The sequence below is a fragment of the Canis lupus genome, chromosome 18 (assembly GCF_003254725.2).
Source record: "Canis lupus dingo isolate Sandy chromosome 18, ASM325472v2, whole genome shotgun sequence".
In the NCBI taxonomy this organism is placed as follows: domain Eukaryota; kingdom Metazoa; phylum Chordata; class Mammalia; order Carnivora; family Canidae; genus Canis; species Canis lupus.
Genome location: NC_064260.1, coordinates 37,108,113 through 37,251,780, shown reverse-complemented (window position 1 = coordinate 37,251,780; position 143,668 = coordinate 37,108,113). Strand labels below are relative to the sequence as shown.

The following is a 143,668-nucleotide window of genomic DNA, read 5'->3' as shown; positions in this document are numbered from 1 at the left end:
GATGTATCTTGCAAGAAGTTACTATGGCCGAGTTCAAAAAGGGTGTTGCCTGTATTCTTCTCTAGGAGTTTGATGGAATCTTGTCCCACATTTAGATCTTTCATCCATTTTGAGTTTATCTTTGTGTATGGTACAAGAGAGTGGTCTAGTTTCATTCTTCTGCATGTGGATGTCCAATTTTCCCAGCACCATTTATTGAAGAGACCGTCTTTCTTCTAATGGATAGTCTTTCCTCCTTTATCGAATATTAGTTGACCATAAAGTTCAGGGTCCACTTCTGGATTCTCTATTCTGTTCCACTGATCTATGTGTCTGTTTTTGCTCGGTGTCCAACGAAAGATGAATGGATAAAGAAGATGTGGTTTATGTATACAATGGAATATTACTCAGCTATTAGAAATGACAAATACCCACCATTTGCTTCAACGTGGATGGAACTGGAGGGTATTATGCTGAGTGAAGTAAGTCAGTCGGAGAAGGACAAACATTATATGTTCTCATTCATTTGGGGAATATAAATAATAGTGAAAGGGAATATAAGGGAAGGGAGAAGAAATGTGTGGGAAATATCAGAAAGGGAGACAGAACGTAAAGACTGCTAACTCTGGGAAACGAACTAGGGGTGGTAGAAGGGGAGGAGGGCGGGGGGTGGGAGTGAATGGGTGACGGGCACTGGGGGTTATTCTGTATGTTAGTAAATTGAACACCAATAAAAAATAAATTAAAAAAAATAAATTTCCAACCTATAATACAAAAAACAAACAAACAAACAAACACCAGGATAGACCATATTCTGGGCCACAATCACACCTTCACAGGTCATTAAGGTAATCTCTCGGACCACAGTGGAATTGAACTAGAAAGCAAGAACAGAAAGACAGATGGAAAAATCCCACATGTTGCTTAGTAACTTTTTAATAACTCCCGTTGCATCTGCAACTGCCAGCTCCCCCATTGAAAATTGTGTTTCCTACAAATACCTGACACTATTCCCTATGCTGATTATTATTTGAGACTTCCAACTCAGTGTCTAAGGAAGCAGTGTGGACTGTGAATGCATTTGGGAAAAGAGGAGCAGAGCAGTGGAGATGGGGCAACTGACAGACTCCTCTTTCTAACGCAAAGGTAGGTGAGAGTACCTGAAGACACAATGGTAGGCAACCTAGCTTAGCCTACACACAATTTTAGGATTTCAATAGTGTTCAGTCTTCAGTTCCTGAAAGGTGTCATATCCATGTGCCATTCTTGTAGTACCTGCTTGTTACAGCTAAAAGCCTTGGGCTGATTAATATCTCTAGCCTCTTAGGTAAAATAGTAGGCTTCTCAAGACACATTCAAATTAGAGGTGATTTTTTTCACTAAAACTCATTCCATAAACATCACTGAGCACCTACAATATATATAAAATAATTGGCACAATCTTTCTCTAAAAAAGAGATTAAAAACTAGCTAGATGCAGGGAGAGAAACACAATTACATAATGCAATGAACATTATAGTGATACTAATACCTAGTGCTTTGAAGTTTACGATGAGCTTTTCATGTGAATTGTCATTCGAAGGGCTTATACAGAAACAAAAGTGACTGGTTTTTCATTTATTTTTAACACTTTTGAAACATAAATGGTTCCTATTTCTTTCAGTCAAATCTAATCATCTTTGGTGTCATGCTTACAAAGTTCTCTATCCCTAAAATTATCAAAACATTTAAACTTCATTCTAATGTATTAATTATTTTTTGATATTTATATTACTAGAAGACAAAATCTATATTAATGGAAGACAAAATCTTCAGTCTTCTATTCCCATGAGAATTTAAAAGTAATATAATTTATTTCAGCTCATAGCATCTACCTCCAAAAAAGAAATCAAACAAAAAGATAAAGAAATCAAGCATTCAAACACAACTAAAATTAGGCTGCTTCTTTACAATACCTTACTCATCAGCTAAAACTAAAAAACTAACATATCATCTGACCTAGTAAGTCCATCTCTGGACTTACAGATGCACTCAAAAAATGCTTTTACAAAATGTTAAGAGCAGCATTATATAAAAATAATTGGGGCCCAACTAGGTAAACTGAAGAGGTCAGTATATGACCTTTGTGACCTTTTATTCATATATATTCTACAAGCCTGACTCCCAATGCCACACACCGACCCCTAGTTTCCATATTCCCTCTCCAACCCATGTCTCCCAAGATGCTATGCTTGCCTGGCTAGCTACTCCCAAGTCAGTCTAGCCCTCATGGCCAATGGTTATTCTCAACCTGCCTGATTGCCATATACCTACAAAACCCATCCTCTACTTTAGCAGTCAATGTATTTACCCATTGCATTCTATAAAGGATTAGGGAGATCTTACAGCCACAAAAAGAAACACACATGATAAAAAAATAAAATGTAAATAAGAAGCTGTTAAGAGACTACATTTGAAAAAGTATGGCATAGGAAATTAAGCCACCTATATGTTTCGAGTGTATGGAAGACATGGCAAGGGGAAAATGGCCCAGTACAAAGTCTTCATTGTCTAGGAAGAAGAATCTCACTGGTTTCCCAGGGGAGCTCTCCCTTACACTGGGGTCCAGGACAGATGTTTCCCTTGTGGTCTCACATGGGGGACCCTGAACAGATCCTGTCCTTGATACCATCCTAAGGAGGGCTCTTCTTTGTAGACATCCTTGTTAAAGACAAAAACATACTTCTGAATACAGAATATCATTTGCAAGGCTCTCTGCTATTTGTTAGGTGGCAGTAAAAAACTCCAGAGTGCCAGTTTTAGGTAACATGCTGTTCCTGGATGCTGGCATACATAGGATTCCAATCGGATTATATTAAAAAAAAAACTTTAAAAAAAAACCTCACTTCAACAGGAATTAAATGGTTCTAATGAAAAGAATACAAGGGATCTTATATTCTATTTTAGAATCCACATATAAGTGAGATCATGCAGTATTTGTCTTTCTGTGTCTGGCTTATTTCACTCAGCATAATGTGCTCTACTCATAGAAGCAGAGAGTAGAATGGTGGTTGCTAGGGGTTGGGGGGAGTGGGAGACAGGAAATGTTGGTCAAGGAACACAATGTTTGATTTATGCAAGATGATTAAGTTCTGGAGATCTAATGTACAGCATGGCGACTACAGTTAAAATGTATACTTGAAATTTGTTAAAAGAGTAGATCCTAAGTGTTTTCACGACAAACAAACAAAAAAAAACCCACAAAAGTATTTGAATATTAAAAAAAAAATTCTCCATGTTTCACCAAGTCAGGCTGGTTCTTGAAAAATAAACAATCTTCTCTGTTCACCCCTAAAGTGAGGAGTTTTGGGTTGTCACCTCTGAAATTTTAATAATCAGCTTGACTGTGACACCTGAATGTGCTCTGAACAGTGACTGCAGCTCTATACTCTATCAAGAGCCCTGTGGGCCCAGTGAGGTCCAAGTGTCTCTAAGTGCAAGAAAGGGTACTATGAGGGGCTGATTCTTCTTTTCCTTTAAAGAAGGAAAGGAGATTAAATAGTCACACTATATAATTAACTGCTTAAGCCTTATCTATCCACTATAATTCTGAAAAACCAAAGTAAGTTCCAGACTCTCTGGTCTGGAAGAAATGGTACAGGGGGAAACCTCTGGAGTCTGTTAAACAAAAATTATTCACTGGACACTTGTTTAAAATGGCAAGACAAATTTTATTCAAGACTATTCCAGCAGGGGTCAAAACTATTGCAATAGAGGAGAGAGATTAAGCTTAACTCCAGGGCAGCCCCAGTGCCCCAGCGGTTTGGTGCTGCCTTCTGCCCAGGGTGTGATCTTGGAGACCCGGGACCGACTCCCACGTTGGGCTCCCTGCATGGGGCCTGCTTCTCTCTCTCTCCTGTGCCTGTGTCTCTGCCTCTCTCTCTCTCTCTCTCTCTCTCTCTCTGTCATGAATAAATAAATAAAATCTTAAAAAAAAAAAAAAAGCTTAACTCCAAATACAACAAGGACAGGTTGGGATTTATAGCCAATGAGCAGAGTGAGGGAACATTGCTAAGGGGACACATCAAGGCCAAAGAATTCTTGCTAAACTGGCCTAACAGGACTCTTGCAAAGATAAGCCAAGGATTTAGATACAAGGAGTTAGATATTAAGGGTCTGGGATGACACATTTGATCAGACACCAAGTGTGGGAGCTTCTGGGCTTCTTGTTAAACTGATGTAGCAGGATTCTTAGCAAGGAAAGACAGAAAGCCGAGGTCGAGGCCTCGTTGAAAAGACAGAAAGCCGAGGTCGAGGGCTCGTTGAAAAGACAGAAAGCCGAGGTCGAGGGCTTGGAGGAGCCCAACTAACATTTGGTCTTTGTCAAGTCTGAAAAATTATTTGGATTTGAATCCTTGATTTGCCACTGACTAACTTTGCAATTGTGCAAATGTGGGCTAGACATGAACCGCTTGAAGCTTCAGCTTCCTGTATGTAACATGGAGGTGATCGTAACCACTCTCTGGACCCCACAGAGACATCATGAGAATAAAAATCAATATGAGCTGTTGCAGGTGAAAGCCTTTGGTAAAGTATAAAGCTCTGCATACATGTGAGGAAGTTACTCTTGCAGGACAGAAGGCAAGCCATTAGTCAAATGACCCTAGTCCTGCCATCTCCCTCTTGTCAGAGGAAAGGCATTGGAGTATGATGGCTCTTGCTGTCCACTCAGAGTATTTCCAATAGGATCGAAGAGTTATCAGGATAAAGAATTTCCAGGCCACAAAAGGGGAGACCTTAGCCCAGTTTTTCTGAGTGGTCATGATGATCTGGGTGCTTGAAAGAGCCTTATAAGAATATACAGTAAATGATGCTGTTGCCTCATGACACTGCTCCTAACCCTAACATACCTTTTCCCAAGGTAGACCTGGAGGAGGGTGATCTGCACCATGGGCCAGAGCAACCACACCAATGTGAAGGAATTTGTCTTTCTGAAACTCACTCACTTCCACGAGCTAGAATTGTTCTTGTTTGTGGTCTTCCTTGCTGTATATGTAGCAACTGTGCTGGGCAATGTCCTCATTGTGGTGACCATCACCTGTGAGTCCCACCTCCACTCTCCCATGTACTTTCTGCTGCGGAACAAATCAGTCCTGGACATTGTCTTTTCATCTGTCACTGTTCCCAAGTTCCTGGTGGATCTGTTATCAGAGAGAAAAACCATCTCCTACAATGGCTGCATGGCACAGATCTTCTTCTTCCACTTCGCTGGTGGGGCAGACATTTTCTTCCTCTCTGTGATGGCCTATGACAGGTACCTTGCAATCGCCAAACCCCTGCATTATGTGACCATTATGAGGAGAGAGACGTGGGTGGGCTTGGTGGTGGCTTCCTGGGTGGGTGGTGGTTTGCACTCAATTGTCCAGGTAACTCTCATGCTTCCACTCCCTTTCTGTGGCCCCAACATCCTGGATGCCTTCTACTGTGATGTGCCCCAAGTGATTAAGCTGGCCTGTACCAACACCTTTGCCCTGGAGCTTCTCATGATCTCTAACAATGGGCTGGTGACCCTGCTGTGGTTCCTCCTGCTCCTGGGCTCCTACACTGTCATTCTGGTGATGCTGAGATCTCACTCTGGGGAGGGGCGGAATAAGGCCCTGTCCACCTGCACTTCCCATATCTTCGTGGTGACCCTGCACTTCGTGCCTTGCGTCTACATCTACTGCCGGCCCTTCATCACGCTGCCCATGGACACAGTTGTATCCATCAATAACACAGTCATTACCCCCATGCTGAACCCCATGATCTATACACTGAGGAACCAGGAGATGAAGTCAGCCATGAAAAGACTGCAGAGAAGGCTTGGACCTTCTGAGAGCAGTTAGCGGGAGTGAGCACTCACATGGAGACTGGAAATCTATGATCTGGTTTCCTCAAACTGCTATCCTGAGGCAACAGACCACCAGCTCTCTCACCAGTCATTTCTGTATATCCTCATAGCCTCTCAACTCTTAGCAGGAATCTAACAACAAAAGGAAGAGATGAGATTGAAAATGAGCTATTGGGCTTGTGAACTTGGGAGAAGCAGGGGGTAGAAGATGGAAATCAATTACCTAATGCCATTTTGGTGTAATCTGTGATTCTCATGCCAACATATTTTACCTTACTTTTACCACCTGCAATATGGAAATGATCTTGTCTGTTCACAAGGTTGTCATGACAATGGAGAATGATAAGTGTGGAGAGGATGCTCGTTCTGAAGATTAGCACTGCTCATGGAGTGAATCGGGCATACAATCCACATTCCCTATTGTCTATCCCTCTAATCCTAAATATGAATATATGAAGATTATGGATGTGTGTATTTCATACGTGTTCTCTCTATTGACCCTGTATTTCCATTTAATTATTAAAATCACTTCTTGATTTAATATTTTGAATACAGAATCTTCAATATATTTCACCAACTAGTGAAAAGAGAAGAAATGCTTTAAGTTATGTTTGGTCAGATACATACATGGGCAAATCTACACATAGACCAAGAATTTTCTCTTCTCAGGCCCATTTTACTGATCTTCCCACTGAAATTAACCTCAAAAGTGCTTGCATGGTTTGGGGATATGTCTGTACAAAATCCACAAAGGTAATTTATTTTATGTTAACCTGAACTTTCTTCTCCCTCCTTTCTCTCCCCATTTCACCCTCAGTGTTTTTATAGCTGGAAAGCAAATTTACAGTTTTTGTCTTTGAATGCCTGACAATTCAAGAGAAGTTGCTTAGAACAGCAACAATGAAAATACCGAGGAAATACAATACAGACTCAAGCCCCATTTCATGTACAAATCTATTGTGTGCAGGGTCATTTAGGAATAGCCACTGGGTCTGTGTTGTAAAACACCTCTCTCCTAAGAGAAAGAGTTCAAGGAATTTAATATGTAGAAAGACAATAAATAACCCTCTATTCCTTATGCTCAGATCAAATTCTACCTTTCAGCCTGCAATAGTCATTCAAAAATCAGACAATTAGTAAAGAAGCTCAAGAAATTGCAACGTACAAAACCATGTTTTGCAAATTGTTATGATGCATTAAAATGTCCTGGTAAGTGACACATGTCTATGATCTTCTCTACATCCTACAAGACAGAAACATTAGGCCAAGACTTTTTTTAACTTCTATTTGTTTTTACTTTATGCAGAATTTACTGCTGGACCATAAGGTGTTTTTTTTTTTTCTTTAGTTTCTTCCAAGATATCTTTTTCTTCTATGCAACCCCTCTTCTGTTTTAGGAACAACATGCTCTTATCAGTAAAGATCATTCCTATGTCAGGGAGAGCGCTCATATGGGTTAATCTGACCATAAGCCTTGTGAGTTTTACACCGCATCTTGGGTCATTTGTTCACCTGGATTGCACTCAATGACCAGAGAACCCACATCTAAACCCTTAAGTTCAGCATCACTCTTTGCATTTTTAAGCACATGCAGTAAAAATTCAGCTCTCTTTTTGGCCTACTGTTTGGCCTGGATGTACCTACCAACTCTACTGTTACTATTATAGCAACAGAATGGCACACGATGGTTCTGCAAAGTGACATCTTTCAGATACTTGGTGGCTTTTCAGATATGCATACCCTTGATGGCCTGCATAGTTTTATGTGTGTTCTTTTTTTTTAAGATTTTATGTATTTATTCATGAGAGACACAGAAAGAGAGGCAGAGACATTGGCAGAGGGAGAAGCAGGCTCTATGCAGGGAGCCAGATGTGGGACTCAATCCCAGGACTCCAGGATCACACCCTGGGCCAAAGGCAGGGTCTAAATGGCTGAGTCACCCAGAGATCCCTTCATGTGTGTTCTTAAGGTGAACATGACGATTTGCATGATTTTTGTAAGGTTTTCTGGCTCGAGTGAATAGTAAGCCATTTTCAGAGATCACTTCAGGCCACTTATGGGAAGAGGCTAGACCAAGACTTTAATTATACACCAATACTTCTCAAATTTTTTAAAATGATTGCCCCCCTCCAAGGAACTTTATTAGATATTTTTTAAAGGTTTTTTATCTTTATTTTTTTTTAATTTTTTATTGGAGTTCAATTTGCCAACATATAGCATAACACCCAGTGCTCATCCCGCCAAGTGCCCCCCTCAATGCCCATCACCCAGTCACCCCAACCCCCCTCCCACCTCCCCTTGCACTACCCTTTGTTCATTTCCCAGAGTTAGGTGTCTTAGATATTTTTCCTAATTGCTCTCCCACAAGAAAATTTAATACCAAAGATATACTGTATATCTTTTTATATACTGAGGTTCTTTGTCTTGTTTTAAAGATTTATTTATTTATTCATGAGAGGCACAGACTGAGAGAGAGAGGCAGAGACACAGGCAGAAGGAGAAGCAGGCTCCCTGCAGGGAGCCCAATGCGGGACTCGATCCCAGATCCCAGGATCATGATCCGAGCCAAAGGCAGGTGCCGAACCACTGAGCCACCCAGGCATCCCTGTACTGAGGCTCTTTGAAGGGCCACACAGCACTGTAATATCTAAGTTTTTTGGGCCCCCACAGACCAGTTTTTGTTCCTTTGGGACTGTTGCTCACTTTGAGAATGAAGGATCATACGACATTAGATGTTTCTATTAATATGTTCCCCTAAATAAAAATATATATATATGTTCCCCTAAATCTCAGAAAATCACAGAACAGATAGATTCATGCCTTCTGGGATTTTACAAGAATTTGAAAAGCACAGAAACGTGGGCATGTGTGTGTGTGCACACACGTATGTGTGTGTGTGTGAGTGTGCAAATGTGTGGACTTGCATGCAGTAATGACTTGGGAACTGTTTAATAACTCCCACTGGAACTCCAACATGATTGGAGAAGGTCCATTCTCTTTCCACACCAATAAAATTCCCTTTCTCATATTTGGCTTGGGCCTGAGGGACTAGTGCATGTGTAAGGGACACATTGGGGCAAACAGAAGAGCTGTGGTGACATGACTCCCTGAGTCTTCCCTTTCCACTGTGAAGGTGGAAGAGAAGACCTTGAAGACTAGTGCAATTCATCTTGAGAAGAACATGATGGTTCCCCAGCTTCATATATGCTGACAGCCACCCACCCAGTCTTAGAGGTGCGAATTCCTGGCTGGATACTGAAGGCTTAGGTAAGGACATGGAACTGCCAGTGTGAGACATTGTGGATTATGCACGAATAGGATAAACAAGAACAATGTACCTGGTGTATAAGACACTGCAAAAATAGCTCTCTTTGGTGAGAGAAAATGAAGTGGATGTTAAATATTGGGAAAGGAGGAATGTCTTTCTAGTAAGGGGTCACACACACATGGGTCTGCATGCTTAAAGAGAAAGCATCTTGTATTTGGTGGAATAACCGAATTGCATTTAAGGAGATTTTGTTCCAGCTTAGGGTCTGTCCATGGGGGTCACAGAGCATTTTCCCACAAGATGGGTGCTTCCTTAAAAAAAAACACGATTTTTTAAAAATATTTTATTTATTTGACAAAAAGAGAGAGCACAAGCAGAAGGAGCAGCAAGAGAGGGAAAGGCAGGCTCCCCACTGACCAAGAAGCCTGATGGGGGACTCAACCCCCTCTATCCCAGGACCCTAGAATCATGACCTGAGCTGAAGGAAGATACTTGAATGACTGGCGCAAAAAAAAAAATATGACTTTAAAATGCCCAAAATTCCCTTCAAAACTATAGAGGTTTTCAAGGCAGCCCCATATCCATACACTGCCCCTGATTCACTGGGTCTCTTTTGCCTTTGATCCAGAGCCAGCTTTATTCTCAAACCCGATGACTTAGCCCTGAAACCTCTAGTCCACTTGGTTAATCCACACAAGTTCATGGAAATACAAACAATCTAATTGGTTCAAAGAGAAGCTGTTCTTCTACTGAGTAGCATTTTACATTCTGCCAAGGTCTTTTTTTTTTCTATTGGAGTTCAATTTGCCAACATATAGTATAACACCCAGTGCTCATCCTGTCAAGTGCCCCCCTCAGTGCCCATCACCCAGTCACCCCGTCCCCCTGCCCAACTCCCCTTCCACTACCCCTTGTTCGTTTCCCAGAGTTAGGAGTCTCCCATGTTCTGTCTCCCTCTCTGATATTTCCCACTCATTTTCTCTCCTTTCCTCTTTATTCCCTTTCACTATTTTTAATATTCCCCATGCTCCATACTCAGTGGAAAGTCTGCCTCCCCCTCCTTGTGCTCTCTCTCTCTCTCAAATAAATAAAATCTTTTTAAAAATAAAAATAAAAACAATAAGGAAAACATTTTTGAGCACCTTACTCATGCCCCAGACTAAGTAAAGCTTTGGTGATGTTAGGATGAATTAAACACTGAGCAGACAGGATGAACATGAGGGGAAACTATACAAAACTAAGGAGAGACAGGTAAGAAATTAAATGGAATAATCTGTTATAGGCACAGGAAGAGAAGTCAGTGCAGGGAATGATGACACCCAAAGGGGTGTCAGGAAAGTTTTCACAGAAGACTCTGAACCTGAGTGTTGAAAGATCAGTGTTTGTGAAGCTGGGTAAGTAAGTAGGAGGTTCTGGGAGTGGTGAGGGCATGGTGGGTAGAGGGGCCATAGGAACATGTACAGACCCAAAGGTGTGGGCCAGCAAGAATTTTGCATGACATTTAAACACCTGAAACAGAGGATCAAAGGAAACAGGGTACTAGATAATACGAAGAGGAGTTTAATCTTTATTCTGTAGATAATAGGGAACCATTAAAGATTTTTAAACAAAGGAATATATGGTCCCTGGCTTTTCCCCATTCAGTCAAAAAACAGAGAGGAAGACAAACCATGTGAGATTTTTAACTCTGGGAAACAAACTGAGGGTTGCTGAAGGGGAGGTGGGTGGGAGGATGGGGTAACTGGATGATGGGCTTTAAGGAGGGCATGTGATGGGATGAGCACGGGGTGTTATACACAAATGACAAATCATTGAAAACTACATCTGAAAATAATGATGTACTATATATGTTGGCAAATTGAATTTAAATTTTTAAAAAGGAAAAAAAGAAATACATGGTCCCATTTGTGACTTGTAATTACATTTCTGGAAAAAACAGACATGATGAATTAGAGAAAACTACACCAAAGGAAAGACCAGTTGGGAAATTTGCAATGATTGAAGGAGAAATGATAAGTGGTTATAACTAGGAACAAAGAGAAGGGGACTCACTGGGAAAGGCAAAGAAAGTAGAATCTTCAGAAGAGCTTTTACAGTGTCCGAGTTCCTTGCAATGTGAGTGGCTCAGTAGAAGTCTTTTGGATAAAACATGCTACCTATCAGTACCTGCTGTCCTCACAGAGACAGAATAAACAGGAAATAAGGCAAATAGTCATATTCTCCAGAGCAAAGGTGATGCAATGTATGCTTAGGGTTTATTTAACCACCTAATTTCTCAAGACTCACAAAGCTTGTTTCTACACAGACCAAGAATGGTGCTTCCCAGGTGAACTTGATCTGGGGGCCATCTAGATGGTGGTTCAGACAGATGCTTAGGCTGAAGATGGCTTTTTTCCTCTGAGTTAACTTTGTCACTCCTACCAACATGATAAATCTTCTCAGAAATTATTGAAGCAACATGGGTGGAATGTGTATTGTGCTGAAAGCCATAGTCTGACTGCACTAGCTCTCTCTATTCCCTTATGTATGTCACTTAAGCCTCCCTGGAACTTTATTTTTTTGAAATCGACCCTCAAACAATAAAAGGTTGCTCACTCCTGACTCCCACAGGCAAAACAGAATGAATTGAAAATTCTCTAAATTGGATCTGCCTCACTCCCTGCCCAAGCAGGACTCTATAGTAAGAGAACCTATGGGCCACCAAGGCAGGAAGCTACCTTTGTTCCATTTGGTGTTGATCTGTACTCTGTCAGGAAATGCAAATCCTAAACTCATCAGAAACTGCTCAGGTTTTATAGGAAGGGTGTACCCGTATAGCCTACATCCCTGTGGTAAGCTTCTACATCATGCCCTGTCTCTATGTATGCAGATGCAGGCCTGGACTTTGCTGTCTTCTTTGTGAACAAAACCCTCTCCAGTACCATCCTTGCCATCTTTGTGTTAAGCCTCAACCTCTGGGAATCGATGAAATGAAATTTTAAAAAGTAAAAAAAAAAAAATGTCATTTTTGAAAGATAATAGAAAGGCAATGGTCTAAAATACCTTGGCCATGGAGAGAGGAAATGAAGGGGCTGATGAAATACACCCTTGAAAACAATAGGAAAATTCTGTAAATTCTCTTATACAAATTATTCTTGGGGTACATGGGTGGCTCAGATGGTTAAATATCTGCCTTTGGCTTGGGTCATGATTACTGGGTCCTAGGATGGAGCCCCATGCCCAGCTCAGCAGGGAGTCTGCTTTTCTCTCTCTCTCTCTCTCTCTCTCTCTCTCTCTCTGCCTCTCCCACCACATGTGTTCTCTCTTTCTCTCTCTCAGATGAATACAATCTCTTTTTAAAAACACAAATTATTCTTGTATTTATATATTCTGAAGCTGCAGGTAGCATGGAAGAGCAGAAAGATCCTAGAAGTAAGAGACAGAGGAGATTTGGGTTATGTTTCCTGTGCCACTGATTTCCTATACGATCTTGGAAAACTGACTTTGTGTTTATTGAGTTCAGTTTTTCAGTTTCAGTATTAACTGATGTGGGAATGCTAATACCTTCCCCTCTAATTTCAAAGGGATATAAGAAAAATTGTTATGAGGTGTGCGGTAACTTTTATAACATGCTGTTCAAATCAATTCCTATCATGTGGTCACTGAAAGGCCTATGAGAGGTGATTTATTCCAATGGCTTTTACTGCATAGAAACAAATTGGAATGAGAATAAAATCAGAGGTGCTCCCACTCACAGAGGTGTAGGGAACCCACAGCTCCTTCCACGAAACCTTCCTTAGTTCTCTTCCTTGATAACATCTAGGGGTGAATTTTTTTTAAAAACACTTTTTTTATTTTTATTTATTTATGATAGTCACACACACAGAGAGAGAGAGAGAGAGAGAGAGAGAGAGGCAGAGGGAGAAGCAGGCTCCATGCACCGGGAGCCTGATGTGGGATTCGATCCCGGGTCTCCAAGATCTTGCCCTGGGCCAAAGGCAGGCGCCAAACCGCTGCGCCACCCAGGGATCCCTAGGAGTGGATTTTAACAGATACCAAAGGCACCACTGAATACAGTAGGGAAATGAATGATCTAGCCCAAACCACATTTTGGACTAATGCAGGAGCTAAAGCAAGTAGAACTGAGTGACTTCCCAGGTAACACAGGAGGTTCATGAAGGATAAGATATAGCATTAAAAATATATTTATGCATGTTCAGTTTCCATGTAAGAGATAAATCTTTGCTTGATTTCAATGCCTCAGCACTATTATTGTTTCTTTCAAAGCTGTACATGGAGGAAGAAATACCATCCAATGGCCCTGAGAAATCATTCCAAGGTGTCTGAATTTATTTTTTGTGGACTTACCCAGTCTCAAGAGCTGAGCTTGCTCTTATTTTTCTTTCTATCTGTAGTTTATGTGACAACAGTGTTAGCAAATGTTGCCATCATGGTGACTGTGACCTGTGAGTCCCGACTTCATACCCCCATGTACTTCCTGCTCCGCAACCTCTCGGTCTTGGACATCTGCTTCTCCTCCATCACTGCTCCCAAGGTCCTTGTGGACCTTCTGTCAAGAACAAAGACCATCTCCTTCAATGGTTGCATCACTCAGATGTTCTTCTTCCACCTTCTCGGTGGGGCAGACATTTTTTCTCTCTCTGTGATGGCCTTTGACCGCTACATGGCCATCTCCAAGCCCTTGCACTACGTGACCATCATGAGTAGGGGGCGATGCACTGCCCTCATTGTGGCCTCCTGGGTGGGGGGCTTTGTTCACTCCATCGTGCAGATTTCCCTGTTGCTGCCCCTCCCCTTCTGTGGGCCTAATGTTGTTGATGGCTTCTACTGCGATGTCCCCCAGGTCCTCAAACTTGCCTGCACTGACACCTTTGTTCTTGAAGTCTTAATGATTTCCAACAATGGTCTGGTCACTACCCTGTGGTTTGTCCTTCTTCTTGTGTCCTACACAGTCATCTTGATGATGCTGAGGTCTCACACTGGGGAAGGCAGGAGGAAAGCCATCTCTACCTGCACAGCCCACATCACTGTGGTGACCCTCCACTTTGTGCCCTGCATCTATGTCTATGCCCGGCCCTTCACTGCCCTTCCCATGGACAGAGCCGTCTCCATCACCTTCACAGTCATCATCCCTGTTCTGAACCCCATGATCTACACCCTGAGGAACCAGGAGATGAAGTCAGCCATGAGGAGACTGAAGAGAAGACTTATGTTTTCTGAAAGGACATAGGCTCATTATAGGTTGTTGATCAAGAAAAAAGCATATAATTGAAATGTGTTCTTAAAATATTAGCTGTCACATATTGGGCCCCAACTATGCATAGACGATTAACTATAGTAGTTATACAGACACAAAGGATCAGTGACCTGAAACACTGGTATGGAGAAGAAACACCTACAGGAAGTTAAACAGGAAGAACACAGTCCGTGAAGAGCAATTGACAGAAAGCAGGGAACAAATGTGAAATATAATAAAAGGTCTTGGGTGTCCCAGCAACAGAGTGAAGAATAGCACTGCAATGTCCAGACATGCAGTAGGCAACAGGGACATCTATATCAACATAGCAGGGCTCCAGCAGCTAGGTCCCAGTCCAGCAATAGTTACCCTATGACTATTTTATTAAGCATATACCAAATACTGCTTATAAACATTCTTCTCTATCACCTCTGCTTTGTCAGCAACTTTGGACCTTCTTTTAGTCAATTCACCTATAAAATACACTAGCACAACCCCTACAACCATTCGGAATACATAAAGATTTAGCTTTCAAGGGTTTCCATTGCCTTTTACTTCCTGTGACTCTGTCAGAACTGGATGTGACCTGGGACTTAGATTGGGGCCTTACAAAATGAGACTGCATAAAAACAATGGCAAGAATCTGGAACAGTCTATCCTACCATTCATACCACTGCCTAAGGCATAAGCTGGCTTGATAGTTGAAAAAAGAAAAAACTGTATCCAACCCAATAAATACTTTTATTTTTCCTATGTGCGCTCCTTTACCATTTCCCTTACCACAATGTATTAAAATATCCCATAAAACTTCACATTACTAGATCTGGTTTTTCTTTATATTCCCAGTATCTAGAATAGTGCCTGTCCTGTAAAAAGCTGTAAGTGTTGGTTGAATCTGTGGAAATGGAATGAAATGAATGTAAGAAGATGCCAAATTCTATTTAAGTTTGCTTTTTAGTATTTAAAACTGACTTTATTTTCTGAATAGATACTTCCTCATGGAAGACAAAGAAATTGAAATGCCTAAATCAGAGTGTACTATGATCTTATACTTAAGGTCTTAGCATCTATGTATGTCTGTATAGAATCATCAAGTCGAGTGTTAGATCCAAAAATGTTTGTTGAGAACCATGTACACAATTGAATAGAAACATCCCAGGGCAAATGAATGTTTTGCAACACTCAAGGCAAATGAATGTACAAATTTATTCATTTAGAGTTCCAATAAGCCTGTGTTCTGAGTATGTCCAGATAGCCCCTCAGGATGTCTGGTAATTGTACACAGAAGCATGAGATGTATTTCTTCTCTGCTCTCGTCTTCTCTGGAGCATAGGACTTAGTAAAATTGAGTAAGTAAAGAGGTTCATTGAAATGAAACTACAGGTTAATAATAATAATAATAACAATAATAATGACAATAATAATAATTAAAACCACATTCCCTTAATTTATTAGGACCAAACAGGCTTTGGAATTTGGAGTTCCATAGATTTTAAAAAGATAATATAGTGTATGTATTATATCATTTCTCCCATGGGGAGCACCTGATAGCCAAACACTTTAATATTTCTGTAAGAAAATGTATAAGTAGGGGCACCTGAGTTGCTCAATCGCTTAAGCATCAGACTTAGTTTTCCAGTCATGATCTCAGGGTCATGAGATCAAGTACAAAGTTGGGTTCTGTCCTCAGTGCAGAGTCTGCTTGAGATTATTTCCCCTCCCACTGCCTCCTCCTCTGCCCCTCCCCCTGCTGGTGCTCTCTCTCTAAAAAGATATTCAAATCCCAATCCCCAGAATCTGTGAATATGCTATGTTATATGGCAAAGGAAACTAAGGGTGCAAATGGAATTAAGGCTGCTAATGAACTAACTCTTAAGTAAGGAGATCATCCTGATTATCTGGGAGGGCCCAATGTAATCACAAGGGTCCTTAACAGTGGAACAGATAGACAGAAGAGTAGGTCAGAGTAATGCAATGCGAGGCTTACTTGACTTAACATGGCTAGCTTTAATAATGGAAAGATCCACAAGCCAAGGAATGTAGCTAGCCTCTATGAGGAGAGGAGAGGAAAGAGAGCATTCTCTTGCTAGGAAAAGCAAGAGAATGAACTCTGCCTTAGAACCTGCAGAAAGGAATGCAGCCTGTCAACACCTTGACTTTAGCCCAGTTGATACTCATGTCAGATTTCTGAACTACAGAATTTGTAAGATAACAAATTGGTGTTGTTTTAAGCCACTAAATGTGTGGTGACTTTGTTACAGCAGCAAAAGGAAACTAACACAAGTTGGAGATGAAGAGGCTGTAAGAGCTGAAAGGGAAAGGAAATAAAAGATGAATGAAGTAACAAGGGCTGGGAGCAGGAGGCAAGAAAACCAAGGGAGGGTGGTCACATGCTTCTCCCAGGCGTCCAGATGTGAGCACCACGCCCATGCACAAATCTCAAGTACAAGTGTATTGGGATAGAGAAGCCAGTCCCAAGCTGTCCCAATTTATGGACTCTGTATAAGATGGAATAAAACATTTGAATCTGAAGTAAAGGTCTAATTTAACACCCTTTGAAATACCCCAGGTAATTGAGTAACAGAGAGACCATTTGACACCATGCAAGCTGCTTCTACACTTTATGAGAAGAGACACGGAGATGGAGTTTCAAGTATTTTATATGGTGACTATACCATATTTGAATTGAGAAGATCACCCACTGTAAAATGCCACTTTAATAACAACTATGATGTAAAAATAAAGTTGTACCATATTACATGTGCTCATTGATGGAGAAGACACATCTTAATTTCAGGGACATTAAAATGTGAAAAACCATTTGCAACAACATGGATGGAGCTAGTGAATATTATGCTAAGTGAAATAAGTGAGTCAGAGAAAGACAAATACTATACAAATTCTCTCATATGTGGAATTTAAAAAACAAAACAAACAAGTACAGGTTGTTTTAAGTCCAGTACAATGTGATGAGCACAATCTTAAAATAAAATAACATGGTCTTACCTATATATACAAGTGGCAGTCTTAAAAACACCTTTTTTACTAGTGCCACTACAGAGTGTTTTAAATTCTATCCATGAGTCAAATACATTTGTTCCTTGAAAAAACACTATCTAGATGCAATGTAATTCTATCAATCTTCAAAGCACCTTTTATACTTGTGACATTATATAGTGTGTCCTTTGCACAATAGTATATATATAATATATATACTATTATTATATATATAATAGTATATATATTACATTATTTAAATTAAATAGCACAGTAGCTCTGGCATTTATAGAAATATGTATTAGATGTGTTCCTTTATGGAGCATATTAAGTACAGCACAGTATTGTGAACACATTCTTTCATTGAAATATTACTTAGATACAATAAAATTCTATTATTGATTTTTAAAAATGGGAAAGAAATATTGAAAATAAAGTTTCACCTTAGAACTTAAGAAATCCAGGGTGCTTGGGTGGCTCAGATGATTAAGCATCTGTCTTTAGCTCAGGTCATGATCCCAGGGTCCTGCAGGGACCCTGCTTCTTCCTCTCCCTCTCCCTCTACCTGCCGCTCCCCTTGCTTGTGTGTTCTCTCTCTCTCTCTCTCTCTCTCTCTCTCTCTGTCAAATAAATAAATAAAATATTTTTTAAAAACCTAAGGAAGGGTAAAGGAGAAAAAATGAGTGGGAAATATCAGAAAGGGAGACAGAAGATGAAAGACTCCTAACTCTGGGAAACGAACTAGTTGTGGTGGAAGGGGAGGTGGGCGGGGGGTGGGGGTGACTGGTGATGGGCACTGAGGTGGACACTTGAAGGGATGAGCACTGGGTGTTATTCTATATGTTGGCAAATTGAACACCAATAAAAAATAAATCTATAAAAAGGAAAAAAAAGTTTACAACAGAGCTTCCCTATAACCCAGCAATTGCACTGCTGGGGATTGACCCCAAAGATACAGATGTAGTGAAATGCCAGGACACCTGCACCCCAATGTTTATCGCAGCAATGTCCACAATAGCCAAGCTGTGGAAGGAGCCTCGGAGTCCATCGAAAAATGAATAGATAAAGAAGATGTGGTCTATATATACAATGGAATATTATAGAGCCATCAGAAAGGACGAATACCCACCATTTGCTTCAACGTGGATGGAACTGGAGGGTATTATGCTGAGTGAAATAAGTCAATTGGAGAAGGACAATCATCCTATAGCTTCACTCATAGGAGGAATATAAAAAATAGTGAAAGGGATTATATGGGGGACAATGAGTGGGAAAAATCAGAGAGGGTGACAAAGCATGAGAGACTCCTAACTCTGGGAAACGAACAAGGGGTAGAGGAAAGGGAGGTAGGCGGGTAGATGGGGTGACTGGGTGACAGGCACTGAGGAGGGCACTTGATGGGATGAGCACTGGGTGTTATACTATATGTTGGAAAATCAAACTGCAATAAAAATAAATAAATAAAAGTAAGAAAAAGAAAAAAACAAAAATAAAAACCTAAGAAATTCAATATTTATTTATTTATTTATTTATTTATTTATTTATTTATTTAAGATTTTATTTATTTATTCTGAGAGACACACAGAGAGTGGCAGAGACACACGCAGAGGGAGAAGCAGGCTCCACACAGGGAACCCGATGTGGGACTCAATCCCGGGACTCCAGGATCATGCCCTGAGCCAAAGGCAGATGCCCAACAGCTCAGCCACCCAGGTGTCCCAAAATTCAATATTTAAAGATGTAAGTAATCAGTTTCTAGTGTGTGTACATGCTCTCTCTCTCTCTCTCTCTCTCACACACACACACACACACACACACACATACACAGACACACACACTTTTCCAAAAAGAGATAAAAAGCAAACATGTTTAATTTGGTCAGCCCTGTGCTTTAGGAACACATAAAACTACCATCAATTCACTAGCACAAAATAGATTTTTTATAACTAAATTTTGATCATCTATAACATACATTATTTATATATAGTTTACCAGTTTCTTGGTGTTTAAAGAAAGTTTGAAACTGCTATTTGTCCTCCCTTTAGGGGATTAAAGATACTATTGCTATAGTTCCTCATTTTGGAAGTCATAAAGATACTTATAGGAATCCTATACAGTACTCCCTTCTAGGAACCTTCCTTTTGTTCTCCAAATATCCTGGAATATCCAAGAGTGACAATTCTCTGGTTGAGTATACAAACAAATGTAATCTATAAACTTGCCCCCCACTAAGAGAAAAAAGTAAAGACACCAAAAGGTAGTTTTAAATTTTTACAGGATGGAAGGAAGAATATAATCTCCATGGAGAATATAGGTCAAGAAAACTGACTAAAGGAAAGAGGAAAAAATCTTGATAGATCAATATTTATAGATGAATTGAAAAGGTGTCAAAAATAGACTCTTTGAAAAGGCACCAGACCCCAACTATTTTGTGATTTTCAATAAATATTCAAAAAGCTAGTAATTCCAACTTTTTAATAAATTGTAGAAAGCTTCTTAACTCATTCTATAAAGACAACATAACCCTATCTATAACTAGATAATAGTACCTAATGTATCTAATGCTATCACGTATCTAATATATGTGTACACACCAATCACATCTTTGAACAAAAATGTTAAGTTCTTATTACACATCAACAAATTACATACCAATTAATTAAAACAATGACAAATTATCATCAAGTAGGCTTTATTCCAGATTCAAAGAGAACTATTAATGCAATTCACAGCAATAACAGATTAAGAAGAGAAACAATGTCATTATCTCAGTGATGCAGAAAATATTCAGTACAACTCAACACACATCTTTGGAGAACAAAACACTTAGGAAGCCAAGACTTGAAGAAAAAAATGTATAATCTTGATTAAAAAAATCTGTTAGAACCATAGAGCAAACAGTATACCTAATGATTAAACATTACAACAATTTCCTTCATATTTTCAGACCATAACGCTTTGAAACTAGAACTAAACCACAAGAAGAAGTTTGGAAGGATTTCAAATATGTGGAGGTTAAGGACCATACTGCTAAAAGATGAAAGGGTCAACCAGGAAATTAGAGAAGAATTAAAAAGATTCATGGAAACTAATGAGAATGAAGATACAGCCATTCAAAATCTTTGGGATACAGCAAAAGCAGTCCTGAGGGGGAAATACATTGCAATACAAACATCCATCCAAAAACTGGAAAGAACTCAAATGCAAAACCTAACCTTGCACCTAAAGGAGCTGGAGAAGGAACAGCAAATGAAACCCTCACCCAGCAGAAGAAGACAGTTAATAAAGATTTGAACAGAACTCAATGAAATAGAGACCAGAAGAACTGTGGACCAGATCAACAAAACCAGGAGTTGGTTCTCTGAAAGAATTAATAAGATAGATAAACCATTAGCAAGCCTTATTAAAAAGAGGAGAGAAAAGACTCAAATTAATAAAATCATGAATGAGAAAGAAGAGATCACCATCAATAACAAGGAAATACAAACTATTTTAAAAAATTATTATGAGCAGCTTTTGCCAATAAATTAGTCAACCTAGAAGAAAAGGACGCATTTCTGGAAAACCACACACTACCAAAACTGAAACAGGAAGAAATAGAAAACCTGATCAGGCCAATAACCAGGGAGAAATTGAAGCAGTCATCAAAAACCTCCCAAGACACAAAAGTCCAGGGCCAGATGGCTTCCCAGGGGAATTCTATCAAACGTTTAAAGAAGAAACTGGGCATTGATTTTGTATCCTGCCACGCTACCGAATTGCTGTATGAGTTCTAGCAATCTTGGGGTGGAGACTTTTGGGTTTTCTATGTAGAGTATCATGTCATCGGCGAAGAGAGAGAGTTTGACTTCTTCTTTGCCAATTTGAATGCCTTTAATGTCTTTTTGTTGTCTGATTGCTGAGGCTAGGACTTCCAGTACTATGTTGAATAGCAGTGGTGAGAGTGGACATCCCTGTCTTGTTCCTGATCTTAGGGGAAAGGCTCCCAGTGCTTCCCCATTGAGAATGATATTTGCTGTGGGCTTTTCATAGATGGCTTTTAAGATGTCGAGGAATGTTCCCTCTATCCCTACACTCTGAAGAGTTTTAATCAGGAATGGATGCTGTATTTTGTCAAATGCTTTCTCTGCATCCAATGAGAGGATCATATGGTTCTTGGTTTTTCTCTTGCTGATATGATGAATCACATTGATTGTTTTACGGGTGTTGAACCAGCCTTGTGTCCCAGGGATAAATCCTACTTGGTCATGGTGAATAATTTTCTTAATGTACTGTTGGATCCTATTGGCCAGTATCTTGTTGAGAATTTTTGCATCCATGTTCATCAGGGATATTGGTCTGTAATTCTCCTTTTTGGCGGGGTCTTTGTCTGGCTTTGGAATTAAGGTGATGCTGGCTTCATAGAACGAATTTGGAAGTACTCCATCTCTTTCTATCTTTCCAAACAGCTTTAGGAGGATAGGTATGATTTCTTCTTTAAACGTTTGATAAAATTCTCCTGGGAAGCCATCTGGCCCTGGACTCTTGTGTCTTGGGAGGTTTTTGATGACTGCTTCAATTTCCTCCCTGGTTATTGGCCTGTTCAGGTTTTCTATTTCTTCCTGTTCCAGTTTTGGTAGTTTGTGGCTTTCCAGGAATGCGTCCATTTCTTCTAGATTGCCTAATTTATTGGCGTATAGCTGTTCATAATATGTTTTTAAAATCGTTTGTATTTCCTTGGTGTTGGTAGTGATCTCTCCTTTCTCATTCATGATTTTATTAATTTGAGTCTTCTCTCTCTTCTTTTTAATAAGGCTGGCTAATGGTTTATCTATCTTGTTAATTCTTTCAAAGAACCAACTCCTGGTTTTGTTGATCTGTTCCACAGTTCTTCTGGTCTCGATTTCGTTGAGTTCTGCTCGAATCTTTATTAACTCCCTTCTTCTCTTGGGTGTAGGATCTATTTGCTGGAGTCAATCCCATTTACAATTTACCCAAAAGCATAAGATACCTAGGAATATACCTAACCAAAGAGCTAAAGGATCTATACCCTAAAAACTATAGAACACTTCTGAAAGAAATTGAGGAAGACACAAAGAGATGGAAAAATATTCCATACTCATGGATTGGAATAACTGATATTGTGAAAATGTCAATGTTACCCAGAGCAATTTACACATTCAATGCAATCCCTATCAAAATACCATGGACTAGGGATCCCTCGGTGGCTCAGCAGCTTGGTGCCTGCCTTTGGCCCAGGGCAGATCCCGGAGTCCCAGGATCGAGTCCCGCATGGAGCTCCCTGCATGGAGCCTGCATGGAGCCTGCTTTTCTCTCTCTCTCTCTCTCTCTCTCTCTCTCTCCCTCCCTCCCTCCCTCCCTCCCTCTCTCTCTCTCTCTCTCATGAATAAATAAATAAAATCTTTTTAAAAAATACCATGGACTTTCTCCAGAGAGTTGGAAGAAATCATCTTAAGATTTGTGTGGAATCAGAAAAGACCCCCCTAGGGGAATTCTTAAAAAAGAAAACCATAGCTGGGGGCATCACAGTGCCAGATTTCAGGTTGTACTACAAAGCTGTGGTCATCAAGACAGTGTGGTACTGGCACAAAAACAGACACATAGATCAATGGAACAGAATAGAGAATCCAGAAGTGGACCCTCAACTTTATGATCCACTGATATTCAATAAAGCAGGAAAGACTATCCACTGGAAGAAAGACAGTCTCTTCAATAAATGGTGCTGGGAAAATTGGACATCCACATGCAGAAGAATGAAACTGGACCATTTTCTTACACCATACACAAAGATAAACTCAAAATGGATGAAAGATCTAAATGTGAGACAAGATTCCATCAAAATCCTAGAAGAGAACACAGGCAACACCCTTTTTGAACTTGGCCACAGCAACTTCTTGCAATACATCCATGAAGGCAAGAGAAACAAAAACAAAAATGAATTATTGGGACTTCATCAAGATAAAAAGCTTCTGCACAACAAAAGAAACAGTCAACAAAACTAAAAGACAACCTACAGAATGGGAGAAGATATTTGCAAATGATGTATAAGATAAAGGGCTAGTATCCAAGATCTATAAAGAACTTTTTAAACTCAACAGCAAAGAAACAAACAATCCAATCATGAAATGGGCAAAGACATGAAGAGAAATCTCACAGAGGAAGACATAGACATGGCCAACAAGCACATGAGAAAATGCTCCGCATCACTTGCCATCAGGGAAATACAAATCAAAACCACAATGAGATACCATCTTACACCAGTGAGAATAGTGAAAATTAACAAGACAGGAAACAACAAATGTTGGAGAGGATGTGGAGAAAGGGGAACCCTCTTGCTCTGTTGGTGGGAATGTGAACTGATGCAGCCACTCTGGAAAATGGTGTGGAGGTTCTCAAATAGTTAAAAATAGATCTGTCCTATGACCCAGCAATTGCACTGCTGGGGATTTACCCCAAAGATACAGATGCAGTGAAATGCCAGGACACCTGCACCCCGATGTTTATAGCAGCAATGTCCACAATAGCCAAACTGTGGAAGGAGCCTCAGTGTCCATCGAAAGATGAATGGATAAAGAAGATGTGGTCTATGTATACAATGGAATATTACTCAGCCATTAGAAATGACGAATACCCACCATTTGCTTCGACATGGATGGAACTGGAGGGTATTATGCTGAGTGAAATAAGTCAATTGGAAAAGGACAAACATTATATGGTCTCATTCATTTGGGGAATATAAAAAATAGTGAAAGGGAATTAAGGGGAAAGGAGAAAAAATGAGTGGGAAATATCAGAAAGGGAGACAGAACAAGAGAGACTCCTAACTCTGGGAAGCGAACAAGGGGTGGTGGAAAGGGAGGTGGGTGGGAGGTGGGGGTGACTCGGTGATGGGAACTGAGGGGGACACTTGATGGGATGAGCACTGGGTGTTATGCTATATGTTGGCAAATTGAACTCCAATTAAAAAAAAAAAAGATACAGATGCAGTGAAACGCTGAGACACCTGTACCCCGATGTTTATAACAGCAATGTCCACAATGGTCAAACTGTGGAAGGAGCCTCGGTATCCATTGAAAGATGAATGGATAAAGAAGATGTGGTCTGTGTATACAATGGAATATTACTCAGCCATTAAAATTGACAAATACCCACCATTTGCTTCAACGTGGTTGGACCTAGAGGGTATTTTGCTGAGTGAAATAAGCCAATTGAAAAGGACAAACATTATATAGTCTCATTCATTTGGGGAATATAAAAATTAGTGAAAGGGAATAAAGGGAAAGTAGAGAGGATGAGTGAAAATATCAGTGAGGGTGACAAAACATGAGAGACACCTAACTCTGGGAAATTAACAAGGGGTAGTAGAAGGGGAGGTGGGCCGGGGGTTGCGGTGACTGGGTGATGGGCACTGAGGAGGGCATTTGCCAGGATGAGCACAGGGTGTTTGCTAAATGTTGGCAAATTAAACTCCAATAAAAAATTTTAAAAAAAGAACAATTTCCTTTACCATATATAACTAGACAATGATATGGGTATCACACATATTAATCATTAAATTTGAATTCACTTACAATTTAAAAACAAGAAAAATAAGAAAGTATATAAACTTTGGAAAAACAGAGGAAAAAATCATTATTATTCTCAGATATTGAGAGGATATACCTAAAATAATATAAAGAAAATTCACTGAAAGATCATTGAAAATAACAAAAGAATTAATCTAGGTGATTACATACATCATTGGTCTCCTATATACCACTACATCCATGGATAGAATGTAATAGCACTATTTCAGGCAATATGAAAGACCATATACCATGAAATAAAGTCCTGATCTAAACATGCATACACACATTAGAAATGCTTCTTGCAAACATTTACTTTAGTTCACTTAACTTACTTAGGTGCAAATAGAACTCACAGAAAAGGAAGGGAAAAGCACAGACCCAAAAATAGACTTAAGCAGGAAACCAAAGAACTGAATATTCCTCCATCTGTGGAAGGAAAAACTGGAGAAAAAAAATCCACTTACCAGCAAAGAGAATAACTATCAGAAAGAGAAATTAAGAAAACAATTCCATTTATAATTGAAAAGACTGAAATACCTAGGAATAAATTTAACCAAGGAGCTAAAAGATTTCTTCACTAAAAACCATAAGACATTAATGAAAGAAACTGAAGAAGACACACATAAATGGAAAGATACTCTATGCTTGTATTGGAATAATATTGTAAGATGTCCATACTACCCAAAGAGATCTACAGATTTAATGTAATCCCTATTAAAATTCCAATGGCATTTTTCACTGAAATAGGAAAAAATCCTAAAGTTTACGTGGTACAACAAAAGACCCCTAATATCAAAACAACCATGAGAAAGAAGAACAAAGCTAGAGGTACCACAATTAAGATTTCAAACTATACTACAAAGCTATAATAATCAAAATAGTACAGTACTGGCACAAAAACATATAGACCAAAAGAACAGAATTGAACTCAGAAATAAATCCACACATACATGATCAATTAATTTACAACAAAGAAGCCAAGAATATATAATGAGGAACTGATAGTCTCTTTAATACATGGTATTAGGGAAACTAGATAACCACATGCATAATAATGAAATTAGATCCCTATCTTATATCACTTAGAAAAATTAACTTGAAATGGATGAAAGATTTAAGTATAAAACCTGAAACCATAAAACTGGAAGAAAAATGAGAAAAAAAATGAGAGAAAACCTCCTTAACATTGGCCTTAGCAAGGATTTTTTTTTTTTGAATGGGATACCAAAAGCAGAAGCAACAGAAGCAAAAGTTAATAAATGGGACTACATCAAACTAAAAACTTCTGCATAGCAAAAGAAACAATTAACAAATTAAAAAAACATATAGAATGGGAAAAAGTATTTGCAAATCATATAGGATTAGAATCTAAAATATATAAAGAATTCATACAATTCAACAGCAAAAAAGAAAGAAAACAATCAATCTGATTTAAAAATGACAGAGGAACTGAAGATATTTTTCCAAACAAGACATACAGATGGTCAACAAGTACATGGAAAGTGCTCAACATTAATAAGCATCAGAGAAATGCAAATCAAAACCACAATGAGACATCACTCAACACCTGTTAGGATAGCTATCATCAAAAAGACAGAGATAAATGTTGACAAGGATGTGAAGAAAGAGAAAGCCTTGTGCACTGTTGGTGAAAATATAAATTCAATCAGCCACTCTGGAAAACAGTATAGAGATTCCTCAAAACATTAAAGATAGAACTACCATGTGATCCATCAACCCCATCTCTGGGTACAGATCCAAAGGAAATAAAATCAAGATCTCAAAGAAATATCAGCACACCCATGTTTATCGCAGCATTTTTTACACTATCCAACACAAGGAAACAATCTAAGTGCCATCAATGGATAGATAAGTGATTAAATATATGTATATATAAGCAAACACACATACACACATGCTGGAATATTTCAGCCATATTAAAGAAGGATATCTTGCCATTTGTGATAACATGGATGGATCTTGAGAGCACTAAGCTAAGTGAAATAAATCAGACAGAGAACGAAATACTATATCTCATTTATATGAGGAATCTGTACTCATAGAGAGCAAAATGGTGGTTTCCAGGTACTGGGGGATGGGAGAAATGGAGAAATGCTAAAGGGTACAAACTTCTTCCATTTACAGGATGAAAAACTTTTGGGAACCTAATGTACAGCATGGTGGTTATAGTTATCAATACTACATCTTGAAAGTTGTTACGAGAGTAGATTTTAACTGATCTCACCACAAAATAGAATTAGTAATTATATAAGGTGATAGAAATGTTAATACCACAATAATAATTTTGCAATATATAAATGTATCAAGTCAACATATCATAAACCCTAAACATACACAATGATATGTCATTACATCTCAATAAAACAGGTGGGGGGATTGCCTATCTCAAATATACAACTTGTCTCATGCAGTATTTATCTTTGTAGATTAGTTTAATATAATAAAACAAAAACAAAATGGAAAGGCAGGTAAATCCAAACCCATCATTGTTCTAGAAACAGTTGAAGTGCATTCTATATAAAGTCAAGCCATTTAATAAATTGAGTTAATCTTAAGTAACTACTGTCGTTGTGTAGAGAGCTTTACTCACATACTCATCTAGTTGTAACCAAATCAAAAGATACCATATGTGCAGAGTGTAGGAAAACAGGAAGAATGTGCACTCCCCCAAACACCACCTACGTCATGGTTCTCTACACGTAGAAACATACAGCAATATCATGAGACTATGATCATCCTGTGTATAATTAGAAATTGAACTGGTAGCAAAGAATTTTAGGTCCAGTTCTCTTGTAGTTTTTCTGGCAATTTAATTGAAACTCGCTTGTATATAATGTCCTCTGAGCCTTGCAAGTAATGAAAATTGGCCCCTGGTACTCTCTTGGGTACTGCATTTGGCATGTTTTAACAGTGTTCTGATTCAGCTGTGGATAAAGGGATAAATTTCTACTACCACTTCTAAATAATTTGGGCCCTAATCAAAATGTGCCCATCTCTGTGTGTGTACGCATATGCATATCTTGGTAACTTTTTAATAACTCCCATTGCAACTCATCACCACCAGCAGAATCAGGTTCTTGACTTCCACTTCCTTGTCCAATAATATCCCCTTTGCGATTCTTATATTAGGCCTGAAGCTGAGGGATTTGCACATAAGACGGGGATACAATAGAAATTCTTGAAGGTGTGATGCTTTGAATCTGCCCATCTTGAAAGGAGAGCAAAGATACTAAGATTTAGTCTTCCAAAAAGCTTGCCCTTCAGAAACAAAATTTTCAAGAACTAATGTCCCCAAGTGTACTATTCTGCTCTGTACCTAAGAGCATACAGTTTTTGGTTGGAATTTTAGGATCAAAGGAATTCAGTAAAGACATCAAAACTTCTAGCTCAAACTTATGTTATGCATAGTGAAATTGACGTGTTGTTATTTTGATTATGAATAAACAGTCTGACTTTGATATTTCTCAGGTATATTAAACACTTCGGAGCCAAGATGATCTTCCCAGCAACAGAAACAACAAAAGGTGGGTATTAACTGCCAGGCAGAGGGATGCTGTGTTCAAAGCGATTCCAGAAATGTGGTCCCTTCAGCATGAGGGAAGACATCATACATTTGTTGTGATCCTTTGAGTTGCTTATTACTGAGGCCACCTTGGACAAAGGTCAACGTAAAAAAGGTTTCCAGAGCTCTGTTTTGCCAAATTCCTATCTTCAGACAGACTTTATGAAACATTCTTGTTATATAAAATTAGACCCTCTGTAGGAGACTGAGGAGGGGAAAATACCATTATTTCTTCCATCCTATTTCCATCTCTTCCTTCCCTTCACCCAAACATAGACTCATAATATATTCCATATGAATAACAAGAATAACATTAATATCTACTGAAGGATAGGGGTGCACATTAAATGTATCAACCTTTTAGAACTCTTCACACATAGTAAGCATTCATAAAGTAGTAGCTTTTGTAGCTCCTGAAAATCACGATATCTCTACCATATGTCCTCTCTTGCCCAAATCTACCCTTACTTTTCTCATGATACATTTTACATTTTATCATACATTATGTTTATCAGTTTATGCAAGTCACCCATTTTTGTTAGGCTGTAAACACCAAGCAATGTGTTCCAACTTATTTTTATACCTATGAAGATAAATAAATTATACTAAATAGCAAAAAATGTTCACTTGCTACATATAAAGTGGAGCAAATAAAAATTTATAAAAATTCCTCAGAATTACCCATTATACTGTATTTAAAACAGGCATTATTCTAAAGATGCCAACATCTCTTCTTGCTGTGTGCTTGCTCTTGCTCTCTCTCTCTCTCTCTCTTAGCTTTGATCCAAAAAAGAGTAGATCATTCCTCTCAAAATCATGTCATTGTCCTTATTCTCTCCTCTACACTCAAGCAAGGACCACATCACTTATAGAAGATGAAGAAGTTCTAGAAAACTGCTGTACAACACCGTGCACCTAAAAATTTGTTAAGGGGGTAGCTCTCATGTTTAAGGGTTTTTACCACAATAAAAAAAATTAATGTGATTCTTGGAAATTTAGATTTATATGCTGTCTCAATCTGTTTTCCAATAGCAATTTTTAAATATTTTAAAATAATTATTAAACAAATAATCTGATTAGTATAAAGTTATATTCTCAGTAACAAGTTACCTACATGAAATAACAGGCTACAGATTTAAGAAATTCGACCCAAAACAGCCAAGTGCAAGGAAAGTGACTCATGCCATAAGAGCAACACTGCCATAAGAAACAGAACGACAGAGGTTCCTGGGTGGCTCAGTTAGTTAAGTGTCTGCCTTCGCACTGGGCTCTTTCCTCAGTGGGGAGCCTGCTTCTCCCTCTCCTTCTGCCCCTCCCCCAACTGGTGTGTGCTCTCTATCTCTCTTTCTCTCTCTCTCTGCCAAATAAATATAAAGAAAATAAACAGAAGGACATCCTTTTGTAGCAAGACGAGACCCTCCTGAAGTCAACAGAATATGTGCCAATATGAACATTAAATTTGTAGACCATCGAAAGATGAATGGATAAAGAAGCTGTGGTCTATGTATACAATGGAATATTCCTCAGCCATTAGAAACGACAAATACCCACCATTTGCTTCGACGTGGATGGAACTGGGGGGTATTATGCTGAGTGAAATAAGTCAATCGGAGAAGGACAAAAATTATATGGTCTCATTCATTTGGGGAATATAAAAAATAGTAAAAGGGAATAAAGGGGTAAGGAGAAAAAATAAGTGGGAAATATCAGAAAAGGAGACAGAACATGAAAGACTCCTAACTCTGGGAAACGAACTAGGGGTGGTGGGAGGGGGGTGGGGGTGACTGGTTGGCGGGCACTGAGGTGGGCACTTGACGGGATGAGCACTGGGTGTTATTCTGTATGTTGACAAATTAAACACCAATAAAAAATAAATTTGTTTTAAAAATTGTAGACTATAAATCTACAATGGCTGGAAAACACGTCTTACTTTTTAGGCTTCAGACAGTTCCTTATATTCAATCAATTTGTGCAGAATGAAAAAAAATAAAATTTAAAAGCCAAAATTTGTAAAATATGCTATATAGAGGTCACTACTTAACATACATGCTTATTCTTTCTGAAATGAGTTTTATAGGAAAAGAATTATTGAATGACTGCACATGTGATGATTTCATTTGATCACCAAACTGACTGCAATCTTAAAAAATTGGGCAGCTCAACAAATTGCAAGCACTACAGCCACATGGGCAGGATTCTGAATTGCAGTCTCAGTGCTTAGGAGGAAAAACAAAATAAATTGCTGAGTACTTTCATGGGAAGTAGCTTGAAACAAAAGAGAAAAACAAAATGACTCAATGGAGCTGAAAAATTGCACCAGGGTGAAAGAATTTGCTTTCCTTGGCCTAACCCAGAATCAAGGACTGAGCTTGGTCTTATTTCTTTTCCTGCTTCTGGTATATGTGACGACTCTGCTGGGAAACCTCCTCATCATGGTCACTGTCACCTGTGAGTCCCGTCTTCACACCCCCATGTACTTCCTGCTCCGTAATTTATCTGTTGCCGACATCTGCTTTTCCTCCATCACAGCTCCCAAGGTTCTGATGGACCTTCTGTCACAAAGAAAGACAATCTCCTTTAATGGGTGCTTCACCCAGATGTTTTTTTTCCACCTTGTTGGAGGGGTGGATGTATTTTCTTTGTCAGTGATGGCATTGGATCGATACGTGGCCATCTCCAAGCCCCTGCACTATGTGACCATTATGAGTAGAGGCCGTTGCATTGGATTAATAGTGGCCTCCTGGGTGGGAGGCTTTACCCACTCCATTGTACAGATTTCCCTGTTGCTTCCGCTCCCCTTCTGTGGGCCCAATGTTCTTGACACTTTCTACTGCGATGTTCCACAGGTCCTCAAGCTCGCCTGTACAGACATTTTTATGCTTGAGTTGCTGATGATTTCCAATAATGGACTGCTCACCACACTGTGGTTTTTCCTCCTCCTGGTATCATATATGGTCATATTAGTAGTAGTAAAGTCTCAGGCAGGGGAGGGCAGGAGGAAAGCCATCTCCACCTGCACTTCCCACATCACTGTAGTGACGCTGCACTTTGTGCCCTGCATCTATGTCTATGCCCGGCCCTTCACTGCTCTCCCCACAGATAAAGCCATCTCTGTCACCTTCACAGTCATCTCTCCTCTGCTGAACCCCTTGATCTATACTCTGAGGAACCAGGAGATGAAGTCAGCCATGAGGAGATTGAAGAGAAGACTCATGCCTTCTGACAGGGAATAGATGGGTAGTTCACTCCTTCTCATCACCCTTGAAAAATGTTTGTCCATGAAATAAACTGTATTTAGTCAAGGATTCATAATTAATTTTTATATTTCTACTAAGATACAGAGGACCTTCAAAGATTCTGCTCAGCATGCAATAATAATGTCAAAATATGGGTTCCATGTTACAAAAGAAGTCAAATTGTTAGCCGGGGAGATGCATGTTGCTTTTGCAATGCACCCTTGAAGAAATAAGGAAAACAGAATCAAGATATACTCAAACAGTTTTTATCAATTTAGAATTGTCAACTGTATTGAGGTGTAACTGTATGAAAATCAATACAGGAAACCTCATTTAAAATGGAGTGGGGAAGCCCTGAAGGGAGAGCTTTCACACTACCACTGGCTGTAAGAGGTATACCTGGCATTCCCCCAGCAGGGAGAAGCCTATACTACCCCAGCAGGAGGAGGGAAGAATTTCTCCTTGCCCAGCAACAGCGCAGCTATTGAGAACTCAGCAAAAACAGCCGCTCCCAGCTTCCTCCTCTTATTCTCCTTGCCATCACCTGTTTTATATCTAATGCCTAGTTCCAGAATATTGCAAGGATTTACAGATTTCTATATTTATTTCTCAATCTTAAATCCTTACTATTGCTATTATTAAATTAATCTTCCAAACACCAAAATAAATAAATAAATAAATAAATAAATAAATAAATACCCCCTCTCCCCACTTGCCTATGGATGGCCATGGTTGGTTTATACTAAATAGCAGTTCCTCAATCATTCCCAAATAAACTCATTTTGCTGGTAAAATAACTGGCTCTTGTGTTTTAAGGCCAGTATTGCATGGTGACCACAAAGGAACCTAAAGGAGATGAATCCCTAAGGAACTAATAACCCCCAGAACCTTGCGAGGTACCCAAATTGAGCCCCTGTGCTCTCTGCTTCCCTGAGTCGTCTTTTCCCTTTTGGTTCCAAACGTCTGCTCTTAGATCAGGGTTCCCTCCTTCTGGCTGAGCTCCACAACTCAGTCAGAAGGATATCTGGAATCTGGCTTTGTATATATATAATATACACACACACACACACACACACACACACACACACACTTTTTTTTTTTTTTTTTTTTTTTTTTTTTTTTTACACAAAGGCGCTGCCTCTTCTGGTGACTACTCTTCTGTTTACCGAATTTTTGGTTTTGAATAATGGCATGTGAATCCACTAAATTCTCTCAGGAAGGTCCCCCTTCTAGAGCCCAGTCTGGTTTGATGTTTAAAAACTATGGTCCTGGGGATCCCTGGTGGCGCAGCAGTTTGGCGCCTGCCTTTGGCACAGGGCGCGATCCTGGAGACCCAGGATCGAATCCCACGTCGGGCTCCCGGTGCATGGAGCCTGCTTCTCCCTCTGCCTCTCTCTCTCTCTCTCTCTCTCTCTGTGATGACTATCATAAATAAATTTAAAAAAACAAAAAACACTATGGTCCGGGGCAGCCCGGGTGGCTCAGCGGTTTAGCACTGCCTTCAGCCCAGGGCGCAATCCTGGAAACCCGGGATCAATCCCACGTCGGGCTCCCTGAATGGGGCCTGTTGTTTTGTGTTTGTTTGTTTGTTTGTTTTTTTATGATAGTCACAGAGAGATTCGATCCGTGGTCTCCAGGATCACGCCCTGGGCCAAAGGCAGGCGCCAAACCGCTGCGCCACCCAGGGATTCCCTGTTTCTCCCTCTGTCTGTGTCTCTGCCTCTCTCTCTCTCTCTCTCCCTGTTTCTCTCCCTGTTTAATAAATAAAAAAAAAAATCTTTAAAAAAATAAGAACTATGGTCCCTCCTCAGGAACATTTTAAACTAATTGGACCAACTTAACCAAAACTAATGTAGAACTCCAATGGCCAGTAGGGGGAACTTTTGATCTCCCCAAACTTGATTTTCTTAGAAGACCACAGCTTTAAAAAAACACAAACGGAATGGGATGCCTATTTCAGCTGGTATCTTGAGGTTTCCAAGTGTGTTCAGGACACTAAAATCTCTACAAAATGACATTTCTAAGGTAACGGAGGTAAACAAGCAATTGAAAAAAGATAAGCTTTGGAGGACTCATTCTCCCCTCTCCCATCTTCTTTATTTCCATCCCCTCCACGTCTCTAACTGAACTTCCCATTTTCTCCAAACCTCTCACTGCTTCCTCCTCCTCTGAACCCATTAGAACCTGTCCCTTTAAGATTAGATCCTCTGGGGGCGCCTAGGTGGCCCAGTCAATTAAGCAACTCCATTTCAGCTTAAGTCATGATCTCAGGTGGGACGGAGCCCCACGGGTTAGGCTCTGCACAGAGTCTGCTTATCCTTCTCTCTCTGCTCCTGACCCCACTTGCGCTTATGCTCTCTCTCTTTCTCTCTCTCTCTCTCTCTAAAATAAGTAAAATCTTTTAAAAGAATAGAATATATTAAAATAAAATTAGACCCTCTGAGGATCCTAAACAGTAAGCCCATAATTCCCTGTGTTTCCTGGACTAAGGCTGAACTCTGAGCTGTAGTCAAGGATTTTCCTAGAGTTACTAAAGATCCTCATAGATCGGCCAAGGAGTTTAACAGTGGTTCAAACTTACCAACCAATACCAGCTAGTTCACATGCTCCCTGCCAAGCCCAATGCTAGATGAAAGCAGCTAATTGGAATGATCCTGAAATCTCCAGAACTGCAAACAAGAGGCCAAGCCCCTGCCTTCTTATGTGATCAAGCTCAACAATCACTAAATGACTTCAGCTGGTAATCCCTAGGCTTTCCCCAAACCTACTGACTTAACATTCAGGCTTGCGCTCAGAAACCCAGGGAACCGGTGCGTGACTATTACTATCAACTACAAACTGGTCTTAAGGAAAATGTTGGCCTTCCTATGGATGTTGAATCCGTGCAGGTAGCCTTCAGCTCTGTGTTCACTGAAAGGCTGAACTCGGACCTTTCCCTTCCAGTTAAAAGGAGCAGGATGGGGCACCTGGGTGGCTCAGTTGGTTAGGCATCTGCCTTTGGCTCAGGTCATGATCACAGGTCTTGGGATTGAACCCCAAGTCAGGCTTTCCTGCTCAGTGGGGAGTCTGCTTCTTCCTCTCCCTCTACGCCTCCTTCATTCTGTCTCTCTCTCAAATAAATAAGTAAATAATTTTTTTTAAAGGAGCAGGATGGAATGAGAAACTATATCCACTCTAGATTTAGTTAATTTAGCAAATCAGCTCACCTGCGTCATTGAGACCCCCAACTAAAAGGAAGACCACTGTAAGATCCTTAGTTTTCAGTTCCAACAAGTGAAGTCCTCTAAACAAAACCCCCTCCTGGCCTCTGCCATTATTGGGAAAAGCCAAGACATTGCAAGAAAGATTGCAGTAAACATGCTCCCCATGTTTTCAGCCCTCTGACCAGCTTTTCCAAAGCCCTCCCGCAGGACTCTGAGGAACTACAAGGGCTTTCCCCAATCCTTCTTTTAACCAGCTTGGAGAGACAACTCTCAGAATGAAAACAAACCTCCAGGCAGCCCTGGTGGCCCAGTGGTTTAGCACTGCCTTCAGCCCAGGGTGTGATCCTGGAGACTCAGGATCAAGTCTCATGTCAGGTTCCCTGCCTGCTTCTCTCTCTCTCTCTCTGTCATGAGTAAGTAAATAAAGCCTTTTAGAAAGAAAGAAAAGGAATCTCTCCCTGATCTTACTGACACCAGAGACACTCTTACCCACTGCATTTTAAAGGAGGTTTCCCGTATTTATTTTCAACCCTGCTGCTGTTAAACCCCTGCCTTAGGTACTGAGATGGTTCAAATGAGGGGGTCTCAGACCTCAACAGCTTCCTATCTCTAAACCTATCTCCCTTGGGCTAGGTCTCCTAAGAGTTATTCATCCTTTTCTCCCTAGAAGTAATCAATACCCTATAAATAAAGAGGCTCTGCAAGGTATCAAGTCCATAATAAAAGATCATAAAGATCAGGACCTCCTCATCCCCTACTCTAGTCTTCGTGATATTTCTATGTTGCCTGCAAGGAAATCCAAAGCCTGCAGATAAAGATAAGTCTGGGATCTCTGAGCCCTGAACAATATTGTTATCCCTCATCACCCTGTTGTTCTAGCCCCCATACGTTATTAACCTGAGTCCCCATTGAAAGCAAATTTTCGCTGTGATTGATTTATATAGCACCTTCTTTAGTATCCCTATGGATAAGGCCAGTTAGATCTCTGCCTCCACTTGGGGATGAAAGCTATATGCCTGGACAGCAATGCCTTGGGGATTTGCCTAAAGTATTTCCTACTTCTCCCAAACCTTAAAAACAAATTTGGATGATATAAAGTTACCCAGAGGTTCTACTTTGTGATAACACATAGATGACTTGCTTCTCTGCTCCATTTCTGAGGCTTCTTCACTGCAAGACAGCAACCATTTGTTAAAACTTTGAGCCTTTGGACACCTGGGTGGCTCAGCGGTTGGTCACCTGCCTTCGGCTCAGGGCGTGATCTCAGGATCTTGGATCAAGTCCTACATCAGGCTCCCTGTGGGGAGCCTGCTTCTCCCTCTGCCTGTGTCTCTGCCTCTGTCTCTCATGAATAAATAAATAAATCTTTAAAATAAATAAAACTTTCAGCCTTAGTGGAACACAAAATCTCCAAGGAGAAACTTCAGTTTGCTTGAACTCAGGTTTGATACTTGGGGTACCTGATTTCATAACAAGGGTTACCCTTAGATCCAAATAAGCTCCATGGCATCTTGAACTTCCCAAACCCAAAACTAAATGCCAGTCACAAAGTTTTCTTGAGCTAGCTGGCTACTGACAAAATTAGTCTCCAAATTCTTTTATGGCCCAATCATATTTTATTTTATTCCCCCCTATATATTTTATTTAAAAGCAACAACCCAACCCTATTATTTGGGAAGATCAGGATGACTTAGTCTTTAAAGCCCTAAAGGAAAGTTTGGTAAGTCCCCATGTCCTTGGACATTCCAATTATCAATTTTTTTTTCCTTTTTGTATTTGAAGAGAAAGGGAACACCTTTAGTGTACTTACCCAAAACATGGGCCCCACCATCGACCCATAGGTTATTATAGCCAACAGCTAGACCCTGTGGCACAAGGACATCCCCCCTTGGCTCAGAGCCATTCCTGCCAACACCCTTTTAGCCAAGACCTCTGAAGAGATAGCCATGGGATCCTCTCTAAAACTTTGTATCCCCAAGGAGTTGAAACCCTCCTGAATGCCTATTACACTCAACACTTTTAAGCCAACTGTCTCACCTATGAAATCCTCTTGCTAACTGTGCTGCATGTAATTCTTGCTATAATAATCTTAACCCTGCCACCCTTCTTCCCTTCCCTACAGATGATGCTCCTCATGACTAACTCTGACAAATCTCCTGATCCCCTGTGATGATACAGGAAACTCTTTTGGATAACACTGACTTTTCATGGTTTACCAATGGTTCTTATTTAAGAAATGAAAATAGTAAATATTATGCTGAGTATGCTCCTGTAACTCCTTTTGAGGTGGTACCTTTGCTCTTGGCTACCTTGACTGAATGGGATGAATTGTACACTCTTGCTCAGGCCTTCATTTTTAGCCAAGGACAAAACTGCAAATATCTATACTAATAGTAGGTAAGCCTTTGGAGTAGCTCATGACTTTGGGACGCTGTGGAGAGAGTGAGACCTCCTCACTCCCAACAGGGACAAAATTTTAAGTGGTCTTTATGTCCAGGAATTATTAGATGCCATACTCTTACCAGTTACTTTAGCCATTATCAAGATCCCTGGGTATCCCAAAATTGATTCCCTGGAAGCTAAAGGAAACTACCTTGCTGTTATTTCCATGAAGAATGTCTATATACCCCAACAGGAGAAAGGAAGAATTTTTCCTTGCCCAGGAATAGCCCAGCCAATGAGAATTCAATGAAAACAGCCCCTCCCAGCTTTCTCTTCTTCCCTATAAAAGCAAGCCCCTCCCCTCTGTTCCCCAGACTTCCTTATTGTTCACCATAATTTGCTTGTCCCAAATTTTAATTCCTCTGCTATTCCCAGATAAACTCATTTTGCTCGGAAAAAAAAATAGCTCCTTTGGTTTTTAAGATCAACAATTGACAAAAATGGCACATATAGGGCAGCCGGGGTGGCTCAGCCGTTTAGCACCGCCTTCAGCCCAGGGTATGATCCTGGAGACCGGGAATTGAGTCCCACATCAGGCTCCCTGCATGGAGCCTGCTTCTCCCTCTGCCTGTGTCTCTGCCTCTCTCTCTCTCTGTGTGTGTGTGTGTGTGTGCGTGTCTCTCATGAATAAATAAATAAAATCTTTAAAAAAAATCCCTGTAAAAAATGGCACATACTAAAATGTGTATAACTCAATGTTTTGATATATGTAAATGATCATAGGGGGAGACTGTATTAAGGTAGGATCTCTGTTATTTCCTACAACTACATGTGAATGTACAATTGTCTAAAAAAATTTTTTTCAATTAAATAAATAAAATATTTTTTTTAAAAAAGCACCTGTCTGCTGTATGTACTCAGATTCCCACTATATTCCTGCCCTCTTACCAGGTAGGTTGCTGAGACACATACTAGAGACACAATGCATCTTGGCACTGGAGTTCTATAATATCTTTCATGAGGTAATCACATCTTTCTAAAGTAAACATGTCTGAATTAAGTTAATCCTCTGACTCTATACTGTTGATAAGTTAACTATTACCAGAAGGTCGTTCCACCTAAAGTTCACATTCCAGTGGTTGAGAGTTGGTGCCTTGAAATTAGTCCAGCTTGAATAAGACTATGAACCTCATCAATTATGAGTTCTGTGACCTGTGCAAGGTCCTTACCGTGACTTTCCTCTGAACCTCAGGCCTGTTGGGCACCTGGTGCTTAGCTCAAGCCAGAACTCAAGGTCCTGTGTCCTATCCCCTCTTCTCTTTCTTCCTATCTTCCCCACTAGGTTTACACTTCACTTATTACTGTATCCTCTGCATCAGCATCAAGCAAAATATAGTAAATAGGCATTAAAAATTGTTGAATAAAAACAACTCAATGATTCCACATTGTTTCTCAATCATTTCTGCTCTTCAAATCATTGGAGGATATGGCTAAAAAACCACCGATTCATTTTTACTCTCAGATAACATGACTCCCTAAAATTGATAGAAACCTACAAAGCTGCTTCAGGTCATGCATATATATCAAAAAGACTGGAATGAAGTAGAACACATTATTTAACATTAACTCAGTACGTATTGGTTTACTCATTATGCTATGTAGAGCTGCTGGAAGGTTTTTTTAGAGCTTAGATCTTAAATTTTTTGAGAAAATTTAGAAAAATATTCATATCATAATATAAATCTCAGTCCACAAATCAGATGTTCAAAGACCCTGAGGCAGAGATTTGCCCAGACCCAGAGCATCTAAAAAATAGCCAAGAGGACTTTGTAACTAGATGAGAAGAAGCAAGGAGGAACAAGGTAACAGTTGAGGTCAGAGAGATCATGAGGCCCCAGGACCCAGCATTAGGACCTTTTAGATCATTGTAAGGACTTTGACTTTCCCATTAAGTAAGATAGAGGGTGTCAAAGAGCAGAATAATGATGTTTTAACAGAATTACTGGGGCCACTCAGATGAATAGACTTAAAAGGAATAAGGACAAAAGCAAAGAGACCAATTAAGAGGTTGCTACATTAGAAATTATAAAGACATCACTTAAGGTAGTTAGGGTGGAGTTGGTGAGAAGTTGGAAAAACTCTGAATGTTGAGAAAAGAGGATTTGCCAGTAGATCCAGTGTGTATTCCCTGGCTACATGAGTATTCTATGAGAATTTGGTCATCCAGCTTGGTCATGAGCCCATCAGTTCCTTCACTCCACCTAATAACCCCATCAACTCCAATAATACTTGTATGTCTTATGTCAAGACTCACCCTGCATGGGTGACACTGCCTGAGGAAGTTGTTCAGAATCCCTAAGAATAGATATTTATTTTCCAACAGGAAAGTTATTAAAGAAAACACTAGGGTTAAAGGGCAACTCTGGCTAAACCAACCTAAGGGGATTCTTGCTGAGGTGATAAGACATGGAGGGTGGAGGATCCTGGCTAACCTGACTTTGCAGTATTGTTGCTAAAACTGAACAATGCAGAGATAGACATGGAGGCCCAAAAGTCAAGTCCTGCTTAAAAAGTTCAGGGAAGGGCAGCCCAGGTGGTTCAGCAGTTTAGTGCCACCTTCAGCCTAGGGCATGATCCTGGAGACCTGGGATTGAGTCCCATGTCAGACTCCCTGCATGGAGCCTGCTTATGTCTCTCTCTCTCTCTCTCTCTCTCTCTCATTAATAAATAAATAAAATCCTTTTAAAATAAATAAATCTTTAAAAAAAAAAAAAAGGTTCAGGGGAGCCTGAGTAGAGTTTGGCCAAGGACAGAATTTTTCTCACTGTTAGAAAATTTTAGGCCCTCACGAAAATGTGTGTTCCCAACTGTGTATATCTAATTATGTCCTAATTACTCCCACGGAAACAACCTTACCATCAGCAGACTTTTCCACAGCTACATCCAACTATAACCCCTCTGATAATTCCCACACCAGTTTTGGGATTAAGGAATTGGTAAATAGGATAGGGTACTGTGAATCAGCATGGAAGAAACAAGAAAATACTACTCCCTGAGTCTGCCCTTTTCCACATAAAGACAGAAGAGGAGCCATTGAAATCACTGGCCTTTAGAAGGGTATGTAACACAATTTCCTGAAGCTGAATAGTTCCCAAGGTTCATGTGAACATAATTTAAGATGGCATCCTTGAAAGAAGGTTGGAGATTTTAGGTAAGAAGTATAATTCTACATGAGTGTGCACCTGTAGTGTCTGAATGTCTACAGATAGGAGGGACAAGTGAGAGTGAGGAAAATATAAATCTATTTGTGAAATGTACTCACAAAAACATTTGACTGAAAGTAATATGATGGGTACAGAAGGTGCTGCATTTCAAGGTTAACCTTCAGTGACAGCACAGATAAGGAATATCAACAACAAAAGGCATTGTGATATGAGACACAGAGAAATGAGTTCAGTTTAGAATCAGAGAAAAGGCATTTTTGTTTTCTGGGACCCCTTGAATTGCACAGAGAGATTTCTCACAGGCCCTATTTCCCCTACTTGGATCTCCTCAGCTTGAAATCTATAGAGGTATTTCTTATATTAAATTTAAAACTAGAGGGAAAAATAAAATATTTCAGACCTTCAGAATAGTTGAAAGAGTTGTACAATAAACACCTACATTCCCTTCCTCAGGCTTACTAAAATATAAAAATTTTCTAGCACTGATTTTCTTTCCATGCCTTCATGCTTGCATCCGTTCTTTCCAGCCAATCTTCCCAGCTATAAGCAACTTTTTAAAAAAATTTTATTTATTTGAGAAACAGAGAGAGAGCATGCACACAGGTGGCAGGAACAGCAGAGGGAGAGGGAGAAGCAGATTACCCACTGAGCAGGGAGCCCAATATAGGCTCCCAGAACCCCAAAATCATGGCCTCAGATGAAGGCAGATACTTAATTGACTGAGCCACCCAGGGGCCCTTACAAGCAACTTTTATATAGTCCAGTGATCCCCTAAAGCTAGAGCTCTCTGGTTCTCCATTCCTATGTGCCGCAAACATAAATGTCACTTTCTCCATGCAGATTTCTTGTAGCTTCTAGTGAGAAATCATCCTTTTCTTTCATGCAGCTCATCTGTCATTATCACTCCCATATTACTATCAGACTTCTTTTCCCACTGGTTGTATTTTCTTTCTCTCAGATAACCTAGAAGTCTGCCAATTTCCCATCAATATTTGCTAAACAACTGAATGGATTAAAAATAGGAAAATGATGGGGGCACCTGGGTGGCTCAGTCGGTTGAGCCTCTGACTCTTGATTTCAGCTCAGGTCATGATCTTAGGGTCATGGGATTGAGCCCCGCCTCAGGCTCTGAGCTCAGTGGAGAGTCTTCTTGAGATCCTCTCCCTGCCCCTCCCACTACTCCCCCCCACACACACTCAGGCATGTGCACTCTTGCACATGCGCTTTTTCTCTCTGAAATAAATACGTAAATCTTTAAAAATAATAAAAATAAAAATAGGAGAAAGAAGGAGAAGCTGGTGGACATTATCCGAATCACCAAAAGTAGTTTGTGAATGAATATAAGACATATTCCTTTCTAACAGGCCTTCTTGGGGTTTGAGGTACCTTCTCCCCTTTTGTGTAGATGGTCTATTATTGACACAGGAGTCCCTGTGGAAGACATTCACAACTAGGATAGATCTCCTCAACAACTATTGGGTTGGGATATTCTGATGATCTTTTTTTCTCTCTCTTTAAACTAGTCAGGATTGACAGCTTAGCTATCACTTAGCTCAACATACCCCATTTGCCAATGATCTTCCAGTATTAAGGTTACCCAACATAGTAAAAATTGTAACAGATAACCAACCTGTATGCTGATACCTCTGAATGTGTTAGTTCGCCTAATCCTTATAGCCTCCCTATAAGTTGAGTATCATGAGCCTTATACCATGGATACAGAAGTGAAGCCTCTCACTTGCCCAAATCACAAAGCCAGGACTTGAGCCCAGAAAGCTCTCACTGCAGAGACCATGCACTGGACTTCCCTGGTTTGCTAAGATGATGTCAGACAAGAAGCCAGATCAAACAAGCTCTTTTCTTGCCTTCATATACTGTCACCATGCTCCGGGCCATTCTTACTACCACTGAACAAGAAACATCTCCTATTTTCCTCAAAACAGTATGTTCTGATGAAGCTGTTTTAGAATACATGTTCTGGGAAAAGAATGAAAAGATTGTCGGACTATTTAAAGATGTTGTGTGTCTGTGAGAGTAATTGACCCAGAGTTTTTCTTTAAGATAACAAACATATGATCACAACTTATGAATTATGGATTAGGTAATACTCGAAGTATTGATGCTTCTGCACAGATTAGTTCATGTAATCTTCACAAAAATCATATGAGGGAGATACTATTGTTTCCAAATACTGATGCAGAGACTGAGGCCAAAGGGGTGAAGTAAATTGCCCGCGTTCGAGTAACCAATAAGTGCCCGGTTGGGATTTGAACTGGCAGGTGGTGCCAGAGTCCCCCAGGTACCCACTGTATGCTACGATACCTCTTATAGCTTTTTCAGCTTTCTGTATTATACTTTGGACAAGATCACACACAGATGAATTAAAACTTGATGGGAATGTGAGCTAAGTGAAAAATATCTTCACTGGAACTGAAAAACACACCCAAAAAAGTGAGAGAGAGGTGGTGTTTACCTTTCTTTTGTTTCTGATTATGGTAAGAAAAAGGAGATAAACTGCAAAGAAAGAAATTAAGGCCCATTTCAAGGATTCGTGAAAGAAAAAGAAAGGAATTCAAAAGCAGTAAGATTATACGGTAAGTATACACCTCACATTTTAAGAAACTGCCAAGCTGTTTTCACACTTTGGTCGTGTCATTTTATGTTCCCCCAGAAAATGCCTCTCCATTTTTGCCTATTCTTGATACATCTGTCTTTGTTATGTTAGCTATTCTAATAGGTGTGTGCTATGATTTTAATTTACATTTCTGCACTGATAAATGATGCTGAGCATCCTCTCGTGTGTTTATTTGTTATCCCTATATCTTCTTGTTGAAGTGCCTGTTCAAACCATTTATACCTTTATGTGTTATTTGGGCTGTTTGTTTTCTTATTATTGAATTTTAAGAGTTACAGCCACTCTACTCCTGGGTACTTTTTACTTAGAAGTAAAAACGTATGTCCACATAAAGACTTGTAAATGAATATTTATAGCAGCTTTAATGTGTGTAATATTTATTTTTTTCATTTGTTTTTTATTGAAGTTTGATTTGCCAACATATAGTATAACACCCAGTGCTCATCCCATCAAGTGCCCTCCTCAGTGCCCGTCACCCAGTTACCCCTTTCCCCCACCCACCTCCTCTTCCCCAACCCTTGTTCCTTTCCCAGAGTTAGGAGTCTCTCGTGGTTTGACTTCCTCTCTGATGCTTTAATGTGTAATAGCCAAAAACCCAAAAGCAATCCAAATGTTCATCAACAAGTGAATGGATAAACAAACTGTGGTATAGCCATACAATTAAAAGGAAGAAAATATTGGTGCACACAAAAACATGGATAAATTTTATGAGTGAACAAAGAAACACAAAGGAAGTCTATATTATAGGATTCAATATAGAGAAAATTCCAAAAAATACATACTAATGTAGAGTGACAGAAAGCAAATCAGTGGTTGCCTGAAGAAAGAGGGGCAAAAGGAACATATAACAAAGGGGTAACAAACACTTCTGGGGTGATAGATAGGGTAACTATCTTAAATATAGTAATGTCATGGGTATATGGTCATGTCCAAACACCGAAGTATACACTTCAACTACGTGAGTCTATTGTATGTCAATGATAGCTCTTATTAAAAATGCTAATAATTTTTAAGAAAAAAACTAGAACAATGGGCAGAAGAGAAGATTTTCAACACAGAGGGCTTTTGTACCTATAAAAATAAAGGTAGAAATAAAGAAGTCTTGTTAAGTGAGAGTAGACCAAATAGAGAAGAACTTCATGTCTTTAAATTTTTCTCATTTTTCATAGAATTAAATTTGCAATTTAAAAAAGGGAGAATGTTTCTATGGAATTCAGTCCAAAGAGGACCATTTTGCAGATAGGGGTTCTTAAATCATTTAAATGGAGCATGCAATGTGGAAAAAAAAAAAAAAACAGACACATTGCCTTACACACACACCAAACTGACCTCATTTTTACATCCCTCATGCCCCAACAGACTCTTTCTGAATATTTAACATCCAGCTGTTTATCTTGATGCTTACAATTTCTATACTTAGAACATTTTTATGCCACATTTAAAATATATCTAATTTACAGAAGAATAACTAGATGCATGCTTGTGTTAATCAGATGCTGTTTTCTACACGTTAGCAATAACCTCAGAACAGTTTTTCATGTAGTAATAGCAGCTCACTAGTTTTTAGACCTGATACCTGACTCTGTCTGATACATTAAGGGACAATGAACATTTCTGAAATAATATTTTTCATTTTTCCCAAGCTACGCAAAGAAGAGGAAACATGATTCAATGGAGTTGGGAAATAGCACAAGGATAAAAGAATTTATATTTCTGGGGCTTACTCAGTCCCATGACCTGAGCTTGATCTTATTTCTTTCTTTCTGTTTGGTGTACATGATAACTCTTCTGGGAAACCTCCTCATCATGGTCACTGTGACCTGTGAGTCCCGCCTTCACACCCCCATGTACTTCCTGCTCCGCAACCTAGCCGTCCTTGACATCTGCTTCTCCTCCATCACTGCTCCCAAGGTTCTCATAGACCTTCTGTCAAAGATAAAGACCATCTCCTATACAAGCTGCATGACACAGATGTTCTTCTTCCACCTTCTCGGTGGGGCAGACATTTTTTCTCTCTCTGTGATGGCCTTTGACCGCTACATGGCCATCTCCAAGCCCTTGCACTATGTGACCATCATGAGTAGAGGGCGATGCACTGCCCTCATTGTGGCCTCCTGGGTGGGGGGCTTTGTCCACTCCATTGTGCAGATTTCCCTGTTGCTGCCCCTCCCCTTCTGTGGCCCCAATGTTCTTGACACTTTCTACTGCGATGTCCCCCAGGTCCTCAAACTTGCCTGCACTGACACCTTTGCACTTGAGCTCCTGATGATTTCCAACAATGGCTTAGTCACTACTTTGTGGTTTATTTTCCTCCTGGTGTCCTACACAGTCATCTTGACAATCCTGAGGTCTCAGGCAGGGGAGGGCAGGAGGAAAGCCATCTCCACCTGCACCTCCCACATCACTGTGGTGACCCTGCATTTTGTGCCCTGTATCTATGTCTATGCCCGGCCCTTCACTGCCCTCCCCACAGATAAAGCCATCTCTGTCACCTTCACAGTCATCTCCCCACTGCTGAACCCCATGATCTACACCCTGAGGAACCAGGAGATGAAATCAGCCATGAGGAGATTAAGCAGAAGACTCACACCCTTTGTGATGGAATAGTGTAAGAATCTCCAACCACTTCATCACCAAGGACTCCTTCCATTATTTTTTCCATAGCGTCCTATTTATATTCTTGAATATATTGTCAATAAACCAAACATACTTAATAGATAACAATTTATTTTCCTATTTAAGTTAATAGATTACTAATAACTCAAGCTTCTGGTGAGCATGAAGTAACTAGTATTATAGGATTGAACTAATTGATGTAGTCCTATTCAAGGACAACTATATATGGCAGGTAAAGAGATGAATTGTTTCTCAAGAGGAAGTTAATAAAGCCTAGATATGAGTGATTTGCTCAATATCTTATATCAAGTGAATTGCAGAAATAAGTCTTCAGACACCTAATTTATTACTCTTCCTCCATATGTATGTAATGTGTTATATTACCAGAACTGTCCATACCAAACTGTAATCTTGCTCTAGAAAAGATCTTATGATCAGTGCTTCTGTAGCACACATATATGGATACATATGGCCTATCACAGATTAAGAGATTTTCCCAGCCTCGTTAAATTCCATACAAGCTCATGACCAATTTTGAGAACCTCAATAGTACATAATGGTTGTCCTCCTGGATTCCTATCAGTAATGAAGAATCTTAGGAAAATTTCCCCATATGGCCTAAAAGGGTTTATCTCATGCAGAACCAGACATGCCAGATTCACATCTTCAAGATAAATTTAGACAAAGGCAGAACCTCAGGGATCATGCTACATGAAGAGTAATCCATTTTCACTACTGAAGAACTGATTTTCCAGTCTCAGATTAGCTTCACCATTTAGGATTTAAATTCTTCCCACCAGAAAGGAAGAGAGGAAGTGTTAAAGAAGGGAAAATTCTAATCAGTCTGTTTTTCAATCTGTTGATATTTGGGAAGAGGTGGTACAGATTAGGGTTTTATCTGGGAAAACCTGGGGAAAAAAAGTTAAGTATAAAGTAAAGCACTGTGACCTGAATCCAAATCCTAATCTCTGCTATCCATTAGCTGTGTGATCTTGAGCAAATTATTTTATCTCTCTACAGGCTATAGTTCACCATACAAAATACTTACACCATGCATCTCATGGAGTCATTCATGAGGTTAAAAGGTATGTGTGAAACATACAATGCCCAGCAGATAGTAAACATTCAGTGGAATATGTTATTCTCAATGTCACCCTTACTGCTCTGCCTAACACACATTCAATCCCCCATTGGCCTGTTACATTCTTCTCTTACATGGCCCATATTCCTCCTTATTAGGGTGGAAAAAACCTAATGGGATAAAAAGCAAATGAATGTACATTGAATTCAAAGCATCTATCGTATTAAAATTTCTAGCTTTCTGTCATTAAAACATGACAATAGGTTTGCTTGCTATTTATACAGCTTAAAGAGATACCGTGCAGCTGATAAGCTATAGCACAGGAGGGTTTCCTATCAAAAGAAGATAATGAGTCAAAGACTCTAGCTTCGACAGTGAGATAATGAGTCAAAGACTCTAGCTTTGGGAATGAGATAAAGGAGCAGACCAAAAAGTCAGACTCAGTAAGATAGAAGAGAGCCCAAGGAGAGTTAGCCAAAGGATGTTGAATGTTGAGGACAAACTTTATTGGGCTTTTTAATTAATTTTTTTATTTAAATTCAACTTGCCAACATGTAGTATAACACCCAGTGCTCATCCCATCAAGTGCCCTCCTCAGTCCCCATCACCCAGTTACCCCATTCCCCCACCCACCTCCCCTTCCACAACCCTTTGTTCCCAGAGTTAGGAGTCTCTCATGATTTGTCTCCCTCTCTAATTTTTCCCACTCAGTTCCCCTCCTTTCCCTTATGATCCCTTTCACTATTTCTTATATTCCATGTATCAGTGAAAGCATATGAGGACAAACTTTAGTTATATCTATCATCAGATCTAGACTGGCCCCATAAGCATTCATGAACTAACTGGCTCAATTATTTGCCATTGCCTGTCACTTGATCAATCAGTTCTAACTTTTTATAGTACTAACCTATCTCCTCTAGCATGAAAATTCTGAGAATAATTCATACTTGTCAAATCACCATTCATAGAGTCCTGCTACATTACTCAGGTAGCTTTGGTCTCAACAGTCCTTAGGCTTTTCTTTATGAAATTTGCTATAAAAGATACACGCCATAAGCCACTTTATAGTCCATTTCATGCAAATGTGTACTTTCCTTTCCTTCATATCGCTGATGACTCACTGAAATCAGATTGTTATCTCTATGTCAGAATTGGATGGCACCAAAGATACATGGGATCTGAATCATTGTATTGCAGAAGTATATTCCCAAAGGGCAAGAACCCAGAAACCTCTGCTCCTGACACCAGCTCAAACCAATTCTAAATGCACAATATAACCTGATTGATAATTTAAGGGAAGGGGAAAGCAATAGTACCTGATTCCACGAACATACATCATTTATCTAGATGACATCAAATCACAACTTGGACTGCATTTTTCCCCCATTTAAATCAGTGTTTATTATTTTTTAAGTTTTGCTGCTAAGAACCATAGAAAACTTAACTGACTCTGGGCATATATATATAGCTTTCAAATTACCCTTTCTTGCATTGCTCCCTGAATCAAACACTTTAGTGATTTATCATCTCTAGGTACCCATCAACCAAATAATATAAAATAATGCTGAAGTAATTAAATTGATGAGAATCAAGAACTGTCAATGTGCTACCTCCCTAGGTTTTAAGTGAACTATGGATCACAGAGATAGAGTAGATTAAGGTAATTGCATGGTGGGGAGCAGGGGGTGCCTGGCTGGCTCACTTGGAGGAGCATGTGACTCTTAATCTTGGGCTCACGAGTTTGAGCCCCACGTTGGGTATAGAGATTACTTAAAAATAAAACAGTTTTTAAAAAATAAAATAAAAAATAAGTAATTGTATAGGGGCAACATACATATTGCATTAAACAGAAACTGCACAGATAAATCTACACTGTTCAGTCTCCTAGAGCTGCCCTATCAGTAGCCACAGGGCTTTGATTTTTCCATTGGTACTCTTTTACTTAAGTTTCATTTCCCAGCTGATTGCAAGTAGATTGATTTTGGTCAGGAGGAAGACTGCACAGTCCTTGGTGTGGTTGAACACAATGCTTTCTTGTTGAGTCAAAAAGGATAATGCACTATCTCACAGGCTTCCTCCAGAGGTCCTAAATGTGCACTGGGACCTCTGCATTATGTGTGAAATGGGGGCAGAGAGGAGATGAGGGAGAGAGAAAGGAGAAGGGCTTGGTGACATTTTAATGACTCCCACAGGAACTCCACTGAATTGGCCACTTAGGTTCCATGTTCATAACCAACAATATTCCCTTTGCTCATTCCTATATTGGGTTTGTGGCTGAGGGACTAATCGACGGGGCCGAGAAACTGTAAGGCAAATTTGAAGAGTCAGTAGGATGTGATTCCCTGAGGCTGCCTTTTCCCATTTGAAGGAAGAAAATAACAAAATTGCTAATCCTGGGGTAGGCTTTCCATTAAACAGAGAATTTCCCCAGAACTTACTTCTTCTAAGATGCAGTTGGAGCCTCATAAGATCAATTTCCCACTTGGAGACTGAAGTCAGTTAGTGTTGGTATGTGTGAACTTCTGCAAATGAAAAGCTCTCAGTTTTGATTTTTCAGAAATTCTACAAGTATATAGAATGTTCCTATTGAAAGCAAAACTCTAGTGAAGCAAATAAAAGTGGTGGTTTTTTTCACTCTTAGGAAAAGGGGAAATAGAGTTTACAGAATACAAGAAGGTGAGTTGGCTTCAGGGATGTGTTGTACTGAGTGGGATATTGAGATTCAAGTGTTGAAGGTAGTCAAGAAGCTGTGACTATTCCAGGATATCCACATATCTCAGGAGGGTGACTACCTCGAAAAACATCATCAAGACAACAATTTCTGAATCCAGTGTACGTTTCCTAGCTGGGAATGAAAGTTTGGAGGCTTTGAGTAAGGTGTTTTAATGGCTAGCTTATCTACTCCCTCAGGTGCTAACAAATATGAATCATGCTTCTAAAACATTTAGGGATTCAATTAAGAGTAGAGGCTTTTCAATATTTGGGAAAGAGAAAACTATGATATGAGATATTTAACTCCATGTAGAGAATGGGGCAGCATTTGCTCAGTGGGAAGCCGGAGTACAAGGGTAAACTTCTGGCTTTAGGCTCTGTCCAACGTGTTTGATGACTTTGTTTCCTAAGGACGGTCTCCTTAGGGATGATTTCTAAGAAATTCTTGTGCTCTCTATCTTGACCTTGCAAAGACACATAAGATTGCATTTCTTTGTCCATTCCCCACCTACACTCTGTATTATGTATGTATTTCAACGCAATATGCATAATTCTATATTTTCTTTTTTTTTTAATTCTATATTTTCAAAGTATCCTTCTCACTTTTTTAAAATTTTTATTCATTTATGATAGTCACAGAGAAAGAGAGAGAGAGGCAGAGACACAGGCAGAGGGAGAAGCAGGCTCCATGCACCGGGAGCCCGATGTGGGATTCGATCCCGGGTCTCCAAGATTGCGCCCTGGGCCAAAGGCAGGCGCCAAACCGCTGCGCCACCCAGGGATCCCTCCTTCTCACTTTTTAAAAGATTTTTATTTATTTATTCATGAGAGACACGGAGAGAGAGAAGCAGAGACATAGGGAGAGGGAGAAGCAGACTCCCTGCAGGGAGCCCAATGCAAGATTCGATCTCAGGACCCCAGGATCACGACCTGAGCCAAAGGCAGACACTCAACTCCTGAACCACCCAGGTGATCTTATCCTTCCCAACTCTTTGTAAAAAGACAGCATCCATTGTAACCCACTAGATCCATTATTTCCAAGAGGAGTTTATATTTAAGGTAATGCTACTCAGACCTCATTTCTGCACCTTCCACTGGAGCATTTTGGACCAGAGCAGTGGATGCAGTTGATGCAGGTTCTTGGAGAGGGTGCCTCTGAAGCCTGCAAAGTCTGCTCTTTCAAACTCTGCTTTTTTTTACCTCAGTCACCCTGACATCCTCTCACAGGAGAGGATGTGCAATCTCCTAACACCCACATACTACTTTTGCTTGATTTGGAAAGATTATTTTTTCTTTGCAGCATTTTCTGGGTAGGGCTGATCAACACTGGGAAGAAAAATAGTTGTAGTAGTTAACAGCGTCAGTCTTTGCAATAAGACAAATCTTAGTTTGAGATGTGGCTCTACCAGCTGTGAGACCTTAAGCAAGTTACTTAGTCTTTCTGTGCCTCAGTTTCCTCATCTGTGAGATCAAGATAATATCTACTTCATGTGGATACTATAAGGTTTGGAAGAGATTAAATGAAGCAGTTGGTATAGCACATAAGAATCACTCCATAAATATTTGCTAAAAGCAAGCAAAAAACAAGCAGAGTAGAGTTCCGTTACTCTGCTCACATTTTCATAATGTGAATACCTTGAAAGTTGCATGGACCCCTACCACCACCCCATCCCCTGCCCACAGAGCCTGATACCCAAATGACTGCCTTTCCAATTGAGGATTATAGTTCATTTTGTACCTAGGAGTTTTTTTTTATATGAATGTCTATATTTACAACTGCATACAAATATAAATATATTGGTGTTTATAGGCAGATATGTGATACAATACTCTGAATTATTTTTAAATATTTTATTTATTTATTCTTGAGAGACACAGAAAGAGGCAGAGGGAGAAGGAGGCTCCATTCAGGGAGCCTGATGTGGGACTCGATCCCAGATCTCCAGGTTCAGGCCCTGGGCTGAAGGCAGCACTAAACTGCTGAGCCACCCGGGCTGCTGACCCAATATTCTGAATTTTTTGTATATACACCTTAGCTCAAATCTCTAAGAAAAAAAGAATAATATCACTACAGGAGAGATTGCATTTTACATTTACGCCAAAATGCTGGGAAGAGGACTTTGAACCAATAGCAACATGAGCCACTCTCAGACAAGCCCCCACAGATGGACCTGGCGTGTGTAAGGAAGAAGCACTCACCTGAGGCTGGAGACACTGAGTAGCCATTGGCAGAATCAGCTTCCTCAGCTGCTTTCAGTTTCCAAAACAGACATATAATCTCACCGCCTCCTTAGAAGGAGCCTGCATATGAGGTAGGTCTTATTATCATCATGTTGCATTGTAATGGTGCAGGCTAAGAACTAACTCTAATACCCTGTGAATCTCACATATATTTGTCATAAGTCTGGTACTATTAATAAGTAACTTGCCAAAGGCCACACCAGCTAGGAAGTGGTAAAACCCAAACTGCATAAGTGTTCCAGATGATTCACCCATGAGTATCCCAAATGCAAGTGTGGGGCAATACTGTTCAGCTGAACTCTAGACAGGGTTTACAAACATTACATGCCCAAATGGGACAGGTTTTTGTGTACACCCCCCCATGATTTTTTTTGCCCCCCATGATTTCATACCCCTTCACTTTTCTTTCCACTGATTCCACAAGCTACAACAGTCTTACTGTGTTAACTGTAAACTTCTTAAAGAAAGGACCGATACTTGAGTTACTTTTCCCTCAAAAAGATCATCTCAAGGGTGCCTGGGTGGCTCACTTGATTAAGCATCTGACTCTTGGGACACCTGGTAGCTCAGTGGTTAAGCATCTATCTGCCTTTGGCTCAGGTCATGATTCTGGGGTCTCGGGATCGAGTCCCACATCAGGCTCCCTGCATGGAGCCTGCTTCTCCCTCTGCCTGTGTCTCTGCCTCTTTCCCTGTGTCTCTCATAAATAAATTAATTAAAATCTTTTTTTTAAAGCATCTAGGAATTTTTATTTCAGCTCAGGTCATGATCTCAGGGTCATAAGATTGAGCCCCAGTCAGGGTCCACACTGGTCATGGAGCCTGCTTAAGATTCTCCTTCTCCCTCTCCCTCTGCCCGTCCCTCCTACCTCATGTATATGCGCTCCTTCTCTAAAAAGAAATCATCTAAATGTAATCATAATGGTTAATTTTATGTGTCTACTTGACTGGCCACAGGGTGCCCAAATTAAACATTATTTCTGAGTGTATCTCTGAGAGTGTTTCCAGATGATGTTAGTTTTTGAATCAATGGACTCAATAGAGCAGATGAATTGCCCTTCCCAGTTAAGGTGGATGTCTTTCAATCTTTTGGGAGCCTGAACAGTTTGACAAAAGGTGGAGGAAGGAGAAATTTTTTCCTTTTCTCCTGCCTCCCTGCTTGAGTCAGAACATCTCATCTCATCATTTATACCATTGGTTCCCTGGTTTTCAGGCCATCAGACTAGGACTGAATCATGCCAACACTTTTCCTGGGTCTGCAGCTTACAGACCACAGATCATGGGACTTCTCAGCCTCCATAATAGTGTCAGCCAATTCTTCATAGTAATTGTCCTTTTATTTCTATATATCTAGGTACAATATGTGCTTTACATGTACATATTATATATATATATTTACATGTACATATTAATATATATATTTGTATGGATTAGGAGAATCCATACAAATGCTTTACATGTACATATTATATATATATTTACATGTACATATTAATATATATATTTGTATGGATTAGGAGAATCCTAATACAGTCATGGAAATGGTAGATAAGGAAGAAAATGGGTATGGTAAAGAAAAACAGGACAGGAGAGAGAAAGAAGAATGGGAGGGAGGGAGAAGACAAGAGCACAGAAAGTTCTTAGGCTTGTTGCAGTAATTTTTTGAGCAGATCTGAAATCTATTAACTTAGCATTCCAGTATCCAAAAGAAAGATTCTAGAGTGGCTTGCTGTCATCCATTAAAATATGTTTCTGCATTCCAGGTGGATGACACTCCACTCTGAAATGATTTCCCCACCTTCTAGCCATGGTGAGTACAGTGAGGGGGAATTCTTAGTTCTGGGATCCTGGAAACCTGAAGTCTCCTGCAATAATTATTCTGAACATTTATTCTTGTCATTTCATGTCATACTAAACCCCCAAGACAGGGAGACTGAGATGAATCAGAACAAATGATAATAGAATGGGGAGAGAGCTCTTATGTTTCAATGGAAACAAAAAGGAGAGTACTACTACAGGGAGAGCTGTGGCCAGTTAAGGATTTTTTTCCTAAGATTAGAAGAGCAAAATAAAAAAGAAATGCAGAAATTAAAACCAGAATCAGAGAAAGAACTATAGGGCAGCCTGCATAACACAAGGATTTGAGAGGACCTAAAGTCCCTAAGGGAGAAAAAAGTAAAAGGCAACTCTCAGGTTGTAGCTAGTAAAGGCTTACAACTACAAAACTCTAAAAGTAACCATTATGAAAATGAGTAGTCCATTTAATGTCACTTTCAATGAAATTCATTCTTTAGGCACAAGATTAAAATGTTATAATCACCACATATTTATTATTTTTTTACATTTTATGGAAGTACCAATGTGCATACATACAAAAAATGCCCATGAGGGTACGGCTCAATGAATTTTCACACACGATGAATATGCTTTTAACAATCACCTTGATCAAGAAACAGAGAGAGCATCATCAACATCTCAAAAACCTCCCTCGTTTCCTTTAGTTTTGTATCTTTTTGTCCTTTGTATGAACAAAATAAGAGAGTGTGCACTCATTTGTGCCTGGATTATTTGGCTCAATGTTATAAACATAACGAGGTTCATTTATACTATTCCACATTCTGTAGATCATTCCTACTGAGGTACTGTGTGGATTTAACATGATTTATCTTTCCTACTGTTAATGGGCATTTGTGTCATTCTCCAGTTTGAAGCAATTACAAACGGAGCTGCTATGAACATTTAGGATATGTCTTGTGGTGGATGGGACACGTGTACAGATTTCCTAGGAGTGGAATAGATGTTCTTACATATATATCTCATTCCTGTGTGATACGTATACAGCATTAGCAGATATAACCCAATAGCAAAGTGGCTGGGCCAATTTCACACACCCTCCCACAGTGTGTGAGGGTTCCAGTTGTCCCACATCTTCACCATCTCTTGGTATTTCTCATCAACTTAGCCACATTCATGTGTATGTAGTAGTTTCTTCCTGTAATTTTAATTTGCATTTCCCTGATAACTAATGACATTGAATTGGTATTTGGATATTCTCTTTTGTGCAGTTTTGGTTCATGTCTTCGCCACTTTCTGATTCAGTTGTCATCTCTTTCTTTTACTGATTTGTAGTTTTTTATTTATTCTGGACATGAATATTTTTTCAGATATATATATTGTAAATACCTCATCCCATTTGTGAGTTATCTTTTAATTCTTGTGATGATATATTTTGTGAACAAAATTATTCATGTAGTTGAATTAATGTTTATTATTTATTATTTTAAGTGTCAGGTTGTATAGTGAAAGTACAATTGAATAAGTTCACAGAACTGTCACCTGTATTTCAGTGTCCACAGTGATAGAACCTATCTACTTGGATAACTGAGTCAAAAACCCAGATAATTTTTCACCTACCTGTGGCATGCTGAATTGCAGGCACAGCGCACACATAGAAAAAGAGCTTCCTCCCAAGGCAAACACCATAACTCAAGGCACGGAAAAGACAACAGTAGATTTTATAACACATTCTTTAACTGCTTTGTTATTTCTTCCAAAGATATACTTGAAAAAGAATCTGTGACCCAATGGATCAGGGAAATTATACGAAAGTGAAAGAATTTCTTTTCCTGGGTATTACTCAGTCTCGAGAGCTGAGCTTGGTCTTGTTTGTCTTCTTGTTTACGGTGTATATGACAACTCTGCTGGGAAACCTCCTCATCATGGTCACTGTGACCTTTGAGTCTCACCTTCATACCCCCATGTACTTCCTGCTCCGCAACCTCTCTGTCTTGGACATCTGCTTCTCCTCCATCACTGCTCCCAAGGTCCTAGTTGATCTTCTATCAAAAAGAAAAACCATCTCCTTCAATGGCTGTGTCACTCAAATGTTTTTCTTCCACCTTCTGGGAGGAGCAGATGTTTTTTCTCTCTCTGTGATGGCCTTTGATCGCTACGTGGCCATCTCAAGACCCCTTCACTATATGACAATCATGAGTAAGGAACGATGTACTAGCCTGGTGCTGGCCTCCTGGGTGGGGGGCTTTGTCCACTCCATCGTGCAGATTTCCCTGTTGCTTCCACTCCCCTTCTGTGGACCCAATGTTCTTGACACTTTCTACTGCGATGTCCCCCAGGTCCTCAAGCTCGCCTGTACAGACACCATCTCTCTGGAGATCCTGATGATTTCTAATAATGGATTAGTCAGTTGGCTTATTTTCTTCTTTCTCCTCATATCTTACACGGTCATTCTGATGATGCTGAGGTCTCATGCTGGGGAGGGAAGGAGGAAAGCCATCTCCACCTGCACCTCCCACATCACTGTGGTAACCTTACACTTTGTGCCCTGTATCTATGTCTATGCCCGGCCCTTTACTGCCCTCCCCACAGATAAAGCCATCTCTGTCACCTTCACGGTCATCTCCCCTTTGCTCAATCCTATGATCTACACCCTGAGGAACCAGGAAATGAAGTCAGCCATGAGGAGATTAAAGAAACGACTAGGGCATTCAGAAAGGATTTAAATTCTTTGAGAATGAAATAGCCCCAAAGAGGTAAATATAGCCATTAAATTTCACTTTCTCAAAATGGGAAGAGATCACTTTAATGCCAAAAACAAAGAGGCATCTACGGATGTCACAGAGTCCTTGAAGAAGTTGGTTCTGTAATATAGTATGTGCTAAGGACCTATAGGTGACACTGCTCTAAGGTGAAGCTCATTAATCACTTCCATTACTTACTTTCAATTATTCATTCTGCAAATATTTTATAGAGCATGCATTATATGCCTGACAGTGCTAGGATTCAGATTGCTGCAAAAAGATTAAATACAGTCACTTCCCTAGAGCCATACCCCAAAATGTTCTAATAACGATATGAGCAAAGTGCTGTGGAAATATGGTAGGCACTTTACCTAAGAGCTTCAAAAGGCACTTTACAGTGAGTAGATCTTTTCAAGGGGAAAAGACAGAAAAAAAAAAAAGAACAATGAAAGAAACCAGTATTACAAATGGAGAGAATGGTGTAAGAACATGCCACGTTGCACAAGTGCAATGGTGAGCTCAATGTAGCCATGAAGTAGCACACTCATGGACTGAATACCACCAGTTAACATTTATAAGGAAAGTCAGGAAAGCAGAACTCCATTTGTGGCCTCTTAAGAAATTCAAATCCATGATTTCTATTGGGAAGAGAAAATCTTCAAATCACTTTGAGGCCATTGTTTCCCCCTAGACAGAAGGAGGTAATGTGGTGAGTGGGAGCGTTCATCAAGAAATAACAGATGGGTAAAGGCTGTAGACAGCTCACCTGGATCTGTGCAAGGCTTAAGCAAATAGAGATGCTAAGCACTCCCCTGGGAGAAAAACTGACTCCTCATTGCATAGTAGGATTATCCCAATCACAGATGAGTCAGCCCCAAATTCTTCATTGTATCTGCATATATGGACCCCACAACTCTTTAACACTTTCCACTCTGTCCATTAAAAGGTAAAGGAAGGGTCATAAAAAGCATGAAGGTTTAATCATTGGATTTGGGAATTTGCTAGTCTTTGCAGTGAAAGGGATGAGAATGATACTAGGAGGTTTACCTAGCAATCCAACTGATGTTTTGCTGGTATCTATTGATTTTATTAGACTGTGTTTCTCTTCATGATAAAGCTCAAGCCACAGAAGCTGGCACTCATCTGTTAATCAAAGTAGATCAAACACTGTGACAAAAACATCTAAAACCAAAAAACTTAATGAGCAGATTAAAAATTTATTTCCTGCTTGTAGCATGGGCCAATGCTGGTCTTTAGAAAGGGCTATTCCATGCAGGTTTCTTCCACCTTTAGGTCCACCTTTTTCAAGGTCCTTAGAATCTCTCCATTCATCCAGCAAATGGAGAAAGGAAGAGAGGATTAAGAATCATGGAGATGGGGCTGCATCTGGGTGGCTCAGTTGGTTGAGTGTCTGACTCTTGGTTTCAGCTGGGGTTGTGATCTCAGAGTCATGAGATTGAGCCCCACTCAGGGCTTCATGCTCAGCAGGGATTCTGCTTCCCCTCCCTCTCTCTCCCTCTGCCCTTCCCCCTACTCATGCACGTGTGTGATCTCTCTCTCTCTCTCAAATAAATAAATAAATATTTTTTTAAAAAATTTAGAGAATGATGGGGAGAGGGGAAGGGCCATTATTGGCCAATCCTGGAAGTGGTATGTTCCACTTCTGATCACATTCCATTGGCCAGCCCTTGTTCATATAATCCCAATTTATTGCAAGGGAATCTGGAAAATGTAATCTACTTCTATTCCCAGAAAGAAAAGGAGAACATGAAAAATTGTGAACTCTAATGATCTCTTCTACATCTATGGTTCGTTGCTAAGAAATCACAACTGGATGAGATTACAAAGACTAAGACTTTGTCTCTAAAGGATTCTCTTAATGTATAGATGTGCTGGAAATACTGCTGGACCCTTGGAATGCACAGAAAACTAAACTGAAATGGAAGAAATTTGTGGAAAGGAAATTTAAAGGAAGGGGAAGGTGATCAAGGTAATCGTGGGAGTTAGAGTGACAGTAAACTGGAAGGTCAGATCCCAAAAGATAAAACGCTGGAGTAAAGTGCCCAAAAAAGATTGGCCTGGTAGACACCCTTTATAGAAGACAACCCTCACTTACCCCTGTAGTTGCCATCGGATAATTGTAAACAACTTTTATTAATCCAGAAGCTTCTACAGAGATGAGTATCTTTTTTCTTTGTTGATTGTCCTTTCCTATATTCTGTTCTATTCCCACCACTCAAAATATGTTCTGAATCATTTTCCAATATTAGACATATTTCCCCAAGCATTAAAATAAAGGCATAAATTTGTCTTTGGCTAGATCCATCTGCAGACCAAGTGACCATTTACTACCTGGCTCCATCTTTGCTTTGGTATCATTGTTCTCCAGATTTTAGGTACTTTTCACAATGACACCTTTTTTTTCCTACCTCTATATTGATTCTACCTTGAGCAAAACCTTTGACTGGGTGGAATTTCAGGTAACCAAATATGTTTACAATCAGAGTTTGTGTTCCCAGATGACAACAACCCAGCAAAAGGTGCCCATGAAGCTGCCTCGGACTGCTTACACATGCAAAACAACCCGATCACACACAGTGAGGAAAAGTATTTGAATTCAAGAAAACAGCATTAAATTTATTTCCTTGCAATATGACATTACATAATTACTAGGATTAATCTATATTTTTCTCCAGGTAGAGACATGTCCTTAGGTAACTATTACATATAAACTGATTCTATCTTATCTTACGCAGGTCATGTATATTTGGTCCTACCACCTGTGACTTTTTTCTATATAAGGAAGGTTGATTTTAAATTTCCACAGTATTTTTTAAACAAATAAACATATCTATATATACAAACCAGCTGGTTTAGGAGTGATCCTGCCATTGTGGACTTCTTTGAGAAACTCAAACTCTTTCAAGTTTGGAAGAGTTGTCAACATAGCTCTTATTCAATAAAGAAGACTATTAGTTCAGTACTGTGTTAGTAATCTATTACTCCAAAATTTAGTGGCTTAAAACAACACATTTGTGTATGTTGGGAACCAGGCATGGCTTAACTAAGTCTTCTGCTTCAGGGTCTCTCACAAGATGACAATCAATGTGTCAGCTGAGAGCTGTTGTCTCATCTCAAGGCTCAACTAGGGAAGGATCTGCTTCCAACTTCATTCACATGATTGCTGGCCAGAACCATGAGCTATTGGACTGAGGGCTTCAGTTTCCTACTGGCTGCTGCTGGAGGCCACCCTCAGGTCCTTGCCATGTGAACCTCTCCAGCATGGCAGCTTCCTTCATCAGAGTGAGAAATCAAGGCAAAAGAATGTGCAGCAAAATAGAAGTCAGTCTTTTATAGCCTAATCTTGGAAGTGACATCCTATCACATTTGCTGTACTCTATTCATTAGAAGCAAGTCACTAAATTCAGTCCACACACAAAAGGAGGGGATTGCACAGGAGCATGAATATCAGGTCCAGGACTGGCAAGTTCTAGAAGTAAATTATGAACAATTATTGCAAATTATGAAAGAAACCTAAAATTAATTTGTTCAGAGAAAGCTACAAAGGACAAAAAAAAAAGGGTAGTAAGAAATGTCCAAGGCAATTCAGATGTATTGGGCCCTTATGACAAGCAGAATAATAGTGCCAGAGACAGCAAGAGAATTATTTATTAATAATAATGATCAAAAATAATAATAATAATAGTAATGATCAGATCAAAATATCAGACTAGATCAACTTTTTTATTTGCTTTAAAATTTTAAGTATTTAAGTAATCTTTATACCAATGCAAGGCTCAAACTCATGACCCCAAGATCAAGAATTGCATGCTCCTCTGACTGAGCCAACCAGGCACACCTCGGATCAACTTTTTTAAAAGATTTTATTTTTAAGTAATCCCTACACCCAACATGAGGCTTTAACTCACAACCCCAAGATCAAGAGTCACATGCTTTACCAACTGAACCAGCCAGGACCTGCTACTATAGACATTTTAAGTTGGAGGTATGCAATAGTCAAGTGAGACCATCCTTAGATCTGTGGTGACAGACAAGGTTTCAAAAATGATACAGGGAACGAGATGAGGAGCAACCTGCAACTCTCCGCTTTCAGGACCTGGAATCATAGGAATCATAGGGCCTGGAACATGGTAGACGCTCAAAAAATACTTTGCAATTGGATATTTAATGAATGATAGTACCAACATATCTTCTATCTGCTTATATTCCCTCTTGGTATGAGAAGTTTGGTGGGAAACAAGGAGAAAATGCATTTCCCAAACTTTATGATGATTCTGATGATGCATATCAATAGGGCAACAAGCAAACCATCTGCCTAGAAAGAAAAAATTGGAATGGTCTGAAACACACTCTACCGGGAGTTCTGTTCATTTTCCCTGAGTTCCTACATCTTAAAGAGGAAGACTCCTGTTTGTCCCCTATGAGCCCTTCAGGCAAAGATATTTGGGCTCTAAGCCCAAGGTCTAGGAGGATTCACCTCCTCTCCTACATTAGGAAAACTACAAAGCCAAAGTGTGTGTGTTTGCACACATCCTCCACTGCATGACTTCTTAATAACACTCAAGGGAGCTTCATCCCAAAAGGAAAGTCTGGCTACTTGAGTGAGCAGTCACAGCCAAAAATAATTCCCTTCGGTGAGCTTCTATGGGTCTGAGGCTGGGAGGAGACTGGTATTCATGTCAGGGACACCACAGAGCAGCGTGATAGGACTGTGGTGGGAAGATGCGGAGGCAATTCTTGGAACTGCCTTTTGCCTCTGACAGTAGGAAAGAAACTGACCCAACCCATCCTCAGATGCACGTCTGCCTTAAAGGAGAATATTCCTTGATAACCAGTGTCTCCTAAGGTCAGTATATGCAACCAAATGGCCAGCTCTACTTCTCAGGTAGGTACTTGAGTTTGGGACCTTTAATGAGGTAATTCTGTTATGAGGGCTCTTTGGTGTGTGCTCATATATCTGACTGTGAGTCTGTGCATGTGTGCCCGTGCACAGCCAATTTTGAAACATCACCATGAATTACAGAAGTGTTCTGAATACTGATAATTATGTATATGAAAGCTACAAGTCATGCTAAGAAGGAGAACTCATTCTTCAACATTAGGAAGGTGACTTGAAGAGGATACCGGGAAATCAGCTTGCAAAGAGATGGGGTGACACCCGCATGCTGGGTGGTTAGGCTGGGGTTTCCCTCAGCTGAGGATTCTGTGAAGCTCAACAAGCCTGTCTACCCAGACATGTTTCTGAAGAAGTGCTCAGGAGTTTGAGTTTGTTCTGGCCAGAAACAAAACCAAAAGCCAACTCATAAACGATACTTGTCTGTTTTCTTTCTTCTTTTTTGTTCCAAACAGACATGTTGATACACAAGGACTCTCTTTTAACCTCCGTGTTTTACTTTCCTAGTTGCACATCCCTTTTGTGCCCAGAAGAGCACCATTTTGGGTCTTTCTTGGTGGTCTGGGTGACTTGGTCATATTTGTGACTAATTTCTGCATAGAACCCCATCCACGTGAGTTTCAAAGCCCATTCTCTCGACCCCTATGACAAATGGCCCCTGGGCATTCTTGATGCCAACCATTTTTCTTACCATCACCCATCACCTTATAGTTAAATATCAAGAAACAACCTGAGGTTTATTGAGATTTGACTGCTGGTAGGCAATGAGCAGTACCCAGGCTTGACTAGTCATAAGGCAATTGAGGCAATATTATTTAGAAATATTAGAAATCGCCCACATCAATGGGTCCCCTTAATATTGCTCTGTGCCATGCAGACCTCGCCTACTTTCAAAAGGACTGAAGGCAACAAATGCTCCCATTTCACTGATGAAAAGACTGACCTTCCGGGGGTTTGCTGTCTTCAAAGATTCCACCATCTCTCTGTGAAGGCACCAGAGCTCCTGCCCCCCCCCAAGCTGGCATCTTTCCTCTGCATCATAGTGCTTCCTGCCACCATTCAAAATACAAACAAAACAAAATCCTCCGTGCATTATCTAACACACTGCATTCGTTCTGATCATTTTATCTTAAAAATTTTTTTTTGATCTTTACTCAGAAGGAAATGTCTGACCCCTTTAAAAATGAAAAAGGTTTGAAGGCAATGAAACTGTCTGAGAGTGATGGATGGGGCCACAGATCAGTGGCAGGAAGCCTAGACCATTAACTTCTGTGGCTTGGGCTTCAAAGGAAAGAGAAGGCGAAGCTGGTGAGGAGGACGTTCTGTTGAATGAGAAAATGGGGGAGCAAGTACAGAGCGGTCAGAGGGCCCTGCAGAGCCTGGCAGGCCCGCGCTGGCTTCCAGTGAGGACCCAACACGGAAGGAGGGAGTGCCAGTGACACGAAACGGTATCTGTCCCGACATTCCTTCCACTGGGAACAAGGACTGTCCAGTAAGTACTGGCAGCGGGGAAGGGGAGTTGCATCCTGATTTTAACAGAGAGGACCGGGCCCTGAGCAGAGGAGAGTATCCCAGGAGATGGCAAGAGGGCTGGTCAGCGTCACAGAGACCAGGCCTGCTCTGGTCGCTGCTGGCCGGCCATCAGGGAAGTCAGGCTTCGGGGGACCTCGCACACAGACAGAGAGACAGAGGCCGTCCTGCCCGGTGATTACGTTCAGGGGAACAGTTCTCAGGAAAAACTGCATTGAGAAAAACTGCATTGCAAGAAATCCATGTGCAAGCCCTTTTTAGTAAGTGCACCGAGAAAGGGCGCTCAGGGGCCTAGGGCATGTGTGCCCTGCAGCACAGCAAATGCTCCTGGCAGCTCTGGGCTCCCAGGCTGGCATCTTAAGGGGGGGCTGGGGCCATCCTAGGGACACGTTCCTCTGCTCCCGGGGCCCTGATAGACATGGGTCCTGTCTCAGTGCAGAGCTCTGGGCAGAGTCGTTCTGCACCAAGAGTTCCACGGCTCTCTAGGGCACGGGAGGCTTTTGGGGGGCAGATGAAATGTTCCTTATCCTGATTGTAGGGGTGGCTTCTAGGTCTGTGTATACGTCAAAAGGCATCACCTTGTGCCCTTAAATGTATGCACCTTATCACATGCAAGTTACACTGTAACAAACCTGATTTTCTTTTTCCTTTTAAGAGAAAGAGCTTTTTTTTTGTTTTTAAGAGAAAGAGTTGCAAAGGGAGATTTTATTGTAAACGGTTGATAAAATCGCAAAAGCCAGATGCCTGTCACCAACCACCCAAAGCAGTACTTATTGTAGATGTTCTCTTTACAACAGGCTGGGAAGCAAGAGGAAAGCATTGAATTCGGATTTACAGAAAGTGAAGCTTGGTAATAAAAGATTTTCCAAAAATGTGTTTCTTTACAAAATGTAAATGTTCTCAAGTTTGATCTGCTTTTTAAGAAACTAATGGATTTTAGTTCTTAGAGCAGTTTAGGTTTACAGAAACATTAAACAGGAAAGTACAGAGAGCTCCGCACATTCCCTATTCCCACCAGTTTCTCCATTATTAACACTTTGCATGCGTGTGTGCTACATTCATCAACAACGGAGGGACCAAGCTGGATACGTTTATTAACTAAAGTCCTTAGTACGCATCAGTGTTCAGTCTGAGTGTTGTGCATTCTGTAGATTGGACAAATGCATAATGCCACGTATCCATGATTTTTAAAATCCCCAAATATCCCCTATGCCTCCCCTTCTCACCCCTCCCTACCTGCACACCCCAGCCCCTGGCAACCACTAATCTTTCTACTACAATTTGGCCTTTTCCAGAATGACATAGAGTTGGAGTCATACAGTGTGTACCTTTTCAGATGACCTTCTTTCACTTACCAATATGCATTTAAGGACCCTCTTTGTATTCTCATCAGGGCCTCGATAGCTCATTTCTTTTTATAACTGAATAATATTCCATTGTATGGAATGTATCTGCTTTTTATATGCTACATTTGATCATTGTTGCAATTATTTCAAAAAACTCTTATAGGAAAAGTGTAACAGCATCTCCCAGATAATGTTGTAGAGAAGACTGGCCCTGCAAAATGCCAGGAGCTTCTATATGAGGGAACATGTAGTCTGTGGGGACTCAGATTTAAGAATGAAACCAGTCCATTCAAACTTCACAACCTTATGACACAAACATGATTGTACCCACTTCTACTGATGAGACACAAGCTCAGAGTCATCTACTAATTGAGCCACTTGCTCAATTAATACTGAATTTATATTCAAATTCAGATCTACTGGTTCCAAAACCTGTGCTTTTTGCACAAAACTGAAACCTCTACAAATAGTGAGATGAGGGGAAGTGTCATCCAAATGTAGGTGATGCGAAGGGAGGGAGCCCAAGAAAAGACAGCCATTTGTCTGGTGTGCTGGACGATGAAGTGTTTGCCAAGAGCATCACCCAGAGCAGGGACGATAGCTACCACTTGCCAAGTCCCATGGACAAAAGAGAATAAGACACCAAAGAGAAGAAAAACTGAGAACAAAAGCAGCATATGCTCAAATTGTGTTAGCTACTGCAACACAATTTGCAGTTTGTCCTTGGGGGTGGGGGGCACACAGGAAACTGCTTTTTCTGACCTTACCTCAGTGCTCATCATCGAGTACCATGAAATTTTGCACAGACTATGCCCAACAGATTGTCTGCTGTGGAAGATGATGAGAGAAGCCTCTCTAAGCTTCCATGAGAGCCACAGGCTGTGTTTTATACCTCTCCCCTGTGTGTTTCCCACTTCCTGATGATTAGATACAGGAGTATTTGTTGCAAAACAAAACTATTCTCCTCACTTTTCAGACCATCTAGTGACTTTTCAAGAGGGGATATAGAATATGTAAAATTATGCAAGTGTAAAAAAATATTTTTATTTAAATTTAATTAGCCAACATTAAGTACACACTTAGTTTCAGATGTAGTGTTCAATGATTTATCAGTTGCATAGGACTCCCAGTGCTCATCACATCACGTGCCCCCCTTAATGCCCATCACCCAGTTACCCCACCCACCCCCACTTCCTCTCCTTCAACCCTCAATTTGTTTCCTAGAGTTAAGAGTCTCTCATAGTTTTTCTCCCTCTCTGATGACTTTCCATTCTGTTTTACTTCCCTTCCCTTATGATCCTCTAAGAATTTAATAGCATAGTGATTTAGGTGCTTCGATTAAGCATCCATTGGAAACCCACTCTTTGGTTTGCTCTAAAAGAACTCAAAAAACACCACTACTGGGGATAACTCACTGAATTGCAGGCATCTCTCCCCAAAAGGAAAATAATTGTAAAAATAACCGCCGAGACACTCCAGTCCTATAACTCACGTTCTTTTTGTTTTTAATGATATACTTTCTATCTTCGATTTTCTCCCCAGGTAGTTGAAGGAGAAAACACATGACGCAATGGAGCAGGGAAATTATACCAGAGTGAAAGAATTTATTTTTCAAGGACTTACCCAGTCTCGAGAGCTGAGCTTGGTCTTATTTCTTTTTTTATTTTTGGTGTACACATCAACTGTGATGGGAAACCTCCTCATCATGGTCACTGTGACCTGTGAGTCCCGCCTTCACACCCCCATGTACTTCCTGCTCCGCAACCTCTCGGTCTTGGACATCTGCTTCTCCTCCATCACTGCTCCCAAGGTCCTTGTGGACCTTCTGTCAAGGACAAAGACCATCTCCTTCAATGGTTGCATCACTCAGATGTTCTTCTTCCACCTTCTCGGTGGGGCAGACATTTTTTCTCTCTCTGTGATGGCCTTTGACCGCTACATGGCCATCTCCAAGCCCTTGCACTACGTGACCATCATGAGTAGGGGGCGATGCACTGCCCTCATTGTGGCCTCCTGGGTGGGGGGCTTTGTTCACTCCATCGTGCAGATTTCCCTGTTGCTGCCCCTCCCCTTCTGTGGGCCTAATGTTGTTGATGGCTTCTACTGCGATGTCCCCCAGGTCCTCAAACTTGCCTGCACTGACACCTTGGTTCTTGAGGTCTTAATGATTTCCAATAATGGCTTAATCTCGACACTATGGTTTGTCTTCCTCCTCGTGTCCTACACAGTCATTCTGACGATGCTGAGGTCTCATGCTGGGGAGGGCAGGAGGAAAGCCATCTCCACTTGCACTTCCCACATCACTGTGGTGACCCTTCACTTTGTGCCCTGTATCTATGTCTATGCCCGGCCCTTCACTGCCCTCCCCATGGACAGAGCTGTCTCCATCACCTTCACAGTCATCATCCCTGTTCTGAACCCCATGATCTACACCCTGAGGAACCAGGAGATGAAGTCAGCCATGAGGAGACTTAAGAGAAGACTTGGACCTTCTAAAAAAGAATAGATACTATGAAGTCCAGACTGAAAGTCAGAACTGAAAAGTATTTTCTCAACACAGAGTAGAAGACCCCGATCCATAGGCCATCTTAGCCAAAGTTCTCCCTTTGTCCTACAGCAGTGTCCCCGAAAAGGGTGGCAGTCCAAAACAATCTTCTCTGAAGGGTTTTCTCTGGAGAGATTGTTGACCACTAAGGGTCTTGGATCCATAAATTGTTAGCTCTTAATGAGACTCCAAAGCTTACATGGCCCAAACACCTCAGGTGAGGTTTACAGGTGAGGAAATAAGGCCTGAGAGAAAGTTACCTCTCAGTTCTTGAGTTGTGGTTGTTGTTGCCTAATCAGTAATTAGTAAAATGATATCCAGGGAGCAGGAGTCCAGGCTGGAAAGCCCAGCCACCCCTCCCTTTGAGGAAATCATTTTCCATTGTGAACCATGGAGGATCCAGGTTGCATCTTTCTAGGGAAGCCTCTGAGTTTCCTTTGCAGGAGCTGAGGTAAGTTCCATGTTTTATCTCAGGCTCTGAGATATCTGAGCCTCAGTTAAGTGCATGTTTTACTACTCCTGCTGCCTCATTCTGGATTTGATAGGGTTTGAAACAAGCTCATCCACAAAAATTTCTCCTCTATTGTAGTATTACGAAAGGTGCTTGCTTGTCTTTATCTGACCAATGAGTAGATACCTTAAAGCTTCAGGCCCCTCTAAGAATTTCAACATCATTTTTCAGCCATTCATTCCCAGCCACCCTTCCAGAGGAAGGAACCCTATCCTGTATGCATTGCTAGAATGTGCCTGACTCAAGTCCACAGGGAGCAAAGGCTGAAGAATAAATGGACTTTTCATCATCTAGACCTCCTCTTTAAGAGAATAGAATGCAATATTATATTTGAGTTGGTCTCCTGGCAACCTATTAATTTGTCAAGCAAATAGATGAAATTGGTAGTCAACTAAAATTTGGATTGCATTTGGATCCCAAACTTTTCTCCCATGCAATCTCTGACGGATGCATGAAATAAGAGAAGCAAAGAGTCACTTACATAGCCTGATTCTAAGAAAAACACAAGCAAGGGAAACCTGCTCCAAAATATAGCCCATCCCAAATATCTCTATCACCACTTCATAGTCCTCCCTTGATGCTGGCCCAAAATCCCTGCCCAAAATCTCACTTATTTCATAAGTGAGACACAGTTCATGAGAGACAAGCTAGATAGAACACCACAACTTCAGAAGTTAGATATATATCTGGAGGGCTGTGGCAATCTGCTGGTGGTGATGGTGGAGAGGGAGCAGCTCTGAGCCTATTCTCAGTGGTATCTCTATGGACTAGTCAAAGGCACCAGGTGTCCTCCTAGAATAAAGGAGATGTAGAACAGGAAAGCTGCGTTCGGTGCATGTGAGGAGGTGAGTCCAAGCCCAGGCTGTCAAAGGTAGCCCGACAGACCCAGGTTTGGAAGGATGGAACATTTCAGCACAACACAGCAAGGCGGACACGATGAACAAAATTCACATTCATTTATACCAGATCCTCGATGCATGGTGCTTTATTAAAGTGTGAAGACTTGGAAAATCTTTTGAAAATTTGCATTTGCTTCTTTGGGGTGGTTGTGACTTCCTGCCTAGAAGTAAAATCATTCACCTCACTTTTGACTTCAGCTTTGACTTTGGTATCTAATCACTGACACAACAGAAACGGCAAGAACAGTTCAAACTTCCCTTTGAACCAGAATACAGAATCACATTGTGCCCGAAGTCATATGTTCTTATCTACTCTGGATAAGAACATATGACTTCCTTACAAAGCATTTTTCAAAACTTTTATTTAAGTATGGTGGATATACAATGGTATAATAGTTTCAGGGGCACCAACTAGTGATTCTACAATTCTGTACATCAAGCAATGCTCACCACAAGAAGCGTCCTCACCATCTGTCACCATACAAAGTTACTACGGTATTAGTGCCTCTATGCCTTACTCTATACTTTTCATCTCGGTGACGTATTCACTCTATAACTGGAAGCTTGCTCATCCTCTTCCCCGCCCTTACAAATCATTTTTATTACAAAAAAGAAATAATTTTCTTAAAAATTAAACTTTCCCTTCCTTGTATATTTTTTTTAGCATTTAGTCTTTACCTTCCAGAGGCAAATAATGAATTGAGGATTCACAAGACAAAAAAAAAAAAAAAAAAAAAACAATACATATATGTGTGTATGTCCTGTATGTACACATATGTGTGTTTACATATAGACTGTTTAGTGCAAGAAAACAACATATAGCATGTTGTTAATGTTAAAACACACACACACTTACTTTTAAGAGACTATTAATTGATTGTAGTGTTCTCAAGACTATGGTACTTTTTTTTTTTTAAAGATTCATTTATTTATTTAAATAATCGCTACCCCCAACGTAAGGCTCATACTCACAACCTGGAAATCAAGAGCCATATGCTCTTCTGACTGAGCCAGTCAGCATCCAAAGACTATGATACTTTAGGGACACCCAGGGGGCTCAGCTGGTTAAGTGTCCAACTCTTGATTTAGGCTCAGGTCATGACCTCAGGGTTTTGAGATCAAGCCCCACATCCGGCTCCATACTGAGCACAGTTTCTGCTTGATATTCTCTCTCTCCCTCTCCCTCTGCCCCACTCCTGCATACTCTCTAAACAAACAAATAAATAAATAAAATCTTTTTTTAAGGATTTTTTTTAACTCAAGTTTTTTTTTTTTTTTATTCATGAGAGACAGACAGAGAGAGAGAGAGAGGCAGAGACACAGGCAGAGGGAGAAGCAGGCTCCATGCAGGGAGCCCGACATGGGACTTGATCCAGGGTCTCTAGGATCATGCCCTGAGCTGAAGGCGGCGCTAAACCACTGAGCCACCAGGGCTGCCCTAAATAAATAAAATCTTAAAAAAAAAAAAAAGGGACTATAGTACTTTAGAGTCAAGTGGAATATATTAAAATCCCTTTCCCAAGAAAATATGTTTCTTCTCCTTCAAGGTGATGAGCATGTCTTGCTTGACAACAATTTTTTAACATGTGGATTCTAATGTAAAACATTTAAGTTTTTGCTAAATTATTCAGTATCTCCCACATTGGGAAGCTGTATTTCTAAAGAAGCTCCTCTTGATTTTTAATGAAGCAAAATGTTCTATGTTTCCTTACCCCTAAAGGGAGTCCTTCCATTTCTGTGACTCTCTCTTTGGTAATCAGAACTTAACTGAGATTCTTATTTCCCGAGATGAAGTCTCAAAACCTTTATCACATGTATTTTCTTTCCCCCAAATCTCAGATCTTTCTGAGATCTGAGTTGATCTGAGAAACAGAAACGACGTTGCACGTGAACTCCTGCACAGATCAAGAGGAGCAGCTCTGTAGATGTCCCCCCTGAGTTCATCCGCGGTCATCTTCAAGGCTCCACAGATAAGAGTTGGAAATCTCTGCGAGGAGCAGCCTGTGTCGTTGCAGTGGTTCTGCAACCTCAGTGGGCATCGAATCACTGAGCTGTTTAAGTTAAAATGCAAACATCCCAGGCACCATCTCCAGGAGATCCAAGAGTTGTCATGGATACCAGGAATCCGCACCCACTTCTGGGCGGCCCTGGTGTGAAGGGCCTCTGTCTCACCACACAGACTGCCCCAACTCTAAGGGGTGTGATGTCATTAGTAGGTCTGCACATGCATTTTTTTTAATGAAATTGAATAGTCAAGGGGAGAATAAAAGAGCACAGAATTCTTCAAATAGTAAAATAGCATTGTTTACTCAAAACTTTATTTCAGATATGTCCTAGAGTATAGTGGTCTTGATGTAAATAAAACATAGTTATTTGCAGGTGCTTCAGTGAAAAAAGCTTGAAAACCACTGGGCAGGGCGTACTGTCTGCTTGGACTTTGTGAAGCCCCCAAACCATCAGTTCCAGTTACCAAACCCTCAGACCCATCAATATGGAACAGCATGCCTTGAGCTCGGCTCCAGTCCCTTTCCCACCGCTGCCCAATGTCAGCACGCAGGGAACAGGTGATAGGAAAGACATGTTCTGAATCCTGAAGGTCAGTGGGCCTGTCTGAATAAACCAGGAAATTCTAGAAGGCTGAAAGTCCACAGAAGTAGGCGACGGTAGGGGTCCCAAAGGGTGGAGGGTCTCCCATCCTCCTCAGCCCCACATGCTGGACCAACCTCACAACACGGAAAAATCACTTTGCAAAAATCCCACGCCTTTGAGAAAGAACTGACATCCAAGGCAACACGCACCTTTGCTAAAGAAATGAAAATGTGCACCAGACCATGTTAAAGCAGTTATTGTTTACATCCTTTTTAACATAGAACTTGTCAAAAGAAACATCAACCCTGAAGACCAAGACCTCAGAGGCAAGTTTGTTAAAAACTGGTACGATGGGTGACACCAGAAGTAACTGCAGAGGACACTCAACACCTCCCTTTACGGTGACATCTCCCTTCTTCGTTTCCTTTTTTTTGCCTTCTTTCTTCCCTTCCTGCCTTCCTCCTCTTCCTCCATCTTCTTTTCCTTCTCTAGGCTCCCACTGTTTCTCTCTCTCTTCCCTCCCCCTCATCCTTTTCTTTTTTCATGTCTGATTTCTTCTAAAATTTCTCCTCTGCGTGCGCCTCCCTGCTCACCCCTGACTCAGGATGAGGAGGGGACTAGTGTGGTCTCCAAACTCTGCTTGCTCTCAAGTTAGGGCACTTAGGGCAGCCCCTCAGTGGCCCTACAATTCTCACTTCATTAACCTGTCTTTCACTTCTCACTTCCCATTAATAGTTTGAAAATGATGTGGAGCTTCTGATGCCTTGAACTCATTCCTTCTCCTTATCCCTTGCGAAGTTAATTTTTTTTCTTTAAAATTACAAAGAAAAAAATTTCCTCTGTGTCTTTAGACACAATCACATAGAGACCTCTTTCTGGATCTGGAGGTTTGACACACCTGCGACTTAGCCTGCTCTATCACTCAGCTTCTATTAGCCCACTATCCCCCAAGAAATGGAAAAAGACTGCAAAAAAAATTATCCAGAGTTCACATAAAACTGTTAACGATCTCAATCTGAATTCCAGTCTCCACTCCATTCTATCATTCCTCCAATAAGTACTTTTTTATGTTTGATTGTTGATTCCGTTTCCATTACTGAAAGCCTGCACTGTGCTAGAAACCTGACATTTTTGTCTATGGAGGTATAATTTATATACAGTGATATTCACCGTTGTAAGGTATATAGTTCTATGAGACTTGACTAAGGCATAAAGTCATGTAACCACCATTATAATCAAGATTTTGAGTGTTTCCATCACCTCGGAAAGTTCCCTTGTGCCACTTTGCACCCACACTGCTCTCTACCTCCACAGGCAAAACGTCCTCAGTGACGTGAGATCTTGGGGCATCATGTGAAGTCCTCTCAGGCTCCCAGAATGCTGTCTCTGGTCTGTCTTCTGTGCTTACAGTTTTCCCTTTTCCAGAAAGCCATAAGGCTATCTCCCCATATGGCTTATGCCACTCTGCATGACACTTCTGAAATGTACCCTGTTCCCAGGGGCATCAGGAGCTCATTCCTTCCTCATGTTGATGGTTTTCCATGGCTTGGCTGCTTCCCCTACTCACCAGTCAAGGACATTTCGTTTGCTTCCAGTTTTTGGAGATGATGACTAATGTTGCTATGAACATTTACACGTAGATCTCTGTGTAAACGTGTGTTTTCGCACCTCTTGGACAAATACCTAAAAATCGGGTTGCTGGTAAAATAAGTGTGTTTACTTTTACAGAAATTTCTAAACTCTTTTCCTAAGAGGAGATACCATTTGCATTCCCACCAGCAACATACGGGAGTTCTTAGTTACGTCTCATCCTCGTCAGCACTTCGTATTGTTAGCATTAAGATTTTGTTTTTTAAGCATTCTAACAGGTGTGTAGTATAATTTTACAATGCATTTTCCGAATGGCTAATAATGTTGAGTATCTTTCTATGTACTTGCCTGCCATTTGTATTTCTTCTTTGGGAAAATGTCTGTTCAGATCTGTAACCAGTTTTGTATTAGGTTGTTTGTTTTCTTATTATTGCACCATAAGAGGTTTTTTGTTTTTGTTTTTGTTTTTAACAAATTCCGAATACAAGAATTATCAGATAAGATTTTGGCAAATATTTTTCTCCCAATCTATGACATGTCTTTTTTTTTTTTAATCTTTTTATTTATTTATGATAGTCACACAGAGAGAGACAGAGAGGCAGAGACATAGGCAGAGGGAGAAGCAGGCTCCATGCACTGGGAGCCCGACATGGGATTCGATCCCAGGTCTCCAGGATCGCGCCCTGGGCCAAAGGCAGGCGCTAAACCACTGCGCCACCCAGGGATCCCCATGTCTTTTTCTTTAAGAGTATTTTTAGACAAGTAGAAGTTTTGGGGTTAAATTTATTATTAATCTTAGGGACACTTTTCATGGCCTATTTAAGAATTTTTTTGCCTAAACAGTAGTCACAAAGATTTTCTCTTATATTTTCCAGAAAAAAAATACTTGACAGTTTCAGGCCTATAAAAAAAAAACAACCTATCTTTTTGAAGCTTGAAATATGGTGATTTATGACAAGACATTCCCCTGCAAGGTGGGTGCTCTATTTAAAAACCTTGAGAGACAAACTTCAAGGCTGAGCTTCCTCTTTGATGGAAAAGTTACAAAGGAAACCGAATTAAATTTAACTCACAAGAAAAGCAAAAATTTTAAATGCCACTATTCTAAAGGCCCTTTCCTTAGAAATACCTTAACTTCAGGGGCACCAGGGTAGTTCAGTGGTTAAGCATCTGCCTTCAACTCAGGTCCCAATCCCTAGATTCTGGGATTAAGTCTGCATCAGGCTCCTCACAGGGAGCCTTCCTCTCCTCCTGTCTATGTCTCTGCCTCTGTATGTGTATGTGTGTGTGTGTGTGTGTGTGTGTGTGTGTCTCATAAATAAATAAATAAATAAATAAATAAATAAATAAATAAATAAAATCTTTTAAAAAAACAAAACAAAAACATTCAGACCATAGCACCCAGTTAGAGAGATTTCAAAAAGACCAAAAATGTAACAGATAAATTTTAAGTAAATAATAATCTGGAGAAAATATAGCATCATTTTTGGAATATAATCTCAGAATAGGGAAACATTTTCTAAGCAAGAAATTTTAAAGCCCCTCCTCAAAAATAAATAAACGGATAATCAATTTGACGACATTAAAAGTCTTACATTTAAAAAAAAAAAAGTCTTACATTTCTGCATAGCACAAAAATCTCAAAAGAAAAGGGGCAAACGGTAAGTCTGGGAAATACATTCGCAAAACATCTCTAAATCGGTATTTATGAAAAGCACCTAATAATCAATAAGGAAACATTACCAATAGAGTAGAAATTCGGACAAAAAGATTGAAAAGATACTAGGGTGGGAGGGAAGAAAGGACGATAGGGAGGAAAGAGGATGTTTTGTAAGTATATGAAAAAAATATTCAACCTTACTCTGATAAAAGACATATAAATTAAAACATTTTTCCCCTTTCAAAAGGCAAAGAGGCCCCAAAGCCTGTTAATGCATTTTATCTGAGAGACTGAAGGGAAGCAAGCAGCGTGCTGCTGGCGACGGAGCTCCTTGGAGGTGAAAGTCGCAATATTCCTAGAAGAATGAAAAAAAAAAAAAAAATATATATATATATATATATATATATATATATATATATATATATATATCCAGCAATCCCTTCTCTAAGGCAAAAAAGCCTGCGGAGGTTGAGACTGCTGTGCCCTGCGGGCGTGGCCCTGGCGGCCACCTGGCCTGCCTGCGCGTCTTCCCGGTCCAGGTGGTCCAGAGCATCACCGACCTTGCGCGCTCCCCGCGCCAGCACGACCCCGCCCCGGCACCTAGGCAACACCTACTGGGGGGCTGCTGTGCTTGCTCCTTATGCGGATCCACCCCACAGCCAAGTCCGAAGGAATCCACCACGGCATGGTCTGTAAGGTGGGACACAAGGTCACTGACGGGACACAAGGTCACCAGGCAGCGCCCATCAACCGCCGCGATACATCCCGGCAAGGGGAGCGAAAGGATGCGCGCGCACTTGCCGGGAGACAAAGATCTCCAGAATATCGTTGGCGCGAGGGGGCGTACCTACCGTACGCTATCTTTTGCACAAAAATCCTAAGTGGCTAATAAAGGGAATGAGCATCTGTACTGGAGGGTGCAAAGCCGCCCCCGCCCGAGGGTCACAGAAGAACCTCCTCGCAGCGGAGAGACGCCGCCGCCACCCGAGCCGGGCGGGCCGCCTGCACCTCCGCAGAGCCGCCGCACGGGGGCAGCGTCGCCGGCCGAGGTGCGCAGGCGCCGGCGGGACTGGGGCCCACGAGGCCGGCGGGGCGGGGTGCGGAGCGCGGAGCCCGGTGCGGAGGCCCGAGCCGGCCCGCGGCGCCCCTCGCCCGCCCCAGCGGAACTCCGCGTCTGGCTGGCAAAGGGGAAACCCGAAGCAAAAAGGCAGAGCCGCGGCCCCCTGGTTCCACTGGGGCTCGAACCCAGGACCTTCTGCGCGTAAAGCAGACGTGCTAACCGCTACACTATGGAACCGCGCGCAGCGGCGGGCCTCCGGGGCGGAGGAAGTGCACACGCAGCCCCCGCCCGCCGCGCCCTGGGCGGGCTGCTCTCCGCGGGGGCCCAGGGTAGGCCTCGCCCAGGCCCCCGGCTGCCCGGCGCGCCCCCGCGCACGCCCCCGCGCACGCCCCGCTCGGCGGCCGGGCCCAGCGCTCCCCCCAGGCGGCCGCGGCCTGGGCCCCGGCGAGCGTCCCGGTCGGCGCGGCGCCTGCCTTGATGTAAGCAGCGCGGAGGGGGCGCCAGTGCCTGGCTCTGTGGCGCAATGGATAGCGCATTGGACTTCTAGACAGATGGAGGCATTCAAAGGTTGTGGGTTCGAGTCCCACCAGAGTCGCTTTTGTTTTGGTAAGGGACAGCAGGCGACGGGAAGCAAACACCTTCACCCGTTTCAAAGTCCGCATCCCACTCCCCCCCCCGCCCCCGCCCCGCCCCACGGGGGGGAACTCCCGGCCGTGCCCTCTCGCTCGGCGCTGCTGGGAGTCCCGCCACCTGAGCCTGTTCTCCGTCGCCTTCGGGGCCCCAGGGTCTGTGATGAGACGCGGGAGGTACGAGAAGTCACTGGGGTTTCCCCTCCTCCCCCATATCGCTTTGACGTTAGCAGTAAAAAAAAAAAAAACCTAGACTTCAGCAGCTCTGTGTTGTTCACGTTGTCTAAAAGTGAGCGGAAGCTCGCGGGATACCAGAATGGCCGAGTGGTTAAGGCGTTGGACTTAAGATCCAATGGATTCATATCCTCGTGGGTTCGAACCCCACTTCTGGTAAAGACTTTTCTGCCCTTCCAAAAAAATAATAAAAAGAAACCCTTCTCTTGAGTTTTCTCAGGGCTTAGCGATGGTGAACGGTAATTTTGCAATTTTAGGCTGGGTGTTTTTGCGATTTTAGGCTGCAGACAGGATGATGGATGAGAGCAACCGAGAACCGAGACCGCCTGAAGGGTTACTTGGCAATGGCATTTTAATCTGAATGTTAGTATTTTCGCCACAGAACGTGTAGCCACAAATTCAGAGCTGATGGTTTAGAAAACTGAAAGAAAAGGTCTGTGTAAAACTATACTACCTGGGGCGGGGGGGGGGGGAGTGGAGGGAGGCACGTTTCTGCAGTAGAAACCTTCACCCTTTGCAACAGTTAATTAAAATCCGGCTATGTGCGGTGGACTGTTCTAAATGCTGCGGTTATGGGAATGCAAACTTTTTTTTTTTTTTTAAGAAAAAGTAAACAAATAAGGACGAGAAAAAAGACAAGGTCCTCACCAGCAGCACTTAAATCACAGTGACAGGAGAGATGGTTTCTTAACAAGCAAATAAACTGAATTTCTGGTGGCAATTAAGGGCTATAAAGTAAATTATACAGGGTGGCACAACAGAGTGGCATAGAACGTTTTCAGGGCAAATTGATCCCATTTGTGGAAATCATTCATCGTGACAGGAGTGTTCTCCTCCTCTCTCTGCCAAACAAAACTTTGTCCAAAGAACCAATTCTGCTGTCTGAGCCTTCACTAAAAGCTTTCCCTGACCCATGGCCCTCATTCATTTCACAGCAGTTTTTGAGAGCTTGATCTGTGCCAGCCACTGACCAGGCATTGGGGACATAGAGGGTCTGTCGGCCTCGCTGCAGACACATTCTAGGAGGAAAGACACACCCATTATGCAGGAGCCAGAGGGATGTTGTGGCAGGCAGAGCAATAATGACAGGTTCAGAGGCCCAGTACCTAACCCCATCCTGAGAGGATCAAGCAGGGATCTCTGGGGCAGGTCCTCATCCCTGTCTTTAAAGATCACAGGGCACTTCCCAAACCAGACAAACTTGGAAAGTGGGAAGAGGATGGCATTTCAAGAGGAGGGAATGGGAGGGGGGGTCATAGAGGGAGGGGAGAACCAGTGGGAAAAAGCACTAAATATAAACAGCTGCAGTGAACTCTCTCTATGCTGATTAAGTCAGTTAACACTTGATTGGAAAAAAAAAAAAAAAAAAAACACTTGATTGTATACAGTTTGAGACTTTGGTTCTCAGTCTTTGGTACCTGTCAATTTAGTCTTGTCCTAAGAGAACAGGAAACAAATCCTTGTGTTGTCCCGCACGCACTCAGCAGGAGCCATGCCCCTGGCTCTGTTGTAAGAAGCAGAGGTGAGGCCCTGGGCTCACTAACTCCCCCAAGACTGACTCGTGGCCCAGGCAGCTCCTCTGGGGGGGGGGGGGGGGGGGCTGGTTTTAGTTTTCTTGGTGGAACCTAGACATGCCATCTGATCCATAGGGAATCCACATCTTCTTTTGTGAAAACTGTACCTTATTCATTTGTGATTTTTCAATACTAATAAGCAATTCTCCTCCCAAACCATGAAACGTAGAGGGAACACCCCACACACACACACACTGGAAAGAAAATTTGTGCTTTTAACTGCTCTCTGCTGGGATCTGTAGAAAACACAGGATCAGGGATGCTTTGATCTGAAGGGCTGCCTGTGTGATCCCAAAAGGGTGGACTCATGTAACACATTACATTTTTTTTCTTCCTTTATTATGAAAACACATTTTTTAAATCCAGTAACAGACGTACCTAAAGGAAGTGGTAAGAGCCTCCTCTTATACAACTCCTTGCCATTCCCCAAAAAGTAGCCGTTTTATTGAATTGTTTTCTATCCTTAAGCATCTCTTATGACCATGCAAACCCCAAATATACAAAATGTATAATTAAAGAATATATATTCATATAGAGACCCTTGCAGTTTTCCACAAATATTATCCCCATAAGTATTGTTTAGCGCCTTGTGTTTTTGCTTCCATAACATGAATATCTTTCCATAACAGGTGTTACCTGTTTAAACTTTGCTCCTACTTCCCCGATACATTTCATTCCTGATACATTCTCGATCATATACATTTCATAAAAGAATGCAGGCCTCAATTCCTCCCGGGGCCCCTTGGTGGAATGTCTCTGAACTCCAAGGAGGGCTAAAACTGTTGTGAGGTTCCACCTCATAGGATTCCCTTCCTTTCAAGGGATCCTACCCAATGCCTCAAGGAATGACATGGCAACCAAGGAGCAGAATTTAGGAAAAGATTAACTGTGTCCGGGACACAGGTGTCAGGGTAAACAGGGCTGCCAAAAGATATAAAATCCCAACTGATCAAAATCTTTCAATGGGAGCTCCAGCAAAATGTTGAGATTCCCTGGAGAACGTGCGTTCTGTTTGCTCGTCCCTCTGCTTTCCAAGTCTACGGGGGCCTCTGCAGTCACCATTCACAGCTCAGTTCAGGCTTCACCAGCTCCTGGAAGCCTTGTCTGCCCCTTACTTCTGGGGTCAGCCTGGTGACGCTGCAAAAGCCAGCTTCCCACCGCCAAAGCGCCACACTGGGTGCTTCTGGAAGCGTGTCTTGTCGCGGCCCCGAGGACCAGGACTGGGTCTTCGCAGCCTAAGTTTGCTTAAATGCTGAAGAGCGGCATCCACTGGGTGAATGTCTGTTGAATAGATGATTGGAAACCTAATCAATTATTCATAATTCCCACCCACGACACGCTCCGGGGCTCTTCAACGTGCAACGCTGGCATTAAAAACCCGCTGCTCGCAATGGCCACGATAGCCAAACTGTGGAAGGAGCCTCGGTGTCCAACGAAAGATGAATGGATAAAGAAGATGTGGTTTATGTATACAATGGAATATTACTCAGCTATTAGAAATGACAAATACCCACCATTTGCTTCAACGTGGATGGAACTGGAGGGTATTATGCTGAGTGAAGTAAGTCAGTCGGAGAAGGACAAACATTATATGTTCTCATTCATTTGGGGAATATAAATAATAGTGAAAGGGAATATAAGGGAAGGGAGAAGAAATGTGTGGGAAATATCAGAAAGGGAGACAGAACGTAAAGACTGTTAACTCTGGGAAACGAACTAGGGGTGGTAGAAGGGGAGGAGGGCGGGGGGTGGGAGTGAATGGGTGGCGGGCACTGGGTATTATTCTGTATGTTAGTAAATTGAACACCAATAAAAAAAAAAAAAAATGAAAAAAAAAAAAAAAAAAAACCCGCTGCTCACCCAGAAGCACGCCCAGAGGTCCTAAACCTGAGGATTCCCCTGGGGATGCTCCCCTTAGGGTCCTAGCACTTCGGGGGGAGGGGGGTTGCTGTCCAGCTGCGAGGCAGCTAAGGCAGGCAGGTATTTTCTTTACAGTCTCTGATGGGAGAGGTCGGGTTGCATTCTGCCAAACACCCACTAGATCTTCATTTTGCAGTTTCACCTCCCGGGGAATCAGTAAAAAGACTCAGAATGTTAAAAAGACAGCGGCCACGTGGCCTATTTCACCGCGGATAGGGCCGGGAAGAAGCCCCTCTTGCGAGCCCGGATAGCTCAGTCGGTAGAGCATCAGACTTTTAATCTGAGGGTCCAGGGTTCAAGTCCCTGTTCGGGCGGAGCTTATTTTAAGCTCCAAGGATAAATCTGAGACTGTTCACACCACTTCTCTTGACGAGCAGGAGGAAGAGATGGGGGATGGGGGGGAGGCGACCCGCGCAGCACACCGGGTCCAGCGCTGGGTAGGCGCGGGTTCCCACGGGGACCCCAGCCCCACGGGGGCTCTGCGCATGCGCACAGCGCCTACCAACGAGCCTTCCAAGCCCAGCACTTTCTCTTCCAACTTTGGAATGTCACTTTGCCCGGAGATGGTTTTTTTTTAACTTGAAACTTCCTTTTATATCCGGAACATCAAAAGACCCATAACCAAGAAAGCCGCCCCCCGCCCCCGTCAGTCGCGATAGTGATGCTCCTGGCGGTTAGTGCGCCCCATTTATTAGAGGCGCGGTGAGCCCCAAAAGCCAAAAATAAAAAAACTGAAAAAAAAAAAAAAGGCGCGGTGAGAAAACAGCTCCCAAGGACTCTCGGATCGAGCCGGGCGCTTATGAGTCACATCTCCGGCTGGGAAGCATCCTTTACCCGGTTTCTGACCCGCCGACGGGGCCCGGGCTTTCGGTTCTGGCTGTAGAGACATTATTTAAGGCTGTGGGTCTGCACGTCTGTCGCCTACGGGAAAAACATGCGAGCCCGGCGAGCTGACGGCTCAGGGAGCCCAGCGCGCCGCCGTGGGACTGGGCGCCGGGGCTCCCGGCGGGGAAGGAGCCCTCCAGGGACCCTCTTCCCGGTCGCGCACGCGCACAGGAGGGTACGGGCGCCGAGAACCCCCTGCGCTGCCGCTGCGCACGCGCGGGAGAGGGTCCACGCGCTAGGAGCCATGCACCTACCGCCCCTCCACCCAGGCCGCTGCGCACGCGCACCAAGAGACCCGCGCGGCCGCCGCTGCGCAGGCGCACTGGGCGGGAAGGCCCTCTTGGTTCTGGGGTGCGTGTCGGCAAAAACCCTGCCGAAACCCGGGATCGAACCAGGGACCTTTAGATCTTCAGTCTAACGCTCTCCCAACTGAGCTATTTCGGCGAAGACGAGAGGTAGTGCTATCCAGTTAAGGAAATTTTTTAAAAGAAAGCAAGAAAAAAAAGCCCCAGAAAACCCTGTGAGGAAAATTGAGCATGTTTATCCTCATGCTTTCTCCACCTCTCCCCAGGCACCTCCCTGATAAAGACAGCCTCTTACCGAGGGCCTACTGTGCGCCCGGCGCATGACCCACTTGGTCTCACTCGATCCCCACCCGCCTCACCCCTGCCGTGAGGATGTTCATATGATAATTTCTAAATGAAATACCTGATGCATCTCAAATCATCCAGAATTGAACCAGAGCCCTCCGGCCCCAAAGTCCAGAAATGTTGGTCAAGACAGGCATAGGGTTTTTTGGGTTTTTGTTTTTTGTTTTTTTTCCTTTTTTCCCCCTTTGATGAAAGACAGAGGGAGTGACCTCGGGGTGAGGAGGGAGGAAGTAGGAGGCCTCCATGATCTCCACCCCTGTCCTCCTCTCCACGTCCCAGCTCACTCTGCTCCTTCAAAGACACTTCACTTTTCAAGGTTGCCAAAGGTGCACTTGATCACTTCCCAAAGGACTCCCCCAGAGCGAAGAAAAATAGCCACCTTGTTTCTCTCCCTGGGGTGCCATCTGAGCCCCTCAATTCGCTGTCTTCAAAGAAGCCTGACTGCCCCCCCCCCCCAGTGCCCTGCGCCCTCACGTGGATCCGTGACCAGGGCTGACCCTTCAGCAGTATACCAACTGACAGAGTCACATCAATGTGGATAGGCTTCTGATCTTGGGCATGTTGGGAGTATGTTTCTCCAGAATGGTTCCTTACCTGTTTCGAAAGGTATCTTTTGTTTCCTTCCCAGATTGAAAATAATCACAATTCTGCTGAATATTGAATAATAGTAATAATGGTCATTGTTACAATGTATTGAATGTTTACCTTGGGGCAAAACCCCACTAAGCACTGTGCATGCCTTACGACCTCATTAAATCACAAGTTCATAAGATGGATGCTATTTCCCGCATTCCCTTTCTCCTGCTGAGGAAGCTGCGCTTTGGAGAGTTGGAGGTGATTGTGGGTCTGTGTAGGCCCAGGGTAAGGCACTCCAGTGTGGAGGATGAAGGCCTAGGCTCCGGCTTGAGTGCTCCCTCCAGCCTGGCCCTGCCGGGCCCCACTAATCCGGACTCCCTGGGTACCACAGTCCATCAGCTAAGAGGGCGTCTGCCTCAATCAACCTCCACCTCCATCCTGCTAAGGAGATCAAGATCCCCCCTCCTTTGTTGCCTGACGGAAGCAAGGAAGGCTCAATCTCTAGTGAAGCCAGGATGCACCTTCCCTCTACCTCCAAAGGAAATTAGTTTTAGTCTTAGTGAACTGCAGCCTAAGCTGCTCTTGGCTCCACAACCCGGCTTCGGCAATATCTTTCAGGAGCTGAATCCTTCCCTTGTCAGTAGTCGGTGCCAGGGGACTACTGTTTTTCCAACACCAGGACTTGTCCCATTCCAGCCCCTTGAAGGCACTCTGTCCAATAGGACCCTCTACCACCCATAGCAGAAGCTGCCATCTCAGCCTCAACGCCTCCCTGTGTTCAGGGTCACACTTTGGGGGGAGGGAGGGTAGAGAGAAGACTTCCCCGTAGAGGGAACCTTATCACTCCATGCACTCTGTCTGGTGCATGGGTTTCTAGACGGTCCCGTCTTCTGTTTCAGAATGCAAAAATATCCTTTGGAGGTAAAGGAAGGTGGCGTGTAGGTGCAGGACCCACGGCATATCCGCAGACACTTGGCGGGAAGGGAACCCCAGAGGGAGGGTCAGCCTGGAACAGTGATGGGGGCGGTGCCTCGAAGCAACCGTTCCCCTTGCTGTGAATGCAGCCGTCAGCAGTTCGGACCCCGCGGCCCGGCCCGAGGTTGCAGAATAAAGCAGCCCCTTTAACTCCCGCGAGCAACGCACCTCAAGTTTTCCCGGGGCCTTTGCACAAAGGTTCGCAGTGTCCGTCGTCGCGGGGACCAGGCTTTTCAGAGACAGCGGCTGGACTCGCAGCCTACACGCTCCACGACTTTACTGCCTTCTCTACAGGCACCCGATTATGAAAGCTGTTCTCATTTTTAAATTATTTAGGAAAAAGGGAAGCGCCGCCCGAACAGGGACTTGAACCCTGGACCCTCAGATTAAAAGTCTGATGCTCTACCGACTGAGCTATCCGGGCTCGCAGGCAGCGCTCCCCTCCGGTGGCTGAAGGCCTCGTCCTGTGCGCGCTGTGAGCTAACAGCTCCGCGCCGGGCGGGCTCCCGACTCCTCCTCCGAGTGCGCTTCGACCCGTTCCGACCCACGGACCCTGCGGGGAAGGTGTCAGGTCGTTCTTCGGCAGCCCCATGCAGATTCCTGAAATAAGACAACAAAATAAAACGCGCCCCCTTTTATTCAGAAAGTTATTTTTCTAAATAACGAATAACTAAACTCCTTGGCAAGCGTGAATATTGAGCTCTGCAAAAGCCTGCAGGAGGAGAAGGCGTTTACTCACGGTCTCCCCCTCCCCAACCCCGCCCCCGGCCCGCCACGCCTATCTTTGCCCTAAAAGCAAAGGGCATAGGGGCGGAGACCGCAGGTCAGGGTTTAAGGATCAGGTGCCCCTTCTGCCGAGAAGCACCACTTCTGGTGCCATCTCAGGTGTCCACCGCAAAAGAAGTGCGATGCGGATTAGCTAAACGAGACGACGCGGGCTGCTGCCTGCTGCGCTGGAAGCCGCCTCGGCCCGGGGGCTGCGCGGGGAGAGCACGGCCCCTCCCACCCGCCCCGCCCCCTCGCCCTGGCCACGCCCCCGCCCCGCCCCCGCTGGCCGGGCCTCCGCGCACGCGCAATCCCTCCCTCCTGCGCGGGCGACCCCGCCTCCCCCCGCCTCCCTCAGGGACACCCCGTCTGCACGTTGCAGATCCCCCCCTGCCTTTCGGTCCTCCGGGCCTTTACACAGGCTGTTCCCTCTCACAGGCGTCCCACCTCCACCTCCCCTTCCCTCCTCCCCCATCGCCCGTCCCCAGCACCTTTGGGAACTCAGTTCACCCGCCATCCAGCCTGGGAGGTACCTCCTGGTGACCACAGGGTCCCTGGTCCTCAGCTCCCCTGCACTGAGGATCTGCTACAGGTCCCGAAGGCAAGCATGCGGGCGGCCAACCTCCGAGAGCCTCGCACTCGGGGCTCTAAGAGAGGACAATATAAATACTAGAAGGCGGGCCGAGTAGAACCTGGCAGAGAAAAAAAAGGCTGAAAACTGAGTAGGTGTGTGTCACGGGGGCAAGAATGGTGATTGAGGCAGAGACACCCCATCTTCTCCAAGCTTCTTGCTTGTACCCCAAGTGCTTCCCTTGGGAATTCTCCCCTTTTTTTTCAGGCTGCAAACTGAGAAAGCCCAACACTGAGAGTGAGATTTTTTTAATATATAAATTTATTTTTTATTGGTGTTCAATTTGCCAACATATAGAATAACACCCAGTGCTCATCCCATCAAGTGCCCGTCACCCAGTCACCCCCACCCCCCGCCCACCTCCCCTTCCACCACCCCCTAGTTCGTTTCCCAGAGTTAGGAGTCTGAGAGTGAGATTTTAAGGAATTGGCTCACACTTGTGGGAGCTGGCAAATTTAAAGTCTGTCGGGCAGGCTGACAGACAACATTCAGGTAAGAGTTCAACTTCAGTGAGGCAGCAAGCTGGAGACCTAGGCAGATCTTCTATTTACCATCTTTGAAGAGAATTCCTTCTTCATCAGGAAACCCCAGTCTTTGCTCTCAAACCTTCAGATGCTTGGATGAGGCCCAGCCACATTACAGAGGATAATATGCTTCACTCAAAGTCTATGATTTACACCTTCATCACATCTACTAAACACCTTCACAGCAGCATCTAGACTGGTGTTTGATTAAACAACTGGGCACCGCACCACGGCCTAGCCAAGGTGACCTATAAAATTCCCTGTCACACATGCTGGCGTACATCATGCAGACCTTGAACTGCCCAATTTAGTAGTACATCATTTTCCTTCCTTTTGACCATCTTCACATTTCATCAAAATGCATCCCTCTACCCAAGAACCCAAAGATTTGGGGAGTCACTTCTTTAGCTAGTGTATTGGCACAGAGGAACAGAAAGGGGACGGCATATAAATAGGTCCCAAAGCAGTATTTCTCCATTTTGTCTTTCACCATACATAAGGTTTTTAGAATGTGAGGACTGAGAATTTCTTTTCTCTCTTCCCATGTCCCAGCCTGGTGTCCAGCCAATAAAAGGGCATCCCGAAGTGTGTGTTGTTCCTTTGCACTACCTTGATAGAGCGATTCATCTTAACAAGTAATAAGTATAATAATAATAAGTATTATTATATCCTTTATATTATGTATAATATATTATAGAGTATATGTTCTGATAATGTATTATTTATATAATAACAAATATATTATGCAATATTATAGATGTTATAGATTATGTTACTTATATAACATAAATAGAATATAAATACATAAGTGTAATATCAATATGTAATGTTATAAATTATATTTTATATATTATCTATATAATATAAATATATGTTGTTTAATATATAAGTATTATTATACCTATTACTGTTATAACAATAAAGTAGTAATAATAATACTTGTTATTATTACTGTTAGGATCCACCCCAGAGCCTCCAGATTCCCCTGTCGTCCACCCCCAGCCCCCCCATCCCAGACCAGTATAAACAGCTCTGGAAGCCGGGACCAGGTGGGATGCGGGTTCCCTGGGGGTCTGTGCCATGGTCTGCTCCGGTGCTGATGGACGCAGACGCGTTTTGTACTTGGCGAGGTGTCGGGAACAAGAATCGATCAGTCTGTTCTGGAATCCGGATCGTCCTGACGGTAGTTTCCCAGTGTGTTTGCTGGGGCGCAGTGTGGCCGGGGGCATCGCGCTCGGAGCGCAGGGACGTATACATGCATACACAACAGTGGCTTGCGATTTGGCAAATAAAAATTCAGTAAAATCTCTGAAAAAAAAAAATCTGAAAAACAACGAGTGTGTACTTTGTATGTTGCACGCAATAATTTGAGACGTACTTATACCCCCCCAAAAAAAAGAAGAAAGAAAAGAAAGAAAAGAAAGAAAGAAGAAAGAAAGAAAGAAAGAAAGAAAGAAAGAAAGAAAGAAAGAAAGAAAAGAAAGAAGAAAGAGAAAGAAAGAAAGAAAGAAAGAAAGAAAGAAAGAAAGAAAGAAAGAAAGAAAGAAAGAAAAGAAAGAAAGTAGTTGTTTCTTGGAAATTCTAATTTAACTGAGCGTCCGGTGTTTGATTCGGTGACCCGGGTGTAGACGTGAACCAGACAGGGCTTTCCATACTCACCAGCTGTCCTATAGACAGATCTCTGTTACCGGTAAACCAGCTGGAGCAAACCGAAGTCGAGGGGTTCTCCGGCCGAGAGGGGCCCCGAGCTGCGCCCCGCGCCCGCCCTCCGCAGGTGAAGGCTGCGTGGCATCCTCACGCGGGGCGGGGGGGGGGGGGGGGGGGGCAGGTGCCGGCGCCCCGGCTCCTGGACCGTGGTGGGAGACAGGGAACCGGGAGGAGCGATCCCGAAGCAAGCGAGCGGCGCGCGGTGGGGCGCGAGTGGTCTCGGCCGGACGCAGGGGCAGGGAGCCCGACTTCCTCCTGAGCACTGGAAAAGCGACGACATAAATCCTTTTTTCCCCAGAAGTGAGGGGGAAAAGAAAAAGGGAGCAGTGCGTCCGCGTCTACCCCGAGCGTGACCCGAGGGCGGCCAGCGGGGCTGGGCCCTCTTGTCTTGATGAGGCCGACGTCGTACCGCACGGGTGGTGACATCTAAAACCACTGCCGAAACCCGGGATCGAACCAGGGACCTTTAGATCTTCAGTCTAACGCTCTCCCAACTGAGCTATTTCGGCTGCTCACGGGCGCCACTTTCCGCATTTCCATAATGAAATAGTACCAGGTCGGTTGTAGCAAGAGGTCAGGGCGAGTGCACCTGGAGGTAAACGTTCAGCAAACATCATAAAGATGCCTAAGCCAAGCCTCTGTTTATAAGCTAGAAATGACAAATGATTTTTACTTTTCTCCGTTGTCTGGACTCGAGAAACGTATGGAATCCAACGGGAAGGCCATTTGCAAAAGGCTTCAGATGTGGCTTTTCAATGTGACCTCCAGGGGAGGTGTGATGGAGTCACTGCCTCTTGTAGGTTAAAAGCACTGTTTTTGCTAAACCAAAGTCTTTAAACTATACTTCGACTTTTGTAACCCCCACCTTGGCATTTTTAAACTTTCAAATATACAGACCACTGTCAAAAAGTGGGGTTGGCTGAGACCTCTCCCAAGCTCTGAGGAGCACACTGTGGTTTAGTGATATCCCCTTTAACAGGTTGCTTTTATCCCACCTTCTCCTATTTCATAATTCTGCATCTCTTGCATTCATATATATGCGATTGAACCAGCCCTAGCCCTAACTGAATCAAGATCTCTGCAGATGGGGCTCCCGATTGCATGTTTTGTGAATTGACCAGGGGAATTTAACATGTAGCCACTCTCGGCATCCCATTCCTGAGTCTCCCCAAAATGTAGCTATAACCAAGAGCCCTATGTTTTAAATTGCTTACTCAATCTCTTCACCGGCATGTCCAGCTCAGAATGTCCAAAAATGAACCCGTCTTTCCCTCTAAATTTGCTACGACTTTCCATCTAAGTTTCCCAAGGCAGAAAAACACAATTTCCTCCCTCCCTCCTTTCCCTCCACCTATCATCAGACTCAAGTGCTGTTCGTTCCAGTTCAGTATTTCTGGAATCCTTCTACTCCTCTTCACTCTTAAATCTTCTCCAACTTCTTCTTTGGTCTTCCTACCTGGGAATCCACACTGGCATCCATCATCTTGCTTAAAAATCCTTCACGGGCTCCCTAACAGAGCAGACACCAAGACTGTATCTGTGTATGGGCTATAGACTCTCATAACCTGGGCCCTTCCTCTCAGCAGCACGGGTGCAGTGGTCTCTCCTGGACTCTGAACTCCAGCCATTCACGCAGCCACCCAAACCCGGGAGGCTTTCCTAGACTTGGCTCTGCGTCTTTGTCCGTGCTGCTTCCTATACACTGCGCTTCCCCATAGCCCCTAGTAAACACACAACTCTCAACTCAGATACATTCTCCTAGTTCTAGAAGGCCTCTCTGACCTGTCTTTGAGAAGCAAGCTCTACATTTTGATGACAATCCTAAGAGTTTCACAAAGTATACACTTTATGGTGAATAACTTCTAAAGATTTTTCTACACCTCCTTTTTAGGGTTGTTTTTCACTTATCTTGTTGAAAGTAGAGTAGGCCCTGAGATTTAAAGGTTTACCATTTTGGTGGGACTTCAGGGGGTTCCTGACAAGTGTTCTAAATTATAATTTTGCTGGGTCATCATTTTGAATCATGAGTGAGTGTGGCAGGCCCTTGGGGATCCACATCATGACCCACTGGGTCATAGCGGCCCATGAAAGGGCTAAAGGAGGGATTGTTAAAATGTTTCAGGTACATTTGACTGTCTTCTATTGGAGGAAATTATATGGCACAGGGCAGGTCAAGATGCCAGATGCAGCTCTCTGCAAATGGCAAGTGTCCACTGCGATGATTTTTAGCTTGCCAAAAAGCAAAAAACCAAAAAACCAAAAAACCCTTCAGGGGCTGAAACTTACCAATGAACCCAGCAATACAAATCAGGCAAATGACTTGAACAGATGACTGGCTTTCCCAAGAACCAGGCTAGAAAAAATAAGGCCTTCCCAAGAACCAAGCTAGAAGAAAACAATCCGGCAACATGGCTAATTCTGTGGACACGAGAGCCCTGAGAAATCAAGGAGCCTGGAGGCTGGCCTTCATGGATGCTCTTTCTTCGGGTGGACTTCCAAAGGGGCGCTATCCACATCACTAAGCCCCTGGAAACAGAAATGTGCGTTACTGCACGATGTGACCTCACCCAGCAGGAAATGACTTCACTGTCAGCTGCCTTCCAACCCAGTTTCTCCCAGAACACAAGGTTGTAGAGGTCACAGACTCCGGGGGTCAAACAAACCCAGCTTTGAATTCCAGCACCATGACTAACCAATTGGCTGTGACCTCAGTGAATTTATTTAAATTAGGGTTTTTTTCCAATGCCTTTGTATTCCACATGACTTTAACATTTACCTCTTAAAAACTGTCCAAGTATAAGCCAGACGGCGCTCAGAATTCCACACTTAGCATGTTGGACGCAGAAGCAGATGGTCAGCCGCAGGGCAGGGCCTGTGCTTGCTCTGATGTGCAGCCTCTCCCCCTCCCCGGGTTCCTTGGACTCCTTTGCCCATCTCCTCCCCTCCCTGAACTCTATAGTAGAAACCTCAACAAGCATCTTCACAGTCCTTAATTCTAAGCCCTCCAAATCAATACTTAATTGTTGGAATGCCTGGGTGGTTCAGTGGTTGAGCATCTGCTTTCAGCTCAGAGTGTGATCCCAGGGTCCAGGACGGGGTCTGGCATCAGGCTCCCTATGAGGAGCCTGGAACTCTATGTCTTTGCTTCTCTGTGTCTCCCATGAATACATTTTTAAAAATCTTAAAAACAAACAAAAAACTTATGTTTCAAACTACAGAATTTGAATCCCTACATGAGACAGCTAAGAATCTGAGAATCTAAATGGGCAAGAGAAACTGAATTCAAGAAAACTTTTATTTTTTGAAGTGAAACAGGCTCAACATCAAAAACACTACAAATGACTCACCTATGCCAAGGTGGGACACTGACAATTATGTTCCATTAAAGCAGAAGGGGCGTTAAAACTACTCTTCTGTCCACAGGCCCTTTAGAATGCTGTCAAATGGTGGAAACATCTGGAAACCCATGCCCAGTTTTTCTTTCAATTTCTCACCAAGAGCAGCTGCCTGATTCCCTAGAACAAACCAGTCAGTTCTCCAGCCCCTCCCACCACCACTTCTTACCTAGTAGGAGTACAAGTGAATCAGACAAATGATATGACTTTTTAAAAATTATTTAATTTAGTAGTTTTCTTGGAAAAAAAAAACAATAAGGCAAAAAAAACGAAAATATATATAGTTTTGTTTTGATGTGACTTCATTTCACCTGAAGGACTCAAAGCTTCTCCATTAGCAGGAATCAGACTGGGGATCAGGCTGGAAATGTAGTGCAGATGGTGGAGGAAGGAAGGTGGGGGATAAAGCAGAGACGTTCTGTTTGGTTGAGGAATTCCTGCTCTGGTTAAAGCCCCCTGATTAGGTCACAGCCTTTCCAGGCCTCCTTGAAAGAAGCCCCAGCACAATCCCACACTTAAGGTGGCAATTGGGGTCTTAGAGGAAACTCCCCAGTGGATGCCCATCTCTCAAATGCACCACAGCTAGGAAGGGGGGTGGTGAGGAAGGAATACTACTAATTTACCCAGTATAAATCCAATTTCCATGCAGGGATGGCTTCCTCTGGAATGATATTTCCCCCAGGACCCACACTGGCTGAGGCTCAGCAGTTAAGGAAGAGAAATGAAAAACAGTAACAAAAAGCATACAAGGAAGGCACCTCAATTTGTGATCCTCAACCAAGGGCGGGCTGCGCAGGGGCAGATTTCTAAACAAGACAACTGAAACACATACGGAACACACAATGAAGGAAGCCAGGGCCCAACAGGAGCAGTTCTCTTACCCACCCCACATGACGGCACTTTCAGCCCCACATCCTAGGAAGAAGTTTCTTTTGGGAATTAGCTGTATGTGCTGTCATTTGGGCAGACGCAGAATTAAACTGGAAACTACCGTCCTGACACTCTACCCATACTCTGCCTAACAAAAGACGGAAAAAGAGGATTTCATTCTCGAGACTCAGGTAATTAGGAGAGCAGAATTTCGACAGCAGTGGGCACTCCATGATACAGACCCAGGATCAAGGCCCTGTTCAGGAGCTGCTGGACGTGATCCTGCTCAGGTTTTGAATCTGTCTGCCCCTCAAAGGTGGAAGACAGAGGAGGCTCCAGTCCACATCAGTGTGTCTGAGAGAGAGTCCCAGGGAGACAAAAGATATCAAAAAAACAAGATTCTGAATGGGAAGAAGGAAAATCAAACAAAAAAAAATTAGATTTTTCTCTACATATATATAATATACAGATATTTAACACATTATTCGAGAGGTGGCTCCAGTCCATGGGGCTTGAGAGATGGTGGAAACTTTTGTTTCAAATTAACTCCTTCTCTCAAATTCTGAAGTCTATCAGAATGGGACAGGTAATGCTTTGCTCCACACTGGGGCACAGACCCAAACAGGTATTGCGCTGAAAGAGAGAGAGAGAGAGATGGAGAGGGAGAGAGAGAGAAGGGGGGAGGGAAGAGGGGGAAGAGCAAGAAAGGCAATGAAGAATGGGGTGAGGAAGAACTGGGAAAGCAAAGTGGCTAGCAGTCTTTTCCATCCTGCCTTTTGTTCTCAGAAGTTCCCCGGCGGAGGAAGTCCGTAAAACTCCCCTGCAAGGATAACGAAGCCTCCTACCGACCACCAGAGTGGCTTGGGTTGCTGTCAAAGGAGGACAGCACAAGGGGTCTATAGGCAAGTGCACATACAAACTTCTAAGAAACATAAGTCTGAGTATTCCAATCTTACAGAACAGGCCCCTCGCAGTTTTTCCGATACTATAGTTATCTCCGGGCCGATGCCCCATGAGACCGATCCCATGTGTGACCCCATTTCGGGAGACATGCCTAAGCTCCACCGCAGTCATTCACGATGCCTCCATTGGTCAAGTCTTCCGTGCTCCTTCCAGGAGCTTCTAAATTCAGCTCTCGCCCTGATCAGCACCAAAATGGCCCGGAATCATGACCTCACAGACCTTGGCCGAGCAGGATGCTACAGGGGAGGGTGAATGACATCATCTGAAAGTGGGGGCGGGAGGGCGAAGAGAGCCGAGGACACGTGGCTGTGCAGAGGTGGAGCAGCGCTACCTTCTGGCCACAAACACAGGGACCTAGTAAGTCGATTTCAGTTTCAATCAGCTAAGGCAACCAGCCAATCACCACCACTGGTGTCTGCTTCTGGTGATTGATTTGGACAAAATGATTGGTTAAGACAGACAAACTGGAGGAAAGCGCTGGGTCAGAATCCCAAACGCTAGCTTTCCCGCACATCCTCTGTCCTCTTCTCCTTTGGATCCTCCTCCTTTTTGTTGCTGCCATTTCAGAAAATGTCCGGGCATGAGGTCCAGTCCTGTTTTTCTTTACACTCCCAGTATCCTCCCCTATAAATATGGGTTAGCTCCTTGGTAACAGGGTCCTTCTTCCGCTCAAACCACAGCGCCTTATAGGGATCATAGGGTGTGCCTAAAGGGGAAGGTGGGTTAAGAAACACAGAATGAGTGCCAGAAACACACGAAATGATTCTCCACGCATCAAGAGAGTGGAAGGTAGGTTCATTACCATCCTCTGTGGCTTTCATTGCTTCTGCTTCTCTCTTCTTTCTGGAAAGTCTCTGCTTTTCCTCCAGGCGCTGCTTCTCAGCATTGGCTTCATCCCAGCGCCCATTCTCCATCAGTCTCTGGTCGGGCCGCAATCGGCTGTCTGTGGGCGCGGTGCCACTTTCCCAGGCGTTGAGCGTCAGGGCAAGCTCAGAGAAGTAGTACATGTTCTCAGCATTCTTCCTACAAGTCAAGGATGAGAAAGATGAAGGGTGATATCAGCGCCCAGTCCCTTGTTACGAACAACCACCAAGCACACTGCCAAAACATGGCCTCTGCAAAGCTGTTCTACAGATGGACAGACCCGAGGACCAGGTCACGGTCCCCTCATGAAGACACCCAGACCAGACCATTCTCCAGCCCCTCCCCCGGCATCACTCACTCCGGGAGTTTGCTGGGTATGTACTGTACTCTGCGGAGATTAGGAAGGAATTCATTATGAAGAGTGAAACATTCTACTAAATGAAAATTCCTTATTCCTATTTCCTTTGCTTTCTCTTTATCCTCTTTCTGGGATAATCTTGGCTGTTACTATAGACTAAACATATGAGATGACAGGAGAAAAATAGCCTCCATCTCATTTTGGAATTCCTTTACTTGACCTCAGAGACCTTTATATTGCCGCTGGGTCTCAGGCTAAGTTGTAAACAGGTGGTCAGCATGTTTCTTGTCCAGCTGCTTCTGAATGGTTTTGCTTTATTATTATTTTTTTTATTTTTAAAGATTTTAGTTGCTTATTCATGAGAGACATATAGAGAGAGGCAGAGACATAGGCAGAGGGAGAAGCAGGCTCCACACAGGGAGCCTGATGTGGGAATCAACCCCTGAATCATTTTGCTTTAAATTATGAATATTTTGGAGCACCTGGGTGGCTGAGCGACCGAGCATCTGCCTTTGGCTCAGGTCGTGATCACGGGGTCTTGGGATTGAGTCCTGCATCAGGCTCCCCGCAGGGAAGCCTGCTTCTCCCTCTACTTGTGTCTTCGCTTCTCTGTGTCTCTCATGAAAACATAAATAAAATCTTTAAAAATAAATAATGAATATTTTTGGCAGACGTGACTTGATTAGTTTCATTTTTCTTGGCAAAAGCACATTATAACTCAAATCATACGGTGACAGCCTTCTGGTAATCTCTCCAAAGGTTCTGATTTCCTTGGCTTGATTCCTCACGTGCTTAAGTGGGAAGGAAGGCAGCAATGCCATCAGTACTGCTCCAAGGTTGGGGTCAAAGTGTTACCCAGACAGCATACATACTGATACTCACGGTAAAGGGTTCCTTTTCCACAGCATGACCCTGCTTTCCTCTGCCTCATGGCCTCTCTGCCGAGCATCACCCCCATTTTCCCCAACGACTGGCTGTACTTTGAAACAATCCATTTTCTCATCCCATGTCCCCAGAAGAGCAAAGTGAACTTTTCCTGATGGATCTGTCACTTCCCCTGTCACCTACAAGGATGGAGAGCAGGGTTTTGGGTTAGCTTACCTGACTACTCTGGAAACCAAAGTCCTACAGTAAATACTGGTTAAATCCTGCTACAATAAATACCATAGAACCACCCATATTATTCTGGTATATTTTTTTGAGCTGCTTAAAATAAATGAGCCACAAGTTGGAGTTTCATCATTTTGTTGTATAGGGTTTTTTGTTGCAATGATACATGAGGGGTAAAGATCCGACTGGTACTCAGAATTATGGCATTTTCTTCTCTCTGGAAGTTAGAGACAGCCACAAACAGATTTAAATCTCCAACTCTTCTTCACTTGACATCAAACTCATGGTGCAATTGACACAGGACTCACACTTAGACTTCACGGCAGTCAAACTACCCATCCTTCTTCCTGAAATCCTTTTATTGGTCCTTCCTCTGTGTTTCCCATTTGCAATCTCTCCTTGCTCTTGACTTTCACTTTCTTATTGTTTTGATCAGAAAAGACAATGATTTGGTTTAGTAATGCAAAATCTAAGTCCCCTTTCCTGCTGACTTTTTCCTTTACCTCTCCTCCCCCCACCCCGCCAAATCACCACATATTTAGGAGATATATACGTTTAGACTATCTATTCATCTATCATTCACACCAGCCCCCAAAGAGTAGGCTTTATTTTTTTCTTTTTTTCTTTTCTTTTTTTTTTTAAGAGTAGGCTTTCTAAGGGATACACACTAAGGAAAAACATTTAAAACTCCAACTTCTCTTACCTTTCTTGCTACATCACGAGAGAAGTAGCTGTAAGGGACAAATTTAAGATTGCACTTGTCTCCTGTCTTGTGGTTCACAATATCGATTTCACCAGACTACAAAATAAAAAGCATCATTTTATTAAGACTGGAGGACTTGAATATGTGCCAGACCCCATGCCCTATACTTTTCCATCGTACACTCTCAGACTCCCTTGGGTAAGGGTTCTGGTCTCAGCCAACCCTGAGAAGCCATGAAATTTCTTTGAAACCTTGGTAAGCGGTATGATTTGCCTTTCAGCACATATGTTGATATTCACATAATAATTTACCTTTTCACCCCACTCATACCCTTCATGAACTCTGTGCTTAAATCAAAGTACTCTACTCACAATTACAAGGTTATACATGGTGGAACTTTCTATACTTTATTTCATTTTCTTTCTATCTTCTAAATCCCAAAGCACTTGAAGACTCAGCTTAGAGCACATGGGTGGCTCAGTTGGTTAACCATCCAATTTTTGATTTTGGCTCCGGTCATGATCTCCAACTTTTGGTTTTTGGCTTAGGTCATGAAATCAAGCCCCTCATGGGGCTCTGTGCTCATTGTGGAGTCTGCTTGAGATTCTCTCTCTTCCTCTCCACCCCTCCCCTTGCTCATTCTCTCTCTCTCTCTCTCTAATAAATAAATAAATAAAATCTTAAGAAAAAAAAAGATTCAGCTTAATTCACACATCTACTGTGAAGGTTTTCCTGACTTGTCAGACAGTATTCCCCCCTTTTTAAAGATTAGTTATTTATTTGAGAGAGTGAGTGAGAGAGAGAGCACAAGTCAGGGGAAGAGGAGAGTGAGCAACACATTCCCCGCTGAGCCAAGAACATGACTCAGGACTCGACCTTGAGACTCCAGGATCAGTACCTGAGACCAAGGCAGACACTTAATCGACTGAACCACCCAGGCACTCTCCCTTTCTTTTCTGAATTTATTATAACCATTGTCTTAAGAGCCAACTGACAATTAATTAGATGTTATCTTAGTACAGCTTTTATGCTAGTGTATTTTGTTAAATACTTTTGAATCTATACATATTTGTCATGTTATCTCCAGTGATACAATAACTCTTTGCAGGACAATGTCTTATCTAGCTTTTTTTTTAAATTTTTATTTATTTATGATAGTCACAGAGAGAGAGAGAGAGAGGCAGAGACACAGGCAGAGGGAGAAGCAGGCTCCATGCACCGGGAGCCCGACGTGGGATTCGATCCCGGGTCTCCAGGATCGCGCCCTGGGCCAAAGGCAGGCACCAAACCACTGCGCCACCCAGAGATCCCTTATCTAGCTTTTTATCCCCAAGACTTCGTGTTCTGCCTAGCAGTCAAGTCTGATGAATAATGAAAGGTGGAAGATTAGGAGCCATGTTTATTATTTTGTTGTACTTTCATAATAGCCAACACGGTCCTAGGAGAGTAGTCACTGAATGAATGTTACAAATTGGTCATTTACAAATAATAATTCGTGGTATAGAAACTCAGGGGACACCTGGGTGGCTCAGCGGTTGAGCACCTGCCTTCGGCCCAGGTCATGATCCTGGAGTCCCGGGATTGAGTCCCACATTGGGCTCCCTGCATGGTGCCTGCTTCTCCCTCTGCCTGTGTCTCTGCCTCTCTCTCTCTCTGCGTCTCTATGAATAAATAAATAAAATCTTTTAAAAATAAATAAATAGATAGATAGATAGATAGATACATAGATACATAGATACATAGATACATAGATAGATACATAGAAACTCGGGGATTATGGGGGCGCTACTGCCTGAGAGCAATTCATGAGAAAAATCAGTAACAACTGTCTGGGGCCAGTTCTCATGCCCTTGATACTGCAGAGACGGACCTACGAACGTACTTCTTCTGCACTTCAGAACACTTTGGGCACCTCTGCTTACCTGATCTATCCACAGCTTGCCCACAATAATGTTGTGCACTGTGGTGGTAACCTTCTTCCAAGTGTAGTGGTGCCCAGTTGCATGGAAAATACAGTGAATGCTACCTGGAAACGGAGACAGGTACACAAACAAGCCAAATATTAGAACAACAGCATCACATTAGCTACAAATAACAATGGATTGATTTTATTCTATCAATATTTCTTACTTTTAAAAGGAAAACAATAAACCAAAAAGGATTTATAATCTTCTTAAATGCTGGAAGCACTGATTGAATTTTTTTCTTCACTTATTTTTAAATTTATGAATAAACTGTAACTAAATGATGACCAACACTCACAACTGATAAAGCTTAGCTAGGAAACGATATTCTGCAATTAGAGAAAAAAGAAAGCAAAAGCTCCAATCTTTTCACCAAGTGTGCCTGCCACACGAGTTGCAAAATTTACAGGAACAGGTCAAATCTGCCCCACATAAAAAAACAAAATTGAATTGTGGAAAAGAGCACATGCTGGCAGTCAGGATGGCAGTGGTGAGGCCCTCTTGTTAGTAAGTAGCCACATGACCTTAAGTAACCTGCTTTTCTAAGGGCCTTAACAATAACATAGTAGTGGATAGGGCAGAACTAGACTGAATCCTGGCTCCAACACTTGTTAGAAGTGTGACCCTGGATTGTGTAATAAGGAACTGGTCTGGTATTTCTCCATGGTTCCTAGGAGGGGACCTCTAAACCCCTGGAATCTCCCAAGTGAGAGGTCCCAGAGGGGACCTCCAGGGAAGAAGGAGGCCTGAAAACTGAATTCTGTCCAGTGGCCAATGTTTCCATCATGCCCACCTAATCAAATCCTAATAAAATCTGTGGACGACGGAGCTTAGTGAAGCTTCCTGGTTGATGTGTCCTGATTCCATGGGAGAAGTCATAGAAGTTCTATGTCCAGGACACTCGCAGACCTTGCTCTATGCATCTCTTCATTTGGCTGGTACTGATTTGTACCTTTTATAATAAAACTATGATAGTGAGGATAGTTCTTTCCTGGGTTCTATGAGTCATCCTAGCAAATTATCTACACTAAAGCCAGTGCGTCAGAAGTACATAGGATCTGGGGCCCCCCAAATTGGTAGCTGGCAACTGAGGTGAGAGCAGTCTTATTGGAGCTGGTGTCCTTAACTTATGCGGTCTACATGAATCTGGCTGGTTAGCAACAGAACTGCACTAGAGTACCAGATCCTGCATATGCTGTGATCTCCCTAGGTCTCAGCTTTATCATCTGTAGACTTGGGATAAGCACACCTTGTCACGCAGTACTGTTTATCTGCCAGTACAATGCCTGAAACATAATGGGTGCTCAAGAGATACAGTCTTCTCTTGTCCCTGTGAGTTCATCTTGCATATAAAACCTAAAGTGAGGTGAAGAGAAGTGCTTAGGGATTCAAAATAATAAAAAAATTTAAAGATAAACATACATATATATATCTTTTTAGAAAAAAGATTTTATTTTTTTGAGAGACAGAGAAAGAGAGCGAGCACGCAGGTGCGAGCTAGAGGAGCAGAGGGAGAGGGAGAGAGAACCCCAAGCAAACTCCATGCTCCACGTGGAGCCTGACGCAAGGCTCAAATTCATGACCGAGATCATGACCTGAGCCAGAATCAAGAGTCAGACACTTAACCGACAGAGCCACCCATATATACACCCTATATGTATATCCTTATATACATGTTGACTAATACAGTTACAGTACTGGTAGAAGTCTAAGCTCTCTCTGCAACCACTAATGAACAGAAGACTAATTATGTGTCTTTCTTGTACATGAGACTAAACTAGCCCTGTTGGCTGCAGCAGCAGTGATGACAATGACACCCAGGACAAAAGGAGCAGCTCTGCTGACAGCACCAGTTGTGTCCTAGGCACCGTGTTACACTCTCCTCATCTATTAGCTCATTTAATCTTCACAACACCCTTTCAAATACCTGTGTCATCTACACACATGCTAAGTCTCCTGCTCAATACTTCTTCTACCACCACTGCTGTCTAGAGTCCTCTCTTGCCTGAAGCTAATAACATTGTTTCGGTCCCACTTCCACCATAGTCACCTTCAAGTCTCTAGTCAAAGTGATGTTTAAGACATGTCACGTCAACTTACCACACTGTGTAAAATCTCTAGTTTCTTCCCACTGCAATGAAAACCAAACCCAACTCCTTTCCCTCATGTACAAAACCCTACAAGATCCGGCCCTTGGGATATCTGGGTGGCTCGGCAGTTAAGCATCTGCCTTCGGCCAAGGGCATGATCCTGGAGTCCCAGGATTGAGTCCCAAATCGGGCTCCCTGCATGGAGCCTGCTTCTCTCTCTGCTTCTTTCTTTGCCTATATCTCTGCCTCTCTCTGTGTGTCTCTCATGAATAAATAAATAAAATCTTTTTTTTTTTTTAAAGCTTTTATTTATTTATTTATTCATTCATTCATGAGAGACAGAGGGAGAGGGAGGCAGAGACACAGGCAGAGGGAGAAGCAGGCTCCATGCACCGGGAGCCCGACGTGGGATTCGATCCCGGGTCTCCAGGATCGCGCCCTGGGCCAAAGGCAGGCGCCAAACCGCTGCGGCACCCAGGGATCCCCAAATAAATAAAATCTTAAAAAAAAAAAAAAAAAAAAAGGAAAATATCTGGTCCTGGCCAACTCCTCAGATTATGCTCGAAAGCTGCTGTGGCCTTTGTGCTCCTTGAGCAAACATGCTGTGCTTATTCCCCTCTCGGGGCCTTTATCTATAAGGGCGTCTCTGCTGGGACATTCTTCTCCAGATCTTCTGATTGGTTCTTTTTATTAGTTAGGTGTCTGCTCAAATGTAACCTTGCCAGAGAGAATTTCCGTGTCCAAGGAACCACTAACACACTCGCTTCTCCACCATTCACCCCATCTCTGCTTGCTCTAGTTCTTCATAGAACTACCACTGTCTAAAATTAAATAAATATAGACAAAAAATAATATTTAAGTGTTTGTTTACTTTTTTGTCTGCTTAAGAAAAGAATGCAAGCTAGGGCGTCAGGTGGCTCAGTTAGTTAAGCACCGACTCTTGATTTCAGCTCAGGTCATGATCTCAGGGTTGTCAGATAGAGCTCTGTACTGGGCTCCATGCTGGGCATGAAGCCTGCTTAAGATTCTCTCTCTCTCCCTGCACCCCTCTTCCCCTGCTCACACAGACACTCTCTAAAAGAAAAGAATGCAAGCTAAGTGAGGGCAAAGTGGTTTTTGTCCACCATTACATACCCACAGCACCAAAAAGAGTTTCCAGCATATAGTAGGCACTCAAATACCTAGTGATACCTCAGCTGCGGGCACTATTACCCCTGTATTTGTTTCTATTGCTGCTGGAACCAACTTCCACAAACTCTGTGGCTTAAAACACAGGTTGCTACTCAACTGCTACATTTCTGGAAGTCAGAAATCTAAAATCAAGGTGTCAAAAGGCCTATGTTCCCTCTGAAGGGTCTACAGGAGGCCCACTTTCTTGCCTTTTCCAGCTACCAGAGGCCACCTGCATTGTCCATTCTGTGGTCTCCTAGTGTCACTCAAAACTCTTGCTTCATCCTGAGCATAAGAAAAATGAGTTTTGTGGCATTTTAACTTGCCCTACTTCCATCTTCCTTTCCCCAGCTTGGCAGTAGCCTTGAGAACCAGCAATTTCACAATCACCGTAGATGTGAAAAGCAGCAAGCAGCTTAGCAAACACTGGTGGAAGCAGACGATATGAAGCTCCCCAAAAGCCCAATCTCCAAGGAACTGTCATTATCTGACCGATTTGGTGGTTCCCAATCACAAGGCTTGCCTTTATTTGACTTGACTCAGTACCTGCTCATCTCAAACAGCCTTTTCCCAGGGGTGACAAGCAAAACACCAATGGTAATTGTTTAACATAGCAGCTGCCTGAGGTGGTGTTCATAATTGGAGCAGTTAAGGGGGCCCCGGGGTGACTCAGTTGGTTGAGTGTCCGACTTCTTGTTATGGCTCTGGTCACGATCTCAGGGTCGTGAGATTAGCCCTGTGTTGGGCTCTACACAGAGTGTGCAGCCTATTTGGAATCCTCTCTTTCCCTCTCTCTCCCCCTCCCTTGCTTGCTCTCTTTCTCGCACTAAAACAAAACAAAACAAAAAAACAAAAACAACTGCTCCAATTGGAGCAGTTAAATAAATTATGGCTTCAAATTCCAAATTTGATGAAAAACATTAACCTACATATCTAAGAGGTGTAACTCCAATAGGATAAACTCAAAGAGCACCACACTGGAACCCATCATAGTCAAAATACTGAAAAAGAGAACCTTGAAGCAGTAAAGAGAAAAGTGATGCATCAAGATAAATGATCCTCAATAAGATTATCAGAAACTTCAGAGGCCAGAAGGCAGTGGGATGACATATCCAATAATGCTGAAAGAAAACAATGATCAAACCAAGAATTCTATATCCAACAAAACTATCCTTCATAAAAAACGTAAGACATTTCCAGGCAAACAAAAACTGAAAGAATTCATAGCTATTAGATCTTTCCTTCAAGAACTATACCAAAGGAAGTCTTTTGGGCTGAAATGAAAGGACAGTGGACAGCAACTTAAATCTACATTAGAAGAGACCAGTAAAGATAACTATAATTAAACTATAAAACAACAGTATTAATGTATTTTCTACTTGCAGCTTTTTTTTCTGCTACATGATTTAAAAGATACTTGTATAAAGCAACAGTTATAAAACTATGTTGATGGGATTATAATATATAAAAATATAATTTACACAAAGATAAAAAGCACAAAGGAGGAAAGAGGTACAGGATCCATATATCTGCAAAGTTTTTACATACTATTGAAATTAAATTGGTATTAATCTTTTTTTTAAAATATTTTATTTATTCATGAGAGAGAGAGAGAGGCAGAGACACAGGCAGAGGGAGAAGCAGGCTCCATGCAAGGAGCCCAATGTGGGACTCGGTCCTGGGTCTCCAGGATCAGGCCCTGGGCTAAAGGCGGCACTAAACCGCTGAGCCACCCAGACTGCCCCTAAATTGGTATTAATCTGAACAAGAAGCTTAGATATTAATTGTATGACCTGGGATAACCACTAAAATAATACCTTCGAAAATACACTTGATCTAGCCAAAAGGCTGAGAAGCAATCCTTCAAAAATATAGTAAAAAGAGATAACAAGGGTATTAAAATGGTAAACTAGAAAAATATCTATTTGATACAAAAGAAGGAACTAATAGAGGAACAACAACAACAACAAAAAGATATACAGAAAAAAACCCAAAAAGCAAAAATAGCAAATGTAAATTGTAACTAATCAGTAATTATATTAGTTATAAGTAATCACTAACGAAGAAGTAGAAACTGGAAGAACGAATAAAATATGTAAGGGGAATTTTTTTACTAAAATGCCACTCTGGAGCAAATTCAAGGTCCCTGGAACCCAATAAGTAGTGTCACTGACAGAGATCATCAGGCTGACTGGTTGTTTCATTCATATTCCCAATTTGCGATTCTTGGGTTACAGAGCTCCAAAACTATAAAACAATATCCCTTTAAATGTGTCTCTTTAGGGAACCTGACTGGCTCAGCTGGTAGAGCATACGGCTCTTGGCTATGAGTTGGAGCCCCACAATCGGTGTAGAGAAATTTAGATTATTACTTAAAAACCTTAAAACAAATAAATAAATACCTGTATATATGAATGTGTCTCTTTTCTTTTTTTTAGAAAGAGAGAGAGAGAGCAGGTACAAGGGTAAAGTGGTGGAGGAGGGCGAGGAGAGGGCTGAGGGAGAGGGAGAAAGAAAATCTGAGAATCCTAAGTAGGTTCCATGCTTAGCAAAGAGCCTGATGCAGGACTCAATTTCATGACCCTGAGATCATGATTTGAACCAAAATCAAGAGTCAGATGCTTAACCTACTGAGCCACCCAGTTGCCTTAAATTGTCTCTTTCACCTTTTGCACTACCACCTGGTTCTAGTGCCTTGGAACTTGATGAGCAAATTCACATGTATTCTCTGCCACTGTTTTCATTTTGCACACTTCCATTATGTTTTTTTTTTTTAGCATTGTTTTTTTTTAATTATTATTTTTATTTATTTATTTATTTATGATAGTCACAGAGAGAGAGAGAGAGAGAGAGAGAGAGAGAGAGAGGCAGAGACATAGGCAGAGGGAGAAGCAGGCTCCATGCACTGGGAGCCCGATGTGGGATTTGATCCCGGGTCTCCAGGATCGCGCCCTGGGCCAAAGGCAGGCGCTAAACCGCTGCGCCACCCAGGGATCCCTCCATTATGTTTTCTAGAAGCACTCTTCTTTCTACATTGCAAGGATTCTAACTTTTCTAGTCTATTTTACAAGGAGACTCAGACTCCTTGTTATACCACCTCCAAAAACTATCTGCTTACAATCCTGTAATCCTGTCCATAAATCATTCTTCAGTGACATCTATTGTTTTACCAATTTACCCTAGGAGAGTAGAGTGCCCTTGCAAATGTGAAAATTTCACTGCAGGATTCTCCTTCCATGTCACTGATCCAAACTATTAAATACAGCCATCTGCAGGACCAGTGCCCAGAAATCCCATTCTCTGTACATCAGTTTCCTGTCACTATGTTAATTCTTTGTTCAATCTCCCTATGAAAGCTGGGATCTTTGTTTTGTTAACTTATACTTCCTGCCTGGTACATGGCAGGTACTCGGTATTTAATGGATTGAGGGACTTAAGGCAACACATCCTGGTGACCTGAATCCTTAAATAACCATAGGAATAGAATCCTATCAAAGATAATTTTTTAACTCTAAAAAGTTAGATCTACCACATATATCATGTTCATATAGTTACTTGCCCCTTAAGGAACTCTAGATTCATCAAATCACAGAGAAAATGTATAGCGGGATCCCTGGGTGGCGCAGCGGTTTGGCGCCTGCCTTTGGCCTGGGGCGCGATCCTGGAGACCCGGGATCGAGTCCCACATCGGGCTTCCGGTGCATGGAGCCTGCTTCTCCCTCTGCCTGTGTCTCTGCCTCTCTCTCTTTCTCTCTCTGTGACTATCATAAATAAATAAAAAAAAAATTAAAAAAAAAAAAAAGAAAATGTATAGCATATCACTGACAGATTTCTTGCTATTTATTAGATTTATCGCTACTTTTAAAATGTATACAACCCTCTTTTTTTTTTTTAAGAGATTTTATTTATTTATTCATGAGAAACACAAAGAGAGAGAGAGAGAGCCGGTGGGGGGGGGGGGGGGGGGGGCGGAGAGACAGAGGCAGAGGGAGAAGAGCAGGCTCCATGCAGGGAGCCTGATGTGGGATTTGATCCCGGAACCGTGGGATCACAACCCGAGCTGAAGGCAGATGCTCAACTGCTGAGCCACCCAGGCATCCCACAACCCTCTTTAGAATTAAAAATAACCCATCCCTTTGGAGAGCCTCAGGGAGCCTCCAAAATGTTTCCATGGATGAAAGTCATATTGTAATATGACCACTAACATCCTAGTTCTGAAAATTAGGTAAGAACATCCCAGGATTTACTACTCTTAACCTAATACTTCTGAAATCGTTATCATCAAAGACAGTTAAGCAATTTGAGTCTTTTCTAAGGTCCTCAGTAAACATCAAGACCAAAATCACTCAGTCACCTTTTCATCTAAGAGCCTTTTGCATATTAGCCACGAGGCAGTAGAGCTAACACTCTCATTTCTTTTCTTCCTTTCATATATTACAAACATTCCTGCATTTGTTTTCTGGCTAATTTCTGTTTTCTAGACAATTTCCCATTTCTATACCTGCTACATTTTGTATTTCTGAGAGAAAGGAGAGTTTACTAAAGACAAGGACTCCAGCCCAGCACTATGGCTGCCTCATGATAGACTAAAACGGGAAATGGACCACCACCAGGGGCTTAGGCAGTTACTGTCAGTTCTGTCTCTAGGGAGCTACTGAGTTTCTCTCTGTCTGCTTTGTGTTTTTCAGCAATTACTCTTCTAGACACACATGGCCAAATGTGGCTGCTCTGGTTCAAGAGAGCCTTGAGATCTCTACTACACTTGGCGAATAATCTCATTTCCCTTAAAGTACAGACTCCCCAACACTGCATATTAGAATTCCTATTCCCAGGCCTGATCTTTTTGATCTTGGTGCACAATTAACTTGTCATGCAAAAAAATCTTTTAAAATGAAGTTTCAACTTACCTGGAGTTCAGCCATTATATAAATGATACCTCACCCTTCCCAGTGGTAGAAGAGAGAGGCGAGAAAGGAGAGAAAAAGGGGAGGGACTGTCCAAGAGACCTAACCTTGCAGTCACAAGAGCTGTGATTCATGGAGTGAAACTGATAGCTCGAGTAATGGGGACAACACCACCAGCTAGCAGTAAGAGTTTTAAGCATGCTAGATTTTATATTCTAAAATCACACTTAGAGATTTATTAGAGATAGCTAACAAGAAGCATTTATGACTGAAAGGCTCCTTAAAGACTCTCAGGCCTCCTCACTCATTTGAGAGCTGAGAAGTGAAATGACCTGCCCAAAGCTAGCAAGTACAGTTCAGTGCCCCAATCAGACTTCCAGTCTCTTGATTGCTAACCCAGTGACCACTTTTTTCATGCCAGAAGATCAAGATCTTTCATTCATAAAAGACGGCGGCCTTACCGAGGGGCATGATGGAGAGGTATTTGCCTCGGAACTTGCTGGTGATTTTGATTTCCTGTCGCAATGTCCAGCCATTTTTGGACTCGGCATGGTGTGCAGCAGCAGGGGGATGATGACTCACCTTGAAGAAATCAGTGGTTCAGATTCAGACAGAAGGAGAAGGAAAAGATACTGCCTCTGAATTGGTATGATAAACACCCAAAGTGCACACTTGACAATTTTATATTCACAACAGTAGGTGAGTACCAGGGCCTCCAGTGTTGAAGCCCTAAAGGAAAAGAAGGCAGTCTGGGGTGACAGGCATGGAATTTCTACAAACAGTAACCCCCGGGGGTAACAACCAAAAAGACATCTCTTTCTTTAAAAAGTAAACGTGTCACAGTCCCGAGGCTCCTTTACCTGCTCACAGAGGGAACGGTACCCATTTTCCTCTAAGCGGTCTAGCTCAAAGGTCTCCCCAAGGAGTGGGTTGAATGGCTTGCTGGTACGGAAGACAGTAGTGGAGTAGGAGGACACGGTAAAAGCTGCAACATAACAGAGCTGTTCTAGAGAGTTCTCACATTTTGCAGCTCGGTCTAACAGCTCGTGGTATTCCAGATCTTCAGTAAGGCGCTGAAGCATGGATAAGGGCTCATTAAAGTTCACCTGTCAGGAAAAGAACAGATTTTAAAACTTTGCCCACACATCTATAAGAGACAGCTGAATATCTGCAGGTGGAGAGATATATCGAGATGTTGAGATGATAAAGCAAATCACTGGGAAGAAAAGAGGCCTTTGCTTTGCTCAGGAGACCACCTCTAAGATCTAACCTATAAGTAACACACTCTCCCTGGCCAACTGTCCATGTCAATGAGCGGTATAAATCAGTTTTCATTTATTTCACTAAGTGCAAGCTCTTTGAGATCGGAACCGTGCCTCTTTGTTCGTCACTGCATGTTTGAGAGCCATCGATGCTTTACCTGTAGGAAACTGGTATCGAATAGGTATAGAAAGAATGAAATAAAAGAAGAAATGTATTTTAGCACAAGTATAGCCAGAGAGGGAGTGAGGCATTTAAAATTCTTGAGGAAGAAAATAAAGGATAATAAGTTATAAGTAGAGGCTTATCCTGACTGGTGAAAAGAAAACATTACAAAAGTTAGCTTCTATTCCTGGACAAGACAATTGCTAATGATTGTTTCAGATCTCTATCAGGGCAGGATTCTGGTTTCTTCTCTCAGGCTGGACAGTTGTGTTCTGGACTGGAGTGCTCATGACGGGGGTTGACTTGAGTGTTTCTGCCTTTCACATTTCAAAGCCAACTTAGGGCTTTCAACTGCAGGATAAAGCAAGTATGTATGTGTGTGTGCTTCTGTTGGGGAGAAGACGTTCATTTATACCCTTAATTGAGTCCTCATGTGTACCGGACCCTATACTACCCACTGGGTATAAAGAGATATGAACATAAGAGACACTGTCTCTCCAACTCCCCCCAAAAAGAGTTAGCTTCTAAATTGCCTATTTGAAATTTAAGATGACTTTACTACTTAAAAAATTACTGTAAAAACAGGTTAGGTTCCCAGGCTAGCCCACAAAGCTTACTTTAGCTTTACAATACAACAATCTCGCTGAACAAGCCTGCATATCATTAGCCTGAGTCCTGAATCCAGAGAACAGAGGAAGGAGGAAAACAATTCCCTTTCTATTGAATAGAGCTGGCCTAGAGCAATATTTCAGCAAAAACAAACAAACAAAAACACTTCTCTTTCCTACGATCCCACCTCTTTTTCTGCATTTTTGTCCAACCTCCTACCCACCAATCCCTGAACCACATACTACCCCGTTCACTGCCCTCTCAATTGTGAAGTATCTTGTAATTTCCACTATAACAAACTTTACAAAGTATAAAGGAAAAAATTTATCTGAGATGCCGTTACCCAAAGATAACCATTATATTTTCATGTTTGTTTCTATGCATTTATACATTTAAAAAAAAAAAAAATAGGCTAGAGTCTGCTTTTTCTCTGAGAAACACACCCAGCATTTCTCCATGAGAAATTTCCCAGTGAATGCAGAGCCACTGCACCAACATTAGAACACAACATTAGGACCTACCCTGCTTCAACTAAAACGGGGTCACACTACAAAATCCCTCTCAATACTGAGAGATACTTAGAGAACAACAGTGGAAGAAAAAATGCACACAAAGGGTAATGGACTAATACGGCTCAAATCCTCAAGAGTCTTTTTACGGAAGGTACTTAGAAACTACGCCAACAAAACCTCTCATTGGCAGAGTTTCAGGCCACGTGAAGTAATGCTTGCACGCATGTTGAGGAAAATGGGATGGGTATGTGCTCCATGGGTGGCTACAAGACATATGGGCACAGCCTGGGCCTAGAATCAGTGCATCCTTAAGCCCTAGCTCTTCTTCACACTCACACAACACTCACACACACACATACGCACTCTTACACACACACTCACACACTGCCCTGGCCACCAACAACTGTTTCAGGAACCCAAGTTTCTCTAAAGGCACCAAGCTTTTCATATTGGTTATTTTATCACCCAGAGGCCCAATAGGGAAACAAATGAATCCGCGAATTAAAGCAGAAGGAAGGAAGGAATTCATTACACGGCTGATGGAGACTTAGCCGGCCGAGGAAGACAATTTGGAGATCACAACAGCAGGAGGCCATGAGCATGGGGCTGGAGGAACAAAGAGAGGCAGTGGTAGAACCATGGCGCAGAGGCCAGAGGCCAGAGGCACTCGGCAGTAGCTGAAGCCTCAGGGGGCCTGTCCAATGGAAACCAAAGCCACACAGCCATTGCCAAAGCACTGCCCAGGAGAGAAGGCATGGCCAGGGTCCCCCGCAAACTCCTACTGGTGCCTCACCCTGATGGAGCCCAGCCAGGTGCCAAAGCACGGAAGCCTGAGAAATAGCCTAGAGGAACCAGCTCTCCCGTGATGCATCGCAGTGCAGGCAGAGGGCGAGGACTAGAGCTTTGGGCAAACAGACAGAGAACCGCACACCTGCCATGGCAATGTCAACAAGGAACTAGTGGTAAAGGAGACAGCGAGGTCACCCATATTCAGAAGCTATTTCTGAGCAGGAACTGCCTTTCCTGCTCACCTCCCCACTACTTTTTGTAAGACACCAGGAAAGTGGGGCTTCTTTTTAGGCCCCCAGTAAACCAATGCTTTTATGTGTCTATAGGGTGCTAACTCATGGCTTTTTCTTGTTAACAGTTTTCTAACAAAAGTCCTACACACTTCCATATAAATCTATTTGTTTTCTAAGACCTAGTTAATTAATTACTTCAACATTTGCTAAATAGTATATATGTGCCAGGCACTGGCTAAGCATCAAAGATATGAAGACCAGGGCAGCCCTGGTGGCACAGCAGTTTAGCACCGCCTGCAGCCCAGGGTGTGATCCTGGAGACCTGGGATCGAGTCGCACGTCGGGCTCCCTGCATGGAGCTTGCTTCTCCCTCTGCCTGTGTCTCTGCCTGTGTGTGTGTGTGTGTGTGTGTGTGTCTCTCATGAATAAATAAATAAAATCTTTTAAAAAAAAGATATGAAGACCAGTAAGACACAGTCCCTACTCATGAGGAACGCAGTCTGTGGAGAGACAGAAGCCACGTTGGTCCCTGAGACCCAAGAGGGGAGGAGAATACTTTCTGTATGCTACGCCCCCCCCCCCATTCTTTCCTCCTTCTGCAAGAAAACAGAACCCCCCGATGTTTAACTAGGCCATGCCACTGACAGTAGGAATCTTCCTTTCCAGCTAGCTGTGGCCATATAACTAAGTTCTGGCCAGAGACTGAAGTGAAACTAGTTCATGCAACTTCCAGGAAGCACTCGTAAAAGACAGAGCATGCCCTTCTCTTCCCTTCTTTTTGCTGACTGGAATGAGACGCTGATGGTCCCAGCTGGAGCAGCCACTTCAGACTTAGAAACTGAGGCCACAGATAGCAGAGCAACAGGATAGAAAGAAACCCAGTACTGAGAGTGTAGAGAATGGTACCAGCCCTGGATCCCCGATTTCTGGACTTTAACATGAGAATGAGTTAAGCTAGTATTTGTTTAAAGCAGGGGTTGGCCAGCTTTTTCTGTAAAAGGTTAGATAGTAAATATTTGTATGGCCCTCAAAGCCTAAATATTTACTATCCCATATGACACTACCATATGGTCTCTGTCATAGCTTCTCAACACTGCTATAGGATGAAAGCAGCCACAGACAATAAAGTACATGAATGATAGTCACCGTGTATCAACACAACTTGAGGGGCACTAACATCTAAATTTCATGTAATTTTCACATCATGTCCTCTTTTCCATTCTTTTGAAATATTTAAAAATACAAAAACCCTTCTTAGTTTGCGGGCTGCATAGATAGCAGCCAGATTTGGCCTTGAGGCCCACAGTTTGCAAACCCTGGGTTTAGACAAACAGATTTTGGCTTTGCTTCTTTAAATTGATACTATGTGTAACAGACACACTGGTACAACACCAGGCAGACGGTAGGCACTCAGTAAATGCTAAGGTAATGAGTGAGCAATGTTGGAACACAACCTGTTGGAACACAAGACAGAGCCAACTCACCCTGACCGGATGCATGGGTGAAAGCTGGCTAAAGAGATAATGGTAGAACTGAATCCTGAAGGCTATTAGCCACAGGAAAAGAGAAGCGGCAAGGATGAGTGGGGAGCTGATGAAAGTTTGGGCAGAAAGAGCAGTCTGTGCAAATGCCCTAAGGGGGAGAAAAACCAAGAAGCCTCCGCATACCTGAACGTGACTCTGAATGACTAGATCACCAGTGTAGGTGGAGCCCGGTCCAAGGGAGGAAGTACCAGGCCCACTAAGGAATCTGGACTACTCTCAAAGCCAAAAAGGATCCAGTTAAGGATTTTAGGCAAAGGAGTAACATGACTAAGTTTGTAATTTTAAAAAGGTCATTTTGGCAGCAGTGCGGACAGACTGGAGGAGGGCAAGATGGGAGGCAAGGAGGTCAGTCCAAACACCAACTTCATCATGGAGATGGTCCTCATCTTCCCATAGTGAACGGACTGTTTTTTGCTTCTATGCTTCTGTGCTTTCCCAAGCTGTGTATGGCCAGCACTTCCCATTAGCGCTACCATAAAGAGTAAAATTCTGTACCTGTTTGCACTTCTGTTTTCAGCTACATGCTTTTAGAAAAACATAAACTGTGCTAGATTTATTTGTACATGCCCCCAGCTTAGGACTCTGCTCATATATAACTGCCATTAAACAAATGCATCTGATTCTAAGTGATCTGGAAACACACCAGATCTACAGACTACATTAAAGCGGCTGATTTTCAGGCACAGTTTATGATTGCAAGGGTAACAAAGGCCATGCCACGCACAAACCGCCTCTCAAGTGCGTGGGACCGTCACGGCAGCACTCTTCCCACTGAGGCCCACGAGGCCCGAGAGGCTCTCTGGGCAGGCCCAGATGTGCAGGAACCTCACCGGCATGGGGATCTTTGAGAGTTCTTTTCCAATGCAGTTCTTCATGATGCTCCATAAATTGAGGCTATAGTTTGGCTTGTATGGTATTCTAGTTCTCTTTTCCTTCTTGGTCTCTTCCAGCTGATGCTTGTACTAAGGGCAAAAACAGAGCCATTCAATCATCCACAAGGAACAGAATACCCAGTATTTATAACCTTCCCTCCCACCCCCCACCCCCCGTATTAAAAAAAGAATCAGTATCTCACAGTGCCTTATAAGCAAATCCTTGGGAATCACACCCACATCCCTCACCCGATGGCACCCAAATGAGAGTCACCTGTTCATCCAGGCTGATGTCACTGCTGGCCCCACTGATGTTGCTGCCAGTACGTCTACACAGGTGGGAAACATGTGAGAATCAGAACAAAGATCAACAACTATAGTTGGGTCCTCGCCAGGTCTCTACAAAGCGGAACGCAAAGCACGTTGTGCAAACTTCAGAACGGGTGATTAAATGACAACACTTAGAATATGCATGAATTTAAACATCTGTGGAGAACCTGCTCATGTAAACAAGTTGGCAGTTTTCCACTCATTTAAGGAAGAGTCCAGATCTTGGTTAACATTGACAACTTCAACAATCCCACTGAAACATTTCTCAACCTTGATGGTCAAGATGTGTTCATTCTGGGGTGAGTCACGGACAACTTACTTGTGGCCCAAGTTTTCAGGCATGGTGATGATCTCAGGAGCATCAAAAAACTCATTCTCATCATCTTCATCACTCATGTCTCCTTTGCCAGAACAGCACTGATCTGCAAGGAGAGGAAAACCATTTGTTTACTTTGGCTCTGTTTACCAAAAACCCAGCAGGATCTTTACCATGCGGACTACCAACATGGCAACACATGGTAGAACCAGAAATAAACAGCTCTAATTCCCTGGCACAGGTCACTGATCCTGGAGAGTTTGCAGTTCTTCTATCAACAGCAGAAAACCACCTGGCTCATAGCGACCTACCTTTTCCAGAACCAGCACTGCCAGGAGTGTTTGCTGGCAGCACAGTGGCCCCCCGGAAGGCCCTCTCCAGGTGATTGTGTTGCTTTGCCAGTTGCTCCAAAGTCTCTTCCAGCCGGATACGCTGGTCTCTTTCGTACTGAAGGGACTTCTGCCATTTCTTACTATGGGTCTGGGCTAACATGAGGAAATCTCTACAGGCCTGTGTGGAGAAAGGGTTGTGTCAGCTCAACGCAGCTAGTCAGAGATTTCCCTCAGGTCTCTGTCAGCCCATTAAGTAACCTTGTTCTAGGAACTTTAGCAAATTACAGTAAAAGACTCCTTGTTATTCTACAGTATCAGGGACAGCCAGCTCCGTGATGAAATCAAGGTCAACGCCAGAAAAAAAAAAAAAAAACTGAACATGGTTGTCATGGTTCTTTTATATATTCCTGGTCATGGGACTAAAAAATGCCAAGTGAGCAGCAAACCCAGACAAAGTATTTGTGGCAACATCGCAAAGGACAACTATGTGAACTGAACCAAAAGAAGCAATACTAACTAAAGGAAAAGATGAGGAGAAGCAGAGGGTAACTGCTTTCAGTATATTCTTGACCACACTCAGGTCACAAAGTTGATGAATTCAGATGCTGAGAACAGGGAGTCTGCCTTGAATTAGATCAAAATGGGGAAAAGTAACTGGTTTTTATTTTTGAAGAGAGACAGGTAACCTTAAAAACTAGAAGCCTACCTGAGGCATCAAAGAAGGAATCTACAGACAAAACACAGACCTGATCACATTATCCCCTTCACTGGCTCCCCACTGAGAACCTAACTCTTGGGTTGAATGTCCAGGGCCCTTCAGGTGGCCACCCTTGCCTTGGATCCTCCTCCTCAGGCAGCCGGACCTACCCCTGCACCTGATGGTGGAGCCACACTGACTGGCTCGCCATCTCCTGGACACACAGTTCTTTTGGGCCTGCTACTGCACGCATGTGCTAGTTGTGTTGCCAGGAATGCCCTTTCCTACCCACTTCCTCAACTTGGCCAAGTCCTCTCCATTCTTTAAGATCTATGGCAAATGTTACTTCTTCAATGATTTCGTAAGCTGCCAATCTCTCCTGTGCATTTCCATAGCACTTTGTGCACACTTCTGTTTTAAATCATCCACAGCAGTATTGTGACTGATTTTGTCTCTCCAGGTGGATTATGAGCGACTTGAAGATACCATTTATACCCTAATTATATACATCTCTCCAACTCCGAACTTAGTTGCTCTGTACATACTAGGAGCCTGACAAAACCTGCTTAATAATGAAGGAGGCAATGTAAGCTTAAAAGTCTATGCCCTGTTATGGAGAAACTAAAAGGTAAACAGATTATCTACTCCCATGGTTTCAACCTTTGCCTATAGGCTAATGATTACAAAATCAGTAATTCCAGCTCTGCATTCACAGAGACAGAATATCCAACTGTCTGTCCAATGGTTCAAGGTGATCTCAAAATCACTGGATCCCAGAGTGAACTCACCACGTTCCCTTTCGGACTCTGCTTCTCCCTTGGGTGTTTACTCTCCATGCCAGGAACAGTACCAGGCCCTTTCCCCTGCCCAAGCAAGTAAACTAGGAGGCACCCTGGATTCTTAATTTTTCTTCCCTCCCCACTTCCGATTATCAAGTCTTATTGATTCTTCTTTAATATTTCTGGGGTCTGTGTACACTTCTTTCCATCTTCCACACCCAGAGGAGTTCTACTTGTGTTGAGGCTGTCATCACAGCTCCATCCAACTATCTAGCTATGGAATTTGGGGCAAGTTATTTATTTAACCCATCTGTGCCTCATTTGTAAATATAAAATGATGGCAACTATCTCAGAGTTGTCGCTTTATGTGTAAAGCACTTAGAAATCTGAGGCTCACAGTAAGCGTTCAATAAGGTGTTAGCTATTATAATTAAGCCTGCATCAAAATCGGTCTTATCCTCTTCTAATCCACTCTACCAAGCCCATTTAGTAGGATCTGCAACCCATCCCCTCCCCCACACTTAATCCCTGCCAGCCTTATCTCTAGCTACTTCCTTGTTCTAACCCTCAATTAGTCACTTCCAGACTTTGGGAGAGAGGAAAGGGATCCACATAAGCCACACCTCTACCTAGATCAATTCTTCTCCTTCATTTCTTTTACGGATGCTGACCGGATACTGACCGTAACTAAAGTTTAGTGAAAGACAAAAGACAATGATACGTTAGGCACTTTGCTGAACCCTTTACAGTAATTGTCTAATAGAAGCCTTTCAACAATCCTTTGAGCAACTACTGGTATCATCACCATTTACAGAAAAGGAATTGAGTTCACAGAGAAAGCTGGTTATGTAGATAGTTAGCTAAGGCAGCTGGACTTCAGGGCCTCAAGCTCTACATTGTCTTTTTTCATAGGAAGACTCTCTCGTCTTTCAGAACTTAGAGAAGGAGTAACCTTCTCTAATCTGCCTGGTCTGAGATCAATACCTCCAATGTACCACGTCATCGCAGCCTGTGCTCCTTTCTATCATGGCACTTGGCACACTCTATAATGGTCCGTTTATTTCTCTGGCCCTTCGCTAGAGAATAATCTCCTGGAGGGCAAGGGCCACAACCACATTTGCTTTCTATCCCCTTGCACAGTGCCTAGAACAGAGATGGTGCTCAACAGATGTTTGCTGAATAAGCAAATAGGTACACTAACAGTATCAAATTTACTTCCCTGGTTAGACTTTTAGATTCTTCTTAGTAGTAAGAACAGCTATGTCCTGGGCAATCAAGAAATTGAGTGAAATGTATTCCTCCTTTGATAAAACTGCCTGTTTTGAGAGGTGAAGTTAGCATGTCAACATTGAGGCCTTGGCACTATCACCTAAAAAATATCAAGGAAACAACACAAGGATAAAAAAAACATTTCAAGCAGCAACCAGCTCTGAGGGAGGCAAACGCAGTGCACTGGAGAGAAGAGAATGAAAAAAACAGAACTTACCTCTGATTTCCAAAGGATCGTTATCTTTTTTTTTTTTTTTTTAATTTTTTTTTTTAATTTTTATTTATTTGTGATAGTCACAGAGAGAGAGAGAATGAGGCAGAGACACAGGCAGAGGAGAAGCAGGCTCCATGCACCGGGAGCCCGACGTGGGATCCGATCCCGGGTCTCCAGGATCGCGCCCTGGGCCAAAGGCAGGCGCCAGACCGCTGCGCCACCCAGGGATCCCTCTTTTTTTTTTTTTTAAGATTTTATTTAATTATTCATAGACAGAGAGAGAGAGGTAGAGACACAGGCAGAGGGAGAAGCAGGCTCCACGCTGGGAGCCCAATGTGGAACTCAATTCCAGGTCTCCAGGATCACAACCCCAGGCCGCAGGCGGTGCCAAACCACTGCGCCACCGGGGCTGCCCAAGGATTATCTTTGACATAAACTCTAAACATTTACAACATGGGGAAGAACAACTCCCCAAGGAACAAAGATGGAACTTTCTTTGAAAGAAAAATCCAGACTGAGTTTCAGTTTTATGAGAAATTTTTTAATCAAGAGATGTTTGAGTTAGTTAATTTTTCCACATCAGAGGAGAAGAGGAACTGCCATGGAGCAGGGATAAAGGCAATATCCAGTGTCAGGAGACTGTTGTCTCCTGAGCTGTTCCATTTAAAAAGTACCTTTATTTACTATTGGTCAATTGACCTGTCTGATTTATGAGGTTCTCCTGATCATAAGAGGACCTGAAAAACAGGCACACAGTCACTGAGAAGTAAGTGGGACAATTTGGAAAAAGAGCACATGATTAGGCATTAGAAACACCAGCATTTGTGCTGATCGGCAGACCAGTCCTGGGAGATAGCTGAGCTTCCTTAAGTGGACAAAAATGATTAGTCTCTTCTACCTGGTGTGTGAATCAGAGCACTGAAGAAAACGTTCAACATTTCGGCAAATGATATGAAAGTCAAGGTCATCACAACTTTCTATTAACAAAGGGGTTTTAAGTGTGAAAAAATGAATTTTCCCCTGGTCACAAGACCTTTGATCTCTAGAAGCCACGTGGACTAAACTAGTTCCAAGCAGACGTCTTAGTATCACTTCCTGAACAAGGGAAAATCTGGCCCCAGTGAAGTAATATCATCCCATTTAATTGGACAGGGGAAAAACCAGCATAACTCCTTTCTCAGAATACTCTTCTCACTTGCCTTAGGACACATCCTCTGGTGTTTTTGTGTGCAAGTTAACTGAAACAACTTGCCAGGTGAGAATCAGTCACCAGTAGAGAAGAAACAGTGCTGTTTATCTTATTTTAATTTTTTAAAAAGATTTTTAATTTATTTGAGAGAGAGAGAAAGTGAGAGACAGAGTACAAGCAGAAGAGGAGGGGTGGAGGGAGAGAGAGAAGCAGACTCCTCACTGAGCAGGGAGCCTGACAAGGGCTCCATCCCAGGATCCCGGAATCATGATCTGAGGCAAAGGCAGACACTCAACTGACTAAGGCACTCAGGTACCCTGAGACAGTAGTGTTTTATTAAACTATGTATTCACTTCATACCTATCAGCCAGTATCTGAAATATATCCCAGATGCCCGCAGTGCTCTGAGTTTACCTAGAGCCCAGTGCTCAAGCAACTGAAGCATTCCATACGCCACCAACAGCCACCCGAAGCTGGAGTCATGAGGAGACAGGACCACCGGTCCCTTCTTGTTGAAAGCAAAGTACCCAAATTTGAGCACTTTGTCCAGGACCCAGAACTACCTCTGAAATCAAGGACTACAGATGGGACTAACTAGTATTATAAAGTTCTCCCTAATACCTGGCTGGCCTCACTTACCACACTGTAGGCCAGAATGCACTAGCAAAGTACCTGCAGCTCACACACGGCAGTGGAAGGGATCCATGGAGATCACTCACATCCAAAGAACAAGTTAGATAAGATAAGAACAAAGCAAGTTAGATAAGAACAAATAAATAAAACCACAACCCACAGAGGTTAGGAGACTCTACTCCCATCACCATCAGAGGTCCTGCTGGCTGCAGAAGTAAGGCTAGACCTCCGGACTCCTCACTCATTCCCAGGCTGGAGTGGACTGTCAGAGCAGAGTGTGAAAGTTATTCCATTGGTGCAGCCTGTTCTATTTCATGCAACAAGAAATGTGACTCGAATCCCCTGAGCAGTGAAGCAGGACCTACTGTTCTGTGCTTTGTCAATGACAATTTTCCCTGGCATCCGGGGAGAATTACCCTTGGAAGAGGGAAAGAATGAAAAGGCCACACAAGCGCCATCTGCACTTACGTTGATCATGGCATTGGATGTTATCCTAAAGAGTGTGGCCCGTTCGTTGACCTGCTTGATCTTCTCGTTGCTCTCAGCAGGCAACCGCAGGGCCTCCAGCTCGCTGAGGGAGCGCTGCAGCGCCGTGCCGTGCTTGGCTATCAGGTCGTTGCATGTGGTCAAGTCCTCCACTTTGCTGGACAGCGTCCGGAGGGTATTCTGGAGCTCCGTCTTATCCGTTTGTGAGACAGACTCTTCATCTCCTGACTCATCTGTAGGAGCCAAAAGGTGAGTGATAAGGCTCCTTAAGTGACTCCAGAGCTAAGAGTCAGACCCCGCCAGCTCTGTCCACAACTAAACCAGCAGGCCTCGTGCTGTGCATTCTGATCACCTGAGAGCTTGCCATCACCAGACAACATGACTAGGATGCGGTCCACAGCCCACCTGTACCACAAACACCCAGGGTGGTCCTTCCTTTTTGTCCTCCAGGGCACACAAGTGCAAGCATGTATTTCACTCATGCTTTTCTTTTTCCTTGCAGTTTTACTGAGTCATAACTGACATACAGCACTGTATAAGCATAATGATTTGACCAACATATATTGCCAAATGATGACCACAAAAAATTTACTAGCATCCATCTTGTCATATAGACACACACAAAAAGGAAAAAATGTTTTTTTCCTTGTGATGAGAACTTCTACAATGTACTCTCTTAGCAATTATCAAATATACCATATAGTGTTAACTGTAGTCATCATGTTGCATGTTACATCCCCAATATTTACTTATAACTAAAAGTCTGTCCACCTACATTCAATTTCCCCATCCCCCACCCCTGGGGATCTTCTTCAAGGTGCCAAGGCTCTGGCCCCACCCCAGAAATCGATTTGGCTGATGTGAAGCAAGGCCCAGGAACCTGCATTTTGAATAAGCTGCCCAGGCCATTCCAATGCACACTGATGTTTGACAACCAATGATCCCTGCAAGACAGAATGGAGAAGCTAAATGGCTCCTGGGATTGGAAATGAACAGATGAGCCTTGTAACTCAAGTCTGAGGATTCCAATCTGGTCCAAGCTGATCATTACTTCCAAATCCACCACCATCCATTGGGTGATGGGCAAGCCCTGTATGAAGTGGGTTGAGAATCACAGTCTGGCTCTTTGTAAATAATGTCCACATCACCAAAAGACTCAGTAAATTTACCTTCTCCAAAGGAGACCTCAGGAACGTTGTGATGAATTCATTTGACACTAAAGCCACCCCTGCATTGAAAGCAATGCAAGGTTCTCTATGAAAGGACCCTCCAAGTAGTATGTCAAATAGAGAGCTATGTTGTACCTCTCGCTATTACATTTATACCCAACACTCTGCAACTGCAAAATGCTCTTTTAGCAATGTCACTTCCTTTGGGGGAGCTAACATCGGCACTCAAACCAAAACAAAAGAAAGAAGAAAAGGCCTTCCCTATCTGCTAGTCCAAGAGGCAGGACTAAAGTCAAAATACAACCCATTACTAAAAAACCTCACAAAGCAGTGAATTTTCCTTTCACTGTTTAATAGATATTAAATACGGTGTGGGAGAGGACAGGGGATAAAAAAACAAGAGATGAACAAAACCCAGCAGGTAATCACCCTGGTCAGTTCTGAGTGGATGAGCTCAATGTGATTAAACTATCAATAAGTGGGGCACTACTTATTGCCTATTCCCTATCCTACGGGAAATCCTACGATTTTCCTTGAAGAAAAATCAAAACCTGGTTAGATAGCTCTTTTTCGTGAAATTAAGGTAGCAAAATGAAGAGTTTTCATGGAAAGTATCCCATATAATGTTTCTTGCAATCTACAAAGACTGTCTGTTTCAACTCCATTAAAAGATCCTTAAGTAAGAAAACACCATGAGAAAAAGAAGTAAAGATAGAACCAAACCATGAGTTGTAATAATCATAAGATGGCCCTAGCAATAAAATATTTCTTTCTCGAAATGTTAAGATAGTCAAATGGCATTAGCCAAAAGGACAACCATCATGGCTCTAGGACAGAGTTTCTCAAACTCGGTACTACTGACATTTGGGCCCAGATAACTCTTTGTTGGGAGGGCTGTCCTGTGCACTGGAGGAGGCTTAGCAGCCTCTCCGGCCTCCATTCACTGGAGGCCCAGAGTACCACCGTCCCTCAGCTATAACCACAAAAACACCTCCAGACACTGCCTGATGACCCCTGCAGGACAGAACTGGCCCCAGGTGCACACCACCAACCCAGGAGAAATGTTGCATAATGAGGAGAAGCCTGAGTCATCTAGGAGATGGTGATAGTGTCTAGGAGGGGCAAATAGGAAGCTCCCTACCCGATTCTGCCAGCATCTTCACAGCCTTCGCCTTGGCCAGTTCCAGGGCGGTGACCCAGCGCTGCCGCTCCACTTCCGAGCTGGCCTTCAGATGGTAGGTCTGAGCGCCCCCGTTGGAGATGATGAAGTTGCACGAGTCTTCCACGGTGATGTTGGCTGTGGCGAGGTTGATGGTACCCCGGCAGGTGTGTCTCATTTCAGCCTTTGACCTGCAATAACGAGACAAAGGCAAGCCAAGTGGAAAGTGGATGGGTGGTTTATCCTTCCTTGTCTTCTCGTAGCTCTAAGCCTTCCAAAAATACAGCAGCCTTGGGAAACAGCAAGCTCTACGATTTCCCTTACACAGCTCCCTAAAGTTCCAGAAACGACCAGTTGGGATTTCCTTTCACAGACATTAAGTGGGGTTTCTGAGTCAGACTATATTGCTCTGCTGTTCCTCTCACCCTCGGCTTTTTAGAAATAGCCTTCACAGAAGTTTAACGACATACAATGTTAATTCAGCAATTTTAAGTGTATAATGCAGTGAATTTTGACAAATGTATACAATTGTGTCACCACCTCCACAATCAAGATATAGAACATGTCCATCATGCCATAAAGTTCCCTCATGCCCTTTTGTAGTCAGGGATTACTTCTTATTTAGCAAGTTATAATTATAAAATAGAGGTTTATAAACTCATGCAACATAATTTTTTATAACAATCTCACTCCCTCAGAGGAAGAATAGCTCCATTTTACACACACTGAACCACCGCGCCCCCCTCCCTAACTACAACTCAGCCCAAATGAGAACTGTCACACTATGCTTAGAATTATATTGCATAAGCATAAAGAGCACTGAGATGCTCAGGGTACTAAATATTGACTACAGCACAAATGATAAGAAAGAGGAAAAACTAGCCTTCTGGGGGAGTTAAGAAAGAATAATCATAGAAGAGTCACCAGGTAGTATAATCTTTTGGGAATATATTCTTTCCAAAGATCCACTGACCTCTATTGGTAGGGACTCCTAAGCCATCCTATTAATAGCTAAGAAAGATTCAGCAAATCTGTTCTCAGAGGATTGGGTGTAAAAATTTTCCCCATCTCTACTGACAGTTCTATTAATAGACTAACTTTTGAACTTTGCATCACTACTTGGTGGCAACAAGCTACTTCACATAAAATACCAAGCTGTTAGCACAATCGAGTATACCTTGCAAACTGAGCTGATTTTCCCACTACCTGCTGGTTATGCCCAGAAACCTGCATGTTGAGACCACAGTTTTCCCTGACCAACTTGGAACATAAAGAGGTCAAAGTCCTTTGCCAACTGCCAAAGTGCAGAGCAGAGCCATTTCCCTTTCACTGGAGCCAAGTGGCCCAACACACCTGGCACATCCAGAATTCCTGCATGCCAGAAATGACACACACCCCATCTCCAGAAACTAAGACTTGGTATGTCTGAGAAAGTGTTTACTGTGCTTAGGAAGACAGATTTCCTATTGTTCAGTGTGTCACATGAAACTGGTTTTTCTTCCCCAAATGCACAAATGAGCAGTATGGGATGGCCGGGGGTGGGGGTGGGGGGTCCTCAATGGCCTGAGCCATTTTCTACCGTCTGCACCTGCCACACTGTAATGTGAATCCGTTTTTTTCCTATTCTTACCTCCCCTCCCCCCCACCCCCAAGCTTCAGTTACATTATGAATAATGCAGGCCGAATTTCAGATCCGCAGCTGACAGGCCAGCTCTCCCAGGCTTTCTCCTCCAAAGGTGCTACTTGGACTTTGTACCACATTCCTCACAATCTGTTGGTACTTTTCACAAGCCACTTCCTAGGGAATCTCTTCTGCCTGGGTCATCTTCGTGAACCCAAGGAGCTTCTCAAATCACATAAAGTCCGTAGCAGTTTTAGAAATACCAAGGAACCCTAGAAGTAAGGCAGGCTTGACTCAGGGGCTCTTGGGTTCAGGCAGATACACCTATGTTTATAAATGATTAGTGTACGGGCTGGAAAGGTATGATTTTCAGAGTGCAAGGTAAGTTCTTCAGGCACTACAGTATTAATTAAGTGGTACTTTCTGACTAGAAAGCACCCTTAAAAGGCCAGCCAAATTAATAACTCAGTCTCCGGAAGCTAGTCAGGAAAACGAATGCTAGGGCTCTGTCACCATGCATCTGGGAAAGCTGGAATTGTACATATGGTTTTTAAGTAATGGGATATCCATGTAACTGTGTACATAAGGAAGACTAGGATGGGTAAAAAGAGGGAAGTGGCCCGCCAAAGCCCATCAGGACAATTCATCACAGGATAATGGGTCTTGGAAGTACAGGATGTCAGTTAAAAAGAAAATAGTATTTTGTAAAAGGTGAATGGAGGATATGACAGGTTTTGGAGGCATGAAAGGCAGGAGGAATGACAATTTAGCTAAATAGCCCTAAGGAGATGGGGACCTGAATAATTCTGTTAAGAAGAATAAACTACCAATATTGTTGGTAGGAAGCACTTTGATGTGATTTTGAAGGTAGTACACAGATTTGATAACTGTTTCCTGTTGCCTGGTTGGTTTGTGGGTGGAACCATCCTAGCTGGCAAAGACAGGCCTATGCACATTTCCCAACATGTGGTTTGGTGTGCTTTAGAAGGAGCTTGATCTGTAGTCAGACAGGTACCACTAGCTCTTGTAAGAGAGAAGTTGAAAGTGGTTACAAATACATCAAGAGATGGCAACATGTAAGTTCTTAATGTCCAGCCAAGATCAATATTGATTAAGACTGGTACTGATCAAAGAATCAACTGGCCTGAAGTGGATCTGGTAAGAACTTGAATGAGGAAATATGACCACACAAGTAAGGCCCTCAGCTGATACACAACTTCTAAAGATAAGCAATCAATGTTAATAGTGACTTAAAAGATAAGTTAGGATATGAATCAATTGAACATTAGAATGATGGCCAGTGTAACAGGAAAACAGGAACTTAGGTAGCGGAAAACTTTGGAATACACTAAAAATATTAGATTAGATTAGATTTGCGATCTAATCTTAAACTGATCATCCTGGATGAGTACTTAGAAAGGTTAAAATTAAAATCAGTTCTGAATATAATAATGTAAATGATACAACTGTTCACAATGTGGCTGAAGCTGTGAGGACGTGCTAAGGCGTTTTCCACTGTCAGACTAGATAAGAATGTGTTCTTACTTCAACTCCCACCTTCAATTTCCCCTCAAAATTCACTAAGAGCTGATACGATGGAGTTGATGGAAGAGACCCATTCACCCTAACTCTCCTGGCGGTAGAGTAACTACCTGCAGAAGAGGAGAAATAGGGCGAGGTGTTCTTAACAACGTGGGGTCTCAAACGGAATGGTCTTTATAAAAAGACTTCAATGAGAATGCCATGATATTAAGAAGTCTCTCTTAAAGGAGACTTTTATACATTTTGTATAAAGTACACATTGTAAATGTGATCTAGAAACTTACTTGCTATAGGCAAGCAATGATCTCTATTATCTGATTGATTCATGTAACATTAACCTGGGTTTTAGGTTATGTTGGTGTGAAGAGAACTAGTTTCATTTTTTTTTTTAAAGATTTTATTTATTTATTCATGATAGTCACAGAGAGAGAGAGAGAGGCTCAGAGACACAGGCAGAGGGAGAAGCAGGCTCCGTGCACCGGGAGCCCGACGTGGGATTCGATCCCGGGTCTCCAGGATCGCGCCCTGGGCCAAAGGCAGGCGCCAAACCGCTGCGCCACCCAGGGATCCCGAGAACTAGTTTCAAATCCTGACTCCTTAAGACCTTGGGAGAAGTTGCTCAGCTAGGTCTCGGTTTCCTCATCAGTAAGATGGGAATGTCTCCCGACTCCCTGGATTATCCTTTGGAGTCAGTGCAACCATCCACACTGTCCAGCACATGGGAAATGTTTATGTCCTGTCCCCAAACCCTGTATCCTGTCTCTAGGAACACGAGTAGCCAAAAAGCATGCTCCAGTTAGGGCAAGACTGTGAGTCACCATAAATATATACGAAACATTCCAAAACAAACACCGTAGAACAGAAGTCACTACACCAAAGACATGGCTTCTTCTTTTAATAAAACTTAAACCTAACCCACCGAAGCGACTCCAGAAATAACTGGATAGACCATTGAAATCATTCCCACCGGCGGGGAGGTGGGATCAGCGTAAATAAAAGCGGCACTAGAGTGCACATCTCCACTCCGGGCTGGCCAGAAGGTGAAAGCAGATGCCAAGTCTGGGAGAGATAAGGGAGACCAGGGGTGGATACCGAGGCCACCCTGTGCCTGGCGTCCTTGTGCCTGAACGTGGAGAGAGCAACGGCGGGTACATCAAGGGCTGCTGATAACCTTGAATTCTGGAGCCTGGGCAGAGACAGCTAAGGCTTGGGACTTTGCACAGTTAAGTTCCTTGAGAGCCACGCCTGGGCTTTGCTCTCCTCCACGCGCCCCTTCGCACCCGCAACAGCGCCTTCCTCGCAGAACTCATCATTGCACCGCGGTGCCGGTGGAACACAATGGGAGGGGAGACGCTCTCCGAACAATCGGAAAGGCCAGGGATCCAGGGGAAGGTACTGCACCGAGGGCGGGTAGCCCAGCCGAGGGGGAAGGCCCAAGGCGTTCGCTTTCGCGAGGGAGGGCTCGCGTCGCCCGCTGTCAACGCGCGCAGGTGGCGGACACGGGCCTGGGGCGACCTCGGCGGCGGGCCGGCTCCGGGGGCTGCGGTGGGGTCGGCGCCCCGGAAGCAGTTACCTGTAGTAGCTCAGGAGCCCGTTGCTCAGCACGAACCACCGCCGCTGGTAGCCTTTGATGTAATTGGTCCATTTGAAGAGCCAGCCCTCTCGAGCCGAGCCCGAGCCCCCGGCGCCCGAGCCGCCGGAGCCCCCCGCCGGCGGCGCAGGGGCCGGGCCCGCAGCCGCCACTCCCCCGGCGCCCGGGCCCGGGCCGCCCGCCGCCGCCGCCGCCGCCGCCGCCGCCGCCGCCGCGGTCACCGTGCCCAGCGCGGCCCCGGAGCCCGGCCCCGAGTCTCCGCGGCCGCCGCCGCCGCCTCCCACCACGGGGGGACCGGTGCCGCCGCCGCCCGGAGCCGCGATGGCCGCCGGGCCCGGCCCCACCACCCCTCTCAGCTCCGTCGCCGCCATGAGCCGCCGCCGCCCCGAGACACAGGACCGGAACCGCCTACGAGAGCCGCCGTCGCCGCCCGGAGCGCCCCACACGGCTAGCGCATCAGCCGCGGCCGCACCGCGTCCCCGCCCCGCCAGGCCCGCCGCGGGAGGAGGGCTCGGCCGCCGGGAAGGAGGCAGCCGATTGGCGCCGCGGAGCGTCACTTGCGGAGGGCCCCCAGGACATTGGCACTTCTCTCGGGCCTGTCAGCGCACGCCGCCCAGTCAGAGCCCGGGGTGGGACGCGCCCTCCAGGCGCGCCGCTGATTGGCTTCGGCGAAGGCCAATCAGACTCGCGTGCGAGCCCATTGGTGCTTTCCCGCAGGCGAGACCGCAGAGTGTCCGGCCAATTCGGTCACCCATTGGCCAGGGCTTCCGCCACTCATTTCAGTTTGTGACCCCGTCACTGCCACGTCACCCCCTCCCGTCGCTCTGCGCTGCGTCCCTGTTTCCGCCCTTACGGATTGGTGGTTGGTTGGTGTCAGCGGCTCAGCCTTTGCTGCCATTTGCTGGACGAGCTGAGGAAAAAGGGAAGGCGTCTCGCTGCCACAGCCTCACTTGCCTTTCTCATTGGTTGGCGTGCACGTCACTCACACGTTGGCGGAGAGCCCGGACGGGGTTGGGAGACGATTGGTTCCGGATACTGTCTGTGACCGCCGAAGCTTGGCGCCGCTGACCAATAGCAGAGAGGGGCTGGCTGGAGGCAGCCAATAGAATCCGGGAAGCCCGCCAGGGGGCGTGCCCGCTCGCTCCCAGCTTGTCTGGGTAGGTCGAAAGCGAGTCCTGTGCCGCAGAGCGATCCTTCCCGTAGGCGGCGGTGTAGGGGTCGCTGCTCCAGAGTTAAGACTCCCCGGTGGTTTCCTGTTTGGAAGAGGGACTCTCGGCAGTTAGCCGCGGCCTGTGTAGGGCCGCCTCCGGGCAGCCGGCTGGGAGCTGGAGGCCCGGATTCCTGCGGGGTCCACCGTCAGCTTCCCCGGTTCCCTCCTGGACCCAGGATGCACCGGACTCCGTCCCGGGTTTGCTCATCAGCGCACCACACCCCTTCCCTCGGGGCCCTGGACTGTCCGCAGGCTCTCGTTAGAGCCCATTGGGTTCTAATAGGTACCTGGAGGCCAGAAAAGGGGAAGTCGCGGCCAGCGCAGCTGTAGGAAAGGCAGAGCCGCTTCCGGCCGCACTCCCAAAACAAAGCCACAGGAAACCGGATCAAACCAGACTGGCCCCGGCTGGCTGACAAAGAAGGCTGGACCCCCCCACCCCGGCCCCGCTGTCACCCCCGCCCCCCGCCCTGCCCCGCGACCCCAGCAAATACAGAAGAAAAGGCGTGAAACCCTGCTTTCAAGAAATCCCCGCCTCGTTAACTGTCAATAAACGGTAGAAACCCAAGCCCCGGCGTCGGTCCTGCCTCCAGCCCGCCTGCTCTCCCAGCCGCGCAGCGTGCTTGCAATCGGGTAAACTTTGCTGCTTGCACGGCCCATCCACCGTGTCTGGTCTGTCCTTGAATTCTTTCTTGCAATGAGACCAAGAGCCTCCAGGGACGTCCTTGCAGCGGGCCGGGCTGAGGCCTCAGGGCCCCGGGCTCCCCAGTGCACCGGCGGCGCCGTCTGGGGGAGCAGGCGGGCGAAGGTGACGGCGCCCAGCGATGAGTGAGTCCCCACCGGTGAGTCCCCAGCGCCCGCCTGCCGTTGTGCTGGAGAGCTGCTTGGTCCATCACCATTCCTCCTCGGCTCTGCTGCTGCTCTGGTCTACCTGGGAACCCGATGGTCTGCTAGCATTTATGAGAGACTCCTCTTCAGCGCTGAAGAATAAAGGGACACTTGCTCCTTGCAGTTGAAAGGCACTCTTAAGTGACCAAAAGTTGCATGGACGTGTCAGAGAGTATTTCCCAGGACGTGCAGCAGCCCCAAGGGTCTTTCCCTCTTACTGGTCATTAAAACTTTGGCTCATCTGGGTATGCACACACAGGGCGGAGCCTCCATGCTCCCAGCCCTCTCGTCTTAGACTTCCAGCAGAAGAAATGGAGATATTTAAGAGCGTGCTCCATGGTCACTCGTGCAGGTGACACAAACAGCACACCGAGAGCTTCTACACTGGTCCCTAGGCGACTGTCTGGTATTCCTAGGCCGACTCTGTCTGCGGGAATCTGCCTCTCGGTCCATCTTGCCTAGCTCCAGCTGCTTCCTCTTGGACCTACTTCTGCACTCTCCGCTGTTGGTGGGGGACGGAGACCTATGAGACAGTCTGTCCCCTATCGCAGAGGTCCCGCATGACTGCCAACTCAGACAGTGATCACCATAAAATAGCCACAAGTCATTTACTCCCTGGCAGAGGACCCCACTCAGCGAGATCTCTCCCTGAGGGTATGCCTTACTCACCACTTAATTAAATGTGACCCTACCCCAGTAATTCAGGGATGCAAAGAGAACTGGAAAGTAGAGGCTAGTCTCACCATTACTGAGCACAAAGTGGGAGAAACCAACAGGTCATACAGGAAATATTTAGACAGTCAAAGGGACCCCCATCCCTGGTGGCTATCGTTTGCCACCAACAGTTAAGAGGCCTCTCAGAACAAGAGAAGTGGGATTTTCAGAGATCTTGAAATCACGATGATGCCTGTTCCAGAGGGATCCATCGTGGGACATCTGGGTTAATTATCAGGCATAGTCTCTATTGGAGTCTTCAGGAAGTCTGTCACTCCTGGGATTGCAGGTGTGGGAAAAAGGTTTGGGCTCCAGGGAAGCCAGGGCTGCTGGGTCATCACAGAGCATGCTGGCCACAGGTATGATTACAGAGGTGAATGGACAGCAGTTTGGGAATGCCCACAGTCCACTTGCCATTGGAACTCTCTAGAAGAGTACCCATTTGAGCTATCAGTTTCCTTAGAAACTTACTTCCCTCAGGGAAATAAGACTCCAGGCTTCTGAAAATAGGAACCCTGGTTTAGTTGCTCCTTTACTTGTTATAGGAGTCAACTCTCCCTGAAGACAATGGGAAATTCCACCTCCATCCTCAAAGGCTTCCCTCAAAGGCTTCCCATCCTCAAAGGCTTCCCTCAAAGGAGCCCAGTATTTTGAGACACTGGGATCAGCTCCCATTAGAAACCTAAATACGAAAATGCTTATTTTCTTTCATAACATTGCTTGGCCAGCATATAAGCTAGAGGTGAGGTCTGATCAGAAAATGATAGCCTTAACTATAAAACCATATTGTAAGTCTATCTCTTCCACAAGAGACAGAAACGTAGGTAGAGATCCCTTACATCCAAGCCTTTATGGCTCTCCGAATGACCCTGACAATGTAAAACATGAATAGTGGGAAGGGGTCATTTAGGCCTTGGCCCCAGAAAGAAATTCTTGCAATAGCTCCCCTCAGGAAACACCCCAACACCGTTGGCTCCAGCCCAAACAACCAATCCCCCACCCTCCAATTGATCTACCCTCCTTTACTGGACTCAGGCAAGAAGAAAAAGTTCCTCTGTCCCCTCCAGCAGGTGGTGGGTAGACCTCAGGGGACCACAGAGAGCCATGTTCGCTTTTTGATGTCAGACCTCAGACAGTGCCATGAGTACTTAGGCCAATTTTCTGAGGATCTTAGCAAATTTTATTAAGGAATACAGGAGCCCGACTCCAATCTTTTGATCTAACCTGGAATGACCTGGGCATTCTCTCTCATTGCTGCCATATGGAGGAAGAGGAGCAATTCCACATCTGGGCAGAAGAAGAACCCTGTATATGCCCTTCATGCTACCCAGCCTAACAGATATCCAGTTGGAATGACCGCCGTACCTCAGATAGACCCTAATTGTAATTATCAGCCTGGGTAGCAGGGACTAGCCTTCGGGGATCACATGGTACTATGCCTCCTGGAGATCATGAAGAGATGTATCATCAAGCTAGTAAACTATGATAAGGTGAGGGAGATCACCCAAGGACCTGATGACAATCCTATTCTTTTAGTCCCATCTGGTAGAAGGGCTATGAAAGTTCACCAGTGTAGATCCAGATACCCCAAAGGGCTGGTTGGTCCAGAGACCTCATAAACCAGGCAGCTCCGGATATTCGTAGAAAACTCCAAAAGATGCCTTTAGGACTCCAAACTCCCAATACAGGCAGCTTTACTTCTTCATGGGCCAATCTTCCAACAAAGGCCCCAATATACAAAAAGGAAAATAAGTTGGAGTCAGCAGAAAGACTACCAACTATATCCCAAGGGACAGCGGACACAGGATCAGAAGATGGTGTATCCTCAGGCATCCCAATGGAAAAATCATCAAGGGATTCTCTCATTTGGAAGAGACACATTAACCTAGTTTAATAGAGTCTTGTCAGGAATTGTCCTGTCATGGGTGATCAAGAAAGTCACCAGGACCTGTGACCTATGTCATAAGAACCCCTCTGGGGGAGGACTTAGACCACTTTCACTTCTCCAGCCCATCCAAACACAAGGCACATACCCTGGAGAGGATTGGCAGATAGACGTCACTCAGATGCCCCCATCTCAGGGATAGAAATACCTCCTGGTCTTTGCGGACACCTTCACTGGTTGGATAGAGGCTCATCCTGCTTGAACAGAAAAAGCTCAGGAGGTAATTAAAGCTCTAGTAAAGGAAATTATCCTATGCTTTGGGCTTCCAAAGTCTCTCCATAATGATAACAGCCCATCCTTTATTGCAAGGGTGATTCGAGCCGTGTCTTCTGCATCGGGAATTAATTCATTATCACCTTCATGCTGCCTGGAGACCCCAATCCTCCGGGAAAGTCAAGAGGGTTTTTCAAACACTCAAAAAAAAAATTGGGCAGCCTGGGTGGCTCAGCGGTTTAGCGCCGCCTTCAGCCCAGGGCCTGATCCTGGAGACCCAGGATCGAGTCCCACATCGAGTCCCACGTCGGGCTCCCCACGGGGAGCCTGCTTCTCCCTCTGCCTGTTTCTCTACCTCTCTCTCTCTATGTCTCTCATGAATAAATAAAATCTGTAAAAAAAAAATCTTTGCCAAACTTTGTCAGGAAACCTCAGAACCCTGGACAAAACTCATGCCCTCTTGAGAATGAGAATGGCCCCACAAGGAACCTCTCCAACTCAGCCCCTTTGAAATATAAGAGGCCTTTCTTAATAGCAGATCTGCTGTTTGATTCAGAAACCCATGAATTTTTTTTAAAGATTTTATTTATTCATGAAAGACACAGAGGCAGAAGAAGAAGCAGGCTCCATGCAGGGAGCCCAATGTGGGACTCAATCCCGGGACTCCAGGATCACACCCTGGGTGGAAGGCAGGCGCTAAACCGCTGAGCCACCCAAGGATTCCTGAAACCCATGAATTTATAAAGCATTTAATCAGTCTAGGACAGGTAATCGAGTTATCATAAACTATGGCAATACAAATTTACCCGTGTCCAAGAAAGAACCTGTCCCTGCCCAGACATGGTTTTATTAAAGACCCAGAAGGAGGGGTTTACCTTCAGATCAATTAGACCTCAAATGGCAGAGACCCTACCAGGTTCTTCTTAGCACCCCAACAGAGGCTAAGCTTTAAGGCATAAAACTAGCTGGGTTCATTTGTCTAGAATAAAACTAGTGGCTTCAGAGTAGTCACAGTTGAAGACTGAGGACATTCCGTCCTCTTCCTTTGAAGCCTGTGGGAAATCTATACTATGTCTTTGTAGAGATAAGTGACCGACATCCTACTATGAATATTTGGTTCATACTGTTAGCTATCATCTGGATTTTCTTTACACTGTTTCTCCTCCTTGCAAACCTTTGCCTACTTGGATCTCTGAATTGTTTTTCTCACCACCCTTGAACCACTCCCCTCCTTCAAACAAAACCAACAAAAAACATCTTTCCTATTGAGTCTAACACTCAGACATGACCCTTAAAGTCTTATTTTTTCTCATTCTCATTACTGCTCTAACCTAGGCAGGTCCACGGAGGGGTTCAACATCATCTCCCAGGGAAATCACTTTTCCAACTGCTGGATTTGTCATTTACATCCCCAAGAAGACTCTTCTTACCCCTTGTTTTATCCTGCTCATTCTCCGAATATAACTCTCCATCAAAAAAACTATACTGGACCAAGTTCCCCTTCCCTAGAAGGGAGTCTCATCAGCCCTAATTGGATCTATGTTGGCCTATCTATTCTCACCACCCCAATATTTTCAGGTATTGGATCCCAATTAGTCCTAAGCTCCAAGGCCACGCTTCCAGATAACTCCAATGATTCAACCCATAAAAACAAACCTAAAGGATGACCAGCTGCCCAATAGTATCACCTCTAGCGGTAGTCTGTGGACCTCACGTTGCCAATGACCCTTGGACCATCAGACAATTTTCCAGTGTCTCATCTCAGTTCCAAGCATGGAATGTGGCACGCTTAGCCTGCTTAGGATGGGTGTGTGCCAATTCCACCCTTTCAAATAAAACCCTAATATATCTGTGGTGTGGATCATGGCCTAGCTGGTCACCACTCAGCATTACTGTTTAATTTCTCCCTTCACAACCACACTTTCTAGTTCCCTAGGATACAGGTGGGGGGGCCGGTGGGGGACCTCAATTCCTCAGCTGCATGCATAATAACTCTCCCAGATGGGCCCAACAGCTCCAGGAGCTGGGAACAGCAAATGAGTCCATAGCCTATGTGCCCCTCCCAACTATCTCCTTATCTGTCGTCCTTCTCACAATCTATAGAGGCCAATCTTTACTTTGCCCTCCTTGGCCTGAGAGTTTCAATGCGCTGATAACCTAAAACATTGGGGCGCTTGCTCCCTGGAGCCTAAGTATACAATTCTGCCCACCCCCACACGAGAAGCAGAAGGCACTAGAAGTTCTATTGGCTGGAATAGCAGCCTTAGCTCCTTGGCGACTTGCATATTCAGACACCACCCTGCAAGATCTGATAGTAGGCTAGCTTTCCCCACTGCATCGCATTTCTCTGATCTCTCCCAAGTCCTATCCATCTTTAGCCAATGGGGTAGTAGACGACAGGCTGGCTTTAGATTATTTATTGGCTGAACAAGGTGGGGTATGTGTTGTCGTTAACAGAACACGTTGTACTTACATCTATACCACTGAACAGGGGGAAGAAAACATCACAAAATTATATGACCCTAATGGCTACGTCCAAGGGCCAAAGGGGCTGCCACCGCTCATGATATTTGGAATGCTGTACATGAGACCTTTCCCTCCGTAACCTGGCTCTTGCCCTTCTTAGGACCACTAGCATCTATATTATTACTTTTGCTTTTTTGGATCTTGTTTGTTCAATTTTCCTGTCAAATTTGTCTTTCCCAGACTCCCCATAACTTCATTTACAAGTGATAGTGCCCCAGGGGTTCCAACCCATCCTCTGTGAAGATGAAACCTATCAATACCTTCTGCACCAAGCCTGTGACTTCCTTCTACTACCCACCATTCATCCAGGTTTCCTAAAATTTAGACAGCAAGGACTTCTGGAACCCTCCAGCAGACTCCCCAACGTCCCGTACCAGCATGTTGCACTTTGCATCATCACTCATGTTCATTTAAAATATTTTAAGGGCCCAGAGTCCTTGAGGTGAAAAGTGTTAGTCTAGGCAGCTAGCTAGGTTCTAACAGGTTACCTGGAGACCAGAAAAGGGGAAGTCGTGGCCAGTTCCATTATTAAAGTCAGAGGCCTGTCCTGGCAGCACTCCCAAACCCACAAGAAACCAGATCAAACCAAGCTGGTTGACAAAGAAGGCCAGAAACCCCTGACCAAACAAGGAATAAAAGGTACGAATTCCTGCTTCTAAGAAATCTCTGCCTCCAGTAACATTCCACCCCCTAGCTAACAGCTGTCAATAAAGGACACACAAACCCCCAGAGTGCTTGAGCCCACCTGCTCACACATCTCCAGAGTGTAATTTGCACTTTGAATAAACTTCCCTGCTTGCACTGCTCATCCCCTGTGTCTGGTCTGTCCTTGAGTTCCTTCTTGTGATGAGATCAAGAGCCTCCAGGGACGTCCCTGAGATGGGCCAGGTGGAGGCTTCAGGGCCCGGGTCTTCTCAGTCCATGTGGCAAACACTCCTCACTCTGTCCCACGAGTTGTTGGCCCCGCTGTGAGGAGAACGTAGACTCAAGAGCCCTGCCTGTATGTGTGCTTCTACAGGTGGGTGTCTCTTCCCGACCTAAGAGTATTTGGCATGGCTTTAGCATTATTGACTTTGTTCACACGTTTGTGAAAGTCACAGATTCAAAGCTTATTGAACAAGTAGATGGTGTGAACTCTTGTTACAAACCAAGCTTTGGGCAATCCAGTCACCTGTTACATTTTGCTAGTTTAAAACCCACAACAGAAAGCCCTGTTAAAGCTCATAAAACAAATTGCTTTTCCTTGGCATTGTGCTCTCTAGTATCAAGAACGTAAAGAATACTATTTTTCAGAAAATGTGGCTATAAAGGAGAGAAATATTGAATTATGGAGACAGAATATACTTGGAAAATCTGCAGTTAGATGTAGGCTATTTGTGATGATGTTTTTAAAAAGATTTTATTATTTATTAGAGAGAGAGCACAAGCAGAGGGAACAGCACAGGGAGAGGGAGAAGCAGGCTCCCTGCTGAGCAGAGAGCCTTGACGTGGGGCTCCATCCCAGGACCCTGGGATCAAGACCTGAGCCAAAGCCAGGTGCTTAACCCACTGAGCCACCCAGGTGCCCTATTTGCAATAAATAAGTAAGTAAGTAAGTGAGTAAATAAATAAATAAATAAATAAATAAATAAATAAAACATTTAAAGTGAACCCTTTTACGCTTGAGTCCTGCTTTTGCTGCTTACTTTGGTTCGGTCACTTTGGGAAAGTCATTCAATCAGTCCAAGCCTCAGCTTTCACTTCTCTTAAATAGTAATAAAACCGTACCAGGGTGCTGTTGTGATTAAATGCACTTGAACATATTTGCTAAAACTAAACAGCTACAAAAATGTGACTTGCATTGCCAAGCACATCCCTCAGATTATTTGCCAAGCATAAGGGAGAATGAGATACTTTTACAGTAGGGAAATGTGGCTGTCCCCGCCTTAACCCAGTTATCCAGCTTCGCATCATCCACCCTGGGACCATCAATACTGTTATGAGGTTCCTGGTGTGCTGCAGCATGAATCACACAGCATTGCCTAACGAAGTTTTCCTGCTGTAAATGCTGACTCCTGAACACAATCAAGCCTTCAAATCTAACCTTTGGTTTATAGAAGCTGGAGGAACTGGTCAAACAACACCTCCAAGGAGACCATCAGATAAACCAAGAATGTGAGGCATTCTACAAGACAACTGGTTTTCTAGAAGACAAGACTTAAAGATCAAGGGAAATTGATGTCATTAAAAAAGGGCCAGGCGGATGATGGTCTTAAATTTTGAAAAGCTTAAAGGACAAAACCACATGCTTGATTAGGTTCTGGTTCTGGGGAAAATAACAACAAAAATAGCTTTTTAGACATTTGGGGGAGAACTGGGGAAATCTGAAAATGGATTGGTAGTAGATGATGTTAGGCAATTATTAGATTTGTTCAATGGGATACTGATATGATGACTAGGAAGGAAAAACACCTTTAATATTTGGAGAAATGATTGAGAGTAAAGAGTCCTAATGTCTGTAACTTCCTTTGAAGTGGTTCAGAAAAGGAAAGAAATATTAAAAAAGAAAGAGTGAGCCAAGAAAAAGTAATTCATATTTTGAAATGCACACACACACAGTTATATCTACATCTCTATTTTATGTATCTGTATATCTCTATATAAAGCAATAAGGCCCAATGTTAATTGTTGAATGTTGGTGGGAAGCGTAGGGGTGTTTATTGTACTATTATTTCTTCCTTTATTGCATATCTGAAAAGAAATGTTTTTTTCCATGTTTTCAAAGGCTGGGTTGAGTCATTGTCTGCCATCACTGCCTCCAGAACACGGCCCCCTCTTAAACGAGGTCCTCGGCAATCCAGTGTCACTTTTTCAGCCAGTCTCTTGTCTTCTGTTTTGATGTATTCCATGCTCCAATTAAATTGGTCCACACGTCTTTTTGCACGTTCATCCCCCACTCTCCCACATTGGTGCCTTTGAGTAGGCTTTCCCTTCTTTCAATGCCCGGCACAATATTCTTCCCACGCAGCCTCTCCTCTAATTTCCCTGTCTAGAGGTAATGCTCCCTCCTCAGGACTCGAAGAATTGGCCGTGACATTCGTTGTCTCGCCTTAAGTCATTTGTGTTCCCGACATAGCACAGCTACTATAGGCCGAGTTCCTCTGGCACGTGGTCTGTGGATGCGTATCTGTCATCTTCGGCTCCCTCATGATGGTTAGCACACAGCCTAGCCTATTCACTCATGTAACAAATATTTACTGAGCATCTACGATACCATCTGCAAGCTTGACCCAAGTGTTGGGGACAGGGCAGTGAATGTACAGATAGGTTCTAGTTCCCATGGAACATAGAGGATCTTGGGAAGAGGTAGGTATTAAATAAGAAACAGAAATGAATATATATATAGTATTTTCATGGAGAAAATATGTAACCCTAGGCAAACATACAGTAATGTGAAGGTCAACCAGGGTGCTATGAAAGAGAATAGCAGGTGTAATCTGATTCAAATAGGGATGAACTCACTTTAAGAGATCTGGGAATGGAGGAAAGTCTTTTTTTTTTTTTTTAATTTTTCATTTTTAAGTCATCTCTACCTTCCCAGAGATAGTCTCTTTCTTTTTTTAAAGATGTTTTATTTTTAACTAATCTCTACCTCCAACATGGTGCTTGAACTCACAACTCTGAGATGAAGAGTCACATGCTACTTGGATTGAGCCATGGCCTAGCCCTGGAGATAGTCACTCTTGTGTGGAGTCCTGAGGAGGAGAGGAGGGGAGCGGAGGGGGGGGGCATTAGCTGGGGTGGAGGGGTGAAGGGTGGGCAGCACACACGTACAAGGCCTGCAGGGCTTCCTGAGGGGTCTGGGTTCTGTTCCAGGTGCAATGGGAAGTCATGGCAGCCATTAGAGATTAAAGTGGCCCTCATGTTTGTTTAAAATAGTCTCAGTGGAGTCACAAGAGGGGAGAAGAGCCAGCAGTGGGGGAGCGCGTGCAGGTTTTTAGAAGAGACGCTGGAGCCCGAGAGGAGGGTGGCGGCGAGTGGACGCGGTGCAGAGGCTCAGGGCGGGTGGGCACCAGAAGCCTGGCCGAGGGGACACGGGGCCCCCAGTGACCAGCGCCGGAGCTGGCTGCACAGCCCGGGCCGCCGTCCGCCGCAGGCTGCACCCAAGAAGGGGCCCTGCGTGTCCCTGGGGTGAGGGCGGCTCCCAGAGGGAGGCAGGCCCAGCCCAGAGCCCCGAGCCTCCGACGGTCAGCAGGCGGGCCTGCGGCCTGCGCCTACAGGGGGCACGTCCCAGGCACCCGCTACAGCCCAAAACCGTTCCCCACAGTCAGGGCTTGGGTGGTGCGGTGCCCTCACCTGCAGGAGAGGAGGCCAGAACGCCTGGCCGAGGGGTCAGGGCTGGGTGATGGGGTCCCCCTCACCTGCAGGGAAGGAGGCCAGGCCGCCTGGCCGAGGGGTCAGGGCTGGGTGACGCGGTCCCCTCACCTGCAGGAGAGGAGGCCAAGCTGCCTGGCCAAGGGGTCAGGGCTGGGTGACACAGTCCCCTCACCTGCAGAGAAGGAGGCCAGGCCACCTGGTCGAGGGGTCAGGGCTGGGTGACGCGGTCCCCTCACCTGCAGGGAATGAGGCCAGGCCGCCAGGTGGAGGTCAGGGCTTGGGTGACAGGGTCCCCCTCACCTGCAGAACAGGAGGCCAGGTCACCTGGTGGAGGGGTCAGGGCTTGGGTGACGCGGTCCCTTCACCTGCAGGAAAGGCCAGGCCACGTGCCCAAAGGGTCAGGGCTGGGTGACACAGTCCCCTCACCTGCAGATCCTGCACAGGGCGTTCGCCTGTCACTGTGATCGCGTCACCTGTTCACGCTTTGCCCCCACGATTCCTTAGGCCCAGTAGTTTGGGTGCTGCGCTGAGCGTGGAAAGGGGGAATGGTTCTCTCCGAGGCTCCCGAGGAGTGGTCCCCCGGTGCCCCCCACCTGCCGTCCGACTTTTCCAGAAGCAAGCACTTCATCCTGGCCCATTCTTCTTCCACTTCCACCGCGTGTGTGCAGCCGACTGGCCTGAACCCGGGAGATGCCGAGGTGAGGTGGGAACCGCGGGGGCAGGGGGCACCGGGTCAGGGCCTTCAGCAGACTCAGCAGAGGCCATGTGACCTCTGCTTTGGGGCCTGGAAAGCAGGACCACATTCTGCACGTACTGGGCAGACGATGGCACGGGGAATAATGGTCTGACCCTGCCTACCGCCCGGGAGACCCCCTCACGCGCTGGCGGGAGGCATCATTGGCTCCCGGGCTCTAGAGCACGGCCATGAGTTGGGCTCAGGCCCCTGATCGCTGGGGTCTGCTGTCTGCTTGAGCTGAGCCAATGTGCTCTTGGGTGATTTACTTACTTAACCTCTCACCGGTTTCCTTATGACCCTATGATAGCATCTATTTCTCAAGATTTGGGGAGAAGGATACAATGAAAAGGCCTGGATGAAATCTGCCTGTCACATAGTAAATGATCAGTGAGTGATTATTAATTATGCAAGACTATCTTGGCCCAGCAGAGCCAACCCAAGTGGGACCCAAGACTTCCTTGGGAGTATTACACACGCCATCATGAAGCCTAGAAATACTGGGACTTTATATAATGCAGAAGTGTGTGCATATTGTGAAACTTTACTAAAGTGAATCAGCTTTTACTAATTGTCAAGCACACTCACACACAGATATAATCGCACTTATTCTTTGTCACAACCCCAGTTGTTTTAATCTCTTTTACAGATGAGGAAATAGACTTAAAACAAGTAGGTAACTGGTTCGGGCAAAGCCGGCGCCCGCAGATTTGAATAGGCTCGCAGCTGAAGGGGGCTGTCCTTTATTCAACAAGGACTTTTTTTTTTTTTTTTAAAGATTTTATTTATTTATTCATGAGAGACACAAAGACAGAGAGGTGGAGACACAGGCAGAGGGAGAAGCAGGCTCCACGCAGGGAGCCCGATGTGGGACTTGACCCTGGGACTCCAGGATTCCTGCCCTGGGCCAAAGGCAGGCGCTAAACCACTGAGCCACCCAGGGATCCCCAAAACAGGGACTTTAAAACCTTTTTCTCTTCTAAGACCTTAAACGATTCAAACAGTTACAGCAGGTGTCCTCAACACAAGGACATGACATTTGGTTTCCTTTTGATACCAAAAAATAAACATAGTTTCGTTTATTTTTAAAAAGTATCACCAGCCTGCCCTGCTGCTGTTCCTCCCAGGAAAGATACCATTTTTGCCATCCCTCAAATTTATAATAACTTTAAAAAAGATTATTCAAAATTGCTTTTCCCAGGGCACCTGGGTGGCTCAGTTGGTTGAGCATCTGCCTTCGGCTCAGGTCCTGATCTCAGGGTCCTGGGACTGAGCACCACATTGGGCTCCCTGCTCAGCAGGGAGTCAGCTTCTCTCTTTTCCTCTGCCCATTCCTACCATTTGTGCTCTCCCTCTCTCAAATAAATAAAAAATATATTTTTAAAAACTGCTCCTCCCCCCCCCCCCCGCCCAGGGGCACTTAACTCTAATACCAAAAGGCTGAAAAACTGTGTAATAATTAGAATTTGGTTTATTTGCAAGTAACAGGGACTCCATTTGTCTGGGTTTAAACACATAAGAGTTTATTCTCACATATGAAAGAAATCCATAGGTAGGCAGCTCAGGCTGGTGGAGTAGGTCACTGAAGTCTTCATGGACACAGACTTCTTTTTCCTCCACTGTGAATTGTTTCTGATGTTGACATTAGCTTTTGCCTCAAGCTGGCTCTTGGAGCTCCAGCCATCACAACTGCATTCTAGGCAGCGAGAAGAGGGAAGGAGGGGAAAAAGGTTCTCTTCCAAGGAGCAATTTTTGGATATCCCACACAACATGCCTGCTTACTTCTCTGTTAATGGAGAAGCAATGGGAGATGGTTGTATATGTTATTCAGGTTTTCTTTCTCTGACTCTCCACTCATTGCATCCTTGACCAAGTCATATCCATGCTCTCTTTTTTCTCCTTCAAGAACAAACCTATTATATATTCATCATAAAAGATATGAAAGGTTCAGAAATGTAAATACAGAAAATGAAAATCCCCCATCATCACACCTTTCAGAGATGACCATTGTTAACAGTTTGATATGTATTCTTCTACAATCTTATGTTTTTTTAAAAAAAATAATTTAAAAATTGTAAAGATATTAAAATATTTGACACCTCTACTTACTAGTTTTTCAGGGCTATTATAACAAAGACCACAGATGGGGGAGGCTTAAACAAAGGAAATGTCTTTTCTTCCCCCTCCTTTTTTTTTTTTTAAATAATTTTACAGCACTATCAAAGTTTGATTATTGTAAGTTGACAAACCATATCATTTCTTAAGAAGTGACTGGGTTTTTTTAGATTTTTTTTTTTTTTTTTTAGAGAGAGAGAAGGAGAGAGAGAGAGAGCACAAGCAGGGGGGAGCTGCAGAGGAAGAGAGAGAAGATGATGCCCCACTGAGCAGGGAGGCTGATGTGGGACTCAATCCCAGGACCCTGAGATCACGACTTGAACCAAAGGCAGACTCTTAACCGACTGAGCCACCCAGGTACCCCAGAAATTTATTTTCTTATGATTCTAGAGGCTAGAAGTTTGAGATCAAATGGCAGGTGCGGACAGGATTGGCTCCTGAGATCTCCCCTTCCCTTTTACATGGCCCTTCTCTCTGTGCCTGTGTCCTGAGGTCACACTGGGTTCAAGCCCAGCCTAATGGCCTCATTTTCTTTTTTTTTTTTTCCTATTTCATTTTATTTTTTATTTTTTAATTTATTTTTTATTGGTGTTCAATTTGCCAACATATAGCATAACACCCAGTGCTCATTCCATCAAGTGCCCCCCTCAGTGCCCATCATCCAGTCACCCCCACCCCCTGCCCACTTCCCCTTCCACTACCCCTTGTTCGTTTCCCAGAGTTAGGAGTCTCTCATGTTCTGTCTCTCTTTCTGATATTTCCACTCATTTTTTCTCCTTTCCCCTGTATTCCCTTTCACTATTTTTTATATTGCCCAAATGAATGAGACCATATAATGTTTGTCCTTCTCCAATTGACTTACTTCACTCAGCATAATACCCTCCAGTTCCATCCACGTTGAAGCAAATGGTGGGTATTTGTCGTTTCTAATGGCTGAGTAATACTCCATTGTATACATAAACCACATCTTCTTTATCCATTCATCTTTCGATGGACACCGAGGCTCCTTCCACAGTTTGGCTATTGTGGACATTGCTGCTAGAAACATCGGGGTGCAGGTGTCCCGGCGTTTCATTGCATCTGTATCTTTGGGGTAAATCCCCAGCAGTACAATTGCTGGGTCATAGGGCAGGTCTATTTTTAACTCTTTGAGGAACCTCCACACAGTTTTCCAGAGTGGCTGCACCAGTTCACATTCCCACCAACAGTGCAAGAGGGTTCCCCTTTCTCCACATCCTCTCCAACATTTGTGGTTTCCTGCCTTGTTCATTTTCCCCATTCTCACTGGTGTGAGGTAGTATCTCATTGTGGTTTTGATTTGTATTTTCCTGATGGCAAGTGATGCAGAGCATTTTCTCATGTGCGTGTTGGAATGGCCTCATTTTCACTTAACCTCTTTACTTTGAAGACGCCATCTCCAAATACAGCCACGTTCTGAGGCCCTGGGGGTTAGGATTCCAACATGTGAGTTTTGACAGACACAATCCAGCCCCAACAGACACAGAATGTGTATGATACACAAAAGCTGTGAAACACAAGAGTGAAATGAATACCCGCCAATCCACCACCCAACATAAATACAAAACAGCCAATTTCCTACATCTTCATTTGAATCCCATTCCCCTAAACTCCCAAAGGTAAGGGCTGTCTTCAATCTAATTAAAAAAAAAAAAATAAATAAAGATTCTCTCGGTCACTGCCTTCTAAGGCTCAGTCTTCTGCAGACCAGAATAGTGCAGTGAGGCCCTCTCCTAAGTGGCCCCTCCTCGTGCCTGTGGCCAGCTCCACTCTGCAATGATTTTCAAAAACAAATCAGATTCTGTTTTGTTTTGTGCTTTTTGCTTAAACACTCTGCAGAGGCTTCCCCTTGCAATGAAAGCGAATCCCTCCAAGGCCCCGTGTGGTCACTCTGTCCCCCCTTCATTCCAGCAACCTCAGCCTTCTGTGGTCCTTGAGGTTCTCATCCTCCTCAGGGCCTTGGCGATCTTCCTTTTGCCTGGGGATGCCCTTCCGAGCCCTTCACACGGCTGTCCTCTTGTCATTACTCACATAGTGCCCGCTCAGCAAAGCCTTTCCTGACCACTATCTAAAGTACCAATCGGGGCACCGGGGTGGCTCAGTCGGCTGAGCATCTGCCTTCCGCTCAGGTCACGATCCCGGGGTCCTGGATGGAGCCCCACATCGGGCTCCCTGCTCGGCTAGGAGCCTGCTTCTCCCTCTCCCTCTGCTGCTCCTCCTGCCTGTGCTCTCTCTTGGGCTCTCAAATAAATAAATGAAATCTTTAAAAAAAAAACAAAAACAACCAACAAAGTACCAATCCTCCCATTACTCCACTCCATTGCCCTTTGTTCTCTGGGCAACCCATCATTACCTGTAAGTACCCTCCTGAGACCACAGGCTGCACCAGAGCAGGGCCTTCCTTTGTTGCAGATTGTTCCTGACCTAGGGGTTGTGGCGATAAAGTGAGTGACAATGTAGTTTGAAGCAGGCATCACACAGGCAGACCGATTGTTTCCAGTAAAGGACCATGCAGATGCCTGACAGCTGTACCTCTCATCCTTATATAATGCAGCTAGCCTCATAATGACCACCTCAGTTGCCCCATTTTTTTGATGTTGCTGAGAGGCAACTGCTTGGTTTTCCTGAGAATGAAGGCGTTAAAATCCCCTCAGAAGACTTTGCAGATGTGTCCTTAATGCTTGTAGCTTTTCAGCTGCTCCTATATAAAGCATGGATTAGGCACAGGAGCCTTCTAGTGGCCAGGACACTAGATGTGCAGCCTAGAACATAAAGTTTAAATCCCAGTGTCAACCCTTACCTGCTGGATGGTCTTCTGTGCTACAGGTTTGGCAGGGGACCCTTAGAATGGCCCATCCCACTCCAAAAGGTTGTAGGGAGGACTGACAAGAAGATGAGTGTGAGTGTTGTTTGTACACTACAAAATAGCTGTCAGGTGACATTGTGGGTTTACGTTTGTGTGCTGCTGGATGAACAACGATGAAGAGTATCTGATGACTGAATCCTGTTAATAGGGGAGCAGTTAAATAAACGATGGTTCAATGGCACGCAGAACACTACACAACTGTTGGAAAGCCAGGGTGGCTGGGGCACCCACCTGGCTCAGTCGGTGGAGCATGGGACGCTTGCTCTCAGAGTCGTGAGTTCAAGCCCCACATTGGGTGTAGAGATTACTTAAAAAAAAAAAAATCTTATAAAAACAAAACAAGAGAGCTCTTACATAGTGACATAGAAAGATGTCCATGATGTATTATGGAGAAAAAACAAGGTAAAAAAATTTGTAATTCTGACTATGCATGTATATGCATAGAGAAGTCACTTGGAGGATGATATACTAAACTGTTAGTGGTATGTTTTCTGGGGGGAGGGTGGAATCTGAGATACTTTCCCAGATTTCTCTGTTTCTTTAGATTGGCTCAACATCTAAGCAATTTAAGAGCGTTGTATTCACAACTGGCCAAGGACAAACATCAATGATTACCTAGCTTCCTTCTGGAAGTTTCGTGGCCCTCAGGTCTGAGTGAGGGTATCATTGCCTTGGAGAACGAAGGTGGCTGAGGTGGGAGCTTGCAGAGTCACAGACAATAATAAAGACAGGCTACTCCAACAGCCTCATGTGCAGCATTCCGCAAAACAAAAAGCAAAGCAGAAGCTGTTATGAGACCCACAAACGATTCACAGCTGTGCTTCTGCAGGAAGAAGGGTCAAAACCATGCTGTTGGGCAATTTTCAGATGCTGGTTCCTCAGATTAAAGACCTGCTTCCTACACACCCTCATGGTAGTCTCCCCAAGGTCACGACATTCATATACTTCAAATGTAGCTGGGCCCAGAGGAAGAGAAGTTGCTCTCAGCTCCCCGCTTGCCCTCCCCCCGCGGTGGACTCCTCTGCCCTCCACGAGCAGATGGCAGAAGGCGGCCAGTTCTCCGTATCAAATTCAGAGAGTCACATCTTCCTCGTGACAGACGGGCAACTTCGGGGCAAGCCAGCTGGCTGACACTTCATCTTTCTGGAGATGGAGCCGGGATCCTTCCTGATTCAAGCTAGTTTGGGAACCAGTGCAACTTAACCAGGAAGCTTCTGGAAGATCCAGCTTGGACACATGGACGCTCTGGCATGGTAGGCCTTCTTAGAGGGAGATGACGGCGTTTCTCAGGGTGACCGCCTCGCTCTCACACGACGGTTTCAGACCCGGGCCACATTGATCCACTGCTGCAACGTCAAACGCTTTGGCTCTGAAGTCCAGCACGACCGCATCAGACGCCCTGCTGTAACTTATTTTCTCACTAGGAATAGAAGACTACTCGTATTTTTAGTTCTTAGAGAGGAATCGAAGCACCCTTTTGACTAGAATAGCAATACATGGTCACTGAAGACAATTTGGAAAATATGGAAAAAGGAATAATCACCCCTGCACACGATCCTCTGCAAACATCTCCTTAAAGGCCACCACTGCTACGTTGTCACCTTCAATGGCATTTTTCCCCCCTCCATACATATTAAATCACACACATACACATACAGAACCTATTTTACACTTAACACTGTATTCTTAATATATTCCTGTGGCAAAGTTACTCTTCAAAAGCGATTTTTTCTTAAAAATATTTCTCCCGAAAAAAAAATATATTTCTCCCGGGGCGCCTGGGTGGCTCAGTGGGTTACATGTCTGCTTTCGGGTCAAGTCATGATCTCAGGGTTCTGGGATGGAGCCCCGCATTGGGCTCCCTGCTCAGCAAGGAGTCTGCTTCTTTTCCCTCTGCCCCTCCTTCTCTTCCCCCTGCTCTCTCTCAAATAAATTAAAAAAATCTTAAAAAAAAAATTCTCGCAAGGATAGAAGCAAAGCGTTTTCTCTACAGAAAATAATGAAAAGCAGAACTTGTTTCCTGTGTTCCCACAGCTGGAAACAGACATCAGTAACCATTCAGAACATACCCTCCCCTCCCGAGGTATTTTTTCCACTGTATATGCATTTTCTTTAAAAAATAATTGGGCTCAGGCACCTGGGTGGCTCAGTGGTTGAGCATCTACCTTTGGCTCAGGGTGTGACCCCGGGGTCCTGGGATCGAGTCCACATCGGGCTCCCTGCTGGGAGCCTGCTTCTCCCTCTGCCTGTGTCTCTGTGTCTCATGAATGAATAAAATCTTATAAAAAAGATTGGATTAAAAG

General features: G+C 43.5%; 7 protein-coding genes and 7 non-coding genes across 15 annotated transcripts; 9 read left to right on the top strand and 5 right to left on the bottom strand.

Annotated features, from left to right (window-relative positions):
- The first annotated feature begins 4,907 nt into the window (after positions 1-4,907).
- On the top strand, positions 4,908-5,843 carry LOC112663167 (olfactory receptor 4D6). The gene has a single exon (XM_025451741.1). It carries the CDS (start codon positions 4,908-4,910, stop codon positions 5,841-5,843), a length of 936 nt encoding a protein of 311 aa, XP_025307526.1.
- Positions 5,844-13,410: 7,567 nt separating this feature from the next.
- On the top strand, positions 13,411-14,346 carry LOC112663169 (olfactory receptor 4D9-like). The gene has a single exon (XM_025451742.3). It carries the CDS (start codon positions 13,411-13,413, stop codon positions 14,344-14,346), a length of 936 nt encoding a protein of 311 aa, XP_025307527.3.
- A 16,451-nt stretch (positions 14,347-30,797) lies between these two features.
- On the top strand, positions 30,798-31,733 carry LOC112663730 (olfactory receptor 4D10). Its single transcript, XM_025452797.3, has one exon. The coding sequence runs from the start codon at positions 30,798-30,800 to the stop codon at positions 31,731-31,733; it is 936 nt and encodes a 311-aa protein (XP_025308582.1).
- Positions 31,734-44,851: 13,118 nt separating this feature from the next.
- Positions 44,852-45,787, top strand: LOC112663170 (olfactory receptor 4D11). The gene has a single exon (XM_025451743.1). It carries the CDS (start codon positions 44,852-44,854, stop codon positions 45,785-45,787), a length of 936 nt encoding a protein of 311 aa, XP_025307528.1.
- Positions 45,788-55,413: 9,626 nt separating this feature from the next.
- Positions 55,414-56,349, top strand: LOC112663731 (olfactory receptor 4D9). Its single transcript, XM_025452798.3, has one exon. It carries the CDS (start codon positions 55,414-55,416, stop codon positions 56,347-56,349), a length of 936 nt encoding a protein of 311 aa, XP_025308583.1.
- A 6,150-nt stretch (positions 56,350-62,499) lies between these two features.
- LOC112663405 (olfactory receptor 4D9-like) lies at positions 62,500-68,236 on the top strand. Of its 2 annotated transcripts, XM_025452315.3 has the most exons (3): positions 62,500-62,774; positions 63,610-63,662; positions 65,701-68,236. In XM_025452315.3, the coding sequence occupies exon 3, from the start codon at positions 65,729-65,731 to the stop codon at positions 66,662-66,664; it is 936 nt and encodes a 311-aa protein (XP_025308100.1). In that variant the 5' UTR covers positions 62,500-62,774; positions 63,610-63,662; positions 65,701-65,728; the 3' UTR covers positions 66,665-68,236. The 2 variants fall into 2 exon arrangements, with proteins under 2 accessions (XP_025308100.1, XP_048952712.1); XM_049096755.1 differs by lacking the exon at positions 63,610-63,662.
- A 6,940-nt stretch (positions 68,237-75,176) lies between these two features.
- Positions 75,177-75,249, bottom strand: TRNAV-UAC (transfer RNA valine (anticodon UAC)). The gene has a single exon. It is a non-coding gene; the product is annotated as a tRNA-Val (tRNA).
- Positions 75,250-75,521: 272 nt separating this feature from the next.
- TRNAR-UCU (transfer RNA arginine (anticodon UCU)) lies at positions 75,522-75,607 on the top strand. Its single transcript is given in 2 exon segments — positions 75,522-75,558; positions 75,572-75,607. It is a non-coding gene; the product is annotated as a tRNA-Arg (tRNA).
- Positions 75,608-75,951: 344 nt separating this feature from the next.
- Positions 75,952-76,034, top strand: TRNAL-UAA (transfer RNA leucine (anticodon UAA)). Its single transcript has one exon. It is a non-coding gene; the product is annotated as a tRNA-Leu (tRNA).
- Positions 76,035-79,610: 3,576 nt separating this feature from the next.
- On the top strand, positions 79,611-79,683 carry TRNAK-UUU (transfer RNA lysine (anticodon UUU)). The gene has a single exon. It is a non-coding gene; the product is annotated as a tRNA-Lys (tRNA).
- Positions 79,684-80,625: 942 nt separating this feature from the next.
- Positions 80,626-80,698, bottom strand: TRNAF-GAA (transfer RNA phenylalanine (anticodon GAA)). Its single transcript has one exon. It is a non-coding gene; the product is annotated as a tRNA-Phe (tRNA).
- Positions 80,699-82,806: 2,108 nt separating this feature from the next.
- On the bottom strand, positions 82,807-82,879 carry TRNAK-UUU (transfer RNA lysine (anticodon UUU)). The gene has a single exon. It is a non-coding gene; the product is annotated as a tRNA-Lys (tRNA).
- A 3,639-nt stretch (positions 82,880-86,518) lies between these two features.
- On the bottom strand, positions 86,519-86,591 carry TRNAF-GAA (transfer RNA phenylalanine (anticodon GAA)). Its single transcript has one exon. It is a non-coding gene; the product is annotated as a tRNA-Phe (tRNA).
- Positions 86,592-89,680: 3,089 nt separating this feature from the next.
- LOC112663406 (oxysterol binding protein) lies at positions 89,681-124,248 on the bottom strand. The gene is made up of 14 exons (XM_025452317.3): positions 123,767-124,248; positions 119,013-119,221; positions 116,685-116,935; positions 111,415-111,613; positions 111,107-111,209; positions 110,732-110,786; positions 110,416-110,547; positions 105,334-105,579; positions 104,935-105,055; positions 96,268-96,371; positions 94,346-94,441; positions 93,415-93,596; positions 92,113-92,333; positions 89,681-92,016 (listed from the first exon to the last, which is right to left on the bottom strand). Exons 1-14 carry the CDS (start codon positions 124,153-124,155, stop codon positions 91,874-91,876), a joined length of 2,451 nt encoding a protein of 816 aa, XP_025308102.3. The 5' UTR covers positions 124,156-124,248; the 3' UTR covers positions 89,681-91,873.
- Positions 124,249-143,668: the final 19,420 nt, after the last annotated feature.

What these genes read in the sequence shown, in the direction of transcription:
- LOC112663406 (XM_025452317.3), bottom strand. Translation starts at nt 124,155, where the DNA reads ATGGCGGCGACGGAGCTGAGAGGGGTGGTGGGGCCGGGCCCGGCGGCC. An exon ending in CCTGAAAACTTGGGCCACAA is followed by an intron (nt 110,787 to 111,106) that starts GTAAGTTGTCCG and finishes CCACCTGTGTAG; the next exon opens with ACGTACTGGCAGCAACATCA. An exon ending in CTCGTGATGTAGCAAGAAAG is followed by an intron (nt 93,597 to 94,345) that starts GTAAGAGAAGTT and finishes CCATCCTTGTAG; the next exon opens with GTGACAGGGGAAGTGACAGA.
- LOC112663405 (XM_049096755.1), top strand. Translation starts at nt 65,729, where the DNA reads ATGGAGCAGGGAAATTATACCAGAGTGAAAGAATTTATTTTTCAAGGA.
- LOC112663730 (XM_025452797.3), top strand. Translation starts at nt 30,798, where the DNA reads ATGGAGCTGAAAAATTGCACCAGGGTGAAAGAATTTGCTTTCCTTGGC.
- LOC112663169 (XM_025451742.3), top strand. Translation starts at nt 13,411, where the DNA reads ATGGCCCTGAGAAATCATTCCAAGGTGTCTGAATTTATTTTTTGTGGA.
- LOC112663167 (XM_025451741.1), top strand. Translation starts at nt 4,908, where the DNA reads ATGGGCCAGAGCAACCACACCAATGTGAAGGAATTTGTCTTTCTGAAA.
- LOC112663731 (XM_025452798.3), top strand. Translation starts at nt 55,414, where the DNA reads ATGGATCAGGGAAATTATACGAAAGTGAAAGAATTTCTTTTCCTGGGT.
- LOC112663170 (XM_025451743.1), top strand. Translation starts at nt 44,852, where the DNA reads ATGGAGTTGGGAAATAGCACAAGGATAAAAGAATTTATATTTCTGGGG.